Source organism: Enhydra lutris, unplaced genomic scaffold, assembly GCF_002288905.1.
Source record: "Enhydra lutris kenyoni isolate GAN:26980312 unplaced genomic scaffold, ASM228890v2 scaffoldscaffold3, whole genome shotgun sequence".
NCBI lineage: Eukaryota > Metazoa > Chordata > Mammalia > Carnivora > Mustelidae > Enhydra > Enhydra lutris.
Genome location: NW_019154087.1, coordinates 30,418,670 through 30,562,848, shown reverse-complemented (window position 1 = coordinate 30,562,848; position 144,179 = coordinate 30,418,670). Strand labels below are relative to the sequence as shown.

The 144,179-nt window shown below is 39.0% G+C and overlaps 2 protein-coding genes across 3 annotated transcripts; one reads left to right on the top strand and one right to left on the bottom strand.

Moving 5' to 3' along the window:
• The first annotated feature begins 49,340 nt into the window (after window positions 1-49,340).
• Window positions 49,341-115,771, top strand: LOC111157617 (methionyl aminopeptidase 1). 2 transcript variants are annotated; one of them, XM_022519196.1, is made up of 11 exons: window positions 49,341-49,479; window positions 82,819-82,870; window positions 90,454-90,566; window positions 91,708-91,768; window positions 96,191-96,282; window positions 97,426-97,509; window positions 100,059-100,197; window positions 101,701-101,832; window positions 105,145-105,288; window positions 109,170-109,235; window positions 114,050-115,771. In XM_022519196.1, exons 1-11 carry the CDS (start codon window positions 49,366-49,368, stop codon window positions 114,211-114,213), a joined length of 1,161 nt encoding a protein of 386 aa, XP_022374904.1. In that variant the 5' UTR covers window positions 49,341-49,365; the 3' UTR covers window positions 114,214-115,771. The 2 variants fall into 2 exon arrangements, with proteins under 2 accessions (XP_022374904.1, XP_022374910.1); XM_022519202.1 differs by having other exon boundaries at window positions 49,349-49,479; window positions 90,457-90,566.
• An 8,344-nt stretch (window positions 115,772-124,115) lies between these two features.
• LOC111153791 (alcohol dehydrogenase class-3) lies at window positions 124,116-138,624 on the bottom strand. Its single transcript, XM_022513033.1, has 9 exons — window positions 138,543-138,624; window positions 135,067-135,168; window positions 133,109-133,250; window positions 132,497-132,584; window positions 128,655-128,874; window positions 128,261-128,521; window positions 127,246-127,381; window positions 124,583-124,721; window positions 124,116-124,457 (listed from the first exon to the last, which is right to left on the bottom strand). Exons 1-9 carry the CDS (start codon window positions 138,552-138,554, stop codon window positions 124,433-124,435), a joined length of 1,125 nt encoding a protein of 374 aa, XP_022368741.1. The 5' UTR covers window positions 138,555-138,624; the 3' UTR covers window positions 124,116-124,432.
• Between the last annotated feature and the right edge of the window lie 5,555 nt (window positions 138,625-144,179).

Here is a 144,179-nt window from a genome sequence, read left to right as displayed (position 1 = left end):
AGTAGCCAAAGTGATTTTGAAAAAAGCAAGCCAGAGTGCCTGGGTGGCTCAGTCAGTTAAGCATCTGCCTTCAGCTCAGGTCATGATCCCAGGGTCCTGAGATCGAGTCCCACGTTGGGGTGGGGGGGGGTGGTCCCTGCTTAGCAGGGAGCCTGCTTCTCCTTCTCCCTCTGCCTGCCTGCCACTCCTCCTGCTTGTGCTCTCTCTCTCTCTCTCTGTGTCAAATAAATTAAATCTTTAAAAAAGAAAAAGAAAAAAGCAAGCAAAGCTGGAGGCATTATAATTCCAGACTATATTACTGTAGTAATCAAAACAGTATGTTTTGACACACACACACAAAAAAGGACACATAGATTGATAGAACAGAATAGAAAACCCAGAAACAAACCCACAATTACATGGTCAATCAATCTTCAACAAAGAAGGAAAGAATATCCATTGGGAAAAAGACAATCTCTTCAACAATGGTGTTGGGTTTTCCCAACTGGACAGGAACATGCAAAAGAGTGAAACTATACCAAACACAAAGTAAATTCAAAATAGATTAAAGACCTAAATATGAGATCTGAAATTATAAAATCCTAGGAGAGAGTGCAGAGAGTGATTTCTCTGACTTTAGCTGTAGCAACTTTTTTCTAGATAGAGATCCTGAAGCAAGGGAAACAAAAACAAAGATAAACTGTTGGGACTACATCAAAACAAAAAGCTTCTGCACAGCAAAGGAAACAATCAAGAAAACTAAAAGGCAACCTATGGACTGAGAGAAGATATTTGCAAATGATATATCTGATAAAGCATTAGAATCTAAAATATATAAAGAACTGTTGCATTTCAACACCCAAAAAGCAAATTATTCAATTAATTCAGAGAATGTGAACAGACATTGCTCCAGAGAAGACATATAGATGACCAAGAGATACATGAAAAGATGCTCATTATCACTTATCATCAGATAAATGCCTATCAAAACTACAGTGAGATATCACCATATACCTGTCAGAATGGCTTAAATAAAAAACATAGGAAACAACAGATATGGATGTGGAGAGAAAGGAAACTCTTGCACTGTTAGTGGGAATGCAAAGTGGTGCAGTGAACGTGGAAGATAATCTGGAGGTCCCTCAAAAAGTTAAAAATAGAACTATCTTATGACCCAGCAATCACACTACTGGGGTATTTACCTAAAGAATACAAAAACACTGGGGTGCCTAGTTGGCTCAGTTGATATAGCATATGAGTCTTGATCTCAGGGTCATGAGTTCAAGCCCCATGTTGGGTGTGGAGCCTACTTTAAAAAAAAGGAAAAAAGAATATAAAAATATTAATTCAAAGGGATACATTCATGCCCATATTTTTAGCAGCATTATTTACAATAGCCAAGATATGGTAGCAACCCAAGTGTCCATCAATATATGAATGGATAAAGAAGATGTGGCATATGTGTGTGTGTGTGTGTGTGTGTGTGTGTGTGTATGATTATTCAGCCATAAAAAAGAATGAAATCTTGTCATTTGTGATGATATGGATGGAGCTAGAGCATATAACGCTTAGTGAAATAAGTCAGTCAGAGAAAGACAAATACCATTTGATTTTATTCATATGTAGAACTTAAGGAACAAAATAAACAAAGAGGCAAAGGGGGAAAAAAACGAGTGAGAGAAACAACCCAAAACAGACTCTTTTAGCTTCTAGTGGGAGGATGGGTGAAATAGATGATGGGGATTGAGGAGTGTACTTGACACAATGAGCACCAGTCGATCAAAACAAAAACTTAAAAAAAAAAATCACTGGTGAGTGAAATTCCTCCAAGTGAGTACACTTGGTCCTCCACTTTGAATGGAAAGATAAGTGGCCCAGGGTTAGAATGTTATAAAAACCTGTGTCAGTGGTGAATGGCTCAGCCAGCTAGATAGGGGCCTGAAAGAAGAAATATTGGAAGATTAGAGTGGATAAACAAGAATGAGGATCCGTGTGCCACATGTTCATGTCCACCAGAGAGCATCTACCATGGAAGAGACTCTAAACAGCCAAGAAAACAAAATGACTTGGCCACTCGACATTAGCTAGCCTCTGTCATCAGCCACCTAGGTGCTTGCAGAATGGGTGCATGGACAGAATACCCATGGGGATAGTGAATGGAGGCCACACAAGGACCCCAAAAGATGAACTCGCCAAGGCGGATGTAGCTACAGCCCCTGGGAAGCTCCAACTCCACAGACGAAAGAAGGACTCATCCTTCCGTCAGAAGTCATTGACTGGGCTGATCAGGATGAGGCAGAACTGCTATTAAGCCATGAGGGCAGGGATTATAGGCTTGGTGCCCAGGAGACCCACCTGGGGGCCTCCTGGTACCCCCTTGCCTAATTTTTTTTTTAAAAGATTTTATTTATTATTTGACAGAGAGAGATACAGTGAGCGAGAGAGGGAACACAAGCAGGGGGAGTGGGAGAGGAAGAAGCAAGCAGGCTTCCCACCGAGCAGAGAGCCCGATGCGGGGCTCAATGCGGGGCTCGATCCCAGGACTCTGGGATAATGACCCGAGCCGAAGGCAGGCGCCTAACAAGTGAGCCACCCAGGTGCCCCCCTCCTTGCCTAATTTTAAAGGCAAATGGGTACAGATGGGCACGGCAGCCTGGGAATCAGAACCCTAGGGGAAGGACCTGGGCCAAACAGTGGGGTAAACTACTGAGACCAGCACAGGTGCTCTCTGAGGGTGGGGAGAATCTTGAGTGGATAGCGGAGAAGGGAGATGAGGAGGCTCAGCCCTGACATCAGCTGCTTTGGTAGGTGTTTATAATTCTTCCCACTCATCCTCCATTTCCAAATTTCCCTGGGAAAACAGGTCCACTGTGATCTGGGAGGAGGTGTTCCGAAATATATGTGAAGAAGTGGATCTGTACACCTGAAACTAATTTAACATCGTGGGTCAACTGTACTTCAATTAAAAAAAATTACTTTAAAAAAAAAGCAGTGAATGTGAGCAGCATAGAGAATAGACTACCTTTAACGCAACGATGACCCACCAAGATTTGCCTTTTATGAATGACCTGTTGCCCCAAGCTCTGTGTCAGAGTGTACTGCCCGGAGTGTAGAACCAACAACAACCAATATACATAATACTTAAAAATTCTGAGCAGGTGTAATTTGATATATAGGTGTAGAAGAACACTTATGTTTAGTCCTTTTTAAATGAAATAGTTTTAAAAATATGTACCAACAATTGAATAGGCCTAGAGAAATTCATGATTGAATCATAATGTATGAATAAATTGGAAAATATATAATGGCAAAATATATATGGTATAATTATGCCATATAATGGCATAATCATAAAACCCTGAATACATATATTAAGCTGAATATGTAAATCAGAGTGAAAAGTATTAAATTATAATGTGACACATCTGGCAACTTAAGCTGTGAATTCCAGATTTTTTTTAAACTGCTATATAAAGAACTCATATGTCCTGACCCAAAGGATTATTATTGCTTTTTAGGGTAATAGAGTTTGAGAATGTGGCTGAATATTATTATACGTAGATGGGTGGCTTACTCATTTCTATATTTAGAAATGCTAAAATCCTGAAACTATACTTTATGTTATTTATAATGTTCCTGCTATTTTTTTTGGATTGAGAACAGGTAAAAAGTCAGCATTTAGACATGCTGACCCCATACTCTCCAATCCCCACAACTGAATTCTAGCTCAGGCTGCTAGGATAAGACCTTCTCATTAAGTGACCTTATGTGACTATATTAGGATTGTCCAGAGAAACATAACGAAACAGAATAATATCCTGCTATAGGATATATATATATCCTATATGCATGATTTATAGGAGTTGGCTTATGCAATTATGGAGGCTAAGAAGACTCACAATCTGTTGTCTGCAGGCTGGAGAACCAGGAAATCCAGTGGTATGATTCAGTCTGAGTCTGAAGGCCTGAGAACCAGGAGAGCCAATTGTGTAAGCCCTAGTGCAAGTGCAAAGGCTGGAGAACTAGGAACACTGATGTCCAAGGGCAGGAGAAGATAGCTGTCTCAGCTCAAGTACTGAAAAAATTCACCCTTCCTCCACCTTTTTATTCTGGATTGGATGATGCCCACCCACACTGGTGAGGGCAATCTTACTCAGTCTACCAGCCAAATGCTGAGTCTTCCAGAAACACCATCACAGATACACCCAGAAAAAATGACTTGCCAGCTATCTGATCATCTCTTAGCCCAGTCAAGTTGGCTCATAAAGTTAACAAGCACAGAGACACTGGAATAGCTAAAAATAATATCTAGGACTCACCAGCTTAAAGTAGAATTGGACTCTTAATACCCAGCCTCCTCCAATGTTGACCAGATGTTTTATTTTTAAAATAAAGTGTTGCAGGGGTGCCTAGGTGGCTCAGTTGCTTAAGCAGCTGACTCTTGATTTTGCTCAGATCATGATGTCAGGGTCGTGAGATCAAGCTTGACACTGAGCATGGAGCCTGCCTAAGATTCCCTCTGCCCCTCCCTTACCCCCCAGCTCCAACCCCCTGCTTACAGGCACAGGTGCTCTCTCTGTCTCAAAAAGATTTTTTAAATAGACAGATAGATAATAAACAAATAAAATGAAGTGTTGCAGGGGCACCTGGCTGGCTCATTCAGTAGAGAATGTGACTTTTGAATTTGGGGCCATGAGTTTGAGCCCCACATTGGGCACAGAGATTACTTAATAAAAAAAAAATTTTTAGAGTGTTGCAGATATGGTTGCAACAACCCTTTCTGTATTCCTCCTACATCACACTTCCTCCAACTCTCCCTAGGGCATCCTTCCTTAAGACTGTACCTCTAAAAATCCTTTCATATATTGTTGGTCATATGTAACTTATAAGGGTTAGTAATCAGGACAGATTTAAAATGATTGCTGTTTATCAGCCTCAAGAAAATTTTCAAGAAATTAATATTAAGGTGCTTTGTCAGAATCTGCCAAATGGAATTCCTAGTTTGAATGCTAGTAATTAATATGACATTTAATTCATCAAGAGATTGTGAATAGAACTGATGAAAAATGTGCTTTAAACTATGAAAATTATGGTTGTAGAAGATGAAGGAGTATGTTTGTGTGACTCTTATATCAATCTTGGTGATTTCTTTCTTTCTTTTTTTTTTTTTTTTTTTTTAGATTTTATTTTTAAGCAATCTCTATACCCAACATGGGGCTTGAAATCACAACCCCAAGATCAAGAGTCACACACACATTCCACCAACTGAGCCAGCTAGGCACCTCAGTCTTAGTGACTTCTAACTCAAAGAACATGATTTTATTTTGATTGTGTGTTTGTCCATTGCTGTTTTCTTTCTTTCTTTTTTTTTTTTTTAAGATTTTATTTATTTATTTAAGAGAGAGATACAGAGATAGTGACAGGGAGCATAAGCCCAGGAGGAGAGGGAGAAACAGGCTCTCCGCTGAGCAGGGAGCCTGATATGGTGCTCAATCCTAGGACCCTGGGATCATGACCTGAGCCTAAAGCAGACGCTTAACTGACTGAGCCACTCAGACGCCCCTCACTGCATGTTTTCATCCATGCACTGATAACAAGGAACAAGTGTTGAGAGTCTGATCCAATTGACTCTACATGAGTGCTCCTTGAAGAAATAGCATCTTACTTACAACTTTCGAGGATCCTATTAGTGAAAATAAAGTTCAGAACGCCCTGTGTAACTTAATGACATAAGTCGAAATGTTTTGTTTTGTTGAAACAAAGTGATGTTTCAGAAAAAAAGAAAAAAAGTGCTGTTTCAGAAGTGGTAGGAACAAAATGGGAGTGTCCTTAAACTAAAGAGAATATGTTACTTGGGGACTTAGCATAAGTAAAAAGAGGGAAATTATTCGAGAATCTCTTTTAAATGGAAGAACTTAGAAAAGACAAGAATGGGGACGCTTGGGTGGCTCAGTGGGTTAAGCCTCTGCCTTCGGCTCTGGTCACGATCCCAGGGTCCTGGGATCGAGCCCCGCATCAGGCTCTCTGCTCAGTGGGGCGCCTGCTTCCTCCTCTCTCTCTGCCTGCTTCTCTGCCTACTTGTGATCTCTGTCTGTCAAATAAATAAATAAAATCTTAAAAAAAAAAAAAAAGACGGGGCACCTGGGTGGCTCAGTGGGTTAAAGCCTCTGCCTTAGGCTCAACTCATGATCCCAGGCTCCTGGGATCGAGCACCGCATCAGGCTCTCTGCTCCACGGGGAACCTGCTTCCCCCCTCCCCCCGCCCTCTGCCTGCCTCTCTGCCTACTTGTGATCTCTGTCTGTCAAATAAATAAATAAAATCTTTAAAAAGAGAAAAAGACAAGACAAGAACGAATCTAAGTCTCAGGAATAAGGAATTTGAATGACTCTTAAACCTCTTCTGTTATTTGCACTCCGCATGTCTGCTTCATTCTCTCTCACAACAAACTGTCTCCAAATTGTAGGAATCATGGCTGCCCAAAACTCTAAACTTCGCTGTCATCCTATAGGCCTCGCTGCAATAGTGGTACTGACTCCCATCGTTCTATGCTAAATTAGTCGCAGGGAAGGAAGTGTTCTAAGTCATGGGCCCCTATCTAGACCATAGCTGATGAAGTCCAACAAGGATGGGTTGATACGATTGGTCTGACTTAGGTTATACACTTCTCTTGGACCAGTCAACTCTGCCTGGAAAGGGATAGCATTTATAACAACGTAGTAACTTCTGTGTGAGTCAGAGAGTTGGAGGGGAGGGAAGAGTAGGTTACAGACAGGTGAAAGGAGTGATGGGCTGCCAGGAAAGGAGTGTAAATTTAGAATAGAAGAAAAACAAAGACAAAAGCTTCATTAAAATCATACACAGGAGCACCTGGGTGACTCGGTTGGTGGAGCGTCTGCCTTTGGCTCAGGTCACGATCCCTGGGGTCTCTCGCTCTCAAATAAACAAAAATCTAAAAAAAAAAAAAGATCATACAAAGATGGATAATTAACTAGATCAACCAATCTCGATATTATAAGATAAATAAGCTCTAATAGAATAAAAACTGAGGCTTTTTTTTTAAAAGATTTTATTTATTTATTTATTTATTTATTTGACACAGAGAGAGAGAGATCACAAGCAGGCAGAGAGGCAGGCAGAGAGAGAGAGAGAGAGAGAGAGAGAGAGAAGCAGGCTCCCCGCCAAGCAGAGAGCCCGATGTGAGGCTGGATCCCAGGACCCTGGGATCATGACCTGAGCCGAAGGCAGAGGCCCCAACCCACTGAGCCACCCAGGCGCCCCGAGCATATTTTGAAAGAACAATAATATGAAAACATCCAGAGGAATACATATCCGTGTATTAGCAATGGAGGAATACATATCCGTGTATTAGCAATGGAGGAATACATATCCGTGTATTAGCAATGGTAATTTCTGGAGAATGTGTGGGGGGAAGGATTGTGCAGACACATCCATGTTTTACATGTCTATAGTGTTCGAAATTTTTATGATTATATGTACATCTGTAGTGTACCAAAGCTTGTGAAGAAATAGCAAACAAAGACAGAGGACCCAAGACTCTTTAAAAGTCTGTTAATGGGGCGCCTGGGTGGCTCAGTGGGTTAAAAGTCTGTTAAGCAAGAGTAATAGAGGAATATTGTATACTGGGAAACTAAAAGAGGTATCATGTATGATGACAAACTCACCAGAACCTATAAAATGTAACGGTCACCAGTTCCATGAATTTGAAATGAACAGAGAGAACAGTTTTTCGGCTTTCTGGGGGAAGAATATCTGCAAAAGAAGTAACACCCATTGATGAAGTAGGTGTGATACTTACAGGAGGTCGCAAAGTGCACTGAAGTTTAGATAGATAAAAAAGGAGAAAACGAGAGGCACCTGCGTGGCTCAGTGGTTAAGCCTCTGCCTTTGGCTCAGGTCATGATCTCAGGGTCCTGGGTTCGAGCCCCATATCGGGCTCTCTGCTCAGCGGGGAGCCTGCTTCCCCCTCTCTCTCTGCCTGCCTCTCTGCCTACTTGTGATCTCTGTCAAATAAATAAATAAAATATCTTAAAAAAAAGAAAGATGTGTGATTAGAGGAATCTGACACAAGAGAAAGTTAGGGGCCGTTCAAAGATTTCTAAGGCCTATGTTGTAGAGATAAACCCATAACCAATACCCCCAAATGAGGCAGAGAGTAAATTTAGTTGGTTCAAGAAGCTAAAAACACAGTATGATACAGTGATGAGTTTCCCCAGTGAGATTGGAACTCAGAAGTGTAGTTATATAAACGCAAGAACCCAGGCGCCCCATACCCTTTATTTTGTCTTGACAAAGGCTGCCTCTCCACATGCTTCTTGATATGCAAATTTTCTTTAGAGAACAAGAAGTCTCCTGGGTGGAAAGGAACCAAGGCCTTGACCTCTTCTCGTCTGCTATCCCAATTTATTACAATCTATTTAATGGATTGATATGGTCTCAAATGATGTCTTTTGGCAATAAAGGGACACCAAAGGTACCAGGAATTAGCCATGAAGAAAGGGGGAATCTGGGGACAGGAAAAAATCCCTACGTCTCATAGCATATGGCTCATGAGTAATCTTTTCTCCTTTCTTTTTTTTTTTTTAAGATTTTATTTATTTATTTATTTGACAGAGAGAGAGAGAGATTGAGAGAGCATGTGGACAAGCAGGCAGAGCTGCACCAGAAGGAGAGGGAGAAGCAGACTCCCTGCTGAGCAGGGATCCCTATGTGGGGCCCAATCCCAGGACCATGGGATCAAGACGCTTAACCAACTGAGCCACCCAGGCACCCTGCTTTTCTTTGTTCTACCTCATAACTTACTTGTCTAGGAGAGTGTGTTCTTAAATTTATTAAAATGCTATAGTTTAGGGGGCACAAACCTGGAATGATCTGTGCCCCATTTGGATCAGCAAGGTATTATTGTATAAGTAGACAGAATCATAACTCCAAACTAGAGCTGTTAATGAACTGGTATGCTTCTCCAATTCCCTTTTCTGTGGCTAAGAAGTTTAGAATTAGAACAGGCCTTTTTGGACTGAGTAAGTTTCCAGACTTTTTAATAATTCAACGCGTAATGCCTAAACAGAGCATATTCCTCCAATAATGAGTAGAAAATAACAAAATTCAATAAAGATGTCCCAGGTATAAATTTAGAGAAGCACAATTGGATTGTGATTTTATTTTATTTTTTTATTTATTTTTTTTAAAGATTAAAAAAAATTTATTTAACAGAGAGACATCTCAAGTGGGCAGAAAGGCAGGCAGAGAGAGAGAGGGGGAAGCAGGTTCCCCGCCAAGCAGAGAGCCCGATGTGGGGCTCGATCCCAGGACCCTGAGATCATGACCGGAGCTGAAGGCAGAGGCTTTAACCCACTGAGCCACCCAGGCACTCCGGATTGTGATTTTATTTTATTTAAAAAAAATTTTTTTTTTAAGATTTTATTTATTTGCCAGAGAGAGAAAGAGAGTACACACAAGCAGGCAGACAGGCAGGCAGAAGCAGGCTCCCTACCGAGCAAGGAGCCCGATGCGGGACTCGATCCCAGGACCCTGGGATCATGACCTGAGCCGAAGGCAGTGGCTTAACCAACTGAGCCACCTAGGCGTCCCCGGATTGTGATTTTAATCAAGAAACTGAAATGAAGTGGTTGCAATATATTCTGCCTGAACAATTATGCTTTAACAAGGGAGAGGTAGTCTCCCTGTCATATTTAAAAGGAAAGTTGAGAAGGATAATTTTGGCTGTTCCGCTTGCATTTTCAGGGCCTTGAAACACAAATATGGTAGCTGATCTGTGAGCCAGGAATCTCTCCTTATTCTAGACTAACACAGTTGGTGACACTTGTGGTTATTAAATAGGATGTAAAACCTAAAGGTAGCCCAATAAAATTAATCCTAAAAAATTGCTTCCAGATGAATGCTAATGAAAATAAGTGGAATCCAAAACATTATTAATCTCTCTTCTACCTAAACAAACATGTTTCTTTTCCTGAATTCTTTATCCTGGTTAATGATAAAAATCCTCTTCTAGTCACTATGTTTTTCTACAAATCTTGTCATCAGCCCTCCCGTGACTCTCTGTCTCATCCTCCATATTTAGAAAATCATCAGGAGGGATGCTTGGGTGGCTCAGTGGGTTAAAGCCTCTGCCTTTGCTTCAGGTCATGATCCCAGGGTCCTGGGATCAAGCCCTGTATTGGGTTCTCTGCTCTGCAGGGAGGCTGCTTCTCCTTCTCTATCTGCCTGCCTCTTTGCCTACTTGCGATCTCTGTCAAATAAATAAATAAAATATTTTTTAAAAAATCAGCAGGAATAAATAATTTTTTTTAACATTCCCAAATATTCCCTCATCTCTTCATTCTCACTACGTTAGTGTAGTGGACATCTTTAGATCCCTAGCTCAGCTTTCTCCTTCCTCTGGTAACAGTGATTCTCTTCTTCTGATGACCTACTCCTCTCCCTCTCTAACCCTGTGGTCTGACTGGAGTACCTCTCAGAGATCTCCTTACTCCAACCACAAGTGGAAGCATAGGACCCAGGAGAGGAAATGAAAAGGGAAGCTATAACTTGAAAGGAAGTGCTTCAGACAGTTAACCTTCTGCAAGTCAAGGTTAATGTGATGGTCTTGGCAGATGATTCCCCAGCTGCGGTCCCTCCCCAAGTGATTAGCCTAAGTCAGTAATTCCCCTACTATTGACATTTGGGGTCTGATAATTCTTGGTTGTGGGGGCTGTTGGGTGCATTGCAGGATGTTTGACAGTATTCTTGGTTTCTACCCATCAGATGTCAGTAGCACCCTGCCCCGAAGTTGTGACCCAAAAGCCTCCAGATATTGCCAAATGCCTTCTGGAAGGCAAAATCACCTCAGGTTGAGAACTACTGGTCTAAGCTATTTATGATGATTTTCTTACTTTTGCCAATGGTAGATTTAGGACTGGGTCCCTATCCTCAACCCGGCCAATGTGTTATTAAGGAATTGTCCACTAGAGGGCTTCTAGGAAGCGTTCCTCACTCCTAGAAAAGTAACATAAAAAGAGAGATTCTTGACAGAAGTTTTCTCCATGTGAGTACTTAAATTGCCGCACCTATTTTGTAATCATAGAAGAACAAGTCTAGGATGAAGGCACTACGGAGGGAGAAATGGAGAAATGAAGGAATGTAGAGAAATCCAAGAAATGGGCATCCTTAAGTACTGAGCTGATGATTTCCTTCCTATACACAATCCTATGTTCCTATACACAATCTTATTTCTGGAATACCACTTATTTTTGACTATATACACTAATTTACTCATTTGGTGCATATATACGTACGCGTATATATGATAAACAGCAGTATACATAGTGTACTCCCATTTAGGTAGGCATATATTTTTTAGTATATACACACATTTTTTAAAAAAGATTTTATTTATTTATTTGACAGACAGAGAGAGATCACAAGTAGGCAGAGAGGCAGGCAGAGAGAGAGGGGGAAGCAGGCTCCCTGTTGAGCAGAGAACCCGATGCCGGGCTTGATCCCAGGACCCTGGGATCATGACCTGAGCCAAAGGGAGAGGCTTTAACCCCTGAGCCACGCTGGCGCCCCCACACATTTTTTTGTTTTTTAGATTTTTTTTTATTTATTTGACAGAGAGAGAGAGATTACAAGTAGGCAGAGAGGCAGGCAGAGAGAGGGGCGGGGGAAAGCAGACTTCCTGCTCAGCAGAGAGCCCGATGCGGGGCTCGATCCCAGGACTCTGGGATCATGACCTGAGCTGAAGGCAGAGGCTTAACCCACTGAGCCACCCAGGCGCCCCCATTTTTTTTATATATATAATATTTTCACATAATATTTGTAGGTGATGCTTCCATAAAAATATATAGAGAAATACTTCCTTCTTTTCATTGTAAGTGATTCTGTTTTATAGATGAAGGAGGATTTATTTAACCAGTATCCTGGAGGCTTTTATGTGCTTTTTTTAAAACGTTTTTTTAAGGCAAGAATGGTTCAACAAATTTCCATATACATAAGTCATTTCACATGTGAGTATGTGCACGGAAGAGAACCCAAAAGAGGAATTGTTAGGTAAAAAAAGTGTATGTGATTATGTGATTCCTGTAGATAATTGTAAAATGTCCCGGACAAATAATAAAGTATGTAATACTCATTAGCAAACCGTGACAGGACCTACTGACTCATCCCCTCATGAACAAAGTCATCAAACTTTTTGTGCTTTAGTAATTTTGTGAAACATGATATCATAATGTTGTAGTTTGTCTCTCCTAATGAATCAAATTGAGTGTTTCTTCCTATATTTGAGAACCATGTGTAATTTCGAGTTTTATGAAATGTCTTTTCATATGTTTGTCCATTTTTCTATTGAGTCGTGAGATCATTTTATTATCGACTTTAAGAAGCTCTTTATGTATTAAGGAAATTTTCTCTTTGTGGCATGAATTGGAAATATTTTTTTCCCAGTTTATAGTTTATCACTTTTCTTAACTGTTGAGGAGTTTTCCTATTCAAGAATTAAAAAAATTTTTTGTGTGATTCATTTTATCAGTTTTATGCTTTATGGCTTATGGGGTTATTTCCTACTTAGGCTATTCGATCTTATTTTAAGAGTATGGTTTGTTTGGTTGGTTGGTTGTTGTTTTAAGTAGGCTCTATGCCCAACGTGGGGCTTGAACTCATGTCCCTGAGATCAAGAGTTGAGGGCTCCATTGACTGAGACAGCTAGGTGTCCCTCTAAGGGTATGCTTGTTTGTTTGTTTTAATCTCTCTTTTGTGTACTTTATATTTTTATTTTTACATCTTAAGTTTAAACTTTTGAATTATTTATGTTTTTTGGTGGAATGTGTTATTTAAGAATCCAACTTTAGGGGCGCCTGGGTGGCTCAGTGGGTTAAAGCCTCTGCCTTCGGCTCAGGTCGTGATCCCAGGGTCCTGGGACCGAGCCCCACATCGGGCTCTCTGCTCGGCGGGGAGCCTGCTTCCTCCTCTCTCTGCCTGCGTCTCTGCCTGCTTGTGATCTCTGTCTGTCACATAAATAAATAAAATCTTTAAAAAAAAAGAATCCAACTTTATTTTTCTAAACTATCATCCAGTTGTACCATATGTTCTTTTCTTTCTTTTAGTTTGTACATTTATTTATTATTGTTGGGCTTTTCTTCAGAGTTGCATTTATGAGCAGTTCTATCCAAGTCTGTTTTTTGTCCGAAAAATATTATTGATGATTTCTCCTTGGTTGCTCACTCTTTCTCTACCTGGGAACTATTAAACTGTCCTATATTAGGGATGGGTATATTCTCTTTGTTATAGCAACCAGTATCCCTTACTGTGATATGGAATATGTACAAACCCAGCTTCTGAAGCCTGAACGTTGGATTGTGTCTGTTGTTTACTAACTGTATGCCCTTGATCTTCTTACTATCTCTGTGGCTCAGTTAACTCACTGTCAAATGAGGCTATTGAGAAGATTTAGTGAGTTTATGCTTGTAACACATCTAAAATGATGGCTGATGTATAGGCAATGATCTGTAGGTGTTGGGTATTACGAGTACAACTCTCCTGTGGCTAAGAAGAGGGAGGAAGTGGGCTGAGGCCCTGGGCAACTTGAAAGCTTTGTGGGTCTTGGGCTTTTGATTTAGAAATGAATTCAGGCAGTCTTGCTCAGAGATTGTGTCCTTAACCTCTAATGTTAATGCTTCTCCTTCAATTTTTCCTCAATTTTGTCCAAATGCTTCTGTATTCGGAAGATGTTTCACAAAGTTTGGAAAGAAAACATTTTAATTTTTTAATATGGAAAATTCCAAACATATGCAACAGCAGTAAAAATCGCAACAAACTTCATTCCAGCTTTAACTGTTACCAACTTATGGCCTTCAAAGTTCTTGGTATGAGGTTCCCTAGCTTCCACACAAATGAGGCTATTGTCTTAGGACCTAGGGCAGAGATGATCTCTGGGCTGGTACCTATCCCTCCAGGTTTCTAGAAAGTTTCAAACCTAATACTTGAGCTATCCTTATTAGCTGCTTTTTCTTGCAACTCTAACAGCTTCTACAAGGTTGTTACATCTGTCCCACCCTGGTATTTCCATTGTAATTCCCTTATTCTGAAGATTTTATTTTTTTAAAGTTAATTCTTCACCCAACGTGGTGCTCAAATGAACGACCCCGTGATCAAGAGTTATGTGCTCTGCTGACTGAGCCAGCCAGGTGCCCCATATTTCCCTTACTTAGAACCTTCCTCACTCTGTACATCTAAATCATCGCAATAGCAGCCTCACTGATCTTCCTGTACTCAGACTTCTACGTCCAGTTCACCCTTCTCACTGTTGAGAGATTACTCTTCTTATACCTCAAGGCTAATGACAACACTCAGAATCCCAACAACTGCTTTCAGTTATCCAGAGAATAAAATTCAAATTCTCTTTTTTCCACAAGGATCTGAGATAGGCCTTTTTAGTCTTTCACTAGAATAGTTTTAACTACATACTATCGTTCTTCAGTTCTAAGATGCTGTTGATCATGACATATGATTGCTTTAATAATAGCCTTTGGGTCAGGAAACAAGAGCACAGTGGGCCCTATACACCGTGGTTAAGATACACCATGATCTCATAAGGATTAAAATGTAAAGACATATTTAATGATTCTTTTTTTTTTTAAAGATTTATTTATTTATTCATTTATTTGAGAGAGAGAGACAGAGAGATCACAAGTAAGCAGAGAGGCGGGGGAGGTGGCGAAGCAGACTCCCCGCTAAGCAGAGAGCCCAACGTGGGGCTCGATCCCAGGACCCTGAGATCATGACCCTAGCTGAAGGCAGAGGCTTAACCCACTGAGCCACCCAGGTGCCCTATTTAATGATTCTTAAAATCACAGATACAGTATTAGGGAAACAGCAAGAAACAGATGGCATAATAAACTGGATGATTCGAGGAGAGTTAACAAGGGAATTACTTATAAGACACGGCCAAAATTTATGTAGTCACAGGAGATGGTGCAGCATCCTTAAGGCTAGCTCTGGGATAGGATGGGGAGTATTACAACCTCTAAGTCTGAAGGGGCAAGCGAAGGACCATTACCAAGACCCAAGTGTATTGAATGGATCTCTAAACAAGAGGGAACAAGGCAGGGAAACGGGGCAGGGCGGGGTATGGGGAATAGATATCCCTACTTCACTCTTCCCCCACCTTCCTATCTTCACATTAGCTGAACCCAATCAGAACCCAAAGGAAGGGGGGTGGGGGTTTGGGTGAGCCTGGTGGTGGGTATTAAGAAGGGCACGTATTGTATGGAGCACTGGGTGTAGTGCATAAACAGTGAATCTTGGAACACTGAAAAAATAAAATAAAATAAAATAAAATGGGGGTGGGGGAAGAACCCAAGGGAAAAGCAAGTTTATGAGTGCAGTAAATTTTCTGGCACACAGAACATGATGAAGCAGAGTGGAACACAACTAGAAGGGACATGAAAGGAGCAAATGAGAGATATCCTGCACAACTTCCATCCCATTCACTCTCCTCGTAAACCACAGATTAAATTGCCACAGGTCTGTAGAGTTTGCGCTCTGCATCTAGTCTTCAAGCCTAACTTAATTTCCACCTTTTGCATGAAGGCTTTTTGGTTTCTTTAGTCAATTTGTCCTCCAATGTGTTCCCATTAAATGCCACTTAAGAGATTGAAATTTTACACTTTATTAAGAGCTGCCTGTATATTTATCTTCTCTGGCATGGTATAAACTCTTTGATGGTGAGGGACATTTTACAATCATTTTGTCTCCCGCTTCCTCCCCCACACCCCAAAACGCACAAAACTGCCCATCTCAATGTCTCCTGCCCAGAAACAAATATTTCAGAGCTGGAAAAAGTCCTAGAAACATCCAGTTCAAGTATCTCATTTTATGGGTGAAAAAACTGGGTCTCAAAATCGGTGTTGGTAAGAGCCCAATAAATGCTAGTTGAAGTGAAAATGAAGATTCGGCGAAATAGGTCAAAAGATATCTTCTAGAGTGCTTTGAAAACAGTGGGGAAAAAAATTACTTTCTTGTAAAGAATCTATGGTGACCTTTCACCTGTAATACAGTCTGTGATTTTGGTTTTTACTCAGGCTTTGACGCCCTTATAAGAAGAATGAAATAAGTTAATGCATGTGGGGTATCTTAGTAGAGTGGCTGGCACATGGTAAACTTAAAAAGGGGTATTTGTTCTAGGGTGATTATGGTGAGCTCTTTCAAGAATTTAGAAATAAGAAAATAAGATTTTCCTCTAATACTTAACTTTAAAATTAAACACCAACAAATGATGGAAAACTCATACATTGTAATAATACCTACCTGTTAAAAGAATAACATACATTTCTATGGGACACCTGGGTGGCTCAGTTGGTTAAGCAGCTGCCTTCGGCTCAGGTCATGATCCCAGGGTCCTGGGATCGAGTCCCACATCGGGCTCCTTGCTTGGCAAGGAGCCTGCTTCTCCCTCTGCCTCTGCCTGACGCTCTGTCTGCCTCTGCTCCCAAGTGCTCTCTCTCTCTCTCTAACAAAAAAAAACTTTAAAAAAAAAAAAAAAAAAAAAAAAAAGAATAACATACATTTCTAGTTATTGACATAGAAAAATATCTATAGTATGTTATTGACTTAAAACAGCACATGATGTAAAGACATTTACAATATAATACTTTTTTTTTTTTAATTAAAGATGATTGGGAGGGATGTTTACCAAACTGTTAAGGATGGTTTTAACTGGGTAGGAGGTCTCTGGTTGATTTTACTTTTTTTTTTTTTTTAAGATTTTATTTCTTTATTTGACGGAGAAAGACACAGCGAGAGAGGGAACACTAGCAAGGGGAGTGAGAAAGGGAGAAGCAGGCTCCCCGCTGAGCAGGAAGCCCCATGCCTGGCTCAATCCCAGGACTCTGGGATCATGACCTGAGCCAGAGACAGACGCTTAATGACTGAGCCACCCAGGCGGCCCTGATTTTACATTCTTTATGCTGTTCTGGAATATTTAAGTGTATTATAACCAGCTTGGGGTGGTTGGGGGATGGACATTGGGGAGGGTATGTATTTGGTGAGCACTGTGAATTGTGTAAGACTGATGAATCACAGGGGCACCTGGGTGGCTCAGTGGGTTAAAGCCTCTGCCTTTGGCTCAGGTCATGATCCCAGGGTCCTGGGATTGAGCCCCGCATTCGGGCTCTCTGCTCAGCAGGGAGCCTGCTTCCTCCTCTCTCTGCCTGCCTCTCTGCCTACTTATGATCTCTGTCTGTCAAATAAATAAATAAAATCTTAAAAAAAAAGACTGATGAATCACAGACCTGTACCCCTGAAACAAGTAATACATTATACGTTAATTAAAAAAATAAAAATAAAAAATAAAATCAGAAAATAAATGTTATTCTCATGTCAAAAGCAAAAACCAATAACGGTAAAGTCACCTTAAGTAGAATGACTTCTAGACCAACTTGACTGGACTGTAAAAGATAGAAAACATTAACGTATCAAAAGAAAGAATGCCGGTGTCAGCCAATAGGGACTGGTCTGCTATGGAAGCACTGAATGAGAAGAGTCAGAGAAACTAATTTAGGCAGTATTCATCCAAGTACTATCCAAGAGAGGGAGAATCATGGCCTGTGAAGGGGCTTTATAGACAAGACCATTCCTATTGTGTTGATGAGTTATTTCAGGCACTCTCAGCCTAATGACATTAAATTATAACAAAAGAGAGAGAAAAACCAAACCTATCATGTTAGGAATGAGAGAGAGAATGAAACCAAAAATTCTGAAAAGATTTTTTAAAACTTACATAAGCATGTTATATACTAACTTTTTTGCAAAAAAAATTTTTTTAAAAGAATTTAGTCAAGGGGTGCCCAAGTGGCTTAATGGGTTAAGCGTATGACTTACCGCAGCCAAGAAGAGTCATGGATAAATACTCCAGTAAAAACAAAAAATTGAGAAGATGGTCAGAGTTAACACTCCCCAAAACAAAAGGCTTAAATGGTTTAAGTGATAAATTATATCAGATTTTAGAGAGCAGGTGCTATATATTCTATTTAAATATTTTGTAGCAAATACAAAAGATGGAAAACTTCTCAATTAATTTTAAGAGGCTAACATGACTCAGACATCAAAACCAAAGAACAAAACTTAAAATTAAATCTATAGGAACAATCACTCAAAAATAGAGGAAGGGGGGGGTGGGAGATGATTGAAAGGGAGCAAAAAGGGGCACTTGGGTGGTTTAGTGGGTTAAGCCGCTGCCTTCAGCTCAGGTCATGATCTCAGGGTCCTGGGATGGAGTCCCACATCAGGCTCCTTGCTCAGTGGGGAGCCTGCTTCTCCCTCCCCCTCTGCCTGCCTTTCTGCCTACTTGTGATCTCTCTCTCTCTGTCAAATAAATAAAATCTTTAAAAAGGGGGGGGCAAAAAATACAAACTTTCAGTTATAAAATAAATAAGTCCAGGGATATAATGAACAGCCTGGTTACTATGTTAATAATACTGTATTGCATATTTGGAAGTTGCTAAGAGAGCATATCTTGAAAGTTCTCATCATGGGGCATCTGGATGGCTCAGATGGTTAAGCGTCTATTTGCCTTCAGCTCAGGTTGTGATCCCAGGGTTCTGGAATTGAGCCCCATGTTGGTCTCCCTGCTCGTTAGGGAGCCTGTTTCTCCCTCTCCCTCTGCTTTTCCCCCTGCTTATGCTCTCTCTGTCAAATGAATAAATAAAATCTTTAAAAAAAGAGTTCTCATCACAAGATGAGATATTTTAACACACGTTAACATAATAACATACATTTCTAGTTATTGACAGAAAAATATCTATAATATATTACTGACTAAAACAGTACATTATATAAAGCCATGTATAACACAATACTCTTCTTTAATTGAAGATGATTGGGAAGAATGTTTACTGTGTATGTTTACCACTATATATGTTGATGGATGTTACCTAGACTTATTGTGGTGATCAATTTTCAATATATACAATTATTGAATCATTATGTTGTACACTTGAAACTAATATAACATTTTATATTGATTATACCTCAATAAAATAAAAAAAAAAGAGGAAAAAGGATTCCAAATAAAATATTAGGGAAATATATCCATGTGTCTTAAAATGAATCATGGCAAAATATGATTTATTCAAGCAATGCAAAATAATGCATTTATTAAAAGCCTATTATATGTATGCATGTATTGGGTATAAAACTGATGAACTTAAGCCCTTAATCAGAAAAAGTTCACAAACTCAGCCGGATAACTACTGAAAGTATGTTTAATAAAAATTCAGTGCCCACTTCAGATTCAAACTAGAACTGTGATCTACTTCTTTATTATCATAATAATTACTTATAATTACTTATCTGAAACAAATAGCCAGTTAGTCATTCTTAACAATGAAATCCTACAGGTATTCCTCTGAAGACGCTCCTGGACATTTTCATTCTTTTTGAAATCTTTACCAAGACAATAGTTGTTAAGTCTTTCTCTATGTATTCACTTAAGCCAAGTTTTTGAACATAGCCCAGAAGCTTCAATACCTACAAGCCTGGGCAGATGGCATAAATGAATGACATAGCCAGGTATAATAAAGTCTTTTTTTTCTGCAAGAAAGAATGCTATCCAGGGAATAGCAGACTGTAGGTGTTTCACGAAATAAGAAGGGAGGGAAGGGGGAAGATATTTACTAGGATATGAACAGTGATGGTGTTGTGTGGTAGGACTAATTAAAGACTACTTTTTCATTTCCTTTATCCTTTTTAACAGGGATGAAGTTTTCTTTAATGAGCATGTACTTTTAAAAATAAAAATTATATTAAGAAAACAAGAATGCTACCTTCTTTTTTCAAGAAATGTATGAAACATGGGTATAAGGAAGGTTTCCTGTCCTCTGAACTTTATTACGAGAAACACAGCAATGCAAGTATAAGGGTAAATGTCAACTGACGACAGCATTACTGTGGGGAAGCTCTTTGGAGTGATGAGAGCCGGGTGTGCGCTTGCTGGCAGACAAGCAGAAAAACACGAGGAGAGCTTCAGGTGCGACTCTATCAGTCTGACTCTTACATGTAACTGAACAATTAACAAATCAGAGGTGGGCCTCAGGGATATGATGTGGGCATTTTAAGTCTCTGTTTACATTATGAAATGGAAGAAATTGTTCCATAGGACAAAAATTCCCCCAAAAGATAGTGTTGAAATATTTTTTTAGACCACGTTCATATGATGACCAGACTTCTGAGGTGTCTTCCGGTAATATTTGGCTTCGGTTTTCCTTAGTCCCTTTGTAATTTGGGATCTCTGACCCTGCATGTTGCCTTGCCCATCAGTACTATCCCCTGTTCCCAGGATTTCCCTTAAGTCACAGAATTTTCTAATTCATGGTCACATCTCCTGAATAGCTTTTTCTCTTCAGCACACATAACATTTTCTATCTTAAAAATGTCTTAATGTTTAGTTTTTAGCATACGTAAAACAAATTAGTGTCAGATAATTTTGAAAGTTCAAATTTTTTAACTTTTTTTAAGAACTTTTTAAAAAAATTTATTTGAGATAGACTGAGAGTGAGAGAGAGAGAGAGAGTACAACCAGGGGGAGGGGCAAAGGAGGAGAGAAGAGGACTGGGAAGAAGGCTTGGGGCTTGATCCCAGGACCCTGAGATCATGACCTGAGTGGAAAAGGCCTATGTTTAACCAACTGAGCCACCCAGGCCCCCCAACATTTTTTTGTTTTGTTTTGTTTTTTTACTTAAAATGAAGAATATTCGTACATAAGTTAAAGGAATAATAGTGGAAATCACTTGGCTTTATCATGTGTCAGGCAACGTTCTAAAGACTTTATCTATAAAATCTCATCTAATCCCCCCCACAACCCTATGAGATATGTACTGTTATTATCCTCATTTTCATAGAAGGAAACAGGCATGGAGATGTGAAGTACATTGTACAGTCTTGCACTTCTAACACATACGGCATCAAAGTGTAAACCTACACTGTGTGGCTGGCTCCAGTCTGTAGCTCTCCCCCAGCCACTTTGCCATGTTGCTATAAGACCACAGGCCAAAACACTGAAGGGAAACAGTCCTTCCTTTACACATGCCAACCATTGACTTGCTACTCATTTATCATACTATTTGGAATGCATACGATGAAAAAAAAATGCTCTTCTGGGAATGGTAAAAACATTAAAAAGCAAATAAATAACCAGCAGGTGCTACAGAAACTGAAGAAATATGTAAACTCAGTAGGAATTAAACAGATTAATCAATTATATTAGTGATTTATTATAATCAGATTTGCAGTTAACTCTTATTTTTATTTTTTTTAGAGAAAGAGAGAGAGAGGTAGAGGGAGAGAGAGAGAGAATCTTAAGCAGGCTCCATGCTCAGGGCATGAGCCTGACTCTGGGCTTGATCTCAAAACCCTGAGATCATAACCTGAGCCAAAATCAAAAGCTGGCTGCTTAACCAACTGAGCCATCCAGGCGCCCTGTGCAGTTAACTTTAATCCAGTTCATGACAAATTGTTCTTTTTTTTAAGATTTAAAAAAATTTTTATTTGTTTTATTTATTTATTTGAGAGTGAGAACGAGAGAGAGAGAGAGCACGCGTGTGCACAGGAGCAGGGGAAGAGGGGCAGAGCAAGAAGCAGACACCCTGCTGAGCAGGGAGCCCAATGTGGGACATGAACCCAGGACCCTGGGATCATGAACTGAGCTAAGGCAGATGCTTAACTGACTGAGCCACCCAGGCTCCCTACAATTGTTCTTGAATTCCTAATAAATGTTTTTGGCATTTCTCAACAAAACTAACTGAAAACTTCATTTTATTTTCTCTATTTAATTCTGTTTAGTTTGGATAAAAATTTTGCTTTAAGCCAATCTAATTTAGTCACTCTCTTTGAATTATCATGATAGACTCAGTCTTTATTTGTTATTCAGTCCTATGAATTACTGACAGCTTTCTAAATTATTCTAAGATTCTGGAGTGCAATGATTTATTATTTGTGCAATAATTTCTGCAAAGCTGCAGAAACCTGGCAAGTCTATAACTGATTACATATATTAGACTAAGCATTTGGCTCTGACATGAAGTAGGTTTTGTTTTTCTCATCTCTACAGTATTTTCTGTCACTGTGTTATCACTTCGCTATCTATAGGAATGCCTTATTTCTGTTTTAGTGGTGTTGAGAGCATATGTATTTGTGCACATTACTTGACAATCTCCTTTTAATCTGGAAGATAGAACTGGGAAAGAACAATATAGCCAATGGTACTGAAGTATAGGGCGGAGACGCAATTTGAAATTAGCGTAAGTTTCAGGCATGAGCAGGGATGTCTGGCAAGCTGGTAGGAGAACGTTTGTATGAAGACAAAGTTAGTATCTTGTAATAAATCACCTTGAAGAAAGACCAGGTCAGAAACAATGGACTTGAGTTTGTCAGAGAGCATTATCAGGAAGAGAATGGTGCTCTGCCGGCCTCCTGGTGGCTGTTATTTTGCTCAGTCTCTTTTACAAGTGGATATCTAGGGCCTAGGGAGACAGAGGGCTATAAGTCAAAAGTGAATGCGTGTTGGGGCGCCTGGGTGGCTCAGTCGGTTAAGCGTCTGCCTTCGGCTCAGGTCATGATACTGGGAACCAGGGATCAAGCCCCTCGGGCTACTTGCTCAGCGTAGAGTCTGCTTCTCCCTCTGCCCCTCCCTTCTGCTCATGCTCCCTCTCTCTTTCTCTCTCTCAAATAAATAAATACAATTTTAATTAAAAAAAAAAAATTGAAAGTGTGTTTCACTGAAGGCCTTAAAACACTGACACTGCTAGTTTGGATTGTCCCGCTCAGAACTGACGGGGAGAAGCCTGTTCCTTCAGTGCTTGGTGGCCGACGCTGGCAGGGAGAACCGAGGCTAAGACCAGTAAGAACTGCCATGCCTGTTGGAGCAGAGCAGAAGATGGGACGTCCCATGGAACACAGCAGTGTCCGCAGCAAACTTGGGAACCGCAGTGCCCATCAAGTGATCTTGATCTCTGAACATCAGCAGAACTCAGCAGAAGTTGCCATGCACAGATCCTGCTAGGGAAACAATGCTGGAGGAGAAGTTCCAGGTTTCTGTGAGCAAATGTGGTACCTGGTGGGTGGTTGCTGAATCAGGGTGTGTTGGTGAGCATATGTGAGACACCCACTGAAGATGCCTAAAACACCTCAAGAAAGTGAGATTTCAAAAAAGGACTGAAGTCCTGCATTATGCAGGTGATGACATAAGCCAGTGACTAGTGGGCTATTCCTCTTACCATGGCCTTATTTGCATCTACAAGCTGGTGGAAGCTGGACAAATCGAAAGTAAAATAATCTAGAGGTCAGAAGTCATCATCAGAACTATTGAGGATTTTGAAGGGAACCTGTGTCATAAAAATTTAGAGACCTATTTGAACGTATTGTCTGATTTTGTAGCCATAGGCTACCTTGTTGTATAAGGTCTTACTTAAGACTAAATAGCCCACACTCTGGAGCATGTACCCGTTTGGACTCCGGTCATTGCCTCACAGAGGTCATGGAACCAAACCATGTCTGCATGGGGCAGGAGAGGCTTTATCCCCAAAGGTAAACATATGTTTATATTCTGGAAGCAGTATTTCCATTCTTTATTCTACCTTTGATAGTAACACTGAACTAGCTAAGCCTAGATATCTGTCTGCCCACAGCCCCTTGTAAGAGGTCCTTGCCTGTAATATTTTTCTAGAATTTTACTTCTACATAGAATTTTCTTCTTGTATAAAATCACCCTGTCATCTTATTCGCAACTAGTGTGAACAAAGGCAGTTAGTTACCTGATCTGAGGAAAGCCAATAATCCATTTAGTCAATAACATATGAGTTGATCTTTTGTGGAAACTCAGTTGGAAATAATTGTAGTTAGTTAGACTGATGAATATCATCTTTCCTTGGGAGGTGTTCAAACAGTAGCACCTGCAAAAACTGAAAGACAAAGATTGAAAAAAGCTAGTTAGTTGAAGCCTATAAGAAGGAGAAGTCAAGAATGAGGAGATGCTGAAATTAGCTGATGCCATTGTTTTGAGAGAAAGAAGATGGTCAGTTTATTGGTGGCACCTGGAGCAGGACAATCAGACACAGATTAATTGATTCTTTAATATGGTCCAGCGTACAGTGAAGGTCACTGGAAGGTTACTGAGTCACTAGACCTGCTGAACATCAGGACAGACCTTGCAGTTCCCAAGCCATATCCTATCTCCTTGAGTCCTGGTAACTTGAATATGTCTCTATTCCTGTAACTTTCTAGACCCTAACTACCTCCTACACTACTGCAATGAATTTTGTCAGTTAAAAAAAAAATGACTTGAATAGTGTACTTGTTTACATGATATACCTTATAAAGTTAATAATATGAGAATGACGATCTGAAATCAGAATTTGAGACTAATAAATTAGTAAATATCCTATCTTCAAGGGTCTGTAATTGTTATGTATTTTTTAAAAGATTTTATTTATTTATTTGAGAGAGAGAGATTACAAGTAGGCAGAGCGGCAGATAGATGGAGAAGGAGAAGCAGGCTCTCTGCTGAGCGGGGAGCCGGATGTAGGGCTCGATCCCAGGACCCTGGGACCATGACCTGAGCTGAAGGCAGACACTTAATGGTCTGAGCCACCTCAGGCCCTCCTAATTGTTATGTATGTTGAGCATAAAATTTGAACCCAAGCTTCCAGGTATCTAAGGCAAATATTTAAACAAAATAAAAACAAAAACATTTTGAAACATTTAACATTTAATTAAGGCCAGATCTGTGCTTTCTTCACCAAGAAGAAGTATGTACTAAGGATGGATATTGAAGTTGTCAGGAAAACTTTCTGGCTCTTATTTCAAAAGGCTAAGCCTCATTAAAGGGCGGACATTGCAGGCAGAGACAAAATTGCTGGGAAAAAGCTGAAGTAAAAGAACTTCCCTCACTTTGGAACAGAAAGATTCTATATGTTCATTGGGGTCCAGAGGACTTGGGTTTTAGATACAGGAACCTGGATCATGCTCTCAGGAAGTGTTGTTAGGGAGGGAGCAAGATGGACCTCAGAAAGGGATGACTGGAGACCCCACGCTTGGAATTCTTGAAAAAAATATCCATGTTGCAGGGGCGCCTGGGTGGCTCAGTGGGTTGGGCCGCTGCCTTCGGCTCGGGTCGTGATCTCAGGGTCCTGGGATCGAGCCCCGCATGGGGCTCTCTGCTCGGCAGGGGACCTGCTTCCTCCTCTCTCTCTGCCTGCCTCTCTGCCTGCTTGTGATCTCTCTATCAAACAAATAAATAAAATCTTTAAAAGAAAAAAAAAAATATCCATGTTGCAAACTGGGTGCAGAAGCAGCCGAGAGCTGATGGACCTGAGCAGGACCAGGCAGACAGAGCATGATCCAGGCTGTGAACAGATGACCAACAACCAATAACCTTTCTTCCACCTGAGTGATGCCTTGGCACCACAGAAGACTCCAGAACCATGAACAGCCCAGGGAGGTTGGGGTCAGCCCCAAGAATGAACAAGGTTTAATTTCCACACACCTGGTAGAATGATGACGGCAGTAGGGCTCAGCATCAGGAAGCACCTTGATAGAAAACATTTTTGCACCTCTGTCTCTGTGACCTGAGATTCACAAGGCAATATCTTGCATTATGGGAAAAGAGAGAAATACCAAGATCACTTGTAATTCCAAATGAATTGTAGTGGCTGTGACGACAGGCTCTTTCAAATCACAAGCCAAAATGACATGCTAGGGTAACTTAAGTAATAGGGCTTTAAAGTAAGGCAGACAAATGACTGTCCTGCAGTCAGGCCCCCTGCCCCCAACTAGAATGAATCTGAAAGGTCATTTGGGATATTAGTAGTTCACGCCATTGTGTTGCCATGCCGCCATGGATGGCCACTGTGGTCCTATACCATTCTGATGACTCAGCGCCTCTTTGTAGCTGCTATTCCTGCTATTCCATTCTCTCCATTGTCTTTCTTAGCTTTTGCCATTCATGGTTTCTGACTACTGTTGGGTTTTATTGTCTCACAGCATCTGATTATTGCCTTTTCTCTGGGTATTTGCTTGGTTTTGTTCTTTTCATTTTCGGAATTCTACCCCATAATAAACTGCTGACCTACTCCGTGTGCTAGACACTCAGCCTTTGCAAAAGAGGATCCTGGGCCATCCATTCAGCCATACAGCCGCCTCCTTTCAGTTGAGCTTTCAAACCTGGATCATTTCTGCTGCGGGTAGCGAGAAGTGTTCTTGGGCCTTTTTTTTTTTTTTTTTTTTAAGATTTTATTTATTTGACAGAGAGATCACAAGTAGGCAGAGAGGCAGGCAGAGAGAGAGAGAGGAGGAAGCAGGCTCCTTGCAGAGCAGAGAGCCCAATGTGGGGCTCGATCCCAGGACCCCGGGATCATGACCTGAGCCGAAGGCAGAGGCTTTAATCCACTGAGCCCCCCAGGCACCCCTTCTTGGGCCTTTCTGAGCCTACCTCAACAAGGAGTGTTTTAGGGACAGACTCTTTGAAAATAATAATAGTAATATCTAACACTTAGGGAGTGCTAAATGCAGGCTGGACATTGTTCCAAGGGCTTTACAGTTAGTCTGTTCCAACCTCTGAATAAAATTCCCATTTGACAGATAAGAAAGCTAATACCGTTAGAGGTGAGCAATATTTCCAAGGTCACACGCTGGTAAGCAGTACAGCCAGGATTCTAACCTGGCAATCTGGCTTTTACCCACTACATTTCCAGTTTGCCTGAATTTAAAGAAACCTACACCAGAGCTGCTGTGCACAGCAGAGTTGATGACTAGTGGCTCAGATTCTGTGTTCATAGTGGAGAGTTGTCATTGGGAAGCAGCTGCCCAATGAAAGACTATGTTTTCTGGTCCCCCCCTTTTTTAAAAATAAAATTAGTTTATTTACTTTAAGTCGGTCCCACACCCAACTTGGGGCTTCAACTCATGACCCTGAGATTAAGAGCCACATGCTCCACTGACTGAACCAGCCAGGCACTCCTGTTTTCTAGTCCCTTTGAATCTAAGCAAGAATATATGACTGGTTCTTGTCAATGTGAACACAGGTGATGTGTTTCACATTCAGGTCAGAGAAGTTAGTGTCTGGTGTGCTTTCTTCATGCCCTACTCTTCTTCCATGGGAACTTGGAATCCACCTGTTTAAGGTGGTAGTGCCATAAGATAGAAAGTGCCTGTTTCTCTGAGATGACCACTTGGAGAAGGGTACCTTGGAATGTGACTGTGTTTGGAGATAGGGTCTTTAAAGAGGTAATTAAGGTAAAATGAGATTGGGTGGATGGGTCCTAATGTAACAAGACTGGTGTCCTTATAAGAGATTAGGACACAGACAGCACAGGCCAAAGGATGGCCAAGTGAGGGCACAACCGGAAGGTGGTCACCTGCAAGCCAAGGAGAGTGGTCTCAGAAGAAACCAAACATAACAACACCTTAACCTTGGATTTCTAATCTCCAGAACTGTGAGAAAATAAACTCTGTGAGCAATATTTTGTTACGGAAGCCCTAGCAAACTAATAAATTCCAAAAGGCCCTTTGTCCCTCAGAATTAACATTCTGCTTCTTTAAATCTCCGAAATCTTCACAGGTATAATCTTGCATAGTGTGGGTAGAATTTTTATGTATGAGTTGATCTCTAAATATTGTGAACACAAACCTTTTTTTTTTTATTTTACCAATTCCATGGCCAAGAGCACTTCTCAGAGTGCTCTTTGAATGAACACGACATTCCTGTGTGTTAGAAGTTGTGCCTTTATTTTCTGAATTGAGACAATTAATCCAACGCTTCAATTAAGTCACGAATATTCACACCAAGCTGCCGATTGCAGTTCAATCTTTGAATATCACTAACAGAAAGATTCTTTTAATAATCTCACAAATTCAGTAAGCATTTTTTTTCCTAAGTGAAAAAGAATATAGAGATCTGATTATGGTAAATATTTTTCTTCAATATTCAAAACTATGAGGAGCATAACATGGTTTTGTTGGGGACCTCTATTTTTGTTTATTTTAAGGAAGCTTTAGAAGAGCAGTTTCACTAATATCAGACTTCTTCAGAGAATCCTCTAAAAGCGTTTTATGGTTGGGACGTCTGGTTGGCTCAGTCAGTTAAGCATCCAGCTCTTGATTTTTGGCTCAAGTCATGGTCTCAGGTGTGAGATGGAGCCTTGCATCTTGCTCTGCACGCAGTGGGGAATCTGCTTCTTTTGTTATCTCTCTCCCCCTCTGCCCTTTCCCCTGCTCATGCTCTCACGTTCTCTCTCAAATAAATAAATAATTAAAAAAAAAAAAAGCATTTTATGGGGGCACCTGGGTGGCTCAGTGGGTTAAGCCTCTGCCTTTGGCTCAGGTCATGGTCTCAGGGTCCTGGAATCGAGCCTAGCATCAGGCTCTCTGCTCAGCAGGGAGCCTGCTTCCCCCTCTCTCTTTGCCTGCCTCTCTGCCTACTTGTGATCTCTCTCTCTCTGTCAAATAAATAAATAAAATCTTTTTTATTTTTAAAAAGAGGCTTTACTTCAGTCTTAAAATTAAAAAAAAACCCAACATTTTATGGTTATGCCCTATTCAGTTTTTATAAATTATAAAACCAAGTATTTATGGATAATGACCAATGTTTTAAATATGATAAAATGATATAAAGATTTGGAATACTATGCTGTTTATCATTGTAAAAAATACCAGAACACATGGAGAAAACAATGATAAAAATATAAAATTACTTAGGAATCTTAGAGATGCATTGTTAATATTCTTGTTGTAAAGACTATTTTTTTAAGTTAATTATTTTAGTAATCTCTACCCCCAATGTAGGGTTTGAACTCATGACCCCAAGATCAAGAGTTGCATGCTCTTCCAACTGAGACAGCCAGGCGCCCCTGTAAAAACTATTATTGAAAAAACCTTGCCTAAATGCACCAAGTATTTGGGAAGAAATATGGTTTAACTGTAAGACAAGGAAAGAGAACGGAATTGCATCATTCAGTTACATTATTCATTTTGATGCTGATGAGATTGGACTAAAGCAAAATAAATAGCTTATGCAATCCCAGGTTGCACATTGACCCTTTGAATTATCAGGAGACACTTGATTAAGCATCATCACACTGTCACACAGGCCATTCTCACACAGCAGCTGTACTCACAGCTGGATGAAGTCGCATTCTCACAAAGGCATTCTGACCTTGGTAGCATGTCTGACCCCTCCTGTGAGCCTTCTCCACTAGCTTCTGCAGATCTCACCTCTCACACTGCTCTCAGACATGCCCAGAATGGAGCTGAAACGGAGTGCCATAAATCAAGGTCCATGAATGGATACTATACATTTCCTGATCTATATGCTACGTGGTGTGTGTTCCTTTGAGGGACATAAAGCTATGCAAATAGAGTAACTAGAAGGCATGATGGAGAAGGACCATTTCGTTTCCTAAGGAAGAAAGAAGAAATCAGTAAGCTTGTTTCTTATGAGTGTACCACCCAGCAGTGCCGAAGGGCAGCTGTAGAGGCACTTAGAAGAAGCTTGACTCAGCTATCAGAGAAGAAGCAGAAGAATTTATCAAACAAACAGATGCTTGTCTTTCATTTCCAAACTGGTTTGGTGTAGTGTAGTTGCCTTTCCTGCCATTTACTTGGAAGGTGTGACAAACCATTCTGTGTAATTTGAGCCCAGTGTGAAAGATGTAAAAGAATTATACTTCCCCTTGTTTCTTTCCTGGGCCTCTGTCTTTACTAAAAGGGTTGCCCTGAACATAAATTATTTCCTTGTATATAAATTTTAGACGGGTAATCAAATCTCTATCTTTTAGATCCTGCTAGCTTATCAATGACAAGTTACTTCCACAGTTCAGATGATAAATAAAGTTTAGAATCTGCCAAGTGACTTTGGTGTTAATACATATGTCACATATTCCGCAATTTATGGATATTTGTCTATCTCTAATCACTCAAAGATTTCACTTTTTAAAAATTTATCACAGGCATTCAAGACAGAACACGAGAATGGTACTGATAGTACACTACATTTCCAAATCCACTTCTTAAAAAAATCACTTTTAGTTCAACTTGTACGCATAATCAATCTTAGAACAGTCTTACAATACTTTGAAGAATATGTCAGCAGAAATAAATTCAAGCAACTCTTCAATATCTCTTGCTGCCTCAAAGGGTTAGCAGATGATGCCTCTTGACATTTTAATTTGTTAAACGGTATTGAGGGAAACCAGACTGTAATGTGGAACACATATTTCAAATTAAACTTTGTAGTGCTTGGTTGATATTTATCTGAGGCATTGCATTTTCAAGTTGTATTAGCACAGAATTTGAGTCAATTAATTCTGAGGCTGACTTTTACCTGAAACATGTGTTTTCCATGAAAAGTAGTAAAGATGATCCCAGGAGTCTGCTAGTCTTTTGAGTTTAGTACTCTTTCTTAGACACTATTTTTTAGAAATTCAGGTTAAAGAATCCCCATCTTTATAACTGGGCTGAAATCTAAAACTTGTAATTAATTAAAAAGAAATAGAAAAGATTGAACTAATAGTATGGCTATCATATTTATTATAAATAGCATATTGTGTTATTTAAAGAAATAATGTTTTGGGGCACCTGGGTGGCTCAGTGGGTTAAAACCTCTGCCTTCGCCTCAGGTCATGGTCTCAGGGTCCTGGGATCAAGACCCACATCTGGCTCTCTGCTCAGCAGGGAGCCTGCTTCCCTTCTTCTCTCTCTTCCTGCCTTTCTGCCTACTTGTGATCTCTGTCAAATAAATAAATAAAATCTTTAAAAAAAAAGAGAGAGAAATAATGTTTCTTCTTTTAAAAATAGCTTTCCCCCTTCATTTTAAGAACATAGTCACTGACAAACCATGAGAGACTCTGGACTCTGGGAACCAGACTGAGTTACAGAGGGGAGGGATTGGGGGAGGAGTAATCAGGTGGTGGATATTAAGGAGGGCATGTGTAATGATGAGCACTGGGTGTTATATGCAACTGATGAATTGTTGAACACTACATCAAAACTAATGATTGAACGTAACAAAAAAATAAGTAAAAAGTAAAGTCAAATTTCGGAGACACTAAAAAAAAAGAACATATGCATTAAGAATACTGGAAAATACAGAAATGCAAAGAAAAAAACCCTGTTTGTCATTGTCCCACCACGCAATGATAGGTTTTATCCGTATGTGAGTACATTTCCTCTGTGCTTTTTTGTGCTTCTGTTTTGAGCTTCTGTTTGTATACAATTATTTTTTTATTCTGCTCTTTTTAGTTAATAATAGTAATGCCATTTGCCTATGTTAACACATATCTTTACAAATAATTTTAAAGGATCATACAATTTTCTGTTAAATGTGGATCTTTAAATTATTTATCTAGTCCCAGGTCATTAGGTATTTAGGTGGATGTAAGTTTTAGCTTTTGTAAAATATATTACTGTGAACATCTTTGTGCCTAGAACAAACTCTTAATTTTGAATTTTATTTATAAAGGCTTTCTTCTCAGAAGGGAAATCACATTTAAAGACCTTAAAAAGAAAAGGACACTACAATCAGATACCATCGGAAACTTATGAGAATGCTGTTCATGGGCATTATTTTGCCAGTTATCATTCTTTTTTTTAAAAGATTTTATTTATTTATTTGAGAGAGAGAGAGAGAGAGAGAGAGCATCAGTGGTGTGGGGAGGGACAGAGGAAGCAACAATGACCAGCATTATATATACGACTTCCTGTAAAACACGGCGCCATGACCACATACATTTATTTTCTCTTCTCTTCTCTTCTACTCAAAGCTTCCTTGAAGAAGCTCAGTCTGTTAAGCATCTTACTCTTTCAGCTCAGGTCATGATCTCAGGGTTGTGAGACTGAACTTCAAGTGGAGCTCTGCCCTCAGTGAGGAGTCTGCTTGGGATTCTCTCTCTCTCCCTCTTCCTCTGCCCCTCCCACCTCTAAAGAAATATGAAATAAGGACCACAGGAAGCAGTGACTCCAGGAGCTGGCCAGAATAAAGGGAAAATATGCAGACTCTTTACTGGGGATTGAGATTGTCAGATATATACAATTTCTTGGCAGGAGATAAGAGAATTATTTTCTTGAATAACTTAAGAGGAGGAGAAAAGACCACCAAATAGTAACATTGTGGGCGCCTAACACCAGGGCTGACTTGTTGTCTGAAATATTCAGACAGAAACTTAGAGAAAGGGTAGAAAATGTAAAAAGGAACTTAAGAGTCACAGAAGACACAGAAAAGAAATTGAATATATGTGTAATTGGAATTTACTTTTAACATGTGTGTAATGAGAGATACTACGAATTTTCAAAATCCAACAAGAGACATCAAGCCACAGAGCCAGGAAGCAATAGACTGTAAGCAGGATAAATCCAAAGAATATCATGTCTGGGCACATCATATTAAAACTACTGAAAATCAAAGGCAAAGAGGGAAATCTTTAAAATATTCTGGGGGGAATCAATGTCAAAGGAACAACAACAAGGCTAACAGCTGGCTTTTTAAACAGAAGTCCTAAAGACCAAGAGCTATTAGAATGATAACTTTAGGGGTGTCTGGGTGACTCAGTCACTTAGGCTCTGCCTTCAGCCCAGGTCACAGTCCTGGGGTCCTGGGATTGATTCCCACATCGGCTCCCTGCTCAGTGGGGAGTCCGCTTCTCTCTCTCCCTCTGCCTGCCCCCCCCACTCATGCTCTCTCTCTCTCTCTCAAATAAATAAAGTTAAAAAAAAAAGAAGTATAACTTTAAAGTCCTTTTTAAGAGTACCTCCATGAATCAGTCTTTACATCTTTTTTCCTTTTTTGTTTCAAAGTAACTTTTAAAAATTGAGATATAATCCTTATATCATAAAATTCACCTTTTCAAAGTATACAGTTGAGTGGTTTTTAGTATATTTACAAAGTTGAACAACCATGTCCAGTATCTGATTTTTGTCATGCAAAAAGAAACCCTCAGTCACTCTGTATTCTCTTTCCACCTTCATCCCTGGAAACTACTAATTCAATTTCTGTTTCTATGGATTTGCCTATTTTGGACATTTCATATAAATGGAGTCATACAATATGTAGTCTTTTCTGTTTGGTTTCTTTCACTTAACATAATGTTTTTGAGATTTCCCCATGTTGTAGCATGTATTAGTCTGCCATTCCTTTTTATGACTGAATACTGTTGTTACATGGATATAACACATTTTTAAAAATTCATTCATCAGTTGATTGACATTTGTGTGGTTTCCAGTTTTTGGAAAATAAATGTATGGATTTACTTCTGGACTCTCAATTCTATTCCATTGATTTATATGCCTATCTATAAACCAGTACCACAGAGTTGTGTATTTTTTGTGAAAGCAGTTATTTATTTATTTGATTCTTGTCAGAACCTTCAAGAATACGAAGTTTATGTTGTCTGTTGTATCCTGAGAATCTAGAATAGTGTGTAGGGTATGGTAGGTAGCAATAAAGCAGGCTAATTCTATCGTATTTCTGCAGTAAAAATTATTATTGGAGATACAATTTACCATATCCATTATCTAACAAATACCTGGATGTTGTAGATAAGCCCAGGCATATGCTTTATGTGGTTCATAGCTGAAATGTGCATTTGTGTAATCTCATTGTGCTTTGTTACTCTGTGCACATATACACGTAAAAACATACACAAATATGTACATTGCTAATATTAATTGTTTAAAATTCTAGTAGAATTAAAATATGTACATGCAAAAATTAAAGCATTTGAATCAGGGTCAAAGTACCACCTCAAAGTAGGTCAGGCAATTTTCACAATACCTACAGCAAGGTAACTTATAAATTGTACGCAGAGTTTATTATACAATGCATTAGAAAAAAATGACAAGCATACATAAAATATTATTTTTTAAAGATTTATTTATTTTACAGAGAGAGAGTGAGAGAGAGTGAGCAGGCAAGCAGGGGGAGGGAAAGGGGAAGAGGAAGAGAAGCAGACGCCTCTCTGAGCCCAGAGCCAAACATGAGGATCGATCCCATGACCCTGAGATCACGACCCAAACTGAAACCAAGAGCAGAGGCTCAACCAACTGAGCCACCCAGGTGTCCCCATAAAATATTATTTTATAAATACTTTGCATAGGATGAGGCTACTTTTCTTGAAACAATCTTAAACTTAGAGAAATTATAAGTACAGTACAAAAATTATCTTTTCTTGGACTGTTTGAGAGAAAATTGCCTATCTGATGTCCATCACCCCCTAATTCTTTAGAGTGTATTTCCTACAATGAAGACATTCTCCTCTGTAATTACACTACCATAAAAATCAGAAAATTACTCAGTAATACTTCAGTAATACAAAAATAAATAAAAAATAAAAAGACAAAAAAAATCAGAAAATTAAAGAAGAAAGAAAATCACCATTGACACATTACTACCATCTGATCAGCAGACCCCATTTAAGTTTTACCAGATGTTCCAACAATGTCCTTTAGAGCAAAAGAATCCATTTCAGAATCATAAGTTTTTTTTTTTTTTTAAAGATTTTAAGTATTTATTTGGACAGAGAGAGATACAAGTAGGCAGAGAAGCAGGCAGAGAGAGAGGGGGAAGCAGGCTCCCCACTGAACAGAGAGCCTGATGCGGGGCTTGATCCCAGGACCCCGGGACCACAACCCGAGCTGAAGACAGATGGCTAACCCACTGAGCCACTCAGGTGCCCCTCATGAGTTGTTTTCAATTGTCATGTCTCTTTAGTTTCCTTTGTCCAAAAGCAGTTTCTTAGTTCTTCTTTTATTTACAACACTTTAACTTTTGATCATATTAAGGCATTTGTCTATATAGTGTTCCTCAATTTTGGTTTGTCTGATGTCTCTTCACGACCAGATGCAAGTTATGCATCTTTAGAAGAGACATATATTGTCATTGAATCCTATCATGTGGAACACTATTTTGATTTGTTCCCTTGATGATAATGTTTGCTTTGATTACTTGATTAAGGAGGCAGCTGCTGGGCTTGTCAACTCTGAAGATACTTTTCCTCCTTTATAATTAACAAGAATTTGTGGGAAAATATTTAAAATTGTGTAAAGATTCTATTCCTTACCAAACTGACAATTTATTCATTTATCATTTTATAGCAATAAATGATTTATGAATCATTATCTTTTACTTTATTTAATGGGCTATAATTTATTACTCTTATTATCATTATTTTGGTTCCTGTTAGTAGAGACTGATATTTAGAAGCCAGAATCTAGCACTAGGTATGATATTTGCTTTTGGGATGATGCAGGTCTCAACCTTATTCAGTGGATAGAGCTAGGGAATGGAATGTGTCTTTATTTACATACAAATATATACTTACAATTAAGTGTATATTTATATCTATATCCATATCTCTATATGTTGAACATATCTCCATATGTTGAAAACCATAACGCACACCAATTCCTCCAATTTCATTCACTCCCACAGGGATTTTTTTTAGTGTTCCCCCTTTCCATGTTTGTAACTACCTTCTCTGACAGAAAGTGAACTAGTTTTGATTATTCTTAACATTTATTTGTTGGATCCGGCATACAAAACTAATCCTTATTGTTCTTCTTGACCTCCTGTGAATGCATTTTCTTTTTTTCATACCTGAGCTCCCACACCCCACATCAGACTTCTCCTTCACTGGTATGATTTCCTCACCCAACTCAGGCTGGGACACTCCACATCTGCCCCCTTTCCCTGTGGGCCTCCTCACAGCAGCTAAGCTTTGACTACCCATATTGGCCCACCCCTCTGGAGGGAAACCCACCTGATCCTCCATTAGGCTAAGGTGCCCTCCTGTGCAGTTACCCTCCCCAATGTACTCAAGGGTTGACTTCCCTTGCCAGCCTATCCCTCTTCTGGGCATGTCCTTCTCACCTTGTTCTGGTCATGACACTCCAGGTGGGACAATCACAGAGAAGTCATTATCATCATGTGGGGCTCTGACACCCAACCCCTGGCCATCTTCTTTGGAGCGACAGAGCTTGAGCAAGATGAGAAGGGAGTCCCCAAAGAAAAGGTGCCTAGCCTGAGTGGGGTGCATACAGTGTCAGGCTCTGATACTTGACATCAAGCTGTCCCTCACGTGGACTCCTTCCACATCCTGTTTAGGCTCAGACACTCTGTTCTGAGCTGCACTGGCCGCCACGCCTGAAGAAGGAGAAGACTCCTTCTTCACCTTTTAAACTCTGACACCCTGTGTCAATTGGTTCCTCTCACCTTCCCATGGAAACTTTTCTCATACCTCCTGGTGCTAAATACTGAGAATCTCTTGAAAAAAGAACTAATTAGAAGGGTTTGCTCCTTCAGATATCAATACTTATTATAAAGTTATATTAATTAGGGCAGTACAATATAGAACCAAGGGACAGTCAAGAAGACCAATATCACTTAATAGCATCAAGACACAAATACACTCACATATGGACCTTTGATTTAAAATGAAGATGGCAAACAGAGCAGAGGGAAAAGGGTGGACTTCAAAAAATGAAGCTATTGTGTCCTGTTTAAGAAATTGCTGCTTTCCACAGTGTCATGGAGATATTTTTCAATGTTATTATCTAGAATCTGTATTATTTTTCCTTTCACATCTATATCTATCACCCCCAGAAACTGAATTTTTCTGGACTATCCGGGAAAAAGAAAGAAAGAAAGAAAGAAATGTGGGCTCAACACAGAAGTCTCAAGGAAGTTAGACTTCTTGCATGGTGGTTAGGTACCAATGGGGAGTATTCCAAGAGGAATTAAAGTTGAAGCTGCAGTTCTCTTAAGGTCTGACCTCAGAAACTCTAGTATTCACTTGATCCAAGAGTGTTCATCTGTGAGGAAGAATGAGGTGGCAATGATGCAAATCTTGAAGTGGAGCCCTTGTTGCTTCAGAATGGAATAGAAAGGATTAGTCTCCTGGCCAGCAGATTGAAATTATAAGCCATTCATGTGAGATTTTGGAAGTAAGATTTCAGGAAAAGGTGCTTCTGGCTCTGTTTCCTAAGGAAGGTAGACACTGCCATGATGTTATTAGAGAACAGGTCTAGTAATAGGGCAGCAGAGCATTTGCTAACCAATCTCCCCAGACCCATCTCTGGGAAATAAGACTCTTGAGAAACTACTAGATTCTCAGTGGACCTTAACAGCAGACAGTGATAAAGTTGTAGTCACTTTAGCTGACACAAATTCAAATTAAGGTATTTTGAAAAGCTTAAAAAAAAAATAAGTGGATGTTATGTACGTTCATACATGGATATTTCATTCATTTATTTATTCTACAGATATCTATTGAATGCCATAGCAAAGACTGGCTAGACGCTGATCAAACTCATTTTCTCCTATTTTAAGGCTACAGTGACTACACTAGCAAGTATCACTTGGAATATGATGTGGCCAGAGACTGACTTCTGGCCCGTGGAATGGGCTGGAGTGAAGTATACCACTTTCAGGGTTGGCCTGTTGAATCTCATGCACAGGAATGTTCGTGTGTCAGCCTATCCTCAAGAGATGATTCCAAGAATCTATAAGGTGGGTGGAGATAAAAGACGGGTCTGGAATCTGTGATAACTAAGAGGGCAGGACTTCCCTTCTTCCCTAGATGATCTATAGCTGACTCTGACATAAAAGAGATACAAACGTTTTCCTTAAGCCTCTGAGTTTTGGGATTGTTGTAACAGTTAACCTTCCTGATTAATAGTAATGCAGTGCCTATTCTGTACCAGCCCTCATTCTGGATACAGTAGCAAACGAGCAAAAGAGATAAGGTTTCTGCTTTTACAGGACATGTTATAGAAGAGAAGGCAGACAATAAATAATAATCCTTTACATTCATATGGTGCAGTTTACAAAGTATTTCATAGCACCAATTCATTTGATCTTCATAATATTTTACAGATGAAGAAACAAAGCTCAAAGATTTCCACGCCTCGCACAAGACAAAGTTAGCAACTAGATAGGTAAAGCTCAGTTTTCTGGCTCCCAGCCTATTGTTTATGCCATGTTTCTTCAATATAAGGGTACAACAGAACAAAAAAAGGTTTTTGTCAGAAAAATCCATTATTAAATTTTATTTAAAAATGACATATTATGTGGAAGTGTGAGAATCTTTATGGCTGTACTGATTGTAAGAGCACAATGTGGAAAACAAAGTAAATGTCTGTCAGCAGGAAAATGCATATATTGTGGTATATTCAGGGAATAGAATACTCTATCATAGGGAACATAAACAACCGGGAGCAGTAAATTGTCCACAAAGATGAATCTCACGATCATAATGAAGATTGAAGGTAAGATGAAGACTAAAAATGGTATAATGCCACTATAAAATTTGAAGATATTCATGGGAACAATAAATACCAGCTTTAGGATAATGCCTCCCCTGCAGGAGAGAGGGAGGCTGTAGGGAAGGGATACACTGAACACTTGAACTGTATTGGCCGTTTCCATCTGAAGATGGGTGGTAGGTACAATGTTGTTCTGGATTATCTTCTATTTGCCCCTGTGTATCCATGTTCCACCCTTGCCAATCCAGCCCTGAAAGGCTTACTTACAGGGTCCACTGTAGATCAATGGGCTCTTTATCTTTTTTAGCTTTTAGAGGATTGAAAGGAGGGAAGAGAATGAGGTCTAAGACTGACTTCAATGTAGCTTTGGGTTAGCTAGGTCTCTTAAGCAAAGCTTTCAGCTCCTGGTAGAGGCCCTCTCCTCCCAACTTACTCTATGTTTTGGTATTTTCCCAGTTCCCTCACTCCTTCAAGCCTAGGAATAGAAACGTTGCCCCATTGTTTTCTCTGTTTATTGCACTATTTTTGTTGTTTTTCCAAGACACTGACTTGCCTTAGTACATAATATCTTTAGGAAATCCTTCACTCTTCTCAAATTATCCAGCTTGAGAGTATCATAGGCTTCTTGCTAGGTTCTAAATGATAACCTAGGTATTCTCTCTTTCATCTCTAAGCACACACACACACACACACACACACACACACACACAATCTTTTTTCTTTTTTGTATATATGAAATAATTTGTGTTTACAAAAAAACTTAAGGAAAAACATTCGTTGAGCACTTATATGATAAGCATTGTGATAGGGTTAAGGATTGGGAATAGAGAGAAAAACAAGATATAAACCTTCATATCACAATAAAGTCGCAGTAGGAGAGACAGGTGAAAAATTATAGGCAATGAAGTATAATGGTTAAAAGCAAGGGATTTATAGTCAGACTTTCAGACTTGAGCTCAAGTCCAGGCTAAGCCACCTACTGGCTATGTGATCTTGGGCTAGAACCTTCCTCACAGGATCATCGTGAACATTAAAAGTGAACCCATTAGCATCTATGCTTACTATATGCTAAGCATAGATACATGCTGTGATCTATTTGTGCTTAGCATAAATTAACTCTTCAATAAATACTACTTAAAATTATTGTTAATCGGAACAATAGTACTTTGTGTCTGGTTTAGAGGTAACACAGAGAAGGTATTGATTAGCTGGAGCTGAGGTCACTGAAGTTTAATGGGTGAAGTAATGTCTGAGCTGGATCTTGAAGAAATAGTAATTTCACCAAGAATCAAGTAGGGAAAGGCAGTTGAGGCAGAGGAAACAACATGTATATGAACATGGAAAAATGAAATAGCATTGTGTGTTTAGGGAAACATGAGTGGTTTGTTATTGCTGGAGGGTTGAGGCCAAGGCATGAAGAACGATGAGAGATGAGGCCAATGAGTTAAGCAAGGGCTTACTACACAAAAAAGAACCTGGTTTGGGCTTGATCCTGCAGGTCATGAGCATCTAGAAAAAACTTTCAAAACTTTCTTTTATATTGAAATATTTTCAAACCTAGAGAAAAGTTACAAAAATTGTAAAAAGAACGCTGGTATACCCAAGGTCCCTACTTGTTAACATTCTGCTACAAATGTCTTACCATTTGCTATCTCTCAGATATGAACATATAAATGTATGAATTATATATTCAATATATAATATATATGAATTACATATTTGTGTTATTCTGAACCAATACTGTAACCATGATATAACTGTCAAAATCAGGGAATTCTTAAGGATACAATACCATCTTTATATTTCCTTTTTGGCAGAAACGTTTTTTTCTTTTCATCCAAAATACAACCCAGTTGTCGTATCTCTTTAGTCTCTTTTGATCTGGAAGAGTTCCTCAAATCTTTCTGTCTTTGGGATATTGACATTTTGAAGAATACAGATCATGTATATTGTATATTGTTTTCTGTTTGGGTTTGAGTGATGCTTCCTCATGATTAGAATCAATTATGCATTTCTGTCAAGAATACCACAGAAAATAGATTATGTTCTCAGTGTTTCATATCAGAAGGTGCACAGTCAATTTGTCTCATTACTGATGATTTTAACTTTGATAACACAGTTAAGAAAATATCTGCACGGTGAAGTTATTATTTTGCCTTTTTATTATTTTAAAGATTTATTTATTTAAGAGAGAGAGAGAGCACATGCGTGCACACATGCATAAGTGGGGGGAGAGCCAAGGGAGAGGAGAGGGAGAGAGAGAATGTCAAGCAGACTTCCCGTTGCAGGGCTCCATCTCATGATCCTAAGATCATGACCTGAGCTGAAATCAAGAGTCAGGAACTCAACTGATTGAGCCACCCAGGTGCCCTTATTTTCCCTTGTTAAATGATAAACATTTTGTAGGGACTTACACTGAGACTATGAAAATATTCTGTTCCTTAAGAACCTTTCACCCAGTGAAAGTGTCTGTTTTTTTTTTTTTAGCATCTGTTGATGATTCTGGCCTGAATAAATTACTGCTATAATGATTGCCAAATAATGATTTTCTAACTCTGTTATTCTTTCCATTATTTATTTTTTTTCTAGTTTTATTTTATTTAGTTAATTTATTTCTTAAAAGATTTTATTTATTTATTGAGAAAGTGAGCAAGAGAGAGAGCGAGCATGAGCAGGGTAACGGACAGAGGAAAGGGGAGAAGGACTCTCCTGATGAGCAGAGAGCCTGATGTGGAACACAACCCAATGTGGGACCATGACCCTAACCAAAGGCAGATGCTTAACTGACTGAGCCACCTAGGTGCTCCTTTATTTTATTTATCTGAAGTGTAGTTGACATAAAATATTACATTAGTTTCAGGTGCAAAACATAGTGATTTGACAACCCTATACAGTATGTGATGCTTAGCACAAGTGTAGCTACCATCTGTCACCATACAGTGCTATTTCAATACTTTTGAGCATATACACTGTGCTGTACCTTTCATCGTCATGACTTATTCATTCTATAACTGGAAGCCTGTACTTCCCATTCCCGTTCATCCATTTTGCCCACCCCCCCTGCAAATCTCCCCTCTGGCAACCATCAGTTTGTTCTCTCTATTCTTGCTTTTTGTTTCTTCATTTGTTTTGTTTTTTTTTAGATTCCACATGTAAGTGATCATACAGTATTAGTCTTTTTCTTATTTCACTTACCATAATATTTCTAAGACCATTTATGTTGTTACAAATGGCACGATCTCATTCTTTTTCATGGCTGAGTAATATTCCTTTTTAGATACCCGTACCATCTCTTCTTTATCCATTCATCTACCAATGGACACTTGGGTTGCTTCTGTATTTTGTCTATTGTTAAGTAATGCTGCAATAAATATAGGGGTGGATATATCTTTTCCAATTACTGTTTTTGTTTTCTTTGTGTAAATACCCAATAGTGGAATTCCTGGTGTTTGTTGTATTTTTATTTTTAATTTTTGGAGGAAGCTCCACACAGTTTTCCACAGTGGCTGTGCCAATCTGCACTCCCACCACCAGTGTATGAGGGTTCTTCTTCTCCATATCTACTCCAAGTCCTGTTATTTCTTGTGTTTTTTATTTCAGCCATTCTGACAGGTGTTAGGTGATATCTCATTGTGGTTTTGATTTGCATTCCCTTCATTAGTGAGGTTGAGCTTCTTTTCATATGTTTGTTGGCCATCTGTATGTCTTTTTGGGAAAATGTCTATTCAGATTCTTTGCCTATTTTTAAGTTTTTAAAAAAAATTTCATTTTATTTTTTTAAAGATTTTATTTATTTATTTGATAGAGATCATAAGTAGGCAGAGAGAGGGGGGTGGGAAGCAGGCTCCCAGCCAAGCAGAGAGCCTGATGCAGGGCTCAATCCCAGGACCCTGGGATCATGACCTGAGCCGAAGGCAGAGGCTTAACATACTGAGCCACACAGGCGCCCCTAAAGAAAATTTTAAAAAAAGATTTTACTTATTTATTTGAGAGAGAACATGAGAGAGAGAGAGAGAGAGAGAGAGGAAGCGAGCGCATGAGGATGAGCAGGCAGAGAGGGAGAAGCAGGCTCTCCGCTGAGCAGGGACCCCAATGTAGGGATCAATCTCAGGACCCTGAGATCATGACCTGAGCCAAAGGCAGCCGCTCATCCAACTGAGCCATTCAGTGCCCCCTGCCCATTTTTTTAGTTGGATTTCTTTTTTTTGGTGTTGAGTTGTATAAATTCTTTGTATTTTAGATATTTACCCCTTATCAGGTGTATCGCTTGCCAGTATCTTCTCTCATTCAGTAAGCTGCCTTTCTGTTTTGTTAATAATTCCTTTGGTGTGCAAAAGCTTTTTATTTTGGCTTAGTCCTAATAGTTAATTTTTGCTTTTGTTTCCCTTGCCTGAGAGATATATCCATAAATATTTTGCAAAGGCTGATGTCCAAGAGATTGCTGCCTATGTTTTCTTTTATATTCAGGTCTCAGATTTTCGTCTTCAGTCCATATTGTGTTTATTTTTGTGTATGGTGTCAGAAGTGGTCCAGGTTCATTCTTTTGCATGTGACTGTCCAGTTTCCCCAACACCATTTGTTGAAGAGATTGTTTTATCCCCATTGTATATTCTTACCTCCTTTGTCATAGACTAATTAACCATATTGGTATGGATTTATTTCTGGACTTTCTATCCTGTTCCCAATGATCTAATTTTGTGCCAGTACCATATATCAGTTTGATTACTATAGCTTAGTAATGTACTTTGAAATCTGGGATTGTGATATCTCCAGTTCTTTCTCAAGATTGCATTGACTATTCAAGGTCTTTTGTGGTTCTATACAAATTTTAAGATTATTTTAGTTATGTGGAAAATGCTACTGGTATTTTGATAGGAATTGCCTTGAATCCATAGATTGCTTTGGGTAGTATGAACATCTCAATGATGTTAATTTTTCCAATTGATGAACACAGAATATCTTTCCATTTGTTTGTGTTGTCTTCAATTTCTTTCACCAATGTTTTAAAGTTTTCAGAGTATAGGTCTTTCATCTTCTTGGTTGAGTTTATTCCTAGGTATCTTTTTCTTTTTGGTGCAATTGTTAATGAGATTGTTTTCTTAATTTCTCTTTCTGCTGGTTTGTTATTAGTGTATAGAAATGCTGCAGATTTCTGTAATTAATTTTGTATCTTACAATTTTATTGAATTAATCAGTACTAATAGATTTTGGTGGTCTTTGGGGTATCCTGTATACAGTAACATGTGCAAATAGTGAAAGTTTTACTTCTTCCTTACCAATTTAGATGTCTTTTATGTCTTTTTCTTGTCTGATTGCTACAGCTGGGACTTCTAGTACTATGTCAAATAAAAGTGGTAAGCATGGACATGCTTGTTTTGTTCCTGATCTTAGAATAAAGCTCTCAATTTTCTTCCAATTTCTTAGTTGACAATCTATTGTAAAGAAGGGCTTACTTTTGTCCCCCATTTGCTAGTTTATTTATGTATATTTATCAGTATGGGCTCACGGAATACTATTTTTCTTCAGTGTGTTATCATCTGATACTATGATTATTTATTCTAGTGCTCAAATTGTATTCAGTTTGGCCAGTGGGAGATGCTTCAAACTGTCTACTGTGTGTCCTTTCTACAGTCTCCATAATTTTTGTGCTCTATCTTATGTGCTGGTACAATGAGACTTTCCAGACTTGTACTTTCCGTGCTCTGGTCCTGGAATGAGCCAGCTCTTCAAAGAGATCTGATTCCTTTTAGTGGAGATTAGTATTTAGAAACCAAGATCGGAAAATTAAGTGTGCTCATTGCCTTTGGGTCCCCTTAGTGGTCAGAATCTCATATACATAAATACACACACATCCATATTACCTATCCATTAATCAAAACCTTGAGTTCACATTAATATTTCTAATACCAATACAACACCACATGATTCATCCTAGCCTTCATTGTTTTCCTATTTGTAACTCCTTCCTCAGACAGTGATAAACTTGGCTCTCATTATCCTTAATTTAGTTACTTATTTGCTATTTTCCCTTTTATGTTCCAAGCCCCTGATCTCCTTGACTGTGTCCTTACCTTTGGCCTTCATGGTCCATGATCTCCTTAGTACTGTTTCCTTGCCACAAACTCTGCAGGTTCTGGCCACCTTTTGACCCTGGCTCCAACTCTCCAAGCCCCAGATTAGTGAAGGATTTTAAGCAGGGAAAGGCATGATCTGATTTATCTCTGAGAACAATCAGCCTGATGGTAGGGTAGATTCGATGCATTAAAGGCAGTTAAGAAGTCACTGTAATAGTCTGAGCAAAGGCTTAAAATGGCCTAAATTAAAGCTGCAGCCATAAGAATAGAGAGCACACATTAAAAAAAATATTTAGAGGATAAAATCTACAGGACTGATCAATTCATCTAATGGGGGGATAAGCAAGAGAAGGGGCCTAATTTTTAACTTGTGAGGCAAGTGGGTAGAGGATGTCATTAAGCAAGACAGGGGAGTAAGGAGAAAAAGCGGATGTAAAGGGCAAAAGTGGGTAAATAGAAGATAATTGTTTCTTTTTGGCCATGCTGGATTTGAGATGTCCATGGACACTAGAAATATAGTAGCTAGTTGGACGGATGGCTTTGGGCATGTGCTTAGACACGATCTCAAAAGTGCTCTCTGCCCAGAAGTCCCAGGAAACAAGTGCCTTCCAAGGCCAAAGGACTCTTTATCATTTATCAGTGCCAAATTCTGAGATTCTGAAGTCCACTCTTTGTCCTCGAAGTGGGTTGGCTGAACTTTGCACACAGGAATTAAAACAAAAACAGGATGTCCAATGGGGACTTTGAGTTAAAATCTCAGAAGGAAGAGAGGAATAAAACCGGGACTCTGACATAATTTTGTAAAAATCTCCCATTTTGTCATTTTTTTATGCTTAAATAAGAGGGGTCTGCATGATTATCTTAAGAATAGTCAGAAAGATGGTCTTAGGAAGTTTATCTCACTGAACAGCTGGTTTTGTGGAAGGTGAGGAGGACCATGGAAGGAGAAGTTAATGGCAAGGCTAACTAATTATCACTTATGGGGTTCCTAAGCACTTCACAAAATCTATTCAATGCAATTATCATAAAACTCTATGGGTAGTTACACTGGCCGGTATTTTTCAGATATGGAAAATAAGGTTAAACAAGTTTCTCATGGGAACAGGACTAAGGAGGGAGAGTCGGAGGTAGAGGTTTCAACCCAGGTCTGCCTATCTTAATGCAACATTCTGTGTTCTTAATTGCCCCACAGCATCGCTTTCCTGAAGGTATGAGGACACAGCATCCTCCAGAACAGATAGCCGGCAAAAGCAGAGACTTTGCAGGCTCTTCCTGGTTGAGAAGAACCCCAAGGGCCTTTTGGACTAGAATGATCAATAATTCCTTTTCCTCTATTTGATTAGCTTAATCTGAACACAACCCACCAGGGGACAACAAACTGGAATTCCTCCAGGTTTGATGGAGAAAGATTGCAAGAGATCTAAACATACTACAAGATAGAAGGGGATGCTCTAAGACTCACAACCCATAATACATGATGGTCTCAAACACAGAAAGAGCTCTCATGTAGAAAAGGAATAGAATTTAGTGTTTTTCCTAAATCTAAGATTAATTCATGGCATAATATTATGTGAAAATGTAGAATAAAAATTTTTATCAATAACTGCAAATATGTAAACACTGAATATGCATGTGGATAAGGACCGAAGGTGATGTAGGAAAGACGGTGACAGGGTTCAAAGCTGACAGCCAAGAAAGAATTCTCAAGACGTCTTTAGTGCAAAAAGGTGATTTTATTAAAACACGGGGACAGGACCAGTGGCCAGAAAGAGATACACCGGGGTCATGAGGAGTGGTGCATTATATACTTTCCAGTGGGGAGTGGGTTAGGGATAGAAAAAGTCTCTAAGGAATTTTGGAAGCAAGGTTTCCAGGACCTTGAGAGGGCTAGTTATTGTTGGGACAAGGTCATTTATTACTATCTAATGAAACTTCAGTCATGAGACCTTTCAGATGTATATCAGTGGGCCATGTCCTTACGGATGACTGCCAACACGTATCTTGGGGGGTTTAGAGATAAAGGAAGTTTCCAAAGGAATTTTTAATATGTTAAAGTAGACTTACAAGATCGGGGTTGGGGGGTTTGTTCAGGCTACGATTGCTTTTGCCCTTAGCAAAGTATTAACATTGAGGCAGTTGAGTCCCTAGAGGAATGTCACTGCCTGTTTCAGGGACTTGTCAGTGGGCTCTGGGTAGTAAGGAAATTAGTAATTTTTCTTCTGCCTTTGTTTCCCACATCAAAGGTAACAAGGACAAATGAAGCATTGATGTGTTTAGGCAATGGCAGTGTGGCCAATTTGTCTTGGCTTTTTTTTTTTTAAAGTATTGTTCTGCAAAAAAGAAAATTTGACAAAAGCAAACACATACAGGAAAACATACAAATGCTGATAATCAGAGAAAAATGTTCAGCCTCATTATAATATAAAAAAACACGATACAATTTCCCATTTATCAAAATGACAAACATTAAAATAAATAATAGCCAGCACTAGTAAAGCCTCAGGAAATAATATGTCAGAATAGTTATGACCAGATTGTAAATTTATATACTTTTTTTAAAAAAAGATTTTATCTATTTATTTGAGAGAGAGTGAGAGAAAGTGCGCACAAGCAGGGTGAGTGTCAGGCAGAGAGAGAGGGAGAAGCAGCCTCCCGCTGAGCAGTGAGCCATGTGCGGCTCATCCCAGGACCCTAGGATCATGACCTAAGCCAAAGGTAGACACTTAACCGACTGTGCCACCCAGCCACCTCTTATATACACTTTTTAAAGGAAAACTTGACAAATCATATTATAAGAAATAAATAGTGACAACCCTTTGATGTAGTAGTTCCACTTTTAAGAATATATCTTTCAGGCACCTGGGTGGCTCACTCAGTTAAGAATCCCACTCTTGGTCTCAGCTGGCCATGGTCTGGGGTTGTGAGTTTGAGCCCCATGTTGGGCTCCATGCTAGGTGTAGAGCCTACTCAAAAAAAAAAAAAAAACAAAAAAAAAAGCATATATCCGAAGTAAATAAGGATGTACACAAAGTTCTAGCTAAAAGGGTATTCACTGAGGGGCGCCTGGGTGGCTCAGTGGGTTAAGGCCTCTGCCTTCAGCTCGGGTCATGATCCCAGGGTCCTGGAATCGAGCCCCGCCTTGGGCTCTCTGCTCGGCAGGGAGCCTGCTTCCTCCTCTCTCTGTGCCTGCCTCTCTGCCTACCTGTGATCTCTGTCAAATAAATAAATAAAATCTTAAAAAAAAATAAAAGGGTATTTCACTGAAGCCTTGCTTATAATATGTAACAATTAAAAATAACTTACATTCTTATTACTAGTGAATGTGGTTCAGTAAACTATCCATACAATAGAATATCATGCAGATGTTAAAATTATGTGGTAAATTTTATTTATTAAGTCAATAATTTAATGGTTTAATGATAATTAAATCAATAATAAATCATACTATATTTAATGACAAAAAAGGAAGTTCACAATGTAATAACTGAAGAAAGCAATTAACTAAAGATTCTCCATGGTTTTAAATTTTAAATTTTTTTTAACAAAAAAATATTTTTGTTAAAAAATATCATATATACCTATACACATATGTAGCATTTATATATATATATATATATATATATATATATATGTGCATCTGTACACACATATATTTAGTGGTTGATATCTTTTTGCTCAGGTCTTACTTTTTAAAGTGTATTTGGGGGCACCTGGGTGGCTCAGTCCATTAAGTGTCTGCCTTCCACTCAGGTCGTGATCCCAAGGTCCTGGGTTGAGTCCTGCGTCCAGCTCTCTGCTCAGCAGAGAGCCTGCTTCTCTCCCTCTCCCTCTGCGCCCACCTCCCCACTCTCTCCTCTCAAATAAATAAAATCTTTTACAAAAATGTGTTTGATTTTATTATTATTTGTGCTGCTTACACAGCAAAACTTATTAAAAATAAAAGTAACACGAGTTTTTCTCCTCTATTAAATGTTAAATTAAAAAAATATAGATTAGATAACACGAAGTTCACAATACTTAGTTGATGATCAATAAGTATTAGTCCCTCTCCGTTCCCTAGTGACACATATTCAAGCACGAGTTCGAAAATGGCAGATGTGGGATATAGTTGAAGAGATCTGGGCAACAAGTTGCATCACAAGACCTCTAAATCTCCTTTCAACCCTGATGATTCAAGATTAATACAATTCTTCCCTACTCACCTTTTAAATAATCGACTGGGATAACACGAAATTGTTTTATTGAATATCTAGTAGTTGTAGTGTTACTATTACTAGCATTGTACATTGTGAATGGGGGTGTGTGTATGAAGAAAATCAGGCACGAGGGAGGGTTGATGCAAATCTCAGCCCATCTCCTCCTGACAGCTCTCTGGCTCCCCTTTTTGTGAATGACTGAATGGTGGTCCTTAGGCCTCAGAGCAGACACTATCCGTGAGAAACAGAACTTTAAAAAAGGAATTACTTTCGTTTTCCAAGAAGCTGCCGGGTGACCAACGCAGAGGAGCGGGGCGCCCTTTCCAACCTCCTGTGAGTGTGGGGGACATTCAAGACCCTGCGATCCAGTAAGGCAGGACCAGAGCGCTGTCTCTCTAGATACACACGGCGCAAGACATGAGGGCTCCTCCCCGCCGGCAGCACCTGGCCTTCTCTGACCAGGGCCAGGAGGTCGCTCTCTCCCGGGACAGACGTGAGACCACACGGAGCCGGCGGATGTCTCTGCCACGAACCCTCGCAGCCCCCACGTGCGCGCCTGGCGCCGGGAGGCGGGGGCCGCCGGCGGGGGCGGGGCGAACGCCGCGGGGCGGGGCGCCAGTTGCGCGCGCGGGGCAGGGGCGGGGCGCGCAGCGTGGTCTGGGCCGGCCCGGCGCTCCTCCTGCTTCCGCGCCCAGGCCCCGTGGGCCGAGCTCCTCCCCTGGCTCGGCCTCTGTCCCCTCCTCTGCCCTCTCTCCTCCTCCTCCTCTTCCTCGGTGAGGCGCTCCTCGAGCAGCCAGGCAGCATGGCGGCCGTGGAGACGCGCGTGTGCGAGACGGACGGCTGCAGCAGCGAGGCCAAGCTCCAGTGTCCCACCTGCATCAAGCTGGGCATCCAGGGCTCGTACTTCTGCTCCCAGGTAGACTCCTGCTCCCCCGCGGCGCCGCTGCGGCCGGCGGACTTCCTCCGCTCTCCGTCTGCCCTCGCGGCGGGTCGGGACGCGCTCCTCCTCTTCCACCCCCCGGGCGCGCCGGCCGCGCTCTCTCCTCCTCCAGCCACTGTCGCCGCCGCCCCCTCCCGCCTCCGGGGATCTTGGGCCCCTCCGACGCGGGCGCGGTCTTCCAGCGGCCATGTGGGCTGGGGGCGGAAGCGGACTTGTCCCGGGCAGCCCGGCGGTTCTAGGTGAGGGGCGGCTTCCCGCAGCGCATCCTCTGCCCTTGCTGGGACTGTCAGGTGTGCGGGCTACCCGAGACAGGTGGGGACGCCCCGGGGAGGGGGCAGCCTCAGCCGTGCGTATCCCCACAGCCGCAGTTCCCGGCAGCACTCTGGTCGTGGTCGCGGGGCATCGCGGGGCCAGGTAGTCAGGCACTTTAGTCCCGGCGGGATTGGGGGTCGGAAGAGACCCGTTGGGGTTTTGAGGAGTGGGTTGCCCGGGGTCGCAGAAGAGGAGGAACGCTAGCTCCAGCCCCACCTCTCTCCTTGTGTTTTACTACCGCGCTTTGACACTTCAGCAACTTTGGGCTTGGGGATGGATAGGGGTCTGTAATTCATTCGTTTGCTTTGGCATCCAAAATTATTAATTTAGAAAACCATAAGTTAGCGCTATGAGTCACCGTTCTCATTTACAGAATTTGCCACTGAGTGAAAAAGTCAGTTCCATTAAGGGTTATGCTTTAAGGCATGGTGTATTTTAATAAGTTTTGTGCAGTGGAGCAAACCCAGCACTGAATGGGGTCCTGACTGAAACGTGTGCTAGTGTTTATGTTTACTGAAAAGCACTCGTGTTCCGGTTGCATTTGGACACTCAGAGTATCGGCAGGGCCGCCGTGGTATGGCTCTTAGTTCCAGTCCAGGTCTGTTGAAGAGGGAGACGCGTGAAAGTTCATGTATTAAATTAGCAGCGTTCTGTGGGGAGAAGAGCATGAACAAAGAGTCTGAAGGCCTGGTCAGGGCTCTGTCTTTGCCAAGTACTGTGCAATCTTGAACTAGCCAAGTTACCTAACCTTTCTGAGCTGCACTCCTACCACTGTGCAGAGGGGAAGATGATACTCTTACTTACATATTTCTCAAGGTTGTTCTGGAGCTCAAATTATCCAGTGAATGTGAAATGCTGGTAAGACGTGAAGCATTATTTTCTTCTTTTAAAGGCTGTTTGAACACTGCCATATGAAAAATATGAATGATTGGAATGAAAACAAATAAGAATAGTATGTACAGGTAATATGAATATTTTAAATATAAAGTATGTAAATATAAAGACATGTAAAATACAAGTAAATCCTTCAGGCCACACGACTTGTACATAAGCTATTCTAAGAGATCCTGGCTATGTTGTATAGGTCTTGTTTTTAGATAGGATATGATCCTTGACCTTGTTAGTATCATTTGGAAAAAGTTGCACATGAGAAGTGTTGCTCTTTCTAAAAATAGCATTGGGACTACTCAGCATGCTAAACGTGGTATGAGTCTTTTTGTTTCTTTGAAATAATTTTCAAATTTTAAGTTGTTGAAGGCTATGTGGGACCTGGATTTAAAACAAAAAACCCAATAATTTGCTTTTGGAAATTGTGTACCATGAGTGGAATAATGTGGTTTATCTTGAGTTTAAAATTAGGTTGCATTTTGTAATGCTGAATGAGTTAATACGTACAAACACGTACTTGTTGAGATTTTGACTGTGAAACCATACTCATCAGGCATAGATTATACTCTCTTAGGCATGGTATTATTCAGTAGAAAGAACATTGTCTCCTTAGGATTTGTGGAAAAATGCCAACATATTCGTGAAAACATGACATAAGGCATCTCCTCGCCACTTCTCTGATCATCTTCAGTGGTCTGTCTTCTGTCTGCCTGCTTCTCTGGTCCCCAGCCTGGCTGTCTGGCCAGCTTATGTGGGAACAATCTGAGAACAAAACTATAAGAGGCCGTAACAGAGGTAAGCCTTTCCCAGTTACTTACTCACAACACTTTGATTTCCTTTAGGATATTTTATACAATCAGTAGTTACCTCATTTATTTTCTTATTTATCTGTTTTTTAATCACAAGGTGAGGTTTGTGAACAAGCTGTCTTGTTTACTGCCCTCTCATTTCTCAATACAATGCTATGCATGCAGTAGGTGGGCATAGAATGTTTGCATCAATGATAAATGCATCACAAAGCTGAATAAAGAGGCATATGCTACATTTGGATCATGACTCCATCATTTACTAGCTGCATGATTTTGGGCAAATAACTTTACTTCTCTGTTTGATGTTACATCCAGTGGGCCCATGGATAGTACAGGATTTGGGTGTAAATACTAATTGTATGTAAAACACTTCACACATTAATAAATTTAATCAATGTTAGGTCTTCTTGTTTAAACATTTTTAAAAAACATTTATTTATTAGAGAGATACACACTTGCAGGGGGAGGGGTGTTGGGGGACAGGGAGAGAATCTCAAGCAGACCCCTCCCCCCTCAACTGAGGGGGGAACCCATCGCCTAGCCCAGTCTCAGGACCCTGGAATCATCACCAGAGCCAAAATCAAGAGTTGGATGCCCAACCGACTGAGCCACCCCGGCACCTGGCAGTGTTAAGGTCTTTGTAGTATTATGCTGTGTTTTATGCTTAAGGTACAAAAATATTTTTATCTAAGATTCCTTAATTTATTTTTTTTTTTGAGGTTTTTTTTTGTTTTTTTTTTTTTTGTAATTTCTGCATCTAATGTGGGGCTTGAACTCAAAACCCTGAGATCAGGAGTCGCATGCTTTTCTGACTTAGCCAGCTAGGGGCCACTAAGATGTTTAATTTTAAGAAAAGTTTTGGCTCTTTATATGAATAAAATCCCTTTTACTTGAAAATTGAGCTTTTCTGATGTTTGATGGCATTTCCTTATAGAAGTGTTCATTCTTATTTAATAGTAGTTTACTAATTTTAATAGTAGTGTAATAGTTTATGCCTAGTTCCTAGGAGTCTGTAAAAATATTTTGAGGGTGGAGGCTGTGCTTTACATATTTTCATTTTCTCTATCTTGTACACTGTAGGCATTCAGGTTTTTTTTTTCAGGCGTTCAGTTTCTTAACGAAAAGAGGTCGTCATTGGGCCTGACAAGGAAAGTAAAGAGCATTCAGGCCCTTAGTAAATAGCTCAGGGCAGATGCTACCTTGTCTGTAGTTAAAGGATCAGCTGAGGACCTGAGTGATTTGTAACCATTTATAAGGTGTAAGAACTTTAAAGAGTATAGTATGGGTGGAAGGAGACTGGGTTTATAGTTTGACCTGGAGTTAAATCTTTACTACCATGTCCTTGGCCAAGTTCTCTCTTAAATTTGTAGTAGAGGGCTAATGGTGTATCCTCTTCATGGAATTGTTGGGAAGGTGAATAAGGGAGCATGCAAAATACTTAGCACAGTGTTCAGTGAGTGGTTTTATTATGCATGTAGTTTCATGTCTAATACTTTTACACCTAGTTATAAGGAAGGTTTTTTGTTTTGTTAAGATTTTTTAAAATTTATTTGCCAGAGACGGGGAGAGAGCGTGCGTGAGAGCGCACAAGCAGGGGGAGCAGCAGGCAGAGTGAGAAGCAGTCTCCCCTCAGAGCAAGGAGCCAGATGTAGGACTCAATTTCAGGACCCTGGGATCGTGACCTTAGCTGAAGGCAGATGCTTAATCAACTGAGCCACCCAGGTGTCCCAATTATAAGGAAGGCTTAAAAATGTTCAAGAAGTATCATTTGTTTATGAAAATTTTATTTTTGTTTTTTTAACTACAAAAACAAATTTTGTTTCTCCATAATAGCTTTTTTTTTTTTATTAAAGATTTTATTTATTTATTTGACAGAGATCACAAGTAGGCAGAGAGGCAGGCAGAGAGAGAGGAAGGGAAGCAGGCTCCCTGCTGAGCAGAGAGCCCGACGTGGGGCTCGATCCCAGGACCCTGGAATCATAACCTGGCTGAAGGCAGAGGCTTAACCCACTGAGCCACCCAGGCGCCCCCTCCATAATAGCTTTTGAAAAATAAAATTTTAAAAGTTGTTATATTAGCAACACCCAAGGAAATCAAACAACTAGAAAAAATGTAATAAAAGCAATGAAAGATCTCTACACTAGAAACATACATATCATTGCTGAGAGAAATTAAAAGCTAGGAATGGAGGTACATATAGGTATACATATAGAGGTATATGCACACACACACACACACACACACACACACATACACACCTATTTTATTTTTTTTAAAGATTTTTTATTTATTCATTTGACAGAGATCACAAGTAGGCAGAGAGGCAGGCAGAGAGCGAGAGGAGGAAGCAGGCTCCCTGCTGAGCAGAGAAGGCAGAGGCTTTAACCCACTGAGCCACCCAGGCACCCATATACACCTGTTTTATTGTGCTTGCTTTATTGGGCTTTACACATACTGTGGTTTTTACAAATTGAAGATTTGTGACAATCCTGTGTCAAGCAAGTCTCTTAGCCCCATTTTCCTTCCTTTCTTTCTCTCTTTCTTTCCTTCTTTCTTTCTTTCTTTTCCATTTTTCTAATTGTCTCTGTCACATTTTAGTAATTCTACAGTATTTAGAACTTTTTTATTTTTTCTTAAAGTTTTTAGTTTGAGAATAGTTGACACACAATGTTACATTAGTTTCAGGTGTACAACATAGTGCTTCAGTATGTCTCTACCTCAGGCTGTGCTCACCACAAGTGTGCTACTGTCTGTCACTATACAACACTATTACAATATCATTGACTATATGTCCTATGCTGTGCCTTTTATTCCTGTGACTTACTTGTTCTGAAACTGGAAGCCTCTATCTCCCACTCCCCTTCACTCATTTTGTCTCTCCCCCACCTCCCTTACTCCTGCTTCCATCTGTTTATGAACATTTTGAACACATTCTTGGAGTAGACTCTTTCAAAGGAGCAGTAGCAAGGTAAGGTGATTTGGGTCTCCAGGAAGAAAGTGCGTAGCTGGGCATCTTGGGAGTTGGATTTGGAACCGAGGAAGGAATTGCCCTTCCAGCATGTAGCAACTTTGAAATGTCACTGTACCCTCTGAAACTCTTGTCCTTCCATAACAAAGTTCCTTCCTAATAATGCAGCATGTTTCTGGAACTCATCTTCATCACTGATGGAGATATTACCGTATTATACTTTGTATTTATAAGGATTATCTTTAAATTTCTCGCATTATCTCATACCATCCCTAGGTACTGCTGTAAGTTAGGTGGTTGGGTACAACTGTCATAGCTTCTTATAAAGATTATTGATCTTACAAAAGACCAATGTTGGTTTGAGGACATTGTGGTGGTCAGTGGAGATATCCTTTTAGTGACATGCTTATATTATAAACAGTTATGCTGGGGTTTTGGCACGAGTTATATTTATATTCCAGTAGAACTTTTAAAAAGCAAGCATCATTTGGTTGGTAGGTAATCAAAAGTTGAAGAAGTCTTTATTTAACTCAGTTTTTTTTTTTTTTTAAAGAGATTGAAGGGCTGGTGGAAGTAGGTGTGATCTTATATTGTTCATACAGTTTGTAGATAGAAGTTTTAGTCATTTTTTGGGGGGTGAATCTTTTTCGTACAAAATTTTTATTTTCTTATTTTTGTTTTTTTTAAAAGTTTTATTTATTTGTCAGAGAGGGAGAGAGAAGGAGAGAGAGAAGGAGCACAAGCAGGGGGAGCGGCAGGGAGAGGGAGAAGCAGGCTTCTCGCTTAGCAAGGAGGACTCTGGGATCATGACCTGAGCAGAAAGCAGATGCTTAACTGTGCCACCCCGGCATCCCAACATACAAAATTTTTAGTTTGGTATTAGTAAATTTGGTAGGTGTTGATGTAATAGACACATATGCACATAGCTAAGCACATACTTAGCTCTAGATGTTAGAAGAGAGAAGCAATAGCATGGTAACTCCTGTACTAATAAGGAATTGTCCCTGGTATTGATAGCAAACACATTTAGTAGATGTACTGTAGTCAGGCATACTCCATAGAGCAACCATTATAAATCTCTGCATAGTAAAGTTTTAATGTAATGGAGTATAAATACAATTATTACTCTTCCTGGTTGATCGTGAACCTCTCCCAATCTCCTGTTTTAACATGAGGCATTTGCTTATTCATGCTTGGGCAGGTAGTACTCCTAGCTCAACAATTATGTGTTTTTATTTCAATTTTTTTGATTGGTATCAGTCTTGTGTCTGATTTTGAATAAAGAGCAATTCAACATACTCTGTAAGCTAGGTCTTTTTTGCTATGTGTTTGGCAGCTGTAGTTGAACCTGGTAGAAGGACCCTGTGATACTTCCCTCAAATTATACATTTCACACAAGTTCTCTTCTTGTAGCACTGTTCACAGTGGCTAAGTCGTGGAAACAACCAGAATGTCCATGGATGGGTGAATGGATAAATAATTTGTGGTATATACACACAGTAGGATACAACATAGCCTTAAAAAGAAGGAAATTCGGCAGTATGTCACATTGTGCTACCTAAAATAAGCCAGTTACAGAAAGACACTGGATGATTGCACTTACATGAGGTATCTAAAACACTTGAGTTCATGGAATCGAAGAATGTAATGGTGGCTGCCAGGGGCTGGGAGGAGGGAGAAATGGGGAGCACTCATCAGTGGGCTCAGAGTTTGAGTCACACACGATGAATAGGCTCTAGACATCTGCTATTCAGCATTGTACCTACAACAAGGAAAATTATATTGACACTTTAAGAGGGTAGATTTCATGTTAAAGTGTTCTTATATTAAAAAAAAAAGTTCTGTTTTATTGCAAGGTTCCATAGGGACTTCTTCCTGATGACACTACCGCTGTGCCATGTCTGGTGGAAAGCATTCCTAAAATCCTGTTAGCTGGGGTCTGCTCGTGTGGCATTATTTGGGTCATAGGCTCAGGCTTCTAGTGGTTAGGGTATAAAAGAGAAATGAAATTGTGACTTTCCTTATGGTCATAAAGTAAGAGGAAACAGAGACTTCTCCATATTATGAACCTGTATTTAACGATTCTACCTTGATAAAAGGTCAAAAGGGCAAACTTTGTATCTGATTCTGAAGGCTGCTTTGTCCTTTTTGTCAAGCTGTGAGCTTAAATCATTGAGTAAAATAGGTAACTGTAGGTGCCTTTAGATAGGGCATGGCTTTTGTTTTTTTCCTCAAATGGGGCATGGCTTCTTGGGTTGGGGATTTATTTTATTCCTCATTATTTTCCTAATTGGCACTACTGATAGGTTTGACTATTTGAATACTGATAGCTTTGCATTGTTCACTACTAAATAAATGCAGAGAAATTTAAGTGCAGTTATTATATGAATAATTTAGTATTGTTTTTGAATTGAGGTTTTATATACCTTAAAGTCAGTTATTAATTTTTTTTACTCAGCTATTATTAGATTTTGAGTAGAATAAAAAACTAATAGTGAATCATTAATAGAATCTAAAACAAAAATGATACAATAAATGCCTATATACTTAGCACCTAAGTTCTTAAAAAGAACATTAGTAGTAAAACTAGAAGGCTTCACTGTGTTCCTCACACAAGAGGAACTACTTATCCCGAATTTTGTGTTTATCATTCATTTGCTTTTCCACATGTTTGATTCCTTAGATAATGCATTGTTTACTTTCGATGTTTTTGAAACTTTTATAAATGAAATCACTGCTAGTATTGTTATGCAACTTGTTTTCTTTAACATGTTTTTGAGATTCATTCACGTGTGTTGCTCTAGTTCATTCATTTTTCATTGCTTTGTGGTATTCCAGTGAATCCATATATCATAGTTCATTCATTTCTTTGTTAATGGAAATTTGGGTTGTTCCAGGTTTTTGTTCTTGTATAGTGCTGCTTTAAATATTCTTTTTTATTTTTTTTTAAAGATTTTATTTATTTATTTGAGAGAGAGACAGTGAGAGAGAGCATGAAAGGGGAGAAGGTCAGAAGGAGCAGACTCCCCATGGAGCAGGGAGCCCGATGCGGGACTCGATTCCAGGACCCTGGGATCATGACCTGAGCTGAAGGCAGTCGCTTAACCAACTGAGCCATGCAGGTGCCCTGCTTTAAATATTCTTAAGCCTAACTCCTGGTGCCTGTGTGCAAGAGTTTCTCCTGGGTATACACCCATCAGAAACATTCTTTAGTAATAGAATATGTATGTGTTCAGCTTTGTTTTGGTGGTGCCAAATTGTTTTCCAGCGTGATTATACTTACACTTCTGTCATCAAAAGCTTTATATTGTTCCATATCCTAGCTAAGACTTTAAATTAACAGACATTTTGATTTTTATCAAAGTGGTCTTTTATGTTACTTATGAATAACAACATCTGTTGGGCTATTTATATATTTGTAAACCTGTGAAAATCTAAGTGTCCTTGAGGGACTTAAGGTTACTTGTACAGACAGGAAGTACTTTAAAAAAAGATAAGTGGTTGAATCAGGATGTTGTGCACCTGAAACTAATATTATATGTGAAGTTTGCTTTATTTAAGAAAGAAAATAAATCACGAGGTGGTGCTAAGTGAAAGAGACAAGGAGTTATTTTTCCCCTTACTTATTTTACAACTTTATTGTTTCCCTAGCTTTTTGTTGTGAAGAATTTGAAACATATAGAAAAGTTTAAAGAAGAGTATTAATAACTAATTGCACTAACTAATCTCACTAACATTTTGCCCTGTTTGCTTTATTTGTGTCTGCTTGTGTGTGTATTGCATTTGTGTATTTGTTGAAACATTTGAAAGTCACAGACAACATGACACCACACCTGTTAATTATTCAGCGTGCCTCTTTAATGACAAGGACATTCTTCTTTCTTGTTTACAATGCCATGATTACATTTAAGAAAATGGACAGGAATTCCCTAGCATTACCTAACAGTCAATCCTATTCAGATTTCCCAGTTATCCCCTAGGCATCTTTAATAGTTGTATTTTTTGCTTTTTATTATTTTTTGAAATTAAGATCTTACTGGAGCTCACAAGTAGCATTTGCTTGTCATGTCTCTCAGTCTCTTTTAATTTAGAAGAGTCCTCTCATCTTTATTTCATGATGCTGACTTTTTAAAAGAGATTAGTCAGTTGTCTTGTAGCACGTCACATATTCTTGATTATCTCATTATTTCCTCAACATCACATATTCTTGATTAACTCCTTATTTCCTCGTAGTGTCTTTAAGTTGTTCTTTTATCCCCTGTATTTTCCTTCAGCCAAATATTAGGTCCAAAGGCCTAATTAGAATCTGTCGAGATTCACTTGAAAAGACTCCTAGGTGGTCCTGCATGCCTTGTATTTTATCACATTAGGAGACACAGAATGCCTGGTTGTTCCACTCCAAAATTTGACATATGGTTAGAGAGGTTGCTGCCAGATCACCGCTGTAAACATGTATTTTTCACTTTGCGGTGACCGTGTAATCTCTAGGGTGATACTCTGGCATGATGAGAATATGCTTTTCTTCATGATCTTTCTCCAAATGGTTTTAGTATCCATGATGGTCGTTGCCTGATAATTATTTCAGTAAGGGTTTGCACATAGTGATTCCCCTTCCAACCCCATTCTGTCATTTACTGTCTGATTTTTTCCCCCCTCTAAGGAAGTTCTTCCTTATCAACTGGTTAATAAAAACTATGTTCTCCCTAAAAATGGTAAGATACCTACTTAGAAGACATGTAATGGTAATATATTGGTTACTTCCAGGGATCACAAATGTTTGTTGTAGTTTCCCCATTTTTCAGTATAGGGACCTTTGGATTTTTTCCCCCTTCATTCCCCTGCCCCGAGGGAGAGAAAGAGAGGCTTGCGAGTGCAGGGGGGAGGGGCAGAGGGAGAGAGAGAGAGAATCCCAACCAGACTCCATGCTCAGCCGGAAGCTGGAAGTGGGGCTCAATCTCTTGACCCTGAGATCACAACCCCAGCCAAAATCAAGAGTCAGGTACTTAACTGACTGAGCCACCCAGGTGCCTGTGCCTTCATTGAACATTAAAATAAGTTGCAATCCTTATTCTTTTGGATGTTCAGATTGTCTCAGTTTGTCAGTGATAACCACTTTCAGAGTGGTTTCTATATCCTTTTGACCCTCCTGCATTCGTCTCTGATTGCTTCCTGGCCTTCTGGCGCAAGACAAATCAGATTTACCTTGTAAATTCCCTATCCCAGATCTGGAATCAGTCCTATCTCTAAGGAGCTGTTGTTTCTGGTAGGAAAGTCTTTAGAACTCTAGATGTTGGTGCTAAGTATATTTTATGCCCCTGGAGTGCCCTTGCCTGTAGGAGAAGGAGTAGTAACATCTTCAAGGAACTTTGCTGATGGCTCTATGAGAGACACAAATAAAACCTCTGTAGGGCAGTTTTTTCAAAGCCGCATACTAAATTAATGAAAAATGGTATAGGTAAAGACAGGAAGGCCTCCTGAAGGAGATGAGTAAAGAACTGGATTTTGATAAGTTACAAAAGTAACTAAAAGTGGAAGGGTAAATCAGAAAGTGCTCATTAGAGTGTAGGAGAGGATATTCCAGGGGAAGGATAGCTTATGGAAGTAGAGAAGCCAGCTGAAAAAGTGTGTTTTATAGTAAATAGAGTAGCTTTACTGTAGTGGAGGCTCTGAGTCCAGAGATATATAAGTAAATAAAGTCATTGATAGTAGGTATAGAGACCTTGCTGTTACATTAAGTATACTTTTTGAAAATGTCAATATCTCCTTTTGCTTTACATTATAAAAAGCAGTACATAATCTTTTCATAAATTTTATAGAAGTGTATGAAATGAAAAGTCCATCATGAACAGAAAGAATCTAAGAGAATGTTAATAATTTGGCTCATTATCTTTCCAGACTTTTCTGTAGGTATTGCATAGAGGTTAAGAGCATGAATAGTGTCTCAAGAGGGTCTGTATTTAGAACTTGGCTTTGTGGGGTGCTTGGGTGGCCCACTTGGTTAAGCAGCCAACTCTGAATTTTGGCTCAGGTCATGATCCCAGGATCCTGGGATGGAGTCCCACATTGGGCTTTGCGCTCAATGGGGCGTCTGCTTGAGGATTCTCTCTCTCTCCCTCTTTCGCTGTCCACACCTCCCCTCCACCCCCAGCCCATGTGCTTGTGCATGTGCACATGCTCCCTGTCTCTCAAATAAATAAATCTTTAGGGGCGCCTAGGGGGCTTAGACAGTTAAGTGTTTGCCTTCTGTTCAGGTCACGAGCTGGGGATCCTGGGATTAAGCCCCACATTGGGCTCCCTGGAGTCTGCTCCCTCTCCCTCTGCTCTCCCCCACCTCCAATTTGTGCTCACTCTCTCTCAAATAAATAAAAAACTTAAAAAAAAAAACCCCTGCAAACCAAAACAAAAAAACGCTGGCTTTGTGTTTTTTGGACATGCTAAGTAACTTGTCTATGTCTCAGTTTTCTCATCTGTAAAATGGGATGGTAATAGCATTGACCTCTTATAGTTGTTGTAGGATTAACAGCATTAATACATAGTAACTGCCTAAGTCAGAGTTTGGCATATAGTATGCACTCAAATGTTAGCTGTTTTTATTTTTTCAAAACAAAAATTGGATCATTGCTCTTACATATATCTATTCAGTTTTATAGCTTAACTTTTAAAAAAGTTAAGCTCTAACTTTTTTATTTTGGTAAAAAATGTGTCTTTTTTATTGTGGTAAAAAAAGACTTTAGGACCTTAACCATTTTTAAGTGTACAGTTTCAGTATTAAGTATATTTACATTGTTGTGGAAGAGATCTCCTGAAATTTTTCATTTTGCACAATTGAAACCCATTAAACAAGAATTCTCTTTTGCTCCCTTCTCCCAGCCTGATAACCACCATTCTGCTTTCTGTATCTATGAATTTGACTACTTTAGATACCTTATACTAGTGGAATCATATAGTATTTGTCTTTTTGTGACTGGCTTCTTTCCTAAGATTTTATTTATTTGACAGAGAGAGATAGAGAGCGCCCGCGCACGCTCACAAGCAGGGGTGGGGAGTGGAACAGGGAGAAGCAGGCTCCCAGCTGAGCAGAGAGGCCCCACTCTGGCTTGATTCCCAGGACCCAGGGATCATGACTGGAGCTGAAGGCTCAACTGATTAACTGCAGGTACCCCTGCGACTGGCTTATTTCACTTACCATAATGTCCTCAAGGTTCATCCATGGTGTAGCATATGACAGGATTTCCTTCCATTTTAAGGCTGCACAGTATTCCATTGTATGCAGGTACCACATTTTGTTCTTATCAGTTCATCCTTTGATGGGCATTTGCGTTGCTCCCACCTCTTGGCTTTTGTGAACAGTGCTGCTTAGGTGCAGTTGTCTCTTTGGCCCTGCTTTCTGTTCTTTTGGCTATATATCCTGAAGATGGATTGCTGGATCATTAATTAGTTCTATTTTAATTTTTTGAGGAACCATCATACTGTTTTCCACAGTATCTACGTTATTCCACTACGGTTTTACATAGTAGTTTATGGTCCCATCAACAGTGCGCAAGGGTTCCAGCTTCTCTAGATCCCTGCCAATGCTTGTTTTTAATTTATTTTTATTTTTATTTTTTTTAATAGCTATCCTTGTGGATATGAGGTGATCTCATATTGGGTTTTGATTTATATTTCTCTGATGACTAGAGATATTTAGTATCTTTCAGATGCTTGTGGCCTTTTTTTTTTTTTTAAATCATTCTTGGGTGAAATGTCTATTGACATTTCTTAATCCGGTTATTTGATTTTTTTCTAGTTGGGTTGTAGGATTCTTTGTATATTCTGGATTTAACTGACTAATACATTCTGGATATTAACCATAATATTATCAGGTACATGATTTGTAGATCTCTTCTTCCATTCCATAGGTTACCTCTTCACTGTCAGTTGTGTCCTTTGATGAGCAAAAGTCTTAATGTTTGGGGTGCCTGGGTGGTTAAGTGTCTGCCTTTGGCTTATTACGTCATGATCCCAGGGTGTTGGGATCAAGCCCCACGTTGGGCTCCCTGCTCAGTGAGGCGTCTGCTTCTCCCTCTCCCTCTGCCTCTTCTCCTGCTCATGCTCTTTCTCTTTCATATAAATAAAAATCTTAAAAGTCTTTTTTTTTTTTAAAGATTTTATTTATTTATTTGACAGACGGAGATCACAAGCAGGCAGAGAAGCAGGCAGAGAGAGAGAGGAGGAAGCAGGCTCCCTGTTGAGCAGAGAGCCCGATGTGGGGCTCGATCCCAGGACCCTGGGATCACGACCTGAGCTGAGGCAGAGGCTTAACCCACTGAGCCACCCAGGCGTCCCCAAAATCTTAAAAGTCTTAATGGTTTGATGTAGTCCCACTTTATTTTTGCTTTTGTTACCTGTTCTTTTTAGTGTCAGACCCAAGAAATAATTGTACCTAATGTCATGAAATTTTCCCCTGTGTCTTATGGTTTTGGGCCTTATATTTAGGTCTTTTAACTCATTTTGAATTTATTTTTGTATATAGTATAAGATAAATGTCTAACTTCAGTCTTTTGCTTTTGGATATCTAGTTTTCCTAACACCATTTATTGAAGGCACTGTCCTTATTGAGTGGTCTTGGCACTCTACTAAGGTCGTTTGACTATGTATATAAGTGTTTATTTCTGGACTTCACTCTATTCCAGTAGTATGTATATTTATCTTTATGGCAGTACCATACTGTTTTGCTTAGTGTGGCTTTGTAGTATGAGATCAAGTAGTTTGAGATCAGGAAGTCTCAGTCTTCTAAGTGTATTCATTTTAAAAGTAATTGTTTTGGCTGTTTGGGGGCCTTTTAGATTACATGTGGATTTTAGGATGATTTGTTGAATTTCTACAAAATAAGTCTTTGGGATTTTGAGAGCAATTGTGTTGAATCTGTATGTTGCTTTGGGTAGTACTAACATTTTAACAATATTAAGTCTTTCAGTCCATACACATGGCACTGCTTTCCACTTGGAGGTGATTTTAATTTCCTTTGGCAATGTTTTGTAGTTTTGGGGGTATAAGTTTCTCACCTTCCTCACTTAGAAACATTTGTTTCTAAATGTTCTTTTGATGCTATTATAAATGAAATTGTTTTCTTAATTTCCTTTTCAGATTGCTCATTGTTAGTGTACAGAAACATAGTTGTTGCATGTTGATTTTGTATCCTTCAGCTTTACTGATTTTGTTTATTCTAATGGTTTTTCACTTTAGAATCTTTAAGACATTTTCTACATATAAGATCATGGCATTTGTGAACCAAGATAATTTTGCTTTTCCCTCCTAGTTGGATGCCTTTTATTATTCTTGCTTAATTGCTCTGGCTAAGAATTCCAATACTATGTTGAATAGAAATTGTGAGAGTGGGCATCCTTGTATTGTTCCTGGTCTTAGAGGAAAAGTTTTCACTCTTTCACCATTGAGTGATGTTAGCTTTTCAGCTTATTATGTTGAGATAGTTTCTTCTGTTCCTAACAAGTGTTTTAATCTTGAAAGAGTGTAGAGTCTTGTCAGATGTTTCTCCTGCATTAATTGAGATGACTGTGATTTTTGGCCTTCATTCTGTTCACGTAGTGGTGATTTTTAAATGCTGATTAAATTTTTTTGTATGTTGAACTATCCTTGAATTCCAGGAACCCATGTCATCATGGTGTATAATTTTTAAAATGTGTTGTTGAATGTGGTTTGCTATTATTTTGTTGAGGATTTTGCATCAGCATATATCAGGGATGCTGGTCTGTAGTTTTGTTGTGGTGTCTTTTATCTGTCTTTGGTATCAGGGTAGCACTGGCTTCATAGAATGAATGCAGTGGGAAATTACCCTCTTTTTTTTTTGTGAATTGAGTCCTCTCTTTTTTTCTTAGTTAATTTAGCTAAGGGTTCATCAATTTTGTTGATGTTTAAAAAAAATTAAACTCTTAGTTGGGTTGATTTCCCCTCACTGCTCTCCATCGTCCCCCCTCTGTCATTGTTTTTCTGTATTATTAATCTCTTGTACTCTTTATCATTTCCTTTCTTCTGCTAGCTTTAGATTTAGTTTATTCTTTTAGTTCCCTGAGGTGTAAAGTTAGTGTTATCAATTTGAGATCTTTTAATTTTTTATTATTTTTTTAATTTATTTAATGTTTTTAAAATATTTTTTATCATTTTTGAAGGGGAGGGGGGCAGAGGGAGAGGGAAAGCGAGAATCTCAAGCAGACTCTGCAGCGAGCACAGAGTCCAATGCAGGGCTCAATCTCCTGACCCTGAGATCATGACCCTAGCTGAAACCAAGAGTCTATAGCTTTAACGACTGAGCCACCCAGATGCCCCCTTTCTTCCTTTTTAATATATGAATTTATAGCTATAAACTTCACTTTAACTGCATCCCATAAGCTTTTTTTAAAAAAGAGTTACCTCTTTCTTTCATTCTTTCTTTCTTTCCCTTTCTTTCTTAACGTCTTATTTATTTACTTTACTTGACAGAGAGCACAAGCAGGGGGAGCAGCAGGAAGAGGGAGAGGGAGAAGCAGGCTCCCTGTGGAGCAGGGGGCCTAATGTGGGACTTGGTCCCAGGACCCTGGGATCATGACCTGAACTGAAGGCAGACACTCAATTGATTGAGCCACCCAAGCACCCTACGTCTTTATTTTAAAGAGAGAGCACAAGTGGGAAGGGCAGGGGGCGAGAGGAGAGAATCTGAAGCAGACTGAGCTGACCGTGGAGCCCAACATGAGGCTTGATCTCACTATCCTGAGATCATGATCTGAGCTGAATCCAAGAGGTGGTCCAGGTAGAGAAACCAGTAGGAAGCTGTTTTGATAGTTTGTCAAATTAGTAGAGCCTAAAATAGGATGGGAGATGTTGGGATTAACTAGATAAGAAGAATAAAATAGGAAATGACTTGTTCCATCAGTGAAATGAAAACACAAATATCTTACCCCTGTTGATACTTTTTTGCTGTCCAGTGATTCACAATCCTGGGAATAAGTAAGAATCACCAACATAGGGGCATCTGGGTGGCTCAGTCATTAGGTGTCTGCCTTCTGCTCAGGTCGTGGTCCTGGAGTCCTTGGATCGAGCCCCGCATCGGGCTCCCTGCTCGGCGGGGAGCCTGCTTCTTCCTCTCCCACTCCCCCTGCTTCTGTTTCCTCTTTCACTGTGACCCTCTCTGTCAAATAAATAAATAAAATCTTAAAAAAAAAAAAAAAGAATCACCAACATAACCTGTCCTCAGAGATTCTGATTAAATTTGAGGTAGGAAACAGCATGAATATTTTTAAAGAAAATCTTTACAGATGATTCTAATATATAGGTAGGACTGAGAACCACACTATCTTCTATCAGCTCCTAAACGTGGTAGACCTTTTCCTTGGTGTTAAAGAAAAATACCTTCTCTTGGGGTGAAAACTCAAGGTTTACAGCTAGTTTTAATAGGTAATCAATAGACAGTGCTTTGGTGCTGTTCAGCAGGTAGAGAGTAAAGCAGTGGGATAAAGTGCTCTCATATAAGGACCAAATAAGCACATGTGACCTCTTAGGTTTGGGGGTGGGTTGGGGTGTGGTGTGGGCACTATATGGAGAGGATAGCATTTGAAATAGACCTGAAGGGGTAGATAAAGCTTCTGAGAACTGAGATGTAAAGGGGAGTATCAGCTGCAGATAGACCAGGTTGTGGCAAGGAAAAGAAAGTGTGTTTGGGGAACTCTAAGTCTAATTTAGTTGGGTCATTGGTACATTTTGCAGAGATGAGGAGAGAAAGATTGCCCAGTTAAGCGTTCACAAGTCTGAATGGGTAGTCAGTCACTCGTGGTTTCGGGTGGTCCTAGTCTGGTAACGAATGGGAGAAGAAAATTAGTGGGATTGTGGGTTGGGGAAAGAACGCTGTTCAGCCATCAAAAGTCGTTAGGAGATGTAGGGATATTCTTGACACCCTCTGTGATTTTGAAGGCTATAACCAGGTTGTTTCATGGCCTCAGCAAGTAAGAGGAAGGTAGGTGTCCTGATATAGGTGAGAGGTGTTTTTTATGAATACTTTAGTTCCTTCATTTACTTGAACCCTTGTATATGTTGAAATACAAGTCTTTAGCTACTTAAGCTGTTCCGTGAGATAGCTCCCCCGTTTATTTAATGAGAATAATCCTATTAGTCCTCTTACTAAAAAGTTGGAATTTGATGTAAGTTTTGTGACCCAAATGTAAAGCACTCTGAGGAATGCAGAAACCTAGTTGGATAGCTACTTTTCAATAAATGTGTGAAATTTCAAAATGTTAGTCACTGATGGCTATATTGAAAATACAGTTGGGAGAAAAATTAGGTGGGGGTAGAGTTGATCCCCAGTGCGTTGTAAGCTTCTTTATAATACCAAGTAGTCTGGGGCACATGGGTGTCTTAGTCGGTTAAGCATCTGCCTTTGGCTCGGGTCATGATCTCAGGGTCCTGGGATTGAGCTCAGCATCGGGCTCCCTGCTTAGCGTTGAGTCTGCTTCTCCCTCTCCCTCTGTGATCTCTCACTCTTGTTCCCTCTCAAATGAATAAATAAAATCTTAAAAAAAAAAAAAATAGCAACTAGTCTGAAATATGTAAAGTGCATTGTGTTTTTCCAGGGGTATGTTCATAATCTTGTTGAAAGTGTTCTTTGCTAAAGTAGAATCAAGCATGATTATTTTTAAATCTTGGTAATTACTACATAGCTTATTACTTCTCAGAATAGATATGAAAAAATAATTTTCTATGAAAACTTAAGAGGTATTTGAATGTTGGTCTTTATATATTATCTTGGGTTTATTCTGCCCACCCTGAAGTGAGGATGGAGTAGAAGGGTTTTGAAATGTGGTTCCTTTAAAAATTTTTTACTGCTTTTAGTTTGTCCGAAGTTTACCTGAGAAGGGAAACAACAGTAGATATCACAATGGAATAGATTAAGTGAATTGTAGAGGTAGTTATTGCTAAAGGGTTTAGAAGTGTCAGTTTCCACTGAGGGACAGATGGTATTTAAAATCAGTTATTATTATATTCTGTACTCTTGAAGAAAGGTGAGGTTTGAATGGAGGATAGGAGGGCATCTGATTATTTAAGCTTAATTGCTTTGAAAGATACCTATGGAGTTGGGCACAAGTGGGAATGGCACTAGCTCCCAGCTCCTGTCTTAGTCAGAGCCACTCTTTTTTCTGTTTTAAATACTGAAGACTGCTCTAGATTTCTTTCTAAAAAGAGTTCCTTGATCAAGACGGGTAAAAAGAAAAACCTTTGGAACTTAACTCTGAACACTCCAGATGGCAAGTATTTGCAATTGGAAGCAAGAAGTCTTTGTTTATTTAAAATTCAGGAAGATTTGATGACTGGGTTCTGGATGTTGTCCTGTTGTAAATAACATGGCCTTCTGAGTATAATCTTGGAACAGTCAAATAATGATAACTGTGTAGACATACCCCTGTAAGGGGGTAAGTCACTGAATACAACAGGTGTTAGAATGGAAGTAAGATCAATGTGAAAGAAAGGGGCAGTCAGTCTAATTGTTTTAGTTCTTGATGTCAGTCTGTCAGGCCTAGTTCATCAGAGGAGTGATGTCCCCCAGGGAAGAGACTAAAAAAGGGGGGCTGTATGTTTTGCCCCATGGGATATTCACTCGTGGGGTGGAGAGTAACTTGTTCAGTCACACTATTAGCAGAAAGTATAAATACATTATCCTAATCCTGTATTAATTGGTATAATGTTTTAACTCAGGAAAAGAAAGCAACTAGTCTTTTAGATGGATTCTGCACGGAGCTAGAAAATGGCATTCAATTTAAAATACTGACTGTAGGAGATGAGTATATATGCACTGTGCATTATAGGGAATATGATTTTGATTCTTGGAAAGACGTGCTTCGAGTCAAATATTCTGTAATCCTTATACCACGTAATTTCTTTCAACATTTTTTTTCCAGTTCTACTGAGAAGTAATTGACTTAACTTTGTATAAGTTTAAGGCATATCAAGTTAAATGATTTGATATATGTATATATTGCAACATGATTACCACCGTAAATTTAGTTAATATCCATTACCTCACTAGTTACAAATATTTATTTCCTTACAAATAGTACAAATATTAAAAAAGTTCCCTGATGAGAACTTTTGGATTTATGCTCCTAGCAACTTTCAGATACACAATACAGTATCATCATGTTGTACATTACATCCTCAGAACTTACTTATCTTTATTTCAACGTTTTAAACAGATTATTTTGTCATTTAATTCCATATCTCTAAGTAACATGATTATATTGCTATGTCCTGATGATTTGGCTTAGGCTTTCTCTCTAGGTTTCCTGGAGATGCAAGAAGAGTATTTAGTTGTACCCCTTGCCTGCCATATGCTTATCTTCTGATTTATAAGTGATTTTGACAACAGTCATGTAGCCTGTTTGCCCCGTAGTAGACGGGTGACCTTGGGCAAGTCCTTTATCATCTGTATGTTTCAGTTTTCTCACCTGTAAAATGAGTTTATAAATAATACCTACCTCATAGGGTTGTTAAGAGTTAACATCTGTAAAGTAATTAGAACAGTGACACATAGTAGGCATTACATGTGTTCCCCATTATTACTATATTGTGATTACTTTTTCTTTCCCATGCAGATCCTTTACTTAGCTCTTTGTGTACTTATTTTTAATTTACCCCAACCCTTTCTTTGGGTTTGTAAATCTCTTTGTAGTATATTTAAACATATTTGGTATTTGTCAGTTTTCATGTTTCTGTAAGAAGTCTCTTTTGGGTCTTCTGATCTTTTCAACTTGGATTAGTAGGTCTCTGTCTCTGTTGTAGAGTTTTTTTGGGGGGAGGGGGTTGGTGGGTATTTATTTCATATCATTCTGGGATTTGCTTTTACTTTCTCTTGTGTAGTATTCCCTGTTTCCTGCATTTTGCTAAAATATTTGCAGGAGATTTCTTGAAAAACAGTATTTTGAGAAAATAGTTTCTTTTCTAAGGTTATAAAACATTTGTTTCTAATTTAAAACCACATCTGGGTGACAATTTTTTTTTTTAAAGATTTTATTTAATTATTTGTCAGAGAGAGAGAGGGAGAGAGAGCAAGCACAGGCAGACAGAATGGCAGGCAGAGGCAGAGGGAGAAGCAGGCTCCCTGATGAGCAAGGAGCCCGATGTGGGACTCGATCCCAGGACGCTGGGATCATGACCTGAGCCGAAGGCAGCTGCTTAACCAACTGAGCCACCCAGGCGTCCCTGGGTGACAATTTTTTAATGCCCCCTTTAGTTAGAAGTAATTTTGATATTACTTTATAGTTACAGAAATCAGTAATGGTCAAAGCTATTGAATAGCAATTTTACATGGAATACCATAGTTTGGACCCAAAATAGTTATTTTCAAATGCAGTAGACTCAGGAATGCTTTTTATATGTTGAACACTCACTTAATAGTAATTGATTGATTTTTGACATCTCTTAATCCTTCTATTTGACCAAAGTTTTATAGTAGAAACAGCCAGGTCTTACAGCTGCAAAACCACAATATGCCAATATAGTTGCTAGTTATAGTATTTCTGGAACTTACAAAACAGGTCTGTATCTTCTTGAAAGGACATTTTCCTGAACTTTCTAATGTTACTGTGTTCCTTTGTTTTCCTTGAGTCTAGTAGGTCTTCTAGAGTAAGCAGGCAGTTTTTTCGTTTTTTGTCCTCTTCATTTGAAAATGAAGAAGAAAGCACTTATAGCCTAACAGTAGGGTTTAAGAAACCATATTGTATAACATGCTGGCTGTGTTTGCTCATTTTTATTATTTAGAAGTAGCGTTTTACCAACATGAAGGATTAATAATCTAGTGGAGTGATTTATTAGCATTTAGTAACTTTTCACTGGTACAACTTAGAAGTTCTTGAGTTCATTCTGTTCATGTGAAGTTCTTTCTGGGAGCTGCTGATCCATCAGGATGGTTAACTTCTATTCAGTGTTTGGATGCTGAGTATTTTTCTGTGTGTATGTTTTAATTCCATGAAAATCTCTGAGATATTTTATTACCATATCCTTTGTTGTTATTGTTGTTGTTGTTGTTAAAATAAAGGTAATACGTGTTAGTTGTGGAGAATTTGAAGTGAGGGCTGCCTTCCCCCAAGTTTGTCTCTTATTCCTTTGGAGTAATCACTGTTAATAACAGGTTGCTCTGTATGCCAAGAAGTTCTCAAGGTACGTAATCTATCTCTTAATGAACATCTTTATTCAACAGAATTCAATAAGAAACACTCTGTTTTCCTGTCTGTACTTGATAACATGGGTTACTATAGTTTCTAATAAAGAAATAATTTTGGTAAGAGAATTAGCATACTTATAATAATATAAGCTCTGTGGATAAAAACATCTAACATTGTAAAATGTTTGTAAAATGGTAATCTGATTCTGCTTGGGACCAGTCTCATATTTTTTCCTTTGATTTTGTCCTTTTGCCAATCCTTAGTATATACTGAGAAATTCTTCATATTCTTCATATTTATACTTTTAAAAATCTTAAGCTAAAATTTTTTATTTAGCCTTTTCTCTGAAATCTGTCCCCGTTTACCTTGATCTCATCTGCTTCTTCCTCTTTCTCCTCTATGCTGCTAGATTGTTTTCGTTTCTCTTCACATTTACTGATTTACTGTACAGAATACAACTCAGGGACAGCCAAATGGAAAATATGCACAGGGCACGGTGTTGCAGTGGGGAGGCAGTGGTGCAGACCGATATCTTTCCCCTTTTATCTCCTTTACCAAGCTGTCGCTTCCTCCTTGCCCTGCCCTGCCCTGTGAGCCCTGTAGCTGTGCAGAGAGTGGACTTTGGATCCAGAAAACCCTATATTTATAGTCCAGCTTTACCACTCAATAGCTGTTTGAACTGGCTCAAATTATTTTGACTTTAGTTCGTAGGAAAGGTTTAAATAACTTCCCCATCTGTAAAATGGGAATATTAATATCCAATTCCTAGGATTCATGTGACATGTGAATGAGATGATGCATCCAAGATGCCCGACGCAAGAAAAGCTCTCAACACATGGTGGTTCCCATTAATCAACGTCGGACGGAGGCTCCACGGGCTTTTATTCTTAATGGAAGGTGATGTTCTGCTAAACCACCTTGATGGGAACCTTCCTCTAAGATATTTGCCACCTGGTCCTTTTTATTCATTAAGAAGATGGCAGGAGTATTTATATTTTTGAGACAAATTATTTGTAGGCCAGTGGCTGATAAGGGTTGGCAGTAATAGTGAAATGGCAGGTAGACAGGAGTGGGAAGAAAGGGCAGTAAGGAAAACCTGAATTAAAATATCCAGCAATACACAGTGAGAGATATAAAATGCCTACAACTTTGCAAAACAAATATTACCAAGTTGTATTGCATAGTATAAAAAAGAATAACCCACCATAGTCAACTAGTTTGTTTCAGGGAGGTAGAAATCATGAAATAATAGGAAAAGCTATTAATATAACAATACATTAAGCCATTATATCAAATACAAAATACTTTAGCATCTATAGATGCTAAAGATACATTTGGTGATATTCACCATCAATCCCTAATTAATTTTAGAGTAGAAATAGGAAAAATTATTTCCTTAGCATAAGAAAAAGTGTAAGATTCCTCCAATTCTGTTCTTCTTTTTCAAAATTGAGCAGTTTTAGTTTGTTTGCCTTTTCATATAAATTTTAGAATCATACTTTCTTATATCTAAAAAAAAAAAAATCCCAGTTGAGATTTTTTAAAACTTATAAATGAATTTGGGGAGAATTGACATCTTTCTGATGTTTAGTTTTCCACTCCAGGCACACAAGATGTCTCTGTATTTATTTAGATCTTCTTTGATTTATCATTGTTTCTTAGTTTTTAGCATATAGTTGCTGTACATGTTTTGTTACCTTTATGCTCTTTATTTAATTTGGGGAGGAGTAATTGTAAATGGTATTGCTTTTGTGTCATGTTCCAATTATATATTGCCAGTATATAGAAAAACAGTTGACTTTTGTGTGTTGACCTTGTATTTGTGACTCTGCTAACCTGATATTTTAGTTCTGGGAGTTTTTTCCTTTGTATTTTTATATAGATACTTATGTCATCTTTGAATGGGGACAGTTTTCTTTCTTTTCTTTTTCTGTCTCTATGGCTTTTATCTATTTTTTTCTTGCCTTTTTGAATTGCAAGACTTCTAGTGTAATGTTGAATTAGGAATGTTGAGAGTGGACATCCTTGTCTGGTTCCTGATCTTAGGGAGAAAGCGTTTTGTCTTTCACTATTAAATATGGCATCTGGGGGCGCCTGGGTGGCTCAGTGGGTTAAAGCCTCTGCCTTCAGCTCAGGTCATGATTCCAGGGTCCTGTGATCGAGCCCCACATTGGGCTCTTTGCTCAGCAGGGAGCCTGCTTCCTCCTCTCTCTCTGCCTGCCTCTCTGCCTACTTGTAATCTCTGTCAAATAAATAAATAAAATCTTAAATATGGCATCTGTAGACTTCTGGTAGATGATTTTTTTTTTTTAAGATTTTTCATTTATTTGGAAGAGAGAGAGCAGAAAGAGTGAGAACATGAGTGGGAGGGGTGGAGAGGGAGAGGGAGAAGCAGGCTCCCCGCTGAGCAGGGAGCCCGATGTGGGGCTGGGATCATGTCCTGAGCTGAAGGCAGACGCTTTACTGGCTGAGCCACCCAGTGCTCCTGATAGATGATCCTTATCAAGTTGAAATGCTCTCCTAATTTACTGGGAGTTTTTATTATGAATGGATATTAATTTTTCTTCCAACTGTATTGTGGATTTTTCTCTTTCACTTTCATCACCTTTGCTTCACGTACTTTAAAGCTCTGTTGTTACACATGTATGATTTAGACTGTGATATATCATCTTAGTTGACCTGTTTTTTTTTTTTTATCATTGTGTAATTTCCCTCTTTGCTGTCAGTAATTCGTTATTGTCACATTTGTCCCTGAGGCTCTGTTCGTTAAAAATAAATCTTTTCCATGTCCAAATGGGATAATTTCTTTTGATCCTTTAGTTCACTGACTCTTTCCTCTGTCATCTCCATCATGCTCTTGGATCCACCCAGTTAGTTTTTTATTTTGGCTGCTGTATTTTTCACTTCTAAAATTTCCGTGTGGTTTTTCTTTATGTCTGTTTTTCATTGCAAAGATTTTCTCTTTTTCCACTGGTATTAAGAATGTCCTCCTTGGTTTTTGGAGCATTTTAATAATACCTGCTTCTAGGTCTTTGTCAGTTAATGGTAACGTTCATGTCATCTTGGTATTGGTGTCTGTTGACTCACTTCCCTTGTGAGTTGAAATTTTTACGGTTCTTTATATGTCAAATAATTTTAGATTGTATCCTGGAGATTTTGAATATTATGAGATCTTGAGACTTGTTTAAATCCTGTGGAGAATGTTGATATTTTTGTTTTAGCAGCCTCCTGATCTGGGTTAGATTCTGGCTACGAGTTCTAACCTTTCTGACCCAGTGCTTGGTCTGAGACTTGGATGATACACTTGTGATTAGTTCTGTTCTCACAAGCATCAGCGTATTGTATTATGAACAACTCTGTGGGGTCCCTTTCTGGAACTCCTTCACAGTACTTTCTGGTTTCTTGGGAATTCTCTTTGTTTGTTCTCTGGCCAGAAATCTTTGGTTTAGTTACCTGCTTTGCTGCACAGGTTATGACTGTGCTTGTGTCTGGGGCCAAATGGCAGGAAGGCAGAGAGCAGAAAGTGGAGTTTGGTCCACCCTCTGTGGACTACAGCTTCACTGATTAGAGAAGGAAAATGCCTCTTCCTCAGAATTTTGGCTCCTACAGGCTCATGGGTGGCTACCTCGGGATCACTTGGGGTCTGGGGTGTGAGAGGATAAAGAGAGAGGAGAAGGTGATATCTATGCTCTTTAAGCACTGTTAATTCCCTGTTCTGGTCTTTGAGCCGGAATTAGAGCATTTTCTCTGGGAGCACTGTGTGTTTATGCCAGATGGTCACTTCTGGTGCCGCTGAGGATATGCAGGGTCGGCTGGGATGCTGAACTCATCACCAGCTCGGTGGACCTTCAAATTTTGGTCTTCCCTAATCTGCCTCCTACTGTTTGCTTTTCAGAGTTCTTAAATAACTGTTTCATGCATTCTGTTCAGGTATTATGGTTGGACTAAATCTTCTGACTTTTGCCTCCTTTGCACTGTGGCTACTGGTGTCACTGATCAATGTTTTATTTTCTATTTGTATTTTTAAAAAAAGACTTGACTTTCTAAGGGTTGCCATTATGTCTGTGTAGCTTAGAATTCTGCCAGAGATTGGTCCCTGGTTGTACTCGGATGCCATGAGCCAGGAGGCTTGATTCTCTCTGATGGTCTATGTGGTGGGAGCAGGTTCGAACTTCAGGTTACATGTCCTCCCCAACAGTGCAGCTTCTGTGGGCAGTCATGATGCTAGAAAGATACAGAGTCACAGTAACGACTAGTTGCTTCATTGCCCATCGGTTTTCATAAGCTGAGACTTTGGGCCAGGATTGACACACGTTAAAGATAGATATTTAGGTGCTTCATCTTTTCAAGTTTAAAATTTAAATTGCTTCAAAAATTAACAAAATTGATGATTATTAGAATTGAGCACTGCACAGTTGTTTTCCCTACATAATAGTTGAGGAAAACAGAACTTGAGAGATACTAAGTGTCGTACAGCTAATAAGTGACCAAGCTAGGATACAAGTCTGTCTGACTTCAGAGTCCATGATTTTTAGCCACTAGCCACTTTTGAAAAGGAGTGTTTTAGGAAATCTTGTGGGTTTTGAGTTGTCCCTACTTATAAACCCTTTAGGAATTAATGAAGTATCCTTAGTACTACGTAGTTAATGTTAAAGTATTCTTCTTTGTTTTTTTAGTATTAAAAAATTAGGTGAATATGCTAAATTTTTGGTAACATTTTAAATGCTTCTTTAAAGAAATGATGTCTTCCCCCTCCCTTTCTTGTTTAAATTAGTATGTATCCCCTGCCCCCCATTTAAATTGGTATGTAAACTTCTGTGTTCTCTAAATGAATCAGTTGGGATAGAGATTTTTTTTAACTTAAGGAAATGTGTGTCAGCTTCTGTGAGGGTAAAAAAAGATTCTGGGTGATACAGAAGTGTTTTGTTCACATAACCTATTTAGAAAAGTTTTATAAATAGGTTGTATCAGAGTGCCAACTATGTAAAGGCAGATTTTTTTTTTTTTTTTTAAGTAAGCTCTACACCCAACTTGGGGTTTGAACTCATGACCTGAGATCAAGAGTTGCATGCTCTGCTGACTGAGCTAGATAGGTACCCACTAAAGGCAGATCTCATTTTGCAGTTTTGATATGCATGAATTTAGTTAGCATAGTTTAGTTAAGTGAAACCAGTCTCCCAGCAACATGAAGTAATTAAATGAAGTACATACTTTACAGAGAGCTCTTTAGTCCTAGGATCATTGTGTAAATTACAGGTGGGCACCTTGATCAGTGACCAATCCCTCCTTTCTTTCAGAACCTATCAGTGACTGGCCATTGTGCAACTCTCACTTGTTTCTCTTCCAGACAGCCAAGTCTGTGATTGTGTTGCTTTGTTTGCCAGTGATGACTTCTGTGATATTTTACAAAAATGGATAATCGTAAGAGGGAATTTGTCAACAAAGATAGAAAGTGCAGCAAAGAAATGGTAAATGATAACACCGGAAGTGAAATCTAAATCCAGAAAGGGGTTTGTAGAAGAAATAGCTGACCACGGGAATGTTGGCATTGCTCACCGTTCTAGAAACTCTAGACGTGCAGCCAGAGCAACTCTGTGGGGCCAACTTGTTGGAATAAATGAGGAAAATAGTTGTGATGAAAAGAATAGCAGTGTTGCAGGGGAAATAATACCAACAAAAATTTTAATGGAACTCTCAGAGGTATTGACAGTACAAATGATAAAATTTGGAAGCTGTTCCATACCTAGAAAGGAGTAGGACAGTTTGCCAATCATAAAAAAGATGCTCACTCCGTTTCATGAGTTATACAATGGGAAGAAAGCAAACATTCAAACTGGTCTTGGTAAGTTTTTAAATAAAGAAAGAAAATGCTTGGGGTGCCTGGGTGGCTCAGTGGGTTAAAGCCTCTGCCTTCAGCTCAGGTCATGATCTCAGGGTCCTGGGATCGAGCCCCGCATCAGGCTCTCTGCTCGGCGGGGAGCCTGCCTCCCCCCTCTCTCTCTGCCTGCCTCTCTGCCTACTTGTGATTTCTGTCTGTCAAATAAACAAATAAAATCTTTAAAAAAAAAAAAAAAGAAAGAAAGAAAATGCTCTAATTCTCAGTGGTACAGTGTACTAATAAACAAACATGAATTTTACTTTCTTCCGCAATACTCTGTGTATTTATAACTGACAGAGTTTGGGATGTCGTATCAAAAAATTTTAAAGGTCATGGAACAATTGTAATTTCCCATTGATTATGAAGATTACTTTGTACAGTTATGGCTTGCATGGTCGTTTTTATGGTTCTGCACTATTGTGCAAAGTAAGGACTGACTGCCTGTGTTAAAAACCGGTTGTTGGGGCACATGGGTGGGTTGGTCGGTTAAGTGTCCAGCTCTTGGTTTCGGTTCAGGTCGTGATCTTGGGGACCTGGGATCGAGCCCTCCCCCCTTTCTCTGGAAGCCTATTGGATTTTCTCTTATCGCACTATTACAAAATTTCATATTGCATTCCTTGGGCAAGTTGAGTCTTATCTTTTGGGGGTCTTTTCAGTCTGGAAACTCCTGTCTTTCAGTTATGGGAAACTTTGAATTTATTTCTTTGATCTCTCCTCTCCCTTTTCTTTCTGAAACTTTTGTTATTCAAGTATTAGACTTGTTGGTTTCTTCTTTTTTTTTTCTATATATATATATATATTTTTTTTTTTTTTTTTTCTTTTTAAAGATTTTATTTATTTATTTATTTGACAGAGAAAGCAAGAGAGCACAAGCAGGCAGAGCAGCAGAGGGACAGGGAGAAGCAGGCTCCCCCACTGGGCAGGGAGCCTGATACGGGGCTCGATCCCAGGACCCTGGGATCATGACATGAGCTGAAGGCAGATGCCTAACGACTAAGCCACCCAGGCGCCCCCCCCTTTTAATAATCTCTACACCCATTGTGGGGCTTGAACTTATAACCCTGAGATCAAGATTCCCATGCTCTACTGACTGAGCCAGCCAGGTGCCCCAGACTTCATTGGTTTCAAATCCTTTTTTTCAAAAACACCATCTCTTTGTTTTCAACTTTTGTCGTTTTGCTTTACTTTGCGGGGGGAAGATTAACTTTGAGATAATCATTTCTACTGTCACAAGTTTTTAAGAACTTGTAGTCTCTTCCATAATTACTTAAAAGATGGAATCCTAGGCTAATGGAGCTGAAGAGTATCTGAAAGTCATCTTTTGATAACCCTGCTCTGTTCAGAAGTCTCTTCTCTATTCTTGACATATTTTTTTCATTTTTTGATGGTCTCCTGCCTTTTTTATATCCTGATTTTAATGATGGCAGGAAAAGGGTTAGCCAGGTTGAGGATACAAACTGTGCTGGTGCTTACCTAACAAGTGGAGTACCTTCGGATTTTGGAAAGGAGGGTGTATGTGACAGAGCAAAAAATCTGACCTTGATTTTTCTCAGGGAAGACTGTTTTTGCAGTGCTGCAGTCTTGGCTGTATTAGTACCTAGGAGACGTGTAAGCCACTTCAGCCGTACATCGTTCTCATTGACCGACATTCAGTTGATTTATTCTAAGCTGTCCTACTGAAAATGAATTCAGAATTGTATCCAGCGTGCTTAGTATGCAGATGGTTTGCCTGGTATTAAGGGGACACTGGAGTCAAGGCCTGGAACTGAAGAACAGCACTGGTACACCAGGCATGCAGCCCTGGTGGCATTTTGCCTCTGGACCGGGCTGACTCTTAGGCTGGAGTTCCAGGATGCACCCTGAATGCCTCTCTCCACTCCTTTCTTCCCCATCCCTGAACTTTTCCTTGTTGACAACCTTACTGCCATGAATATCTCTGCTATCAGGTAGGCTGGATGAAGGAAAAACAAGTGAAACTCCAATCTGTCTCATCACCTTTGCCAATCTTACCCATGATGATGAGTAGTTTGGAAAGGGGGGGAAGAATAGGGGTCGAAATGGCTGACTGAAGCTTCTTAAAATAAGTCATATGCCTTTGTTGATCCCATTTAAAAATCACTGTGTGTAATTGGGAGTTGACCTCATAAATAAGTAGATGTAAGCAGAAAAAGCTTCAAGAAAACTGTAATTAGTCCTTCATCCCCAGTGCCCTAATTGGAGTCATTCTTTAGGTGTATGCCCTGGTGTCTTGTTATTTACTGCCTTAGTTTCCTGTGGCTGCTGTAACAAACTGCCACTGACAAGAGTGCCTGAAACAACAGCAATGTATTCTTTCACAGTTGGAGAGGTAGGAAGTCCAAAACCAGTTTCTCGGAACCAAAATCAAGGCAATGGCAGGGCTGTGCTCCCTCCAGAGGCTCTACCACATCACTCCAATCTCTACCCTTCTGGCCATATTACTTCCTTTCCTGTGTGTGTGAGCCTCCCGCTGCCTCCCTGTTCTAAGGACACTCATGATGATGGCATTTAGGGCCTACCAGGATAATCTCCCTATCACAAGACCCTTAATTGAATCACATATGCAAAAATACCCTTTTTCAAAATAAGGTGACATTTACAGTTTCCAGGGATTACAACCTGGTGTCTTTGGGTGGCCATTATTCAACCTGCTGTAGTTGCTACAGCCACCTTCATCCAGGGCCCCTTTCCCCCACTTCCACCCCCACCCCATCCCCTGCCTTTTAGTCTTATGAAATAGGTGAGTGATTGATTGATGTCACTGTTCTTCGAACTTTTGTTTCTCATAATCTAATGCAATTTCTAATCAATACATCTTCCAAAACTAAAGGTGTGGAGTTTTTATTTTAATGATGAGGAGTCTGGAGGTGTGGATATTTGAGACTGGAACAGCAGCTCCACGAAGTCATCAGGGACCCTGGCTTCTTGGGGTGCACTTATTACTTTGTGGATAGAAGACTGCCGCTTTACCTCAGCCAGCGTCTCTCGGTTTGAAGCAGGGAAAGGGCAAAGAGAAAATAGGTGCCTGTTTTCTAAAAAGCTTTCCAGAGGCCTCACCTGACAACTGGGCTCACATGTTGGCCAGACTAGGTCATGAGGCCACTTGTATCATCCAGGAGGCTGGGAACGTTTTTCCCAGGGTCCATTACAATTCTGCTGTTGCAGTGTTCTTTGGTGTCCAGGAGAGGGGAGAAAGGCTGTGGAGTAGGCAGCTTGCGGTCAGTCCTGGAAGGTGATGGAAGGTTTACATTTCCATCTACAACCAGAAGAAGGCTTTGTGCATATGATCACATTAATTTTTGTTCATTCTTTAACAAAAACCAAGAAAACCTGTTCAATGCCAGACATAGTGATAAGCACTGGGATGTCAGGGGCTCCCATATTTTGATACTTGCTATGTGCTAGAAACTTTGTTAACTACTTTCCCATGAGTTATTTACAGGATCTCCTTTAATCTGCTATCTTATCTTCCCTAGACGTATCAGCCCCACTCTATAGGTTTGGCAGTTGAGGATCCATGAAAATGGTTAGTAGTTATCATTTCCTAGATTTAAAGATAAAAATTTATTTATTTTTTCAGATTTACTTACTTATTTTGAGAGGGAGCAAGAGAGTGAGCACAAGTGGTGGGAGAGGCAGAGAGAGAGGGAGAGAGAGAATTTTAAGCAGGCTCCACGCCCAGTGTGGAGTCTCTGACGTAGGGCTCAATCCCATGACCCTGAGATCATGACCACAGCTGAAACAGGGAGTTAGAGGCTCAACTGACTGAGCCACCGAGGCACTCCCTTTATCTTTAAGGGGCGCCTGGGTGGCTCAGTGGGTTAAAGCCTCTGCCTTCGGCTCAGGTCATGGTCCCAGGGTCCTGAGATCGAGCCCCACATCAGGCTCTGCTCAACGGGGAGCCTGCTTCCTCCTCTCTCTCTGCCTATCTCCTCTGCCTACTTGTAATCTGTCTGTCAAATAAATAAATAAAAATCTTAAAAAAAAAAAGATAAAATTCTAGAGCTTATAATGGTAGAGCTTAATTGCATACATGTTTTCTAGCTCTGAGTTTGGTACTAAATAGATGCTTTGAATTGAATATAAACTCTCCACACACACCCACACCTACTCATCCATACACAGAAGCAGTGAGAAAGCATGATCTTAGGTAATCCTGGGTTTGTGTTCTCATTCTGCCTGGTGTGATTCTGTTATGTGACAGACAAGTTATTTAGCTGTTTGTGCTTCAGTTTTGTCATGTGTAAAATGGGGATAATGCTTTCTGCCTTGCAAGATTTTTCTGAGGATGAAATGAGATACAGGTTTATAGTGCACATAGTAAATGGTAACTTATTTATTATGGCTGTCTTCATATTATAGTTTAATACTGACTTTACCTTTCTTTTCTTAGGCTGAATAGATGCAGTACTGAGGAAGTCACTTAATCCTGTTTCAGTTCTTGGGACTTTTCAGTTAATTATAATACCTCTTATGGCAGAATCATAGATGTCTGTGTGTGTGTGTGTGTGTGTGTGTGTGTGTGTGTGTGTGTTTCAACCAGTTTCCTGTAACTCCAGGGTGGAGAATAATTGACCTTTTTGCCAGTTGTGAGGGTTTTTGCAGTGTGACAGCAGATAGGAATAACTATTTTCCCTCCTGTATTAGTTTCCTATAGCTGCCATCACAAATTACCACAAACTTGGTAGCTTAAGACAACACAAACTTATTTTCTTACAGTTCAGTAGGTCAGAAGTCTGCATAGGTCTCAGGGCTAAAGTCAGGTGTAGGCAGGTTGGCAACCTTTCTGGAGGCTTTGGGAACTGTTACTTGAGCATTGTAGTTTTTAGAGGCTAGTGTCTTGGCTCATGGCCCTTCCTCCATCTTCAATCCCAGCAATGTAACTTCTCTCCAACCCTGCCTCCATCATTCCTTCTCTGATGACTCATGCCTCCCTCTTCCTTAAGGTCAGTTTATTAGCAACTTTAATTCTCCTTTACCTTAGTTGTAACCCAGCACATTCACAGGTTCCGTGAATTAGGACATGGCCATTCCTGGGGGTGCCGTTATTCTGCCAACCACATCCCCCATCCTCCCCAAAAGACTGAGCTTAGTTTTAGCTTCAAAATTGAAAAAAATCCTTGAATGTTGTGGATACCTTTTTATACATTTGAAGTCTTGGGGTTTAATTTTGCAATAGGAGGTAATAGGTATGACCTGGGTTTTCCTAACCAAACAGTTGGCCTGCTGTGGAGGATACAGGGAGAGAAAAGGGGAAGTCGTGAAGATTCTGGCCCTGGAGGAGGAAACTAACCCCTCAGCCTTTGGATGAACCTCGGGGGAGAATAGCTTTAGCATCACTAGTGTAATGTGGTTTGATTACTATATAGTCCTAGGGGTGCTTTCTGTTTTTTCTTAGCTTTTTTTAAAATCCATTACTTACACTTTTATATTGCAAAGTCAAAACATTTGTAGGATTTTGTGAATTTTCTTTGTATTGATAATGATTTGTTTGAATAATTTTAAATCCTTTGAAGGAAATACCATAAAAATGAAAGCATGCTTAAGATCTGTGTCTGGTTGAATTCATTTTTTTTTTCTAATTTATTACTTGAGTTGATTATTTGAATTCAATTTATTACTTGAGTTCATTTTCCCAAGACAGTACTTCCTACTGGCATCTGAAATATGTCACATGAACTTTTTTTCTTAAGTGAAAAGTTGAGTCTTCCTGGTCATTGATCCATTCTGCTCAAAGTACTCACTGAAACTCCACTGTGTGCTAACTACTGTGATTGGCTCTTGGGATGTGGGGGTAATCTTGACATAGTCCCTTCCCTTACTGAGCTTACCATGTAGGGTTGGCAGCATGGAGAAAACAAAGAGGAGGGTATAGCTAGCCAGGAATCAAACTACTATAAATAATGGAAAAATCTGCAAAATTTTCCTTTTCCCTCCCCTAGTATACAATTGATTAATTGGGTTATGGTTCTTTTCAAATACTTCAAAATAATTTGATGATATAAAATTGAAATATAACTGTGACTGCTATTTATAATATAGGCTAATGTTTCTACTTATTTGAAGTACTGTAAGTTTAGGTTCCTTTCTGAAGTGAATTTTTAAATAGGTATCATCATTTCTTAAGCCTTCCCAAATACAGGATGTAGTAAAGTCACAGATTTTGACTTGTGCAAAGTGTCTGGTGTCTATTTTTTACATACAGTATTCCTTAAAATGTCTCTGAAGGCCTGACACTAATTTTCATGTTTGCTCTTTCAGGAATGTTTTAAAGGAAGTTGGGCAACTCACAAGTTACTGCATAAGAAAGCAAGTAAGTAAAATCTTATATCTCTGTACCATTTGTCTTAGAAACGACTTTTATGCAGAAGACTAGAAATATTCCAGTTCTGAAAGTGTATATTTGTATTTTTAAAATTTAAAAAAAAATTTTTAATTTAATTTTATTTTTTCAGTGTTCCAGGATTCATTGTTTATGCACCACACCCAGTGCTCCATGCAATTCGTGCTCTCCTTAATACCCACCACCAGGTTCAACCATCCCCCCACGCACCTCTCCTCCAAAACCCTCAGTTTGTTTCTAAGAGTCCACAGTTTCTCATGGTTCGTCTCCCCCTGACTTCCCCCAACTCACTTCTCCTCTCCATCTCCAGTGTCTTCTGTGTTATTCCTTATGCTCCACAAATAAGCAAAACCATATAATAATTGACTTTCTCTTCTTGACTTATTTCACTCAGCATAATCTCTTCCGGTCCCGTCCATGTTGATAAAAAAGTTGGGTATTCATCCTTTCTGATGGAGGCGTAATATTCCATTGTATATGTGGACCATATCTTCTTTATCCATTTGTCTGTTGAAGGATGTCTTGGCTCTTTCCACAGTTTGGCGATTGTGGCTGTTGCTGCTACGAACATTGCGGTACAGGTGGCCCTTCTTTCTACTACATCTGTATCTTTGGGGTAAATACCCAGTAGTGCAATTGCAGGGTCATAGGGTAACTCCATTTTAATTTTTTGAGGCATCTCCACACTGTTTTCCAAAGTGGCTACACCAACTTGCATTCCCACCAGTAGTGTAAAAGAGTTCCCCTTTCTCCACATCCTCTCCAACATTTGTTGTTTCCTGTCCTGTTAATCTTTGCCATTCTGTTTTGATTTGAATCTCCCCAATGGCTAATGATGATGAACATTTTTTCATGTGTCTGTTAGCCATTTATATGTCTTCTTTGGAGAAGTGTCTGTTCATGTCTTCTGCCCATTTTTATATCAGTTTTTTGAGTGTTGAGTTTGAGGAGTTCTTTATATATCTTGGATATCAGCCCTTTGTAGTGTCATTTGCAAATATCTTCTCCCATTCTGTGGGTTGTCTCTTTGTTTTGTTGACTGTTTCCTTTGCTGTGCGAAGCTTTTTACCTTGAGGAAGTCCCAAAAGTTCATTTTTGCTTTTGTTTGCTTTGCCTCCACGTGTCTTGAAAGAAGTCTTCCAGTTCTGAAAGTGCATATTTGAATTTCTGAAAATGTAATCCCAAGAGCGAGAATTAGGACATGTTTTAAAATTTTTTATTCTTTGTGGTTTGTAATCATGGAAATAAAATGTGGCTGAGCAATCTTTTTTTTTTAATCTTGTATGTAACACAAAAACACGAGATGGTGGTTAGGATAGATGGATCTTTCTTGAGCAGTACCTGAGAATGTCCTAATTTTCTGGCACCCACTTTCCTTTGCTAGAAGTGTTTGAGTGTTGTAGGCAGTGGTACTTGAGCTGTCTGGCTTTTAAATTTAGCCAGATCTCTTGTTTTTGATTCATTTTCAAAATTTATTACTTTGTTTTTTTGGTGTTTTAATACTCTTATTGGGACACCTGAGTGGCTCAGTGGGTTAAGCCGCTGCCTTCGGCTCAGGTCATGATCTCAGGATCCTGGGATCGAGTCCCGCATCAGGCTCTGCTCAGCGGGAAGCCTGCTTCCCCACCCCCCCGCCGCCTACTTGTGATCTCTCTCTGTCAAATAAATAAACAAAATCTTTTAAAAAAAAATACTCTTATTTGCAGCTGAATATTCGATTTTTCTTTCTTTCTTTTTTTTTTTTTTTAAAGATTTTATTTATCTATTTGACAGACAGAGATCACAAGTAGGCAGAGAGGCAGGCAGAGAGAGAGGGAGAAGCAGGCTCCCGGCCGAGCAGAGAGCCCGATGCGGGCCTCGATCCCAGGACCTTGGGATCATGACCTGAGCCAAAGGCAGAGGCTTTAACCCACTGAGCCACCCAGGCTCCCCTGATTTTTCTTTTTTAAAGTTACTTTCTGAGACACCACAAAGTGAAACTCTTAGCTATTGCTGTCAGCCACATGGATCTATTACCAATTCACATGACTTTTCCTGCTTTGGCTACTCACTCATCCTGTAAATTAATTTCTTCAGTGGACTGCCTTAAGGGCTTAAGACAATTCGTTGCAGTTACCTGAAAATTGACCAGGGCTTTCTGGTCTTAAAACATTGCCATCTTGATGGATGAAGGTTTGGCAGACAACTCATGGTTCTTGGTATAAAGTTTCTGTTTCTTGACCTACTGATCTTGTTCTTTTTAATTCATCAAATTATGTATTTTTTTTTAATTTAGGAATTTGCTGGTTTAATAAACATAGAGAGATTGTTTTATATGTATCTATCTTAAAATCTCATTGAGGTCAGTTTAACCACCATTTGAAGGAAAGGGAAATAAAAATGCAAAGACAATTTCTGTGGTTCTATAAAGTGAAGTCTACATTGAATGGAAATGCTAGGTTATTGTGGGAGGAAATGTTGTTAGAGATGAGAAAGAAGGATTGCGAATAAATGAGAGTTTAACAAAGCATAAATAACAGGATTCGTTACTTCAGATCAAAGTATAGAGTTTGGTTTAAATGCCATTTAACTTTATTCAGTCATACACTAAGTACTGTATTTCTAATGTGTTAGATATTTTTAGAGCTCTTTGACCAGTTATTAATATTTTATATCCAGGAAGTTAAAAAGTTTAGATAAGTGAAGGGTTGAGGTGAAATAATATGTTAGCAAAACAGCTTAGAATGGGTCTCTACCCCAAACGTTTCCTAACATATTGAATTGTGTGTCTTTCTGTCTTTCTTTCTTTTTAAGATTTTATTTATTTGAGAGAGAGAGAGAGAGAGAGAGAACGAGAATGAGTGGGGGAAGGGGCAGAGGGTGAGGGAGAAGAAGCAGGCTCCTTGTTGGCAGGGAATCCTACATGGGGCAGGATCCCAGGATGCTGGGATCATGACCTGAACCGAAGACATACGCTTAACTGACTAAGCCACCCAGGTGTCCCATGTGTGTGTGTTTCTTTAATACTGGATTCCTACAGGAAATGAAGAGCCATTACAACCTACACTCCAAGAGAATTCAACAGCTAATGTACCCTAAGTAAAAAGATCATAATTATTATGCTTTAGACTGAAACTATTTGTGTTTTACTCATTGCTCTAGTGTTTACTATGGTGCCATCTTTTAGATGGTGCCCTCTTGGATCTTTGGGGATGGTTTTCTTAGTGGGTGAGCACTGTTTTGATCCCTTTGGGCTGTGCTGGATAAAGACAGCCCTCAGCTGGCCAGCCCTATATCTTTCATATCCTATTAAATTGAACCTGGCTACACCCACTGGGGAGGACAGTCCTAGAGGAGGAAATGGTGTGGGGAGGGTTGGTATCTAGGGCTAAGGGGAGTATCTGGAAAGGGATCAGTAGAAACGAATGTTTGGATGGCAAGGAACCAGGCATATTAGAACTAGGCATATCTTATTCCAAGAAACAATAGTGAGAGAATGTATAGCATGCAGTTCATTTTGTGAAGATGTTATACCCAGCCTTTTTCTTTTTACGATTTTCTTTCTTTATTTGAGAGAGACAGATGTAGCGAGAGAGAGCAGGAGCAGGGAAGAGAAGGAGAAGCAGGCCTCTCGCTGAGCAGGGAGCCCGATGTGGGACTAGATCCTAGACCCTGGGAGCATGACTTGAGCTGAAGGCAGATGCTTAACTGACTGAGCCACCCAGGCATCCCTCTTTTTCTTAAAACTGTAATGTGTACTGATCTGTAATTAAATTGCCTGATTTGTATTTATATTGGTGCAGGATATTAGTCTGTCATTTGCTTTTAATATTTTTGCCTAGTTTTGGCATGAGAGTAATCCTGGACTCATGAAATGGAAGATGTTCCCTCCTCTTTTCTTTTCTAGAAGAGATTGTGTAGAATTGGTATTATTTCTTCTGTAAATATTTGGTAGAATTTACCAGTGAAGCCATCTGGACCTGGAGTTGTTTTGATTGCAGAAGCTAATCAGGCCTTAGGAAAATTTCAAGTGTGAGTTAAAGAAATGACTCAAGGGCAGAATTTACTTTTCATGTGCCCTAGGGAAGAAGACCGGTTAGATTGCAGAGCCCTTAAAGGCACACAGTGTTGATGGTTGCTAGGCACATACTACGAACACGTATCTCCTGTCAGAATGCACACAGTAGCATTGGCTTTTAGTCTGACCTGTAAAAATTGTAAATAATAATACAGTAGGTTTTAGTTATCACTTTTTTTAGTTTATCACTGATAAAATCAGTATGTTTCTTTGTCACCTTTGCCTCCAATAAAAGGTAGGAGGAGACCTTAGGAGTACCTTTTGAATTGGCAAAAGTATGATATGAAAACTCTATTTAAAAAAAACCCAGGGGCACCTGGGTGGCTTAGTGGGTTAAGCCTTTGCCTTCGGCTCAGGTCATGATCCTAAAGTCCTGGGATCGAGCCCCACATCGGGCTCTCTGTTCAGCAGGGAGCCTGCTTCCCCCTCTCTCTGCCTGCCTCTCTGCCTACTTGTGATCTCTGTCTGTCTGTCAAATAAATAAATAAAATCTTAAGGAAAAAAAAAAACAAAACCCAAACCTTTAAGTAATTCCTTTTATTCTACTTCTCTACTGCTCCGAACCTAGTATGCTTGATTTTTGGATTGCAGACAGAAGGTATTATGTAATCATTCAGAACTGGTTCCACCAAGCTTTGTGAGCATGGATTACGTTAAGCCTTACCTCCAAAGTGCTGAAATTACAGGTTTGTTATGAGGATTAAATAAAGAAATCCACATCAAGTGCTTAGCATGTGTACAATGCCTAGTAAGTGCTCAACAATTGTTTAATAATTATCTCTGCAAGAACTGAGTCAGGATTGTGAGCAGAAAATCCTGTCCCAGGCAAAGCTGAGATGGGTGCAGTTCTGTATCCGCTGACTAGGAGGGGGCCGCCTGTGCAGGACCTTTTCAAGAGTGAGGCCTGGGTGTGCAGTGCTTTGGATCACACTTTGTGCATACCGGTTACTCTTTGCCGCTACCTGTGGTGTACCTGGCTGGTCTTTTTGCATTGAAATGTTTGGAAGACAGCTACAGAGGTTTATTTACACTGTCCTGTGTTTTCAGTCTTTTGACAAAGACCAGTGAGTAAATAGTTTTGTTCCTAACCCCCCAGTACAATTCATGCTTACTAGGTAGACACTGTTAATGTGTCTAGCATTGAGGGTTAGAGCAAACTGATCCTAAAGTGTAAACCAACTTACTTTTGAAGTGTCAATTTCCCTAAGTAAATTATACCTGGAGATTAGAAAAGAAATTACATAATTCAGTCTTAATTTATTCGGGTAGCTTTGAGTTATATTATCTGTTGGAGGTCTGCTTTTTTTTTTTTTTTTTAAAGATTTTATTTATTTATTTGAGAGAGATAGAGAGAGAGAATGCACACAAGCAGTGGGGAGGGCAGAGGGAGAGGCAGGCTCCCTACTGAGCAGGGAGCCCGATGCGGGACTTGATCCCAAGACGCTGAGATCATGACCTGAGCTGAAGGCAGACGCTTAATGACTGAGCCACCCAGGCGTCCCTTGGAGGTCTGCTTTTAATTCTCTTTTGAAAATAGACTGTGGAAGGGCCTGAACACAGATCATCAGGAAGCTTTGGAAGATTGCACATCTCTTCTGTTTCCTTCCACACTCCCTGCAGTTTGTCAGACCAAAAAGCCTACATCTTGTTTGCTGTTCTGTCCTAGGTTTCAGGTGAAAATTAATCTTGAGGTTTATATTTCAGACAAAGCACTTGATGTAATTGATAGCTGAAGCAGGCATCCATTTGCCTGCATTTTGAACTGTTTTCTGAAATGTTTGACCCTGGGGGTAATGAATGGAGTCTGTTTTTGTCCTGGGATGTGTAACAGTTTTCCTATTGACATTCATGTCCTCCGGTGGCTTTCTTGAACTCCAGAGGGGAGAAAGATCTCAAAATCAGGAGCATGATAGAGCTTTTCTTTTCCTTTGCTCTTCTTATTTTTGTTTTCTGGTCTTACTCTTTTCCATTCCTTTACTTTATATATAATATTATAATTGCATTCCAAAGAATGCAACTACTTTGCATTACTGACCTGTAAAAGTTGTAAATAATACAGTAGATTTTAGATTGTCACAATTTTTAGTGACAATTACAATTACTTTGCATTTCCAAAGTAATGTGACTGGACTGGCTGTATTTTTGCAGTCTTGTCCATTGTGCTTCAACCACCTTTCAATTCCAGGTTGACCATGGGCTCCGTGGAGAGGGCGTTGTCCTGGGAGCCAGCATTGCTACGTGTCTCTGCTCTTGTGAGCCATACTGCCTCAGTTTCTTCCTCTATAAAATGAGGAGTCAGTTAGTGTCGATGGCCTTTTTGTTGTTGTTAACTTAATCACCGTGCTGTATATGACATGCCTAGAACTTACTGATCTTATAACTGGACGTTTATACTTTTGGACCCCCTTCACTCATTTCACCATTCCTCGTTAGCCTAACACTGTGTGAGTCTCTCTATTCTCCCCAATTTTGGATGTTTAGATTGTTTAAAGGGGGAGTCTTATTTTCCTTGCAGACCTCAGAAATTTTTGTTTGAAATCTGACTTTGATTTGTTTTTTAAATTTTTTTAAAATCTGACTTTCAGAAGCTATGATAGCTTAACAGTAAACAGGAGAAGACCAGTGTCATTGGGAGGTGTTCAGGTTGATTTGGTGCAGGAGGGATTTGAATTTCTGCTATGTAAAAGTCTTAGTTAGGTTACTTTTATTTTACTTGGTGGATGAGAGGTGCAGTCAGGGTGCTGGCATCAAACAACATTGAGGGTCTCTCCATATGCAAAGAAGTCAGGTGCATTAACATTATGTATTAATAGCTAACCTGGCAAGAGTGAGTGTGTGTGATTCTTAATCTTTCTACTGAGTTTTCAGTAATTTTCTATTGATTGTTCTCTCCTCTTATCTTTGACTTTCCTACTTTCTTCTATTACTCCCTTTCTGAAAAAAGGCATATGATGACTATAAAATTTTCAAAACATTCTGAAGTACTAGTCTGAAAGCTTTTTGTCAAATAAGTGGGAAATTTTTATTTTTTACTTTAAATTTGGTGTGAAACTATTTAGAATCTGTTCTTTTAGTAGGAGCACAGAATCCATTTATAACATCTGCTCTCAGTTGGGAGGTTTTGCCTAGGCTTAAGATTTTATATTTTCAAAAAATGGGCTTCCTATAAATTGACATTGTGGAGAGAATACATTTAGCATTTTCTTGGAAAAGGAGTTCTCTGAGTTATTCCTGTTTGATATTCTGTAAAATCTTGGAATATGTTTAGCTTGGGTCTTTTCTCCCAAGACACTGAGATCTTTGAGGAGTCATAGGGTTGTGAACATAGCAAGAAAGCAGAAGCTTTGATGATTTAGGTTAGGGTGGAAGTTTGTTAGATTTTTATGCCTGGGCTCTGTGGCTTGGTTTCCAAACAAGTGATAAAGTATTCTTGTCCTCAGTAGCTTGACAGCTGAAGTATTTCTTTCTCTTTTTTTCTTGTCTGCCTACCTCCTAGAAGATGAAAAGGCCAAGCGAGAAGTGTCTTCCTGGACTGTAGAAGGTGATATTAACACTGATCCATGGGCAGGCTATCGATATACTGGGAAACTCAGACCACATTACCCACTGGTGAGTAAATAAGGTAATAAAAATTTTTACATTCTTTTTTTTTTTTAAAGGTTTAATTTATTTATTTGAGAGAGAGAGAGAGAGAGAGAGAGAGGGAGAGGATAAGCAGGAGGAGAGGGAGAAGCAGACTTCCCACTGAGCAGGGAGCCTGCTGTTGCTATCAGCCTCGATCCCAAGATCCTGAGATCATGAACTGAGCCAAGGTCAGACACTCAACTGACTGAGGTGCCCCAAATTTTACTTTCTTTTAAAACAATTTTCAGTTTCCTAAAAATGATACATGTGTTTTATATTGCAGTTATTAATCACACAATCGGGATCAAATTTGCATTCTAGCTCTTTAGCTTTTATGATGTAGTACTTGGAATTTAGGATAATTGACAGTCATGGACAAAGCAGAAAGAATTCTAGGTGAAAGGCTTAAAAACATTTTAATCTCAAAAAAATGAGGTAGAATAGATATTTTCTGCCCTGCACAATGATAGTGTATATTACTATTTTCCTAGTTTTTTTAAAGCAGGATATATATCCACCTTAATTTAGATACAGCTTTTCTGCCACTCCCAGTCCTTCCTATGGTTCTTGGCAGGTGGACCTCAAGAATCTTAACATAGGAGTTGACTTAAGTTGACATCTGTTTGCCATCCTTAAGTATTTAAAAACTCTTTACTGATGGTGTTCTTTTTATCAAAGGAGTGCATCTTTTATTTTTAAATTTGGAAAAATACAAAAAGTATGAGAAAGTCTCTTTATTCTACCTGCAGAGGTAATGGGAGCATATTGATGTAGATATACTTTGAGATACTATTTTATTACTGTTTTTGGCTTGCTAGTTTGTTTGGAGCAACACGGGCATGTTGCTGTCCATGTCATCTTAAATCCTAACTTGTCTGCTCTCCTCCTTTTTTAAATATCCTCAGAAAGGGAGTGGCGTTAGCCACTAGGAAAGGAAGGCTTAGTCTTCATGAAATAGATATGATATTTAAGATGTCATTTAAAACTTGTTTCCCATTTATATTTATGAATGAACTTTTATCTTTAGTGTTTTTTCCCCTACTTTTTATCTTTGTTAGTAAATTTTAATAATGAAAGTTACTTCCAGATTTGAATTGGTTTTAACTAACCTCTTTGATGTTTTTAGATGCCAACAAGGCCAGTGCCAAGTTATATTCAAAGACCAGATTATGCTGATCACCCTTTAGGTAAATTCTGTGCTGATTCTTCATTTTTGTTTTGTTTTGGGTTTTTTTGGTAGAAATGTTTCAGTGCTGAATTTCCAGTAAATGTAAACATGTTTTTCTGAGACACACTAGAACATTTGCAACAATTAAAGTTTCTTTCCTTCCTTTAGAAATCTACCCAATTCTGAAAACATTGTTTATGTAGCTGCTAACGGGTATATTTAACATAATGTATTTTGTGTTGTTCTGTCAAATTCTCAATTAAAAAATTGTTTTGATTTTAACATGTCCTCCTACCTTAATTATGTACTATCTATTTAGATAAAAAACAGCTTGTGGAGACCTTGATTGAATGCCTAACTAAAGACTCTGGGCTGTAGCAGTAATAGAAATGGTAGTGAGGATGATTGATTCTATAATCGGTACTTATTTTTTCATGACTATGTGTCAGGCACCATGCTAAGTTCTTTACGTGTATTCCTTTCTCCATTTAATACTTCGACCACCCCTGAGTTGGGTTCCATGGTCTTCTCCATTTTATAGATATTGATAGTGAGGAACCCAGAGAAGATAATGTAATTTGCAACACAGGTTAGTGAAGCAGTCTGATTGTAGGGCCTACATACATAGCTTCAGCTGGACTGTGTGACATTACTGATTCTCCATGTCTAAAATGTTGAGTATCATCCTTTTCCTGTGGTTTAATCTACTAAGCTAAGCTACCTTTGCTTTGCTTTGTTCTCTAAGAAGTGGGAGGTGTATTAATGTCTTATGAATATAATTTTATTTTTTTTAAAGATTTATTTATTGATTCATCTTAGAAAGAGAGAGAGTGCATACAGGCAGTGGGAGGGGTAGAGGAAGAGGGAGAGAGAATCCACAAGCAGATTCCCCGGCTGAGCATGGAGCCCATTGTGGTGCTCAGGGTCAATGTCCTGAGATCTTGACCTGAATTAAAAGCAAGAGTTGGCTGCTTAACAGACTGAGCCATCCAGGCCAGGTGTCCCATGAATATAATTTTAAAATTTAGTTAAATTCCACAATTTCAGATGAATTGAAGGACAGGACAGTCTGAATGAAAGAACTTTGTTAAGGATGTATAATTTCATTACTCTGTACTTAGTATACTTGAGTATAGTTTTAATTTGTGTTTAAAAAAAAAAAGACAAGGTAAATTCTAATAGGATAAAATGTTACACAGCGAAAAGTAAGTCCTATTCCCCATAGGTAACCAATGTTAACAGTTTCTTGGGACAATTTCTAGGGATATTTTATGTGTATACGCATATAAATACCCCACCCCCAGTTACACACAAAAGGGACAAACCGTATACACCTTTTCACTTTTTGCCTTGTGATATTCTCAATACTTCTTGGAAACATTCTGTATAAACCCATATAAACCCACCTCTTTCTTTTTAATGACTGAGGTATATTCCATTGTGTGGATGCGTCATAGTTGGGTAAGCCAGGCCTCTTCTAATACATGTTTAGTTTATTTTCAGGTTTTTACTTCTTAAAATTTGACTGCAGTAACTGTTCTTATAATTACATCTTTGTGAACATGTGAGAGTATTTCTGTAGGTTAATTGGCTAAAGTGAGTGAGTAGATCAAAGGATGCATGCATTTTTTAATTTTGAGAGTTACTACAAATTTCAGAGCTATTTGCCATTTGTTACTCTCATTAAAAACATATGGGGGTTTCTTTTCCTATATTCTCCCTTGTATTGACTGTTGCCAAGTTTTATGATTTGTGCTAATTGATACTGTTAATTTATATTCTTAAATTGTAAGGTTGAGCATCTTTTTATATGTTAAAGGTCATTTTTATTTTTTTTCCTCTTGATCTGTCTGTTCATATTCCTAGGCTTCCCCCCCTTAGATTTGTAGTTTTTTCTATTCTGAGTTGTAAGTGCTCTTTGTATATTAAGAAAAATAATCCCTTGATGTGCAATAAATGTTTTTTCCCAACTGAATATTTACATTTTTGTCTTTGTAACATTACATTTATGACAGACTTGAAACATTTTTCCGTAATAAAATTTATCAGTGTTTTCTTTCAAGGTGTCTATGGCTTGATGAACCAGAAAGACCTTTCTGGTTTAGATATTATAAAAAATATTTTTCTTGTCTTTTCTTCCACTGTTTCGTGGTTTCACTCTTTTTGTGTATGATAAGATTTTTGGTGCTTTTATCATTTATTATTAGGTGTTAAACAGGGATGCAACTTAAATTTTTCTGTCAGAATATTTGGTTGTCATATCACTAGTGTTTAAGCAAATCAGTTGTCTTTTAATTGATTGTAAAATGCAATCTATATTTTTATAGTTAATTCTTACATGTCTGGGTTTGTTTTTGGTTTCTGATCTGTTTCATTGACTGTCTAATCATGTGCCATTGCCAAACTTTTTTTTTTTTTTTTAAGATTTTATTTATTTATTAGAGAGAGGGAGAGCAGAGGGAGCATGAGAGGGAGAAGCAGGCTCCTGCTGAACAGAGAGCCTGATGTGGGGCTTGATCCTAGGACTCTGAGATCATGACCTTAGCCAAAGGCATTAACTCAACCCACCAAGCCACGCAGGCTCCCCACCAAACTCTTTTAATTATTATTGCTATATAATGTTTTAATACTTGGTAAGCCTTGGTGTGCCACCTTTCCTCTTTTTTCAGAATTTTCCCGAGATTCTTGCATGTGAAATTTATTTTATTTTATTACGTTTTTCCATGTGAAATTTAGAATCCGTTTGTCTGGTTCCCAAAAATACCCTGTTGCCATTTTTCTTGGGATAGCATTAAATTTGTAGATTAATATTGGAAGAACTCACACCTTTACAATATTAAGTATTCCTACCCAAGAGTAGGGTGTTTTTCTCCTTTGTCTCCTTCTATGTCTTTTAGTGGTGTTTTCAATTTTTTCATTAGGGTTTTTTTTGTTTTTTTTTGGTTGTTTATTATTTATTCCTAGATACTTTATCTTGTTTAGTTATTCTTAGGAATAGTATCTTCTGTATTTTGTAGCAATGGTTTGTATGTAGGAAAGTTAATTGACTTTGATACATTTATCTGATATTCTGCCAACTGCTGCATTCTTATTTGTAGTCATTTATCAGATATTCCCTCGTTCTAGGGTCACATAATCATATCTAAAAGTGGTGAGGATTTTGTTCTTTTCTTTCTAGATTTATACTTCTTTCTCCTGTTTAATTACATTTGTTAGTACTGTCAGAACATTGTTAAATAATATTCCTGACAAGTGGGCATCCCATGATGATGGTTCTTAGCTTAAGATTTGTATTTGTCGGGGCGCCTGGGTGGCTCAGTGGGTTAAAGCCTCTGCCTTCAGCTCAGGTCATGACCTCAGGGTCCTGGGATCGAGCCCCACATCGGGCTCTCTGCTCAGCGGGGAGCCTGCTTCCTCCTCTCTCTCTGCCTCCTTGTGATCTCTGTCTGTCAAATAAATAAATAAAATCTTTAAAAAAAAAAATGATTTGTATTTGTCATGTTAAGGTGTTAGTTGGTCATGTTATCAGAATTATCTTTGAAGATGATCGTTTATCTTTCCTCTCTTAATCTGTGGCCCTGATGAATTATATTAATAGAGTTGTTACTATTGAACTATCCTTCCCTTTCCACTGTGAATCTCATTTAAATCATGCTGTATTTTAGTTTGATAAGACTTTATTTGGGATTTTAAAAATCATTTATAAAAAAGCTTAGTTTATGGTTTATTATATTCTCTTTTGTCAAGTTTTGAAATAACCATTATACTGACTGTGACACTTTTCAAATGTATGAATAATTTGAATTAAGCTAGTTTTATTAAGATTCTTAGGGCGGTATTTTTCAAACTTTTTTGACTATGACCTAGGATGAGAAATGGATTTTATAACATGATTGTGTGTGTGTGTAAATTAACAAACATTCCACAACAGCTCTTACTCCTGTTCTATATGATTTAGTCTAATATTTTCTGTTCCATGTATTTACTTTAAAAAGATGTTAGTTGCTACAGTTTGAAAAACACCAACTTAGGTTCTTGTTTAAAAAAATCAATGAGTATAATCATTCATCAGTTGTTGGTGTATAATTGCTTCATTAGTTGATGATCATGACAGCAATTTGTAAATTGCATAGGACTATTTAAGTGTGAATCATTTACTGACCTTACCAGCATATTGCCTGTATGTGATAAGTATCCCACATTGACTGATTTCTGATCTGGGAGTTTGTTCTTTAGAATTCTTTCTTCTGTTTGTTTAGCAAATTTTCTTTTCATGTTGGAAATATTTTTAAAAAATACCTGACCTGGACCCTCTAAAATGAGATACCATTGTGTGAAGTAATGAGACTTGACGATTACTGTTTTGTCAGGAAGACAACTATGCTAATAAAACTACATCTTTCCATTCATTTTGGCTTTTCTTACTGATTCTCTTTTTTAGGAATGTCTGAATCTGAACAGGCTCTTAAAGGTACTTCTCAAATTAAATTACTCTCATCTGAAGATATAGAAGGGATGCGACTTGTATGTAGGGTAAGAGTTACTTTTTTCCCCATGGGGTAAGCTATGTTTAAGTGGACATGGAGTAATTAGACATGAAGTCAATGATTTGTTGATGTATAAAGGTAGCAGTTGTTATATTATTAGACTTTGGCTAGCCATACTTACTTTTCTTTAAACTAGCGTTAACATATAATTTTATGCAACTATTGTTTTCTACATCGATAGCTTGGATAGCCTATTTGAAAAATAATATGGCAGGTAATCTAGCTTAGTTGGAAGTCAATTTTTTGACACTTTTTCTTTTTTTTAAAAGAACCAGGTATTCGTGGTATTTTGTTATTTTATTTTTGTGATTCATCTTAACAATAAGGCAAAGTTTAAGGCTTTATATAACTTTAAGTTAAAGCCTCCGTTAAAGCCATGGAATATAGTAGCTCACCCTTATCTGTGGTTTTGCTTTCCATGGTTTCAGTTATCCGTGGTCAACCACGGTCTGGAGGCAGTTGATCTTTTTTCTGATGTATTGTCAGAAGGTCATTAGTACCCTAGTGCTACATCACAGTGCCTGTGTTGTTCACTTCATTTTATCTCATCATGACAGCATTTTATCATCTCACATCATCCCCAGAAGGGTGAGTACAGTATAGCAAGCTATTTTGAGAGAGGGAAATCACATTCATATAACTTTTATTAGAGTATATTGTTAGAATTATTCTATTATTGTTATTAATGTCTCACTGTCATTTATTTATAAATTAAATTTTATCATAGGTTTATATGTGTAGGAAGACATAGCATATGTTGGTTTCAGTACAGTTTGGTTTCAGGTGTCCCTAGAGATAATGGGAAGCTGCTGTAACTAGGAAGTATAAAAATGTGAGAAGACTTAACTTCCACTAGTTGATTATTATTTAGATTCCTAGGATATGCATTTTCACATAGAAATCAGGCATGCTTACTTATTAAGCTAGTTAGCCCAATTTTATCTATATATTTATATACACACATTTGTTGATTGATGGACATTAGAAATGGAAATGGTTTTAAAAATGAAAATTCACGACTATAATATTTAGGGTACGATTCTCTCACAAAACCTAAGATAGTACAACATACAGATTCCTCTTTCTGTTTCATTTCTTCTTGAATGTATTAAATATTTTTTTTTTACAGCTTGCTAGAGAAGTGTTGGACATTGCTGCTGGCATGATTAAACCCGGTGTGACTACTGAAGAAATAGATCATGCTGTACACTTAGTAAGAACTCTACTTTTGAAAATGTTTTTCACATTATTAGATGTTTTAGGCTTCTAAAAATTAAGTAAACTTAAGTTCTAAATGTCAAAAGTAATATCTAAATTAACATAGCTAATTTGAAAGCAGATTCTTGCTTTATTTCAATATAGAAAATATTCAAGTCTTTATTCCCATTTTTAAGTGTCTGTGATATTTACGTCTGAGGTGAGCTTGAAATATCTTGTTTCTGAAATCTCACATTTTATAATGTTTAGTTTAGTTTTTATAAAGTGGTAATTTTACAAATTTATAGTGCTTTATTTTTTTAACGCTAGTGCTTTAAATAAACCATGCCACTACATACATTAAGTATTCTGAAATAAGAATACAACATCTGAAACTAGATTAGTAGAAAAATGTTCCCTTTCATATCTATAATAACAAAGCAGTAAATAGAACAGTGTTTGTAGTAAATATAATACAGGGTATCTTTTTATAAAGATTGCCTATCCATCATGGAGAGACCTTAGTACATGAGTAGTAATGAATGCACACATTATATGAGTAGATTGTTCACAAGAGAAGAACAATAATTAGCTAATAAATCACAGGGAAAACTAATTAAACCTGCTATGGTAATCAAACAAAAGCAAATCATGAAGACCTACTGAATTAGTTCAGTATTTTAAAGATGTTTATTTCCACTGCCTTTATGGAGAAGATGAAGCTGGTACTTCTTTACATGGTGGTGCTACTGTAAATTGGGACATCCTTCTTGAAAAGAAATTTGACAGTGTGTCTTGAGCCATAAAAATGTTCATAAAATTATTTATTGCACACCCATGTGTGCAAATGGTGGAGGGACAGAGGGAGAGAGAATCCCAAGCAGCCTCCTTGCCCAGCACGGAGCCCAGCAGCGAGGCTCCATTTCGCTGAGATGCTGAAATCAGGACATGAGTCGAAACCAAGAGTCAGATGTTTAACCGTCTGAGCCACCAGGCACCCCAGCTTGTAAAATTTTTTATTAAAAAAAAAAAAACTACAAATTCCGATTTGGGGAAATTGTTCCATATATTATAAAATATGTAATATGCAGTAATAGCATTTTGTGTACTTGTCATAGCTCAGGTGCTCTTTATATATGTGTGTGTGTGTGTGTGTGTGTATGTATTAGAGATTGAGCGTGTGTACAAGCTGGGGGGAGGGGCAGAGGAAGAGGGAGAAAGCAGGCTCCCTGCTGAGCAAGGAGCCGGATTTGGGGCTTGATCCCAGGACCCTGGGATCATGACCTGAGCAGAATGCAGGTGCCCAGCTGACTGAGCCACCCAGGTGCTCTCAGGTGCTCTTTTACATGCTGCTTTTACTAACTTATTTAATCTCTGCAACAGCTCCATGAAGTAGATATCACTCTTGTCTCCCTTGTATAGGAAAGGAAACTGAGGAAGGGGTTAATTGACTTGTCCAATGTTAGACACAACTCGTAAGTGATGGAGTTGGCATTTTTCGTCAAGACAGTTTGCTGTGTAAACTATTATTTATACTGGCTGTGAGAAGTATAAGAGTATATCATTAAGTAAGGGAAAAGTGACAGGAATGTAGTTATTGGTTGTAACATTTTATGTAATTGAGGAAACTTAATTTAAATTTTCCAATAATAGTGGAATCGGCAGTAAAATTTTGGTGTATTTCACAAATCATATTATATGCAACTACTTAAAAATTACTAGTCTGAAGACTGTGTGGCAGTATGGAAAGAGAAAGCATGTATGCTATAACTCCCACTGTGGAAAAATATCCAAGTAACCTAAGATTCGTTAAGGAAAACCTAAGTGTTTTCTTAGAGGTTCCTTTGTTGTTCCATATGAATGTAGTGATTAAAATGTATCTGAAAGTACTTTCTCATCTCTTAATTATGTTGGTATTCCTTTTTTGGTCACAGGGATATAGGGTTGTTGTATAAGATATTATGATTACATTAAAAGTACATATTATTTTCTTTAGAATTATCTTTTAATTTTAAATAATATATTTTTAATAAAAAGTAGTTAATTCTAAACTAGAATCTTCAGATATATAACATTTGTATTTGTAAGTATTTGTAATATGTGAATTTGCTTTTCTTTTGCAATTATTAGTAAACTGGATTGCATAAAGCCTGGTATATATTGTTTAAGATGACATTTACTACTATTTCTAAAAATACTAAGTTCATTAGCAAAATTAGCATTAGCATCTGTGCAGCATATTTTTTCACATTTTTCAAATTTTAAAACCTGGCTAATTGCAGTGCCTGGATGGCTCAGTCTGTTGAACGTCTGACTCTTGATTTTGGCTCAGGTCCTGATCTCAGGGTCATGAACTTGAGCCCTACATTGGGCTCTGTGCTTGTGGAGTCTGCTTGAGATTCTCTTCTTCTCCCTCTGCCCCTTCCCCACTTGGCACACTCTTACTCTCTCTCTCTCTAAATAAATAAACACAATCTTTAAAAAAAATCTGGTTAATTGCATATTGATTAATTTTTTTCTTTTGCTCATTCCAAATTATTTTCTCTGTATTTTACTTTATTGTAGGCATGTATTGCAAGAAACTGTTATCCTTCTCCCCTGAATTATTATAATTTCCCAAAGTCTTGTTGTACTTCAGTGAATGAAGTGATCTGCCATGGGATTCCAGACAGACGGCCCTTGCAAGAAGGTGATATTGTTAATGGTAAGAAATATGTAAGTGTGATTTTTATCCCGATCAGTGAAACAGCAGCAAGATTTTGGACATCTGATAGTGACTTCATTTTGTTCACTTTGTTCCTGTCTTGACTTACCCTTTTTTTGCATTTAAAATGTAAAAGAAATCTTAAATATATGGAAACGTTTTTTATGATTTTAAGATACTGCTTTTAAGATACTTCTAGTATATGTTTGGTACAGCATGAATTTCTTTAATGCCAGTTATCATATGTGAATGATAAATAGGTGAAAGATGAGTGAAATGTGGAAGTAGTGTTCATTCAGCTGGGATATTTTTCCCCTTTTCCTTTTAGTCCACTGATGATTTTGAAGAGATCAGGGCAGGTTTTCTTACAGATAAGAAGTTTTTAGTAACATCTGAAGACCCTAAGAAAATAGCTAAAATCCTACAGAAGTACAGAAGCCTTCCTTGATGTAAAAAGTTCAGAACATGCCTCTGAGGACCACTGTGTTAAACTCTCTTGCAAGTGCAGAGGAAGGAGCTGCCAAGACATTTCCCTCTGGGATTAAAAGACATAGCGACAAAAAAGGCATCCCTAGATGGCATTTTTAATATTGATGAACTTGGTCTCTTTAGTAATCAGATATCTTCAAAGGCTTATGTATCAGATCGGGAAGCATGAGCCCAAGTGGTGAAGGCTGCTGGGGATGCAGTGCCCGCGATGCTGGCTGGGTGCAGTGCTAGAGACAACGGACACCTCTTATTCTGGTTATAACAGTCAGGGGGGCTGTTTATGAAATGCCATAGGTGTTGAGGGGTCTGCCTGAACTCTTTTTTTTGTACAAACCCTGTTACTTTTATTACATGCATAATGTCTGTGGTTTTTCAGGAATATATGTGTCATGCTAGCCAACACACTATATTGTGATCTTGTAGGTTGGTTGAAAATTCATGGTTTAAAAATACTAATTTAATGTATACATTTAGTGTTTTATATACTAGTAGTCTGTCCTCTTAAATATGGGGACAACGGGAGGGATGAATATTCACAAATAAGGAGAAGGCAGATGAGTTTTTGAAAAAACAAATATAGAATAGCATAAGCTTTTCTATTTATGGATGTGCTTGGAGGAGGAAGAACTCGTTGAAGATGGTAAGTGAAAGTATTTTCTGTTTAATGTCAAAACGTAGCATAACTCTCCATTTAATGCTATTAATGTGACTTACTGATCTTGCACGAACGTGTCCTCAGTAGGTTTCTTCTGCCGCCCATGATCTGATTACTATTGTATGTATAGAAGCCCACCATCTGGCTTGTGCTGTGTGACCACTCCGTTTTCTCCACAGTGAGTTTAGTTACAGGCAAGGGGTGTTTTTCAGGAAGTCACTGTATATATCCCTTAGTGTCTGCTTGGAGAATGCAGTAATTGTCTTGCTCCTGAAACTGCTTGATGCTGCCTTGTTGGAGAAGTGACTTCTATTTTGAAATAAAAAACAAATGTGGCCTTTTTATTCGTTGTTTTGCAGTGGACATCACTCTTTATCGCAACGGTTATCATGGGGACTTGAATGAGACGTTTTTTGTTGGAGATGTGGATGAGGGAGCGCGGAAGCTGGTGCAGACCACGTATGAGTGCCTGATGCAAGCCATCGATGCAGGTCAGTGTCTGTGCTGGGCACCCGCTGGAGCTGCTCTGTGTTGATGGGCCTCACCTGGCTCTTTATTGCATTCCGTGTCCCTACCAGTTCTGCCTCTACCCTAACTTGAGTTTCTTAGGATTTTAGCAGTGATGGATTTACAGGTGACTTGGGAATCCCTTGATGAGGTGGACCAGGACCAGATGATTGCTTATCATCCTTTATCTCTTCTGTGATTTATTAGCCTTTTCTTTGGCTGATAAATTCGGAGGAATGTATAGTTCTTGAGTGCAGTTTTTTTTCCTAGTATTATGTTCTCATAAAAAAACAAGATGCTAGATTATGAGAGAAAAATGAATGATCTTCCTTTATACTTACCTCTTTCCTTTTGATGTCTTTTTAAATCTACTTTTAACATTTAGGTTTTTTCCTACTTCTAACATTTAATCTTTTTCTCCCCTGTGTATTAACAGACAGACAGACCACATATACCTGTATGTATGTTTTGTTAAGTTAAATGGAGTTATAGTATTGGTAGTAGTATGTAATTTAATATTTTCTCAATAGGATCTTTATGAATTTTTCAAATTAGCGTATATATCTGCATGCATAAATCTACTCCCTTCTTTTAATGGCTATATATTATATTCCATAGTGTAAACATTTCTACAGCTATTCCCCTACTGGAATTTGGTGTTTTCCAGGTATCTTGCTACTATAGTGAATAATAACTTTTTTTTTTTTTTTTTTTTTTTTTTTTGTGAATATATTTCTCTAGGCTTTTGCTCAGGCTGTCTTTTTCCATACAAACATCTCATACAGATATTTTTTTGGTTGTTGTTTATACTTTCTTAGGAGAAGAGAGAAGGAATGGCTTGTTCGGAATACTAGCAGACTGTTACTAAAAGGACAGTTTGCATGCAAACAACATTTTCAGTTGAAACCCACAACATTTTAGCTGTATTGTTTAGTATATTATCTGTGCCACCCCTCACCCCCCTCCACCCCCTGCACAATAAACCTGATACATCATCAACAAAGTATTGGACATGACCAGGTTTTTTGACAAACACATAGTTATCTCTAATGACATAGATTTGTTATTGTTTTGAGTCTATTTTAACATGCATGGGAGATGATGAGATTTTTACTAATAAATTTGGAGGAATGAGAAATGAAAACGTGATATTCTCAGGTGTCCGTGTATGAGAGGGTATGAGATTTCTTTTTACTTATTATTCATTGTGGATTATTTAAAATCTAATATTCTTTAGTGTTTAGCTTCTCATTTGTGGAAGTTGGAGTTTAAAATAACTTTTAAGGTTTCTGCCAGATTATGTCTTCAATGTTTATGACCTTTTTGCTTTTCTGTGAGTTGATTTAAGTAACCAGACAGTAAAAGTGTTGGTTTATGAAGACTCGGGAATGAAACTTGCCAAGAAGCTATCAGAAACCGAGGTCTTCATAACAGTAGCCAGGAAGGAATAAAAGTTGCCTGATCTCTGGAAAGTGCTATTAATACCATGTGTATCATTCTTGCCCCCTATTTTCTGTTAACTTGGCAGCTGAGTGTGGTGCGGCATAGTAGAGAGCTTCACTTGTGTTGACATTCTCCTTCTAGGATAGGGCTTCTCAGCCTCTCCGTTACTGGTATTTGGGGTCTGAGAGTTCTTTGTTGTGGAGCCTGTCCTGTGCATCATAGGATGCTTAGCCACGTTTCTGGTCTTTACCCGCCGGACACCAGTCGCACGGCTGCTCCTACTTGTGACAGCCAGAAATGTCTCTGGATTTTAATGAGGTGCATCCTTGGCGTGAGAACTGCCTCGGGTTTGAGAACTAGGGAGGAATCTCTTCTCTTCTCCTTGCTCATTATTTTTGAACAGGGATTTTCTTTTTGTATATTGTGCAAAATGAGTTAAAATTTTGCTTTCCCTCCCCCTGACTGGGACTGATAGGAAGTCTCAGATGGGAATGCAAGCAAATCATTATGAAAGTCAGCATGGTTCCTCAAAATTATTAACAAACTACCCTCCCCACCCCCAAAAAAGTACATCTGGAGCATAGACTTAAGAGCAAGTATATATTAACTGAAATGATTATTAGAGCTATTTTCCCAGAGATTTGCTTGGCTGGAGGAGATATATTGTATCTGAACCTCAGCTTGTAAATCAGGTAGGCAGAGTAGGAGACTGTACGGAGTCTGAGGACCCCAAGAACCATGGCTAGGTTCCCCAGGAGTCTGACAGGGCCCAGCTCCTGGGGTCTCAGTGCTAGGGGAGCCAGAACAGCAATGGGAACCACTTCGTTTGTTTTAATTTTGATTGAAACAGTGGTAAAAGTCATAAAAATTAAGCAGAGCAAGAATATGTAATAGGAAGTATCTTTTTTTTTAAAAGATTATATTTGAGAGTGGGGAGGGGCAAAGGCAGAGGGAGAAGCAGGCTCCCCGCTGAGCAAGGAGCCTGATATGGGGCTCTATCCCAGCACCCTGGGGTCATGGCCTGAACCAGAGGCAGAGACTTCACTGATTGAGCCACACAGGTGCCCAAGAAGTATCTTTCTATACCATACCTGTCGGACTGTGTTCAGAGTTCAGAGGCAGCTCTGAATAATTTTAGGGTCACTTTTATGGGGATAAAGAAGCCCAGGGGAAGTAATTCTTTGAGAAATTGATCAGACTGAAACTGAGGACAAGTCAAGTTACTTTCTGGACATTCCTTTTTCTCCCAGTGCTCTCTCCTTTCTTACCTCTTCTGCTTACTTTAAAAGACTAGCACACTTGGGGCACCTGGGTGGCTCAGTCAGTTAAACATCCAACTCTCGAATTCATCCTCGGTCATGATCTCAGGGTCATGGGATCAAGCCCTGTGTTGGGCTCTCTGCACTGGGTATGGAGCCTGCTTTAAGATTCTCTCTCTCCTGTGCCACCTCCTCTGCTGCACCCTCATCTCTCTCTCTCAAAAGAGCAGCACACTTGACCTTAGAGAAGGAGAGGAAGACATGCACGTTTTCCCTTCTTTTGTTTATTAAGAAAACAAAAGGTGTGTCTCCCCAAGCCCTTCGTACTGCACCTATATGTCCTTTTCTACACTGAAGGATGGAGTACAGACAGGTGCTACTGGTTTGAATCTCAACTTCACCATTTACTGGTGGTACAGAGTCTCTGTCCCTTGGTTTCCTCATCTGAAAGTTTTGTACATAATTTGTTTACATGGAAGCGTATAATGGAGGCATGTAAAGCATTTAGAAAGGTTGCTGGCGCATAGATAGTAGTTGCTCTGTAAATATTAGTTATTATTACTCTTCGTCATGACTCTTCTTTTTTCCTTTCAGTGAAACCTGGTGTTCGATACAGAGAATTGGGAAACATTATTCAGAAGCACGCCCAAGCAAATGGGTTTTCAGTAGTTCGAAGCTATTGTGGGCATGGAATCCACAAGCTTTTTCATACAGCCCCCAATGTACCCCATTATGCCAGTAAGTACTCTCCAAACACTTGGTCTTTGTTAGCCATTTATTCAGCTCATATTTATTTAGACATTGAACGGGACCTACTATTTTGTACTGACTTTTACCTATAAGCTGTTAGACGTGGACCGCCAAAATGTATACTTGCTCATACCTAGCACACATTTGTATCTTGCTCAAGTAACAGTCCAGTGTGTGTTTGCAAACTGTTGAGGGTGGTGGCAGGGCAGTTACTCTGTGATCCAGGTCCTGTTATCTTTTATCTGTCACTTCAGGTTACTCTTCCAATCTGTAGATACTGGGAAGGACGGGGAGTATGTTTGGAAGAAGGGGTATGTTTGGAAGGTTTTGATGAACCAGTCTGGAATTGGCATAAATCTCTTACTACATTGACTTCTCATTGGCAGGAATGCAGTCACAAGGCTGTGCTAACTGCAGAGGAGGCTGGGAAATGGAATCTAGCTGAGTACTCAGAAGAAAAGTAAACTAGTTTTGGTGAACAGCTAATAGCCTCTGCCATGGGTCTAGCTATCATTATTCTGATTCCTTAAATGAAACTGGTTTGGCTTGGTTTGATTTTGTACTATACGTCAGATACTACTATTTGTTGGTATAAATTCAGGGGAATAAACAGAGTACTTTTCCTCAAGTTGAGTGGTGTTGGATAGACTATCAAAGGAAGTGTGGGACAGTTGATGTCTTCCAGAAACCTTTTCTCTTGGAGAGCCAGGGTATGCAGGAATAAGTCTGCTATTTAGTGCTAAAAAGGAAAACTGTCTACACTATGTGACCTGAGAAAGAATTTTGTTTTTTATATATTTTTTTTTGAGAAGGAATTTTAATATGTATGTATGAGTTGTTGCTATGTAGACACTTGCACACAGCTTCTTGTGCTTCAGTTTTCTTGTCTTGAACAATAGGGAATGGCACCTCCCTGAGAAGGGTTCGTAGGAGTGAGACAGAGAATATGTGGGGAGCACTTAATGTTAACTTTTAGAATGATCATGATGAGGATGATGATATACATTATTTCATTTGCTCTAACCACTCTGAATAATTTCTTAGCCTTACTTATTTATTTATAAAGTTCTACTGGGTGTGGAGCCTACCATGGGCTTAAACTCATGACCCTGAAATCAAGACCTGAGCTGAGATCAAAAGTCAGATGCTTAACTGACTGAGCCACCCAGGCGCACCATTAACCCTATTTTAAAGAGCAGACTGTGAAGGAAGAGAGAAAGAAAGAAAGAAAGAAGGAGAGAAAGAAAGATTGATTGATTATTTGCTTAGAGAAGTAACTTTATTCAGGTTCACACAGACTAGTAAATAAATTATAGGGCTAGGATTGGTACCTGGGTTCTGTCTTTCTAGAGGCAGTCTTTATTTCTGTACTTTGTGCTGCCTGGTGAGGACTGAAGTAGTTGGAGGCAGGTCCTGTGAGAGAAATACAGAACCACTGAAATTTTGGTTCAGTGGAGAAGATGAGGAAGAACATTCCAGGTATAGGGTATCATGAGCGGATGCTTGAGGTTGAGACTGAATAGAGACAAGATAAGCTGGGGCTGAGTATTTTGTGTTAAAAGTTAGCAGTAGGCAGTTCCAGACCGAAGATAATTGACTTCATTTGCAGGGATTTGCAAAAACATTTTTGAGCAGAATGACAAGGTGAAGTGCTATTTCAGGAGGACAGGTTTGGCAGTGATATCTAGAATGTATTGCAGGTGTGAGCGACTCAGGCTAGCCAGCCCGATGCACAGTTGCTGCAGTTGAGATGTGAAGCTGGAAAATCCTAGGTGTCAGTCGTTGTGAAGAAAAGGGAAATGAGTGAGAAGCCTCTCAGCGGGAGAAGCTGGGGAAGTAGTTTAGAGCACAGCATTTGATATATATCAACAAACATTTACTAGCAGACCACAGAGTTCTTATTTAAGCTGTGAATTGTGCTTGAAATAAAAACTAGCAACAGAAAGTAAGTTACTAGCTTAATTCCTTCCTGGGAGGCCCTGTAGTGGTCCAATGTGCATTCCATTAACAGAATGGAAGTAGCTGGTGCGATTACAGTGATACAGGCGTATGTTTGTATATGTGTGTAAAAAGAGCGTGTGCAGGGGAGGGGGTGGAAAAAGTCCCTTTACTTACTGAATTGACAAACTCAGGTTTAGATATGGATTATATAAAGAGAGACTGAAGAAGATAGAATTTATGGGAGAAGGGGATATGGGTCAGTGATGATTGTGTCCATAAAGCACATAAAACCATTTAATTAGTAAAAAATGATTCTGGAAAAAGAAGCAAGGACCAGGCATGTACTTGTTTCATAAATTTGAAACATTTATGAAAACTCCAGTGTAAATTGGGTTTATGTAAATTAGAATAGGTTGTGATCACTTTAGGGAAGTGTAAAAGAAAACTGTCTTTGTAAAGAGGAGACCTTTTGAAATGTAAATGATCCCTGCTTTGGCTTGTCGTTCCATATTCCTAACCGACTGAAGGTGAAACTAGGAAATTTTGTGTAACTTCCTTCCACCCCCTCTATGTAAGAGAAGTCCTTGTTAGTTTAGAGTGATGTCCTTTAAGTCATCATGGTTGGGAAGTGATGATGATAATACCCTATATTTAGAATGTATTTTACAGTAATTCTTTGAGGTAGATGGTAGAGCAGGTACAGCTTTTAAAAAAGTACTTAGTATAGTATCTGCAGTACTATAGTCAATCAGATAAGGTACATTTGCTGAATGAGGTATGTTGAGAAACTGAAACCATGAGTCAAGTTGAGTGGGAGTTGTAACTTTTCTAGAATAATGAGTCAGTGGCAGAAACAGGAGTGGAACTAGATTTCTCTGTATCAGCACTGTCTGCTCATAATGTATTATGAGGCACATATGTAATTTAAAACTTTCTTGCGGTCATAATAAAAAAGTAAAAAGAAATAGGTGAAACTAATTTAATGGTCTATTTTATTTAATACATTGCATTCACAGTGGCAGTATTTCAACATTGGGTCAATGTAAAAATGATCGAGATTTGTTACATACTTTGTCTTTGAGATTGACTCACTTTTTTATACTCTGAGCGGATACCATTCTGACTGGCTTCTTTGCAAACACTCCTTGGCTTAGTGCGCTGGCTGCAGTGGGACAGCTCGGCCCCAGAGGCCTTTATCCTTTTCCTCTCTGTGACACCACACTGACACTCTGGACATTAAAAAAATACATATATCTCCAGGGATTGTGACCAGTTCTTTATATGTAGTAAATTGCAGTCACTAGGAAAGAAGGTTCATGGGATTAGAAATAGAAAGTCAAAATTATGTTTTGCCTCTCAGATTTTATGACCATTTACAAACTCCTGATTTTAAAATCTGCAGTAAGTGTATTTTGGCAATACCTAAGATAGTGGGGAGCAGCATGGTAGCTATTCACAAGGAAGATGTGCAGGTAAAAACATGTGGGTGAGATGAGCCCATACCCAGGAAGAATGGTGTTTAGTAGATGCGATTTCCAGATTGCATCTCCAGAAGTGTCCTTTCCTGAAGTCCCCGGGGTGAGAGCAGCCTGAAAGCCAGTGCCTTTGCCATCTGGTGGTCAGGCAGAGCAAGTGCAGCCTCTCGTTTGCTGATGTTCACATCCGTTCTTGTTTTTGAATTTGAACTTTAACCTGGTTCTCCATTTTTGTCTGACATTGTCTCCAAAGATCTGTCCCAATTATTACCTTTTAGCCTTTTTTGGAGGATGGCAGGTCTGGATACTGGAATTCATAGTTGTGTTTCTCATGATGGTCCTGAAAAATACTCTCATATTCACGCACAATGTGTACTCTTACCAATGAGCTGTTCAGGAGCACACTGTTGAGTTTTTGCTATGTTTTGAGAATTTTATTTTCTTTAATTTCAGAAAATAAAGCAGTTGGAGTGATGAAAGCGGGCCACGTATTTACAATTGAGCCAATGATTTGTGAAGGTGAGAAAAAGGGTTGCTGTAATGTCTTTTAATTGTATTTTTATTTACTTTTGGTTATTCATGATCAGATTAGTAGTCTGCTCTGTTTATTTTCTTTTTGGTTTATTTCCACTTCTGTCCCATCTCAAGCTCAATTTAGTATCATGTAGAGAACTGAGACTTGTAAGGGTTGTCGAGAAGGCAATCCTTTCTGCCTGCTAATTCTGCTCTCAGTAGATGCTCAAGTACTTGAATCCCAGTCCCTTTCAATGAAAGACTCTATCAAGGGGGGTGTTGTTGACAGTCCTGAGTCTCCACCGTGCGGAGCTTGCTTGGTGAGGGTCCAGGTGGAGGAAAGAAGAAGTAGAGCCATTCACTTTGAGACAGACACAGGTATATGTTTAATTCTCCACAACGTGTGAGGTAAGTGCTGTCCCCATTATGTAGAAGAGCAGACTGATCCTTGTCTAAAGTCACAAGCTAGTTATATGACAGAGTTTGTCTGACACTAACCTCAGGAGCTGTTCTGCCCCTTCAGGTTCTGTGCTCAGGCTGTCTGAGGAAAGCATAGCTCAGACAAGCTTAGTGCTGGCAGATTGGTGCCCTCACTGTCACTGGTCCCCATGGTAGGCTTGTGGTCATGATGAAGATCCAGTGGCATGATTAGGACTTCTCACCCAGAGGCTCATGTGTTCCCTTCATCTTTCTTCTCAACCAGTTCTCTGCTGGGATTAGGGGTTGCAGTGAGGCAGTGGTAGTGGGGCCTGTGTGTCCTGGGGCCTCACTGAAGGATACCTCCTTTCTGGATCCTTCCAGTCTTTTTCATAACCTGATCTTGGGAGTGACATCCCATTATTTCTGCCAGATTGCAGTCACTTAGGAGTGAGTCACTGAATCCAGCTCACAGACTGCTTTATAACATGGTACTTTGCTGCCTTTTCTGTAAAGTGGAAATGACGTTCTTGAACCTGCCAACTCCCCAGGGCTGCTCTAAGAATTGAGACGATTTAGCACAAAATACCTTGTGTATCTTAGAGAGCTATACAGATGTAAGGTATTGTTTTTGTCATCCTCATGGAATAACAATGAAGTTCTGATCACATGGAACCAATTGCAAGGGCAGTAAGTATGTTAGGCAAAGGCAAGGAGCTCAGAGGAAAGTGTTTTGGTCATACACCTGTTTTCGTTAACTGGCACCATCATGTGGTATTTCCAGGTATAAGCAAATAAGTTTCCAAGGAGCCTGGTCAGATAGTCATCAAATTATAATGCATATACTTCAGTGTAGCTCAGTGAGGTTAAATCCTATCTCTGGAGTGGAAAGTTTCAAATCCAAAGAGGAATTTGTATTTTCTCAGGATAATATCCAGGCATGTTTTACTTGACATTAGTATAAAGAACCTGTTTTAAGAAAATGACAATAAAGTCAGAGGAGTATTGTATCTTAAATCAGAAGGTGAAAACGTTACTCATTACATCAGAAAATACCCAGTCACTTGTCTTTAAATGTTTGACAAAGCATGAGTTAACTTTCTTCAAGCTGCCTCATATTTTTTCTTTTTAGGCTGGGATTTAATATTGCAAAAGTAGGTTACTTCACTGCAGAGTTTATGTTCTGGGATTTTACTGAGTCAGTGAGACCTAATCTTTGATAAAGATTACTCAGAATGAGGGATGCATTGATTTTTTGACCTCTGATTTGGAGACAAGAAAGTAAGTCTCTGTAAACACAGTTTCATAGCAATATCCAGAATTGTAGAACTTTCTCATTTTACTTCCGCCTCTCTCCCCCACTCTCCTTTTCTCTCTCTCTCTCTCCCTCCCCGCGCGCCCCCCCCCATTCTTTCATTGTCTTAGGGCTGTTTTCACTGTCCCTTAGTATCCTTTCTCTAGTCTTAGCCCCTCCCTAACCTCTTTTGCCTCACTATAATTTCTTAACTTCCCTCACCAAGCTCTTAGCCCTGTCTTCTGCTTAACAGGGGTGTGTGGTCCACAGAAATTGCACAGTATAATCTGTTCTCACCATCTGTGTGCCTGCCATTTAAAAATAATATCAAGAATCAAGTGCTATAATAGAAGTATAAAAAGATTATATTCTTCACAATATGCATTGGCTGTAGTTTAGTCAGATGCCAAAGTTAAACCAGGAAAGAGCTAAGTTCATTAATTCAATTTTTAACTCATAGTTCTATACTGAGTGGTATCAATATATTTTCTAAAATGAAACCCAGTGCCTTTATTTTGGAAATACCATCTTGATTTGATATTTGGGAGGTATAAAGAACCTAAAATTATAACCTATCCAAGGAAATTTAAAATGTCATCATTACTTCATTGGACTAAGGACCAAAATCAAGTTGGAAGGACTAAAACAGTTGAAGTATAAATAGGAATCTTCATTATTATTACTGAAGTCTAGTTGACGTGCAATGTTACGGTAGTTTCAGGCATCCAGTAAACATACTGATTGGACAGTACTGTATCAGTGCCCATCATGGTAAGTAAGTATAGTCACCATCTATCACCATATAGCATTACAATATTATTGACTGTATTTCTCATGCGGTACTTTTCATCTCTGTGATTTGCTTATTTTATAACTGGAAGCTTGTACCCCTTAATTCCCATTATCTATTTCCTGCCCCCCCCTTTCTCCCACCACATACCGACCCTCTGGCAACACCAGTTTGTTCTTTGTATTTAAGAGTCTGTTTGTTTGAAAATTCATTTGTTTTGTTTTTTAGGTTCCACACGTAAGTGAAATCATAGGGTTTTTTTCCTTTGTCTGACTTATTTCACGTAGCATAATACCCTCTAGGTCTACCCATGTTGCAGCAAATGGCACAATCTCATCCTTTTTTATGGCTGTGTAGTATTCAATCGTGTATGTATACCTTATCTTCTCCATTCATCTATCAGCAGACGCTTGAATTGCTTCCATATCTTGGGTATTGTAAATAATGCTACAATAAATGTAAGGGTGTATGTATCTTTTCGAATTACTGTTTTTGTTTCTTTGGGTAAATACCTAGTAGTAAAATTACTGGATCGTATGTAATTCTAAATTTTTTTTTTCAAGATTTTATTTATTTATTTGACAGACAGAGATCACAAGTAGGCAGAGTGGCAGGCAGAGAGAGGGAGGAAGGGAAGCAGGCTCCCTGCTGAGCAGAGAGCCCGATGCGGGGCTCAATCCCAGGACCCTGAGATCATGACCTGAGCTGAAGGCAGAGGCTTAACCCACTGAGCCACCCAGGCGCCCCGTAATTCTAAATTTTTGAGGAAACTCTACACAGGTTTTCACAGAGGCTGCACCAGTTTGCATTCCTACCAACAGTCCATAAGATTCCCTTTTCTCTGTTTCCTCACCAGCACATGTTATTACTTCTTGATTTTAGCAATTCTGACATGTGTGAGGTGTTATCTCATTGTGGTTTTGATTTACATTTCCCTGATGCCAAGTGATGAGAGGGAGGGAGAGCGCGAGAGTGGGGGAGCTTCAGAGGGAGAAACAGATTCTCCACTGAGCAGGGAGCCTGATGCGGGGCTTGATCTGGGGACTCCAGAATCATGACCTGAGCCGAAGGCAGATGCTCAACTGACTGAGTCACCCAGGCACCCTTCTTCCGCCCATTTTTAATTGGATTATTTGTGTGGGGTTTTTGTTGTTTTAGTGTATAAATTCTTTTCTTTCTTTCTTTTTTTTTTTTTAAGATTTTATTTATTTATTCAGCACAGAGAGAGAGGGAACACAAGCAGGGGGAGTGGAAGAGGGAGAAGCGGGCTTCCTGCCAAGCAGGGAGCCCAGTGTGGGGCTTGATCCCAGGACCCTGGGATCATGACTTGAGGCAAAAGGAGGCGCTGAACGACTGATCCACCCAGGCAACCCTGGTGTATAAAATCTTTATGTATTTTGGATATTAACCCCTTATTGGATATATCATTTGTGGATACCTTGTCCCATTCAGTAGGTTGCTTTTCTGTTTTGTGGATGTTGTTGTTTGCTGTGCAAAAGCTTTTTATTTTGGTGTAGCCCCAATAGTTTTTTTTTTTTTTTTTTTAAGATTTCTCTGTTTAGGGACGCCTGGGTGGCTCAGTTGGTTGGGCGGCTGCCTTCAGCTCAGGTCATGATCCCAGGGTCCTGGGATCAAGTCCCACATCGGGCTCCTTGCTCGGCAGGGAGCCTGCTTCTCCCTCTGCCTCTGCCTGACACTCTGTCTGCCTGTGCTCCCACGTGCTCTCTCTCTCTCTCTCTAACAAATAAATAAAATCTTTAAAAAAAAAAAAAAAGATTTCTCTGTTTATTTGAGGGGGATGCAAGGAGAGGAGCAGAGGGAGAAAGAATCTCAAGCAGACTCCATGCTCAGCACAGAGCTCAAGCCAGGACCCATGAAGCTCATGAAGCTGAGATCATGACCTGAGCCAAAACCAAGAGTCGACACTTATCCCACTGAGCCACCTGGGGACCCCCGTAGTTTATTTTTGCTTTTGTTTCCCTCATCTGAGGATACAATTCATAAATATGTTGATGAGGCTGATGTCTAAGAGATTACTGCCTATGTTTTCTTGAAGAAGTTTCGTGGTTTCAGGTCTCACATTCAAGTCTTTTATTCATTTTGAGTTTATTTTTGTGTGTGTTGTTAAGAACATGGTCCAGTTTCATTCTTTTGCATGTAGCTGTCCACCATTTGTAAGTAGGTGTCCTATAGTGAATTTTCTAATTGTTTCTGTGATATCTCAGCATATGGGAGTACATGCAAATACACTTACCTCAAGAGTTTGTTGAGAAAACTGAGTGATAGAATTAAGAAACTGTTCTTGTTTGTGTGTTTAAGGTGGATGGCAGGATGAAACCTGGCCAGATGGCTGGACCGCGGTGACAAGAGACGGGAAGCGGTCTGCTCAGTTCGAGCACACCCTGCTGGTCACAGACACGGGCTGTGAAATCCTGACGCGGCGACTCGACAGCACGCGGCCTCACTTCATGTCCCAGTTTTAATTCCTCCTGAGATGGCGCATCTCGATAATACCTTCTGGCTGTACTATGCATTTTATAGAGAGTACAGAATGGAAGGGAAAATTTTTATTACTTGTTTTGTTTTGACTATAGATAAGGAAGGACTCCACCTTTGGATGAGTGTCCTCCAGAACTTGTCTCGGGTCTGGAAAAGCTGAGAAGAATACAGGAGACATTCTCAACTCTTTTCAGTGCTCCCCTGTCCCTCCAGAAATCTCTGCACCCCCGTTTTCTCACTTGGCCTTTGAGCACTTTTTACTTAAACCTGCTTCTAGTTGCTTTTATCACTGCCACAACTGGGCCAGCGAGAGCCAGCTGTTCTCCAGGTGAATGTGGAAGATGAGAATCCTTGAAACTTTAGCAACATATGTTGTTCCAGATTTTTTTTTATTATATATGTATGGAAATATATATGTATACGTTTTAAATTCCATGTATGTAATAACCGAACACTATATGACCTGGGTTTGTGTTGATTCTGCTCTGACAGGGTTATATGCTGTCATAAGTGGACCCATAGTTTGCAGTGATTCATTTCCCAGTTGGGAATTGGCCTCCCTCCTTCCCCATGCTGATTATTTACCCTTGTAATTGTGTGTAAGGAAGCACTCAGTCATTGAGACTCTCTCTCCAATGTGGACTCTGTCAGTGAGTGGATGTGGCAAAATTCACTTTGGAAAAGGGTTGTCAGCTTTTTAAAAATCTAGTTTATGGCAAAAGTAGCCATGCTTCAAATGGTAACCGACTGTTGCAGAGCACGAGAATTTTGTAAATGTTGCTATTTCAGACCTCTGTTTGGTCAAAATGGGAGGGAAAAAGCTCCCTTTCTTCCCCTCTGTTTTATTTCAAGGGCACACCTTGGAGATATTCAGAGAAGGGTGAAGGTTGCACTGTGGAGGTTGATGGGAAGAGACAGTTCTGAAATCTCTTTAGCAGCGAGCAGAGTTAAGTCTGGTGGACTATTAGCTTCTGACATTTAGTAAACCTGGTACTTATGAAAAAGGAACTTCTTTCGAGACTGGACTGTTCCCTTGCGGTAGAGGTGCAGCTGTCCTTGGTGTGTTGAAAACACACTTTACCTTTATGTAGTTGGGAACCTCCTTAGAAATGACCTCAGCTGCCCTCTTCCTTTCAGTAGTTCAGTCCAAATGGGAGTGTATCCAGTGTTCCTTTCAGTAGTTCAGTCCAAATGGGAGTGTATCCAGTGAACACATATCAGGTCGAAGTTACTGTCATTGGAGCGTACTTGATTACTGGGTATCTGGTAACTTTCTTTAAGATAATTTGATACCACTGACATGTTAATATGAGAACATCTTTCCCAGAGTGCCTCAGACCTTTATTGCTTTAAAAGAATTATGATAATGTTTTCATTACTTTTATTATTTTAATGATTTAGTGAAGTGACTGAATCTGGTATAGACTTTTGGGGGTATGTGTGTGAAGTTTTTTATCAAACTGTAATATTTGTGAATGGAATGCCTCGCAATATGAATGTTAATATAATGTGTAAAGGGAGATTAAAAGTTTGAGTGATTATCCCGCTGTGTAGTCATTAACTTTGCTGCATTTGTTGGGGATTTCAGAGGGCAGTGGTGGGAATAGGGTGGGTGATTTCATAATCTCAAATAAACTCCATGACCATTTGAGTAAAAAAGATTCCAGTACTGTTTTTGTTTCAGCAGAGTCTATCAGCAGCATTTGAGATGCAACCATATTTTTGAGAGCTAATTTTCAGATCGAGTGCTGAATATTTAGGGGAGCATCTTACGTACTGATTGTGGAATTAACAGTAAGGGCTTCTTTAATGTCTGTCCTTAGAAAATAAGCTCAATGGGAAAAAGTCTTGTTGGGATAGTTGTGGAAAAGATAAACCAACACATTGGTGATGAGGCTTTTTTCGCTTTGGGAGATTTCAAAACAATATGGACTCTAGTCTAAATGTAAATATCTGATATCAGATGTTTCTTAGATTTAGATGAAAACATCAAGTTCTATCATGCTGCCAACTTTTCACCAAAATAAGTCAGTAAATTTAAGTTTCCATTTTTTGGTGTTAACTTTTAAAATAATAAATGTTTTTTCCTGCTATTCCTTCATCTTCCTTGGGATTATAATTTAGAAGCAGGGAAACATGTTTGCCATTTGTCTTCATTTTATGTCTTTTGCTGATAAAATGGATTAAGGTACATTAGAACCCACACACTGACACTTCTATACCATTTGCCACAGGTCAAAATTAATAGGAAGAGGGTTAGGAATTGTTTGCTATCTTAGCTTGATTCATTTGTCCTGTAACCACATTTGGCTTTTCTTTCTGTTAGGTGAGAATAGAAGGGCTGGTGCTTCACTTGGCTAAGGCCCCCCAAATCACCCTCCTGGTATCTGCTGTTAATTTCTTAAAAAAAATTTTTTTTTTACTTCCAGCCTTTTATTTTGAAAATTTTCAGATTTACATAAAAGTTAAAAGTATAGTACAACAAAATAATCCTAAATCCTTTTCCTGTGTTCAGTGCCTGTTACTTGGCTGCATCTCTCTCTTGAGGCACTTCCTTTTGAAAGAAGTTGCTCCATACTTCTCTCATTACTATTGCAGCCTGTCTGTTACAAGGTAAGCACATTTCCTGTCTGAAAATGTCCTCTATTATGATACAGTTACGGCACCCAAGGAATTTAACATTGATACAGAATTCTCTTAGAGTACACATTCAAACATGAGTCTCAATTTTTTGCTAGTGTTCTTTAAAGCCTTTCTTCTTCTGTGAAAATCCAGGATCCAAAACCATGGCATTTGGTTGTCCCATATCTGTAGTCTTCTTTATTCTAGAACAAGCCTAACTTTTTGGTGTTTTATGGAATTGACACTTAAGCAAGCCAGTTAGCTTGTAGAATTATGTATTTCTCTGTTTCTCATGAGTAGGTTCACGATAAGTATTTTGGCAGAAGAGTCAGCTGATGATATGCAGCATGTCTTTTTCATGGTATCACATGAGGAGACACAATGTTATTGTCACATTGCCAATATAAGTTCGGTCATTTGCCTTGTCAGATCTTTCCATTTTAAGGATATCTTTTCTTAAGCAAATAATCTGGGAGGAGATATTTGGGAGATCATTTTGGTATCCTGTTCACTCCATGGTTTTAACATTCATTGATAATCCTTGCTGGGGTACATTATTTTATTACACTGGGGACTGCAAGTTGAGATTTTCTAAGTCTAGCATTCCATCTACATTATTAGCTGTCACTCTTTTACAAGGAAGCATTTTTTTTTACCCTCCTACCCACTGTTTTTGAGTATCCATAGGAGCTCATCAATTCATAAAAATTCTGTAAACATCAATTCTTATAAATCAATTACTATAATTGGTCCAAATTTGGCCAGCAGAAGCAACTTTCAACTTATTCATGTGTCATTTTGACCTGTGCCTACCAGTCGGTGCACACTTTCTTGCTTTTTTCCATAGTAAGATGTACGTTTATCATACAGTTTTCCTTTCCCTCAGTAGGACAGGCTGTTTTTCCAAGGAGCCCTACTTCCTTTTCATGGGAACTGCTATTTGGAAATCAAGATATGGGTACTACTGGTTGTCATTGTTTCCAGTCACTTTCAGGGAACTGAACAAGGAAATGCATTTAAAAAAAAAAAAAATCATGAGTTCATTCTGATACTTTTAAATCTACCACTAATCTTCCTCACCTTTCCCTGTTTCATATTTGTGTCTGCTTTATCCCATGGTGGGAACTTTGGTTCTCAATAACATTAATATTTACTTATTTGCTTGAGTCTATAAGACATGTAAAATTTAGAATTACTCTCTCAAAGTCACTACCAACAATGAACCTAAGTACAAAATTTGTGATTTTTACTAACTTGGAACATGACTCACTGTGAGAGTACAGAGTATTGGTTTAAAAATTACATGAAGTAATTTTGTTCCTACTATATTCAAAATTTCCTAAACTGAGCTACTTTTTAAAAAAAAAATGTTTTTAATTAACATATAATGTATTATTTGTTCCAGAGGTAGAGGTATGTGAATCATCAGTCTTACACATTCACAGCACTCACTATAGCACAGACTCTCCCCAATGTCCATGACCTAGCCACCCCATCCCTCCCATGCCCCTCCCCTCCAGCAACCCTGTTTGTTTTCTGAGATTAAGAGTCTCTCAGAGTTTTCCTCCCTTGGTGAGCTACTTTTAAACAATGAATACAGTGAATGTTGGGGGGAAAACATACAGTAGGAGGAGTGGGGGATATATTTTAGTGGTCTGGGAGTTAGAAATATTGGAACTATTTGAGGTAGTGTGATACGATTCTGTCTACATTTGGTGTTTGACTTCTACCAAACTCTAGCTATAACAGAGCAAATAATACCACTTTGTAATGTGGATATATGGCCCATTTTGCAGTAGAGAAGAAAATCTGGACATTGATGCCTTAGGAACAAATTGTTTCACAATGTAGGCTACATTATGCTAATATCCTAAAGGTTTTTAATGTGTTGTTTCATTTTAAAAATAAACGTGCAAGGAAAGGTTAGCTTAGCACAGGCTCTGGGGAGAAATTCCCTGGCTCTCCCATGTTTGAACTCCGAGCAGCAAGCAGCCTTTGGTGGCATCCTTCCCCCCTTCCTCTTCTTTTGGTGCTAAGTATGACAAAGAAGAATGGAGGTGTGTATTTGGTTATTTTGAGAAAAAGGAAGCAGGAATAAGGTGGCCTTGGCCCCCTGTTACCATTTGCTTTTGGGGGACTGTGGATGAGCAAAAATAGAACTGTCAGTCTATGGCGATTCTGTGGTTATATTAAAAAATATATCAACACTGGTATATCTTATTCAGATGTGCCAAAAAGTCAAGTCAGTGGAACACTTGAGGAAGGGCTTCCTGGAAAGTTACCAGTAATATGTTTGTTATAGCTTTAAGTATTTCATTAACTTTTTAAAAAATGGATGTTTAATCTTTTTACCATTGTAAAGTTTTCCGGAGAGTAATGGCTTACATCTCCCGAGTGCTTAGCCCTTTTACTGTTACCCCAAGAACAAACAGGCTAACACTTTCCAAAACCTGTAGATACATCTGTACTTTGGTGTCATGAGAAGAGCACAAGACCAACAGTCAGGATCCCAGGGCTCTGATTTCTCTAATTTTTTACTTGGTTGCCTGACTAGCACAAATCATCGTGCTTCTCTGTGGAGACCTCCAATTTGTGGAATGTTAATCATAACTGAGGAACTGTTTTATTCTATGGATAATGTGACTGTAAAATTCACATTATTTCAATACCTGGGTCAGGGGTCAACAGAAAACAGGGTAGTTTTTTTTTTTTTTTTTAATTAAGATTCTATTTATTTTTGAGAGAGAGAGAGGGGAGCTCAAGTTGGGGGGAAAGACAGAGGGAGCCTGATGCGGGGCTTTACCCCAGGGACCAAGACCTGAGCTGAAGGCAGACACTTAACTGACTGGGTCACCCAGGTGTCCCTCAGGGTAGAAAAAAACTTTATTAGTAAATCTGAGCCCTGAGTGATTCAGAGGAAACAAAATAGCTGAGGATAAGAACATTTAGTATGAAGATGTATAATTTAGAGAAAGAACAGTAGATATTTTAGAGCCCATTTTCATTGTTGATCTTGCTTCATATAGCCTGGTTTTGGTAGTCAAGGACATTTGAGTCCATTCTGAACTGGAGGCGATTCTATGGTACATTAGCACTCCTTTCTTGAAAAGAATATGTGCAAAATTTATCTCATAAGGAATTCTGGTATGATGTCATCACCTTGATAAAAACCAGTCTGCTTAAAAGTCATCCCACCTGCTTTGTCTCAGAAAGAAAAGTTCTACCAAAGCAATTTGTATAATGGAGGACTTTGTATGTCCTTGTTCACTTTGTCATTATTTCTTTAAAGACACAATTCCCTTAGTTCTATGCATTTATTATCTAAATATCTCTTTAAATATAATTTATAAAATGTTTTCCAAATGTGTTTGTGGTATACTTTTTCTAAATCTGATCTTGTGTATTAACTGAAATAAATTTGCTGAATCCAGAGTTGGTCTTTTTCCCGGGTCACAAAGTGACTCTAGGCCCAAAGGGACTGTCAGTTACTTTAGGACTTTGATCATCAGCTTAACTGGCAGATTGGTAGGCAAGCAGAAAATGTTCTGAAGAATTCTGTGCATGGAAAATATGTTCCCTCTATTCCCAAATCAACAAACGTTTTCAGAATTACCAGCTATGTATACTTTTGCATTCAAATGGGATAAATGGAAATAGCATTATGTATATTTTTTGGAGCATTTTTTTGTTTGGTTTAAGTTGTACACACATTAACTGGTTCCCTGTGACTTGTTCTGGATATAATGCAGTTTTTTTCCTGCCTCCATCCCCTAAAACCTCATCATTCTATATGTTCCTACTTTATAGGTTAGTTCTCTGCATGTAATAAAGAACTTATTCTAAGTCAGACATGTCTGTCTTTGGACTATCTTACTCTAGTGAACATTAGTAGGGTTAAATAAAAAGAATAGCACAGCATGCTGAAAATGGATATGCAAATAAGATTTGAAAAATATTAGCTAGGTATAATAAAAATTTTCAGTAAAAAAGATGCTTAGTTATTTTTATTTTTTTTGAGAGAAAGAGTGAGTGTGAGTGGGGGTGGGGAGGGGCAGAGGGAGAGAATCTCAGGCAGACTCCCTGCTGAATGTAGAGCTTGATGCAGGGGGCCAATCCCACAAGCCACGAGATCACAACCGAAACCAAGAGTTGGATGTTTAACTGACTGAGCGACCCAGGAACCCCTAAAATTAGTTCTTAATACTGTAAAATTTTAGGTACTTAAATTAAAAATACATTTTACTAGCTTTTATGAAATATATAATGGGTTAGCCATTTGTGTTAAAATTATGTATCTGTCCAAGAAAGCAGTTTAAGATACTTATAAAAAAAATTCTCAACAATATTTCCAAAGTGGTAGACTCCTAATTTTGGGCAACCAGGGTAGATTTGCTGACATGCACACAGTGAATGGATTTTAACCATGTTAACTATACCTTCTTCCAAAGCCAATAACATCCTAGATGCCATCCAAGAGGATGTATTAAAAGGATCTTGAAAAAGCTTGAAAGTCCCATGATCCAAGAATCTTTATAATAAGGATCTTATAAACTTGATTGTTTCTGCTAGTTCCTTGAATAGACAATTGTGCTCTCAGCCAGGAAATGCTCCTACTTCTTAAACTGGATTAGCTGGCTCGGGAGTATGTACTTAACTGTGACAGAAATAAAAAGTAAACTCTCTAATTGGCCAGCTACAAGAATTGGAGTTAATTATTTTATATTTAAATATGGCTTTACTTTCTCACACTGGTGAACATAAAAATGCCATCTCATTTGTGTTATACCTCATGTATAAGAAAAGCAATGGGGAAAAAAACTTTTTAAAGAATTATTAGCTCTCCATTATTACCCTACATGTCCATTTTCTTAGTGCAATTGCTCAAGGCAATAATATACTTGGTTCCTGGAAGTCTAGGCTAAATCAAACCTGATTAAAAGCCTATTTCTGAAGCTTTGGTAGAAGCTAGTTTTAATTTCTTCTTTTGGTTTTCTCAGGGCAATAGTTTGGGGCTATTGGGCCCCTAGTGCACTCTAGCCCTCTAGCTAAAATGAAAAGCTAGGTTGCACTGCCTACAAATGCACCAAAGATCCAAAAAGGAGAGGGCCCGACCATAACTGCCACTTTTCTACTTTTCAGTCAACTAGATGGTGCTCAGAAACACAACCTTTTTATAGGAGCAATTAAGCCACATTGATCAAAAGTATTAAAACAATAAAAAAAGCACATGGGTTCAATCCAACCAGAAGAGATGTGTGTGGCATATCCAATGTGTTGATGCAAAGACAGTCTGCAGTATGCTTTGTGTAGTCTGGAAGGATATGTATCAATGCTCTTATATGTACTGAACTTCTGGGAAAATATATAAACTTAACAGTCAACTACGTTTATATTGGGAGGGGAGTGTTGCTCTTCTTATATAGTTTTCTCTATTTGAATTTTCTAACTCTTGGATATGTTGCTTTTATGTTTTATTTTTTCTATGTCAATGGATTACCTGGATGGGAAGATTATGAATCATTTTTGCTTCTTTATATTGCTTAGGATAAAAAAACATAAATGTTACCTAAGAGCACCACAAAAAGACTGATACATTTGACTCTATTAAAAATAAATATAAGATATATTAAAGTAAGATATAAGATGGATGAAGGGTTGGCATCTATAGTAACTCCTAAAAACTACTCGGGAAAAGATAACTAATTCAACAGAAAAATGAGCAAAGTATGTGAATGAGTACTTCACAAAAAAGAAAATACAAATGTATAATAGTACTTTAGTAACTGAGGGGAAAGGCAGCTAAAGCAACAAAATATCATTTCATGTCCATCTCACTTGCTAAAGTTTTCAGCCATTTTGAGGAACAATCTGGCAATTTCTAGTCAAGTTAAGATGCGCTAATCCAAGGATATATAGCGGACTCTTGAACAACACAGGGGTTAGGGCTGCTGACCCTCCACGCATTTGAAAATCCACATATTACTTCTGACTCCCCCAAAACTCGACTAACAGCTTACTTTCAACTGGAAGCCTTAAGAAACAGCTGATTAGGGCGCCTGGGTGGGTTAACTCAGTGGGTTAAGCCGCTGCCTTCGGCTCAGGTCATGATCTCAGGGTCCTGGGATCGAGTCCCGCATCGGGCTCTCTGCTCAGTGGGGAGCCTGCTTCCTCCTCTCTCTCTCTCTCTCTGCCTGCCTCTCCATCTACTTGTGATCTCTCTCTGTCAAATAAATAAATAAAATCTTTAAAAAAAAAAAAAAGAAACAGCTGATTAACATATTTCTTATATATGTCTTATAAATGGTATTCTTACAACAAAATAAGCTAGAGAAAAATGTTAAAGAGAAAATACATTAACAGTACCATAATGTAAAAAATCCACGTGTAAGTGATCTGTGCAGTTCAAACCCATGTTGTTCAATGGTCAGCTATATGGCCTAAGTAACTAACACAATCAGCAAGATGTACAATGGTTGTCACCAGTGTTAGCAAAACAGAAACAGCTCTGGAAGTTGCTTTATGCCATCATTTGGACAGCAAGTAAATTATGTTATTTCATATAACTGAATACTATAGCACAGTATTAAAAACAGCATGACATGATTCATCACACAATAATGAGTAAAAAATGAAAGCTGCAGAATGAGACAGTATCAGGTTTTCCATACCAAAGACTAGAAGGTTAATGGATATGTATAAAGTATAACAACATGCACGAAGAGTGAAAAACACCAAATTCTGGGTGGTGAGGAAAGGATGTGGGCAGGTATTTCACAAGAAACCTCTGGGGAGGAAAGGCAATGTGATCTAGAATTGGAAAAATGTGAAAACGTATCTGGAAACTTTGAAATTCAGTATATATTTTTAATATGCTTGAAAGTTCATAGAGCTGCCACCAACACACACACACCTTCTGCCCAGAAGGTAGTTTAATGAAGTTTAGTGCCCACTGTGGGCGAGATGCCATACTAGGAATTGGGAGAGTAAGTCTGAACAAGGCATGGTATCTGTTCTCAAAAATGTACTCTCACAGAGGCTGACCTGGGTTCTGATTAACTTTGCCCTTGATGGTGAGGGAAATCTGTTCTTTAGTAAATGGGCCAGAGACTTAAAAGTTAAGCAAACATTACTGTGGATGGAAGAAGGCAAGGTTCAGATACTCACCACTGCCCTGTTTCCTCTAGCTTTCCTTTAAAGAATGAAGATAATGGGGACAGGAACCATGAGAATGAATTCAGCATAAAAGAGAGATAAAAACACCTACACATGTGCAGAACTTATTTTTATTATGTTGGGATATTCCTTAATGAGCTGGCAATTATTCATGTGAAGGAGAGTTGAGAAATCAGATTTATGACTCTATTAGTCTTGTCCTTGATTAGAGATTTATGAATTATAGAAAAAATACTGCCTAAAGTAGGGTTGCTCTAGAAGTAACAGTAGAGAAGGCCTAGAAGGTCTAGAATGTCTAAGAGGCTGTGAACTTGGAAGATCTTCTCCCTGCTTGTCTGGCTGTTCCAGCTGGACCAAAGACTTAAGTACAAGGATGAACTGCTGAATTTAAAGCTTTCTCTGTTGAATTTAAAGCTTTACAACAGTTCGAATGCTGTAAGAGAAGGAAACAATAAATAGGTTTTAAATGCTATCTTTGAAGACCACTAAAACTATTTTTTTAACCCTCCCTCCATAAACCCTAAAATCATTACTACATTTTATAATATGGAAGCTTACCTCTTTCCTGCATGCATCAGTTCAAAGGCTTCATTAATTTGGTCAAAAGACAGATTATGAGTCACAAATTCATCAACTTTTATCTTTTTGGACATATATTCAGACACCAACTTTGGGACACTTTCCACACTCTTCCATCCTAAGAGAAATCATACATCTATTAATTCTCCCAACAAATCTTTAGAGTATGCTTATTACTTAATGGGTGACAGACATTTAAGAGAATAAATTTTATCGTGAATTAAAAGGGAATGAAGACCTTCAAAATCAGCAGAGAGGAGGAAGAATTTAATGTTTGTCTTTAGTTAAGAAAATAGTAAATGCCTTCTGAGTATTTTCCTTTTTCTGTATTAAGACTTACTAAAATCTCATTAAGTTTTTAGCAAATTGAGACAAAATTTTAAACTGCCTTGGACAGAACTCTGGATATTTCACAACAAATTTACGTAGGTCCACAAAAGAAAGATTTCTCTAATCGTGAAATTCAAGGAAGAATAAAACTGATGTGATACATAACTTTATTCCTTTGGTTTTAAATTTAGCAATGAAATTAGGGATAGCATCTCACCCTAGAAAACTGTGAAACTAAAAACAAAAGTGGGAAATTTTTAGCTATTTAAGATTTTAAACAAAATCAGGGGCTTCAGTCTTTCACTTATACTGAAAGATGCAATAAAACGACAAAGAAGCCTCTCCACCTTTTAAATTAGGGACACTTTGTAGCTTGTTTCAATCCACTTTTGAGCCTTTTCCAAATCTCCCTCTTTATATCTTCTACCAATCACTCTTCTCCTAAGAATTATGGGCCTTTTTCTTTGTCCTTTAAGAACAAAAAAGAGTGTGTGTGTGTGTGTGTGTGTGTGTGTGTGTGTGTATAATATTGATTGATTGTAGGCTCCATGCCCAACATGGGGCTTGAACTCATGACCCCAAGATCAAGAGTCACATGTTCTTCCCACTGAGCCAGCCAGGCACCCCCTTCTTTCACCTTTAAATCTCCTGGTAACTGAGACAAGTACAGCCACCACTATTCTCTAGACCAAAACTTCTATTTTCATCTGTGGGTCATATTTTAACAACACCCACTGGGCCCCAGTCCTCCAGTTTATTTCCCAACCAGCATGTGCTGGGAGGATGAGGCTTCAGTGAGGGGTTAGGATCAAACCCCAGGCTCAGTCTCCCAGGCTTAGAATGTCCTTTCAAATGCAGGTAAGAACCTGGGAGGACGTGTGACCTTAAAAGTTTATTCCAAGATACTCAAGTGAGGCATATATCTAGTTGGAAAGGCAAGTTTAGTCAGCTTTATATAATTTTCTTAATAGAAATCCTTTATTTATTTTAAGATTTTATTATTTTTTTGAGAGAGAGCAAGACAGAGAAAGAGAAGGAGCTCACCTGAGTCAGGAGACGGGCAGAGGGAGAAAGATAATCTGCAAGCAGAACTGAGCTGAGCCCAACGTGGGGCTTAATCTCACAACCCTGAGATCATGACCTGAGCTGAAACCGAGTCAGACACTTAGCCCACTGTACCACCCAGGCGCCCCTTGACTTCTTTTTATAGTGAATTCTACAGTACAGAGACAGAAAACTTCGGCCAAACTCCTCATACTTTCCTGATCTTTTCCTCTGGGCTTCAAACAAGTGGACATAATACGGACAATGGGGATCTTAAGAGACACTTTGTTAAATACAGATTAAAAACTCATGCTATGTGATTTTTCACCCCTAAAAGAATGGTAAGAATGTGTGTGTGTGTGTGTGTGTATTTAAAAACCTATAAAAACTTAAGATTTCATTCATTCGTAATTGTTGGGATATAAAAGCATGATTTGTGCTTCTTAGTTGAGCAACCACGAAAAAGATGGAAATGATTTTTCAGCATTCTACCAGTAGTTAGGCAACCGCAACCAACCATGAACTTTTTAGGATCACAAAAGGGAAAAATGATCAGTCTGGCAACTTCTCAATTTTATTATAAAGTTTGGTCTAAAATAGTATTTTCAGGGGCGCCTAGGTGGCTCAGTCATTGAGCGTTTGCCTTCATCTCAGGTCAAGATCCCAGGGTTCTGGGATCGAGCCCTGCATTGGGCTCCCTGCTCGGCAGGAAGCCTGCTTCTCCCTCTCCCACTCCCCCTACTTGTGTTCCCCCTCTCACTGTCTCTCTCTGTCAAATAAATAAATTAAAAAAACCCCCAGTATTTTCACGTTAAGGCTTTGTATTGGTTACTGCTGAAGTCAGTACTATGTAGACAGAGGTATGATCACATCTAGCAACAGCTGCACTCGGGAAAGAGGAGCAGAAATGCCAACAATTAAGTCCAGAGCATAACAGTGTGGCTGACACTGTTGTTTGTGTATCCTGGAACCAACTCCTCACTCCTGCCTGACCCCCAACTATTTCCTCATCAACAGGATACTGACTGTGTGTGCAGAATGTGATCTTGTGCTTCACAGCTTCACAGGTAGGTGAGCATCTCCCCGGCCCCAGGGTGAGTACTGAACAAACATGAAACCCTCCCATTACAGCAACTATGCAACAACTTGTGATAAGAAGGTAGTCTATGAAAATTCTTGTTAAAACAAAACAAATAAAAATCAGCTTGGGATTAAAATTCTGCCAATGGAAATAACAATAGAGAAAATGTGCTCATCCACTGAATTACCTCCAAAAGCAGTGCCTTTCCACGTGCGGCCTGTTACCAGCTGAAATGGGCGAGTGGAGATTTCTTCACCAGATGCAGCTACTCCAACTACGACGCTGACACCCCAGCCTTTGTGGCAGGCCTCTAGCGCAGCTCTCTGCAGGCAGAGATAGGACCAAATCACAGAGGTCAGCGCATCTGGCTGAGAATATCAGCAAAATACCTTTGCGGGGAGAGAGTGGTAGCTCAGAGCTTTTTAAGAAAATCACAACAAAATGATCATACTGAATATTTAGTAAATATAATTTCATTCAATAGTATTTTTTAAAAAATTATTAACCTGGCTAAATATTAACACAAAATGAAAGAATTTAAAGCTTTTATTTGCTGTCTAGTTTTTTTTTTTTTTTTTAAAGATTTGATTTATTTGACAGAGAGTGAGCAAGCAAGCACACACAAACAGGGGGAGCGGCAGGCAGAGGGAGGAGCAGGCAGCCTGGCTTGGGGCTCGTTCCCAGGACTGTGGGATCACGACCTGAGCCAAAAGCAGATGCTCAACAGACTGAGCCACCCAGGCGCCCCCTGCTGTCTAGTTTTTAAAATAAATCCTAGTTCAAAATTCTAAAGACTTTAATAAAGGAAGCTGGTGGAGAAGAGTGATACTCCTGCTGAGCATCAACTCTGTGTGAAGGAGGTGCCATTACTGTCTGCATTTTCCACAAGAGGAAACTGAGCTTTAGAGAAGCTGTTGCTTGAGGTTAGTAAAGTGGATGTACAGCTAACCCCTGAACAACACACAGGGACTGGGGCACCCACCCCCCATGCAGTCGAAAATGCACACATAACTCCCCCAAAATTTAACTAATAGCCTACTGTTGACTGGAAGCCTTACTTATAATAATAATTCATAATATTCATAAAATATAAAATAATTTATAATAATATAAACAGTCAATCAGCCAGTATTTTGTGTATTTTATGCTCTATTCTTATAATAAAGCTAGAGAAAAAAAGGAATGTAGTGAAACATACCTACCATGACTTTTACATTACCAATGCACTCGAAGGAACAGTCCACACCCCCGTCAGTCATTTCAATGAGCACTTCCTGGATGGGTTTACTGAAGTCCTGGGGGTTAATGCATTCAGAAGCTCCAAATTCCTTGGCCCTTGCAAATTTATCTTTATTGATGTCCACACCAATGATCCGGGATGCACCAGCCACCTTACAGCCCATGATGGCCGCCAATCCAACTCCTCCTAGGCCAAAGATGGCACAAGTAGAGCCAGGCTCCACCTAACAGTAAAGACAGTCTATTAGGTACTCATTGCACAAGTGTCAAGGAAATCACTAGGTTTCTTACATACCAGGCCAAGTTCACTATTCTAGCAAAGCTCTGTTTTATCAAATTTGAAGGCCAATGTCTTACCTTGGCAGTGTTCACAGCAGCACCATAACCAGTTGAAATGCCACAACCCAGAAGGCAGACTTTATCCAAAGGTGCTAAAGGATCAATTTTAGCAACAGAGATATCAGCCACAACTGTATATTCGGAAAACGTGCTGGTTCCCATGTAATGTAAAATTGTCTTTCCTTTGCAAGTAAATCTGCTAGTACCATCTGGCATTAATCCTTTCCCCTGAGTAACTCTAAAGAAAATAAAAAAGGAAAAAGGCAGGGTAAAATCAGGTTTCCCAAAATGCACAGGAAAATCGATTTTAAATATGACAGAAATGTGTGCTATGACCCAAAGTCCAATTTAAAAAAAAAAAATATTTCAGAGAGAAAGAGAAGACAGCACAAACGTGCCAGAGAGAGCACGTGCACACGTTAAGCAGAAGGGGCAGAGAGAAAGGGAGAACTCAAGCATACTCTGTGCTTAGCACGGGAGCATGATGTGGGGCTCATTGCACGACCCTGAAATCATTACCTGAGCTGAAAACAAAAATCAGACACTTAACCAACTGTGTCACCCAGGTGATCCCTAAAGTCTAATTTCTATTGTATTCGTTAATAATTTAGCACCTTTCAGCAATGCCTTATTAAGGAAACTTAAGAAAGACATTTGCCAACATTCAATATCCTTCTGGATCTTACTGTTGGTATTAAAGTAAATTTAACAGATACAGCTTACGGCAGATGAAATAATTTTAAAATTCCATCATAAAACTGTGAGCAAATATAACTTCTGAAAGCACAGAGCCAAAGCCAGAATCTACACAAGGAGAGATTATGAGCAATTATGCAGATTAGGTGATGAAAATAGATAGCCACACTGGCTAATTTAGATCTTTCAGGAGGCTTGTTTTTTCAAAACGGTCCTCAAGGATTCAAGTTATCTTTTCTTTCTGTTTTTTTTTTTTTTCCTTTGTAGTTGGTAACACTAATGAAGGATTAAAAAAAAAAAAACCCTCACAAAGGACACCAGTATGATAAATGGTATCAAAAGTTATTTTTGACATTCTAAATAGATAGGTAATGTAATGTCCTGCTTAGGAGTACAGGCCCTAAAGTCAAACACACTTGGGTTCAAATCCTGTGTGATCTTGGGCCAGTTAATTAGCCTTTGTGCCTTAGTTTCCTCATTAGAAAATGGAGAGAAACAATCATATTTTCCTTACAGATTGTTATAAAAATCAAATGAGCATTTATAAAGCATTAGTATTGTGCTTGGCACAGGGACAATACTAATAAATATTTAATAAGTTAATTTAATAAATTATTTAATAAATATTTGTTGTTTTTAGTAAAAACAATGTACTATAATTTGATGTACATTCTTAAGCTAATCTTTTGGAATACACAGTATAAACAAATAGAAGAGAAGAGAAATGAAGAGAAAATGGATTGCCTCTAGACATAAGAGCAAATACATTCCCCTGGAGAGAAAAATAAGACCAGAAACAAAAAACTATGTGACAAAGCTCTACCACAAATAACTTCTATCTTTAAGAGAACAACTTAAGTTTGTTTAGCCTTCCTTAATGTAAGAAATCACTTCTGTCCCAGAGGAGTTTCTTTAACAAAAGGTGACATGGGATACATTTTATGCTTTGAAAGGACTTGTCCCTCTGAAAGGTTACAGACAGCCACAAAAAGTCCATTATCACTATTTTACTTGATAGGTCCCAAGCTTTTAGACAGTGTTTGAAATTATCTTTCAAAACAAGATTTGTTTTGGTTTTAGCTTTGCCAAAACTAATTGGACTTATGTTATAAAGTAAATGGAATCTCGTTTCCCAAAAATATAAGCTAATTTTATCAATGGCACTAGAAAACAAATATGAGAACACATGGATTTTCCATATATGACTCAATCTTCTAGGTCATGGACACAATTCCAATGTGTGTGTGGGGGTGTGTTCCCTCACACACAACACTGAACAATTCTTGGACACAGCAGGGTCCAAGAATTCAACTCAATTCTGACACCAGCTACCTGGAGAGCCATCAGGTTCCACAGATTAAGGACTCAGTCCTGTAAGACTGCCTCTACGCTCTGCTTCAAAAGCCAGTTGCAAGCTCCAGGCTGTTACAAGGGCCTTTTTTTGTTTTTTTTGGAAAGATTTTATTTGAGAGGGAAAAGAGAGTATGTGCAGGTGCATGCGTGCACATGCCTCGGGGGAGGGGCAGAGGGAGAGGCAGAGAATCTCAGACTTGGTGCCAAGTGCAGATCCTGACACAGGACTCGACCCCACAACCCTGAGATCACGACCTGAGCTAAAACCAAGTGTAGGAAGCTCAAATGACTGAGCCACCCAGGTGCCTCATGGAACCTATGCTTCTGACCCATAGGCTACAGATTGGAGGTTCCAAAGACTTCCTCCTTAGGTTCTTTTAATTCTCCAGAGCAGTTCACAGAACTCATGGAAACACTTCTGTTATTAAAGGATATGATAAAGAATACGAATCAACAGCCAGATGAAGAGATGCATAGGAGGTATGGGAAAAAACTGAGGAGCTCCCACATGCTTTCCAGGTATGTCACTCTCCCCAGTCTCCATGTGTTCACTAGCCCCAAAGCTCTCTGAACCATCCTTTTGGGGTTTATGGAAGCTTAATTATAGTCATGGTTGACACTGGCCTTTGGCTGATTCAACCTCAGTAGCCCCTTTTCCTCTACCAAAGGCCAGGCCGTTTGTGGGTTTCCTAACGGTTTTCCAAAGGTCACTTTTACTAATAATACGATAAAGACACCTTCATAGCCCACATCACAGGAAATTCCAAGGGTTTTAGTAGCTATGAGCCAGAAACCATGGCAGAACACCAAATACGTATGAGAAATATAAATTTGGTCATCTAAATGAAATCACGGTATTATACTCAGCAATTCTAATCTTAGGAAAATACCCAAGAGAAAGTAGTGCATATATTCACTAAAAGATATGCACAAGAACATTTACAGCGGCATGAGCCATGAGAGCCCCAAACACTGAAGGAGCAACTTAAATGTCCATCAACAGGGGAATGGCTAGAGATATATGAATGAAATATGGCAGAGCAACCTGGATACATCTCATTGACATTCTGAATGAAAGAAACCGGAAAAAGAGCACACAGTATGGGATTCTATTTATATGAAGTACTGTAGCAAATGAAATGAGAACAGTGGTTCCCTTTGAGGGAGGCAGGTACTGACGTGGAAGGGATACGAATGACTCCACAGGGTGCTGGAAGGGTTCTCGATCTTGATCTAGGTGGATATAGGTGTGTATATACATAACAATTCATGGAGCTGTGCACTTAAGATTTATAGACTAAGTATTTTATTATATATGTTCTACCTCAAGAAGAAGAAAAAAAAAAGGTGAATACATGGAGATCTTAAGTTGCCTCAAAATAGAGTTAAGTGCTGCTACCTTACTACAATAAAGTAAGCACCTTTTTCTGTGTAGTAAGGGGTTATGTTATCTCTCGTAGTCTTCCTAGTAACCTATGAGTTTTATTACTTGGATCTCATGGACAATAAAATGGCTCTTTAAATGGTTTCATTTAATTTCATAAGCATGTCCCTCCTTAATGTATATTTTGGCAAATTTAGCCTAGTGTTATAGAAGGAGAATGGGTTCAGAAAATTCTGTTTTATCTAATAGCTATGATATTGGGTAAACCACTTAATTTTTGAGTCTTAATTTTCTCATCCATGAAAATGGGGATATGAGTGATAAGGTTGCCACAAGGCTGAAATGAAATAATGCAGGTAGAATATTCTATATACATTGCCACACAATTACTTATTATTTTAAGAAAAAAAATCACAAAGATACTAACCTTATCTTCTGGCAAAGGTTTGTTTTAGGGTTTAGACAAAACTTGCATTCTCCACACTGTGGGATGTAAAGTGGGATGACAGTATCACCTGGGAAACAAATGCAAAGACACTCTCCTGAATAGGGAAGCTCTGTTCTAAACGGATACATCAGCCCCTGTAAATTCCCACTCCTGTCAACTCGCATGGCTTTCCAAATTAACAACTTCCACTTAGAACATAACCTATATAACATCATTCAGACACCACTGACTATACAAGAAGTACAAGTTTTCAAAATTTTGATTGAAATAAAGCTCTTAAAATTGTAACCGGAAAACAAGGTCATGGGCTTTGAAATACCGATTCACTGCTGAATCTTCAAAAATTCTTGTATAATTGGTCAAAACTGGCTTTGGGAATAAACAGTTTCAGAAGAACAGTAGTCTTCAAAATCCAAAAGAAAAAACTCTCCAGTATTTGTACTTCCCAGATAAGGAATAAAATCGTTCTTGACAAATGACTCATGTGATAATCTGTTCATGAAGAAACAATGTATAGCTTATTGGAAATATAATTTCCTTGCAGAAATTAGTTGAAATTATGAAATCAAGTGGTTCAAATATCCTCATTACCTGCCTTCAGCTTAGTAACTCCTTCACCAACACTTTCCACAATTCCAGCACCTTCATGTCCCAGGATCACTGGAAAACTCCCTTCAGGATCAGCTCCACTCAGGGTATAGGCATCGGTGTGGCAAACTGCAGTGGCAATAATCTAATAGGATATTAAAGAGCATTTACGTGTGTGTGCATGCAATTCAGAGTGAGATACAGGTCAAAGGCAAGGCATTTTTAATACCGTATTTCACTGATTCTAAGACACATTTCTTTGATATTTTAACCTCTTTGAAAATCAGCATGTGCTTATAATCTATGGCCTCTTAACAATTAGAACTGACAGCATTTTTTAGTGATCCATAAAAGTAATGGCGTGTTTATATGCGAAGGAAATGGTTTTTCTGTCTCCTTTCCAGCGCAGGCTAGTAAGAGCAGGTAAACATGGTGACTTTATGGGCCCTGTGCCTCCAGATATGGAGAGGAACATGACCTGTGTACAAAGCAGGTGGAGCCACTTCACTGCTGGGATCCTCCTGACTGCTGACAATTGTGATTTCTAAAGAGGTATGTCCTACTTCTGAAATATGACAGGCTACTTATTCTGAGCCCAAATTCAGAGCTTTTAGTGAAACTGACTCCCTTTTTAGCAACCACATACAATTTCTACTTAAATAATCCTTCATTCCTATCTCTCTGGTTTTTAAAAACTAGCTTATCTTTCTAAGCACTAAAAGCACAAGAAAGAAATCTGGGAGGAGTGCCTAGGTGCTTCAGCTGGTAGAGCGTTTGCCTTCGGCTCAGGTCATGATCCCAGGGTCTTGGGATCAAATCCTGAGCCACACTCCATCCAGCCCCATATTGGTCTCCCTGCTCAGCGGGGAGTCTGCTTCTCTCTCTCCCTCTGCCACTCCTTCTGCTTGTGCACACACAGACTCTCTCTCAAGGAAATAAAATCTTAAAAAAAAAAAAAGTGTGGAATGTTTGTATTTATGCTTCTCTGTTTCTCACCTATATACCTGCTATTTGTTAGTAGCTTCCTATCGCTCTACATCTCATCTTAGTACATCCCAGGACACATTTTCTTTTTCAGTAGCAAAATCACAATCAGGTTAATTTCTGAACTTAAGGAAAAACATCTAAGCCCTGTAGATTTCAGACTCCTGGGTCCGAGTTGAATAGGATCTTGAAAAGTTACTTGGCCCTGGGCTCCTCCACTTGGTATTTGATCCCTGGGAGCATGAGCGTTTGGAGGTGAGATGGGGAAGGTATACTTTAATTCAGAGCAAAAAAGAAAAAAAAAGCTTACTTTTCTAGAATGTTAGTTTTACTCAGTAGTCACTACTTTAAAGTATTAATTTTGCATCAAAACAACAGAGTAGAATGCTAAAAATATCCAGGTGACTGCCTTGTGCAACAGCCTTTTCTCCACGGGGATCTTCCTTTCTCTGCCACAGTAGAGGCTGAGTAGGACTAGACTGATCCCCTGAACCCCGGCCTTGCCTGCAAGGGTCAGTACATTTTAAAGCTCTCTAAGCAAGCGGATTTCGCTTGGCTGTTGCTCCAGTTAAATCAGGAGCCTCTTTCCAAATCTTATTTAAAACCTTGTCTAACAACTGAAGACCATTTCTACTTCTGTTTCTAAAGGTCTTCATATATTTTAAGTCATGGGATCAGGAGAAAAGGGAGCATCTTACAAATTCATCTTAAACACGGGCTACAGAAGGTAAGTTGCAATAATCCATTGATCCGTGGGGAAGGTTGCTGAGTTCAGCTCAACATCAAAGCAAAAAAGATGGAGCAGTGTTGCAAAAGCGAACTGGGTAAAATAAGAGGAAGATGTTGTGATTCTAAGGTTGGATGACTTTCGATACCTTCTCCTTGACACTGGCCTTTGGGATTTATCCTCAGAGGATTCACCTACCCAGAGACCTAATTTTAAGTCTTCTCTTCCAGGGCCTTAGATGTATCATTACCTTAATTCGAACTTCATGAGCCTTTGGGGGTGCCACCTCTACCTCCTCTATGGAGAGAGGCTTTCCTGCCTCCCAGGCAACTGCAGCCTTGCACTTGATCACCTGAAATGGGGAAAAAAAGAGAGCACATTGTTTATCCTCCTGCACTAATAATGAACTACTTATTAATATAGGTCCTGAGGAATGCTAATCTTAGAAAGTATATCACACACGAAAACTCTACACCCTGAAGTGATAGGGAGAACTATTTTGCATGTTTTTAGATTTCATATAAATAATGTTCATGGAAAAAATTTAATTGAGATGACCACATGGTCAGATATAAAAGCCTCTTTTGGTTAAGAAGTTTTGTTAACCAAATAATTAATGGCTTTCTACAATGCATAAGCAGGAGCACATCAAGAATACAGATTCCAGGGGCACCTGGGTGGTTCAGTGGGTTAAGTGTTTGCCTTCGGCGCAGGTCAAGATCTCAGAGTCCTGGGACTGAGGTCCATGTCCGACTCCTGGCTCAGCAGGGAATCTGCTTGCTCTTCTCCTTTTGCCCCTCACCCCCACTTGTGCTCTCTCCCTCACTCTGCTCTCTAATAAATAAATAAAATCTTAAAAAAAAAAAAAGCATACACATTCCAAGACAATCTGATTTAGTAGGTCTGGCATAGGATCCAAGGAATCTGAATGCTTAACATATACCCTAGAGGATTCCTCTAAGGCTGGTTTAAGCTGACACTGGTTTAGTGCAAAACTGCAAAGTGGGAAGAAGCATAAGGAGTAACAGAAGGCAGGAACTTTAAAATACTACATCTACTCCTTTTAGCTGTTCTATACAAATACAGTAGCCACTTGCCATGTGTGTTACCGAGGAGCTGGAAAATGGCCAGTCTGAACTGATACAAACTGTAAGTGTAAAAGTTACCCAGATTATGAAGACTTAGTACAAATAAAGTAGAAGTATTTTAATATTTAAAAAATATTAATTATATATCATGATAGTAACTTGAATACAGTAGTTCTTCCTTATCTGTGGAGGATACATTCTCAGACTCTCAGTGGATATCTGAAATTATTATGTTTTTCCTATACAAATATACCTGTGATAGTTTAATTTATTAATTAGGCACAGTAAGAGATTAACAATGATAATAAAGTAGAACAATTATAATAAGTTATGTGAATATGGTCTCTCAAAATATCTTATTGTACTGTTATGTAGTCACCCTTCTTGTGATGATGTGAGACAATAAAATGCCTACATGAGGTGACATGGAGTGATGTAGGCACTGTGATGTAGAGTTAGGCTACTAGTGACCTTCTGACAATAGGTCAGAAAGAAGATCACCTATTTCTGGACTATAGGTGACTTTGGGTAACTGAAACAGTGGATAAGGCAGGGCAGGGGGTGGTGTGGATTACTGTATAATGGATTAAATTTTTATCCAATCTTAATGTGGCAACTAGAAAAATAAAAATTACATATGGGACTTGTATTATATTTCTATAGCATAGCATTGCCTTAGAAATTCTAGTCAGTACACTCCTCCTTTACCAGAGAATCAGGTGTAATGAGGAGAGTTTAAACATTTTTTTTTAATTGAAGTATGGTAAACATTGAATATTATATTAGTTTCAGGTGTACAACATAGTGATTTGATGTTTATATACATAAGGAAACGATCACCACAGTAGGTCTAGTTATCATCTGTCACCATACAAAGTTATTGCAATATTTTCTTGACTTTATTCTTAACGGTGTACCTCACATTTCCATGACTTCTTTATTTTATAAGTGGAAGTTTGAACTTAATCTTCCTCACCTATTTTGCCACCTCCCCAACCCCGCAGGAAAGTTTTGATTAGTTCACATAGTGCTTATGAAATCTGTTGACAGAATAAAGGTTGCAAACTGCTGGGTTTATAGGAGACAGACTTGACAGTCAACAATTCCAACAAGTGTAAGTTAAAGGGAGAGGCATAAAGTGCTACAGAATGCACAAAGCGGAGAAAGAGTTAACTTTGGTTGGTGGGTTTGAAAAATCTTCACTTTTAACTAGGATACCAAAGGATGAGAAAGAGTTACAAATAGTGATAAAACACCTACAATTACAAAAAGCTATTGTGAGAAGTAACTGAAAATGAAGTCCCTAAAACTTCCTTGGCATTGTGTAGCTTTGCAATAATAAATCAATACTTATTAGTAGCAGTAGAACAAAGACTGGAGGAAAAGGAGAGTTGAACTACATGGAGAGATGAATGGCTTGTGTAAACTGGTGAGGCTGGAAATTATTGCTTTTAAAATTAAAGTGTAGATATTAAATCTGATGGTCAAAAAATTCAGACATTGTATTAGAATCGGTTTCCAACTCAATGGATCATTAAAGCTCAAAACAAAGTCCTAAAGGTCAAATTTGGAATAGTCATGGATCCTAGAGAACTTAAGCAACATGAATAAATAATTCACCTATAATCTAAGTTTTTATGCCCCTTCCCCTCATTTCAGGAACGTTTTGAAAGATTAACCTTTTCCTTTCAATGACGATTCTAAGCAGGAAAGGCTCCACCCCAAATCCACAGACAATTGCCCTACCTCAACAATTGAACTATCACAGGATTATAATTTCTCACCTTCTTCGAACAAAGGCACTTGGTAATAAGGATAAACAACTTGCCAACTTGTTAAGTCTAAAAGATTGTCTACAGTTTACCGTTTCTTCTCAACTTCAACATTTAAGGTCCTAAATCTTTCTAGAAAATTTCTAAAGTTTGCAAAACATTAAAACACCAAATAACTTTTAATTATTCATGATATTCGTATATTTCTGCCTTTCTTTATTGTCTAATGCATATTTCAGGAACCTAGAATAGTCCTTGCACAGGAACAGACCTGGACCGGAATCTTGGCTACCTTAAAGTGACCACTAAGCACGCCAAACCTCTAAGCCTCAATTTTTGGTCTGTAAAATGGAGACAATACCCCGCAGAAGTGTCACGGGAGGATTAAAAGGATATAAACTTCTGGTGCCTTAAATGCTCAAAAATGTTACTACTGAAAGGGCTCTAGCAGTCTTTGGTGTCACCGTACTGTTCAATTATGAATTACGATCATGAAACACAGCTATCCTAAGGGTTAGACGCACGGGTTCCGCTACCAGCCAACTATGACCCCAGGCAAGTTAGTTATTTTAGCACTTGCAAAGCACAAGTGCTCCTAAACCACTTCTAGCAAGAAACCGACCACCCCTGCCCCCCCTCTCTGCTGCCCTAGAAGCAGCAAAACCTTTTCAAGTAAGGAGCCAAACAAAGATTCTTTCCCTTCCTTCCCCCAGAGCAGCTCGCCCCAGGCACCGTTTCCGATCCGGCAGCTCAAGCCTGTCTGCGGGTCTCGCGATCCCCTCACAGTCAGCGGCCGGGTTCCATCTTACGCTTTCCCTCTTTCCCTTCCTTCTTTGGAGTCGGTCGCGCGACACAGGATGGCCTACCTGACTCGCCATGGCCTCGGGTTCAGTCAGCTAGGGGCGGACATCCGGGGTGGGACCCACGGTACTGGGCAAGTGGGCGGGGCGGGCGCCTGGCGCTGGGGGCGCGGCGGGGGGGGGGCGTGCTCCTGGCGTGTTCCCGCCTCCGCCTGCACCGGGTGCGGAGCGTGAATGCGGGACTTGCTAGGCCTTCTTTGGTCGCGAGGGGCGGGCCCTGAGCTGGGCGGGGCCTGGGCTGGACGCGGCCGAAGGTCTAGGACGCGCCCACGTGGTTTCAGCTCTGAAGTTGGAGGGGTTTCGTGAGGCAGCCAGGCTGGATGTGGAATATCCGTGCCTGAAGGAGTTTTCCTCCTGTAACTTTTAGCCCAGGCAGCGTAGATAAGGCTTATGAAGGAGAGAGGTGGAATGTGAGGAACCAGGAATTTAACTGGAAGCACGTGAGAAACGACTGCACCATTTTGTGCTCCTTCACACTATTTGTGCGCTGCGTCTTGACATGACAACATGAGTAAGATCTAGCCCTTCAAAGGACTCTTCAATGGCGCGGGGAAACTGAGCTGTGAGGACAATGGTAAAGGGGACACAAAGGACGTACCCATTCGGGAAACTTCCCAGGCTCTATTCCAGCTGTTCTTGAAGGGCGGATAGAAGTTTTGGCGGTTAGCAGGATGCGGGGAGAGAACTTTGAGAGGAGGGGCACGAGTGAGTGTAAAGCCTCCGGAGCGTGGATGTATTTGATGTGGTGTGGTTTAGGAGTGGCCAGAGTGGAGAAAGAAGGTGGAGTATTTGCCAGTTTCATTAAACTCTGTTGTGAATGCTGAATTTTTTTAAAGAATGGCTCTACCAGACCACTCTCTTCCTCTGCTTAATGGTCTTTTTCGTGGTTCATTTTGCTCAGTATGTATCTTCAGTGCTGGCGATCTAAAAAAAATTTCTGTCAAACGACTTTCCCTTCACTCCACTCTCATTTACATGGCTTTTAACTTATTTTTATGTAAAGGACAGCTTCTAGGTTATGAATAAGGATGGCTGTGGTGAACTCCAGGCTTGGGCATACAACTGACTACTAGACATCTGTCTGTCTCCATTAGGGTATCTCCTAGTTATCTCAAAGTCGACTTCTTCAAAAGTCATTTTGTCATCTTTCTTCTTAATCTTCCTTCTGTCTGTGTATGGCACCACCATCCCCCCCCCCCCACTCCTCTCCTCTCTGAAAGATTTTATTAATTTATTTTTGGGAGAGAGAAAGAGAGAGCACCAGTGGAGGGGAGGGGCAAAGGGAGAAGCACTACCCACTGAGCAGGGAGCCTGATGCAGAGTCAATCCCAGGACCCTGGGATCATGACCTGAGCCACAGGCAGATGCTTGACCTACTGAGCCACCAGGCACCCCCACCTTCTTGCCCCAAGCCAGAAACCTGGAAACTGCAATTTCTCCCAGACACTCAGTGCCTCCACTCAAAATGTCACCAAACCCTAAATACCTCTTATATCTTGTGCCTTCTCCCTCTCTCTCTCTCTCCATCCCCCTAAATTAGTTTCTTTCCATCCCCCACCCCCCACTGCTGCTGCCTTACTTTGTGCTGTCATCACCTCTTACAGGGTTTCTGAAAAAGCCTCCCATCTGATGTCTTTGTTGTCAGGCCCCTGAGTCTAAGGCATTTCTGACTAATTGACCCCTTAGTGATCTTTCTGAAACACACACCAATTCATGCCATTTTCTTTCACCTTTAATAGCTTTTGAATCCTAGTTATCTCTATATGCTTATTTTCTGCTCTTCTACCACACAAGTCTCATTCCAATCTTATGGAACATTTGCATTTTCTTAAAAGGACTGTTCTCTTTCTTGATTCCAAGCCTTTGTATATAATAGAACTTTTGCCTGGGATGCAGTGAAAGAACGCTTTTAGCAAAGAGTTAATGTTCTTTTCCCTACTATAGTTATATTGTCTATTTTCTGGGAAGAGGCATTTGCATTTTTGTGATACCTTCCTAGTTTGCTAGTTTCTGGTCTGACATATAAGGGGATTGAAAGTTGTCCATCCATCCTAACGAGTAAAAAGCTGAACAAACTGAGAAATCAAAAACTCTTCTTAGATCTGTCAGAGAGTTGAGAACTCAGGGTAAACCAATGACCCCAGAATTGGAGTTAGACAAATACAGAAAATCACAACTTTTTGGAGCAAAAACCCACCTCTGGGGGAACCAGTACTGGTATTGGAAAATATGAAGTGTAGTTGATGAATTGCTGGAGGCTTAGTGTGGATAAGTCTGAGAATTAACTCCAGAGAGATCTAGACATTTGCGGGGGTGGGGGTGTTCCCTCACACTTTTGTGACTTCAGGGAGTGTGCAGTGCTTGGCCTATAAGTGGGCTATCAGAATTGAAATAGGGTCTTGGGCAAGCTGCTCAGTGGGAAGGAAGGGAAGAAAGTTTTGTTTTTGCTCCTTACTTGAACCTAATGGAAATGAAAGCACAATAAATTTGTGGCAGGTAGTGAAAGCAGTGCTTATAGGAAAATTTATAGCTTTGAATGTATATGTTGAAAAAGAAGAAAGATAAAAATCAGTTTGCTAACATTCTGCATTAGGAAAGTAGAAAAGGAAGAACATATTAAGTCCAAAGTAAGCGGAAGAAAAGAAATAATAAAATTTAGAGTAGAAATCAATGAAATTGGAAACTGGACTCAGTTGAGAAACTCAACAAAAGCAAAAGCTGGTTCTTTAAATAGACTAATGAAATTGATAAGCCTTTAACCAGACTAATTAAGTACAAAGAGAGAAACACAAATTACTAATATCAGAGATGAAAAAGGGACATTGCTACAGATATCCTGGACACCCAGAGGATAATAAACTAATACTGTGAACAACTGTATAATTACAAAATTGTTAACCTAGATCAAATGGACAATTCCTTGAAAGACACAATCTGTTTAAAACTCACATAAGAAAAAATTGGTTATTAGAAAAGACATATCTATTAAAGAAATTGAATCGGTAATTAATAACCTTTCAAAACAGAAAACACCAGGTTCAGACAGGTTCACTGGTGAATTCTACCAACTGTTCAAGGGAAAGATTATGCCAATTGTTTATAATCTTTTTCAGAAGACAGAAGCAGAAGAAGGTAAATATTTACTAATTAATTCTATGAGGCCAGCTTTACCCTAATACCAAATTTAGACAAAGTCATTACAAGAAAAGAAAACTACAGACCAATATCTCATAAACAGAGGCAAAAATTCTCAACAAAATATTATTAAATTGGTTACTACAATTTATAAAAAAAGTATATGGCATGACCAAGTGGGATTTATTTGAGGTATGCAAGGCTCATTCAACATTTGAAAATCAATTAACATAATCTGTCATATCAACAGGCTAAAGGAAGAAAAATCATGATCATATCAATAGATGCAGAAAAAGCATCTGATAAAATCTAACACCCACTTAAGATAAAAACTCTCAGGAAACTAGGCATAGAAGAGAACTTCCTCGCTTGATAAAGAACATCTACAACAAAACTACAAGTAAAAATATAATTAATGAAGAGAAACTAAAGGCTGTCTTGCTAAGATCAGGCACAAGGCAAGGATGTCTTCTCTCACCATTCCTTTTCAATATCATGCTGCAAGTCCTAGCTAATGCAATAGGACAAAATAAAATACAAGGTATAGTGATTGACAAGGAAGAGATAAAACTATTCACAATTGACATAATTGCCTATGTAGAAAATCTGAAAGAATCCACATAAGTCTCCTAGAACTGGTGATTATAACAAGTTTGTAGGGTACAAGGTAATAACCAAAAGTTAATTACTTTCCTATATACCAGCAATGAACAAACGGAATTTGAAAATAACAGAATACCGTTTATGTTTGCTTATGAAAAAATGAGATACTTAGGTATAAACCCAACAAAATATGTTCAATATCAATATGGGGAGAATTTGCAAAGCTCTGTTGAAAGAGATCAAACAAGAACTAAATAAATGAAGAGATACTCTGTGTTCATGGAAAGACTTGATATTGTCAATATGTCAGTTCTTTCCTACTTGGTCTATAGATTCAACACAATCCCAGTCAAAATCCCAGCAAATTATTTTGTAGATATCAGCAAACTTACTTTAAAGTTTATATGGAGAGGCAAAAGAGCCAGAAGAAGTCAACATAGTGTTGAAGGAGAAGAGCAAAGTTGGAGGACTGACACCATCCAGCTTCAACACTTACTATAAAGCTATAATAATTGGGACAGTAGGTTTTAAGTAAAAAATAGACAAATGGATTAATAAAACAGAATGTAGCATCCACAAATAGGCCCGTGTGAATATAATGAATGATCTTTCACAATAGCAAAGAAAATATGCAATATACAATACAGGAAATACAGTATTTTATTTTTTAAAAGATTTTATTTATTTATTTGTCAGATAGAGAGGGAGAGTGCACACAAGCAGGGGGAGTGGCAGGCAGAAGGAGAGGCAGGCCCCCCGCTGAGCAGGGACCCTGATGTGGGACTCCATCCCAGGATCCTGGCATCATGATCTGAGCCGAAGGCAGGTGCCTAACCCACGGAACCACTCAGGTGTCCCTAATACAGTCTTTCAAAAAATGGTGCAGAACAACTAGATATACACTGCAAAAAAATGAATCTAGACACAGACCTTCATCCCTCATAGAAGTTAGCCCAAAATAGATCATAGACCTGAAAGTAAATGTAAAACTATAAAACTTCTAGAAGATGACATGGGAGAAAATCTAGATCACTTTAGGAATAACAACTATTTTAAAATATAATACCAAAGGTATGATCTATAAAAGGAATAATTGATAAGTTGGACTTCACTGAAATAAACTTATGCTCTGAAAGATAGTGTCAAGGGAATGGGACAAGCCACAGACTGGGAGAAAACATTTACAAGGCTGTTTGATAAAGGATGGTCTTCCAAAATATACAAAGAACTCTTAAAACTCAACAATAAGAAAACTAATAATCCAACTTAAAAATGGGCAAAAGATCTGAACAAATTCCTCATCAAAGAAGCCATATGTATGGCAGGCAAATATGAAAAGATATTTGACATTACATGTCATTAGGGAATTGCAAATTAAGACAATAATATGCACTACTACACAACTGTTTGGCCAAAATCCAAAACAGAACACCAAACGTGACAGGAACTCTGATTTGTTATTGGTGGGGATGGAAAATGGTAGGGCCTCTTTGGAAGACATTCTGACAGTTTCTTATAAAACTGAACATATTCTTACCATATTATCCAGCAGTCATATTCCTTGATATTTACCCAAATGATTTTGTTCATAATTTCCAAAACTGGTATATGAATATTTACAGCAGCTTTATTCATAATTGCCAAAACTTAGAAGCAACTGAAGATCTTTTAGTAGGTGAACGGATAAATAAACTGTGGTTCGTCTAGATAGTGTAATATTGTCAAGTGCTGAAAAAGAATGAGCTATCAAGCTCTGAAAAAACTTGGAGGAATCTTTAGTGCATATTACTAAAAGAAAGAAGCCAATCTGAAAAGCCTACATACTATATAATTCCAGCAATACAACTTTCTGAAACAGACAAAGCTACGGAGATAGTAAAAAAAAAAAAAAAAAAAAAAAAAAAA

Coding starts and splice junctions, on each gene's coding strand:
- LOC111157617 (XM_022519196.1), top strand. CDS start 49,366: ATGGCGGCCGTGGAGACGCGCGTGTGCGAGACGGACGGCTGCAGCAGC. Junction 49,480..82,818: donor GCTCGTACTTCTGCTCCCAG/GTAGACTCCTGC, acceptor TTGCTCTTTCAG/GAATGTTTTAAAGGAAGTTG. Junction 96,283..97,425: donor GGATGCGACTTGTATGTAGG/GTAAGAGTTACT, acceptor TTTTTTTTACAG/CTTGCTAGAGAAGTGTTGGA.
- LOC111153791 (XM_022513033.1), bottom strand. Junction 133,251..135,066: donor CTCATGAAGTTCGAATTAAG/GTAATGATACAT, acceptor ATATCCTATTAG/ATTATTGCCACTGCAGTTTG. Junction 128,522..128,654: donor CTGCTGTGAACACTGCCAAG/GTAAGACATTGG, acceptor CTTTACTGTTAG/GTGGAGCCTGGCTCTACTTG.